This window comes from Sorex fumeus, unplaced genomic scaffold (genome assembly GCF_029834395.1).
Source record: "Sorex fumeus unplaced genomic scaffold, SorFum_2.1 ptg000044l, whole genome shotgun sequence".
NCBI lineage: Eukaryota > Metazoa > Chordata > Mammalia > Eulipotyphla > Soricidae > Sorex > Sorex fumeus.
Window position 1 is genome coordinate 72,618,721 of NW_026606101.1, and position 143,004 is coordinate 72,761,724.

The 143,004-nt window shown below is 48.5% G+C and overlaps 3 protein-coding genes and 1 pseudogene across 6 annotated transcripts in view; 3 read left to right on the forward strand and 1 right to left on the reverse strand.

The window, feature by feature from the left end:
• Positions 1-16,134, forward strand: part of LOC130030171 (ceruloplasmin-like) — a 35,294-nt gene extending 19,160 nt beyond the window's left edge. Inside the window, exons 14-21 of the mRNA XM_056121390.1 lie at positions 187-394; positions 1,601-1,740; positions 3,839-3,967; positions 8,909-9,015; positions 10,931-11,132; positions 12,762-12,901; positions 13,925-14,087; positions 16,032-16,134. Of these exons, the coding sequence (XP_055977365.1) occupies positions 187-394; positions 1,601-1,740; positions 3,839-3,967; positions 8,909-9,015; positions 10,931-11,132; positions 12,762-12,901; positions 13,925-14,083 (1,085 nt within the window). The 3' untranslated portion in view covers positions 14,084-14,087; positions 16,032-16,134. The remainder of the gene's footprint in view (positions 1-186; positions 395-1,600; positions 1,741-3,838; positions 3,968-8,908; positions 9,016-10,930; positions 11,133-12,761; positions 12,902-13,924; positions 14,088-16,031) is intronic.
• A 6,516-nt stretch (positions 16,135-22,650) lies between these two features.
• LOC130030168 (ceruloplasmin-like) lies at positions 22,651-75,753 on the forward strand. The gene is made up of 19 exons (XM_056121388.1): positions 22,651-22,941; positions 38,159-38,406; positions 41,210-41,422; positions 42,713-42,886; positions 45,952-46,206; positions 47,339-47,507; positions 49,287-49,426; positions 51,284-51,436; positions 53,458-53,669; positions 57,659-57,809; positions 59,775-59,987; positions 61,027-61,231; positions 62,930-63,069; positions 64,602-64,730; positions 67,105-67,211; positions 69,472-69,688; positions 70,126-70,265; positions 72,814-72,985; positions 75,203-75,753. Exons 1-19 carry the CDS (start codon positions 22,796-22,798, stop codon positions 75,226-75,228), a joined length of 3,210 nt encoding a protein of 1,069 aa, XP_055977363.1. The 5' UTR covers positions 22,651-22,795; the 3' UTR covers positions 75,229-75,753.
• Positions 33,341-33,492, forward strand: LOC130030878 (uncharacterized; annotated as a pseudogene).
• Positions 75,754-76,399: 646 nt separating the features above from the next.
• Positions 76,400-114,456, reverse strand: HPS3 (HPS3 biogenesis of lysosomal organelles complex 2 subunit 1). Of its 4 annotated transcripts, none has more exons than XM_056121389.1 (17): positions 114,226-114,456; positions 108,724-109,215; positions 107,817-107,988; positions 106,766-106,851; positions 105,246-105,444; positions 103,797-103,878; positions 101,668-101,822; positions 99,219-99,327; positions 97,581-97,762; positions 95,840-96,020; positions 93,543-93,776; positions 91,818-92,003; positions 90,710-90,898; positions 89,175-89,282; positions 80,828-81,034; positions 79,886-79,976; positions 76,400-77,082 (listed from the first exon to the last, which is right to left on the reverse strand). In XM_056121389.1, the coding sequence occupies exons 1-17, from the start codon at positions 114,440-114,442 to the stop codon at positions 76,955-76,957; spliced, it is 3,018 nt and encodes a 1,005-aa protein (XP_055977364.1). In that variant the 5' UTR covers positions 114,443-114,456; the 3' UTR covers positions 76,400-76,954. The 4 variants fall into 4 exon arrangements, 1 of the variants encoding a protein (XP_055977364.1); XR_008793460.1 differs by having other exon boundaries at positions 76,956-77,082; positions 79,886-79,980; XR_008793461.1 differs by lacking the exon at positions 76,400-77,082 and having other exon boundaries at positions 80,828-81,003.
• Between the last annotated feature and the right edge of the window lie 28,548 nt (positions 114,457-143,004).

Genomic DNA, 143,004 nt, shown 5'->3' on the forward strand with positions numbered 1-143,004 from the left:
TGTCTGAAAAATAGGCTAGGCATGAAGAAGAAAACCTGTAAATGTTTGTCAAATGAATGGAACATCTTCCTCTATTTTTTTAAAATGTGTATGCATGTGTGCATGTGGCGGGGGGGCAGCGTTGTAACTTAGAGATAATTTCACAGAGAAAGGAAAACTAAGTAACCTTCCCTGATTCACTTCTAGGAACTTTTGAGCTGGTTTGTATGACCGCTGAACACTATCAGGGAGGCATGAGACACAAATACCAAGTCAAGTCGTGTTCGGAGCGAAATCCTAATGAAACACAGTTCCAGGAAGAAAGAGTTGTTTACATTGCATCGGAGGAGATTGAATGGGATTATACTCCCAGCAAGAAATGGCAGCGGGAGCTGAAATATTTACAAAGAGAGAAGTATGGCAGTGATCTCTTTCTAATGGGCATGGGTTTGTTTTCTGTGGTCCTCCATCTTTTCTTTTGTTTATTGAGTGTGTATGCGTGTGTGTGTGCGTGTGTGTGTGAGAGAGAGAGAGAGAGAGAGAGAGAAAGAGGGAGAAGGATGGAGGGGGGAAGAGAGAGACAGAGATACAGCTTCACTTCTTTAATGGCCTGCATTTATTTTTTAATTTAATTTTATTTTTATAAAGTAGTTCACAATATTTGATTGCATTACTATTCTAACATCAATCCCACCACCAATGATACCTTCCCAACATCTTATTTTGGATGTTTCTATCCTGAACCCCAACCCCTGCCTTAGAGCAGAACCGAAATAATATATTTTGTATTATTTGTTATGAATAAACTTCTGAGAATGGTCCAAAAAGCTTTCCTTAAAGGAGAGTGTGTGAAGATTGTTGTATTTTATCTTGTGTTGTTAAGAACTGAGCCTTGTGTCCATATATGTGTATGTGTTTATATGTATATGCACACATACATACACAGTAACAAGTCTCACATATATACACAGATATATATCTGTAAAAATATATTTCCCTCTAAGATTGGTTGCCTTCTACTTTAAACCCTATCAGATGTGGTGCACTATTCTTGGAATATGAGTGGTGTGAGATATGAGGTGTCGCATGGCCGCAAATGTGGTAATGGTCTGCATTTAAATACCAGGTTGTGTGTGAACCTCAAATCTTCTACCCACTTGGTCCTCCTATGGTTCTTCTGCTCTCTCTTCTCTCCGGCACCCTCTTGTCTTGTCCTTGGGTGTAAATCAGTCAATCTCACCATTTAGAAGCACATTCAATATAACTTCATCTCACTGCACATGAAGCAGTTAACCTTTCCTCTGGCCATGCTCACTTCAGCTGCTCTCTGGGAAGCTCAGCTCGATCCTTTTTCTTCCTTGCAAAATTTGATGGCTTTCTGTGATTTTTCTCTTACTGTGTGTTCATTCATTCTAAACTCAAATTTTATCCTGAAAACATGGTTTAAGGTACAGATTAAATCACCAACAATCAGCAGAATTAATATATTTTTTAAAACAACTATTTTTTAAAATAGAAAAGCTTCTAGAGATATCAAAATGCCTGATATCAAAAAAGTCTTACAAATGAGGATTTATCTCGTGATTAAATAAACACTGTTGTTTATTTTTGTTTTTTGAAGCAAAACAAGCATGTTTATAGATAGAATTGGGGCCTACCTTGGATCCAAATACAAGAAGGTCGTCTACCGCCAGTATGAAGACATCACGTTCACAAAACAAACAGTAAGGAATGAGAACGAAACGCACCTGGATGTCCTAGGTACTGATGGAGGGTAAAGCTGGTGTTTGGGTCTCTCTTTCTGGGTCACTGAGGCTGACACACAGACTGAGGGACTGATTATCAGAGAACAGACAGTTCCTAGGTGCCAGAGGAACCAATTCAAGTCTGGTTCCATGGAAGCAAGAGACCATAGTTAGTTCGGGTGACCTGGCTTTCTGCCACCAGGACCCAACAATCCTAATGGGACCCCAGAGTAGCAGAGAGAAATCAATTCACTAAAGTTGAAATGAAGTTCAAAATGAAGAGGGAAACGTCTTTGTCTAAATTTCAGCATTAACGACATTTGATTGGATTCAAAGTAGGAGGCAACCAACTCGAGAGGGAAATACTATATTATTTTGGTTCTGCTCTAAATAAATAAATAAATGGATGAATTTCAGCGTTAGTCCATAGAGACTGTGTGTGTGTGTGTGTGTGTGTGTGTGTGTGTGGTGGTGGTGGTGGTGGTGGTGTGTGTGTGGGGGGTGTCACTTGCCTTGCATGCAGCTGAGTCTGGTTCAATTCCAGCACCACATCTGGTCTCCTGTGTACCACCAGGAGTGACCCCTGAGCACAGAACCGGGAGTAAGTCCTGGACACCACCAGTTGGGACTCCCCCAGACCAAGTTGAAATGAGAAGTCTGAAAACACTTTGGGAATCCTGGTTGAGTCCCCTCCTGCTCTAGGAGCCTTCTTGCCTGGCTTCCCTTCTTTCTGCCCTTTGAACCATAATCTCTTCTGAATTAAAAAAAAAAATAGAGGTTAAGTGTTTAGTAGTAAGATTGCACTTCCTCCTCCATCCACTTGGCCCATCAAGAGGACGGCTGGCCTTGGCTCCCCCACGCCCACACGTGGTAGCAGAGCACGTGGGATTTCTGGGCGTTTGGGCCGGGCCGTCTTGATCTCTGTGCGTCTCCCTGCGCCCCCTCCTGGTGGCTCTGAGAAGGCAGGTTTGCACGGACGTGCCCCGGCAGCCCCAGGGTCAGATTCTGCTCCTACTCCCCCCGCGCAGTGAGTCACTCTGGCTGTTCGCTTGCCCTGGAGTCCTGCCAAAGGCCCCAAGGTGACCTTCAAGACTCCAGTATAATTTGACAAGGACAGGAGACCCCTTCTATGAGAAGGAAAGCTCTGGTCAGGGGGAGTTTGGGGGATGAGACTGCAGCTCTGTCTTCAGCATAGAGGGGAACCCTGGCTGACAGGGCCCTGGGGCACTCCTTTGAGAGTCCTCTGGCCACTGAGTGTATCTCAGGATCATCTTGGTCTCTGATCTTCTGATTTCATCTGCTTTCGACGAGGGAACAATTTTATTTTATTATTATTATTATTATTTTGCCTTTGGGGTCACACCCGATGATGCACAGAGGTTACTCCTGGCTCAGGCTACTCCTGGTGGTGCTCGGGGGGACCATATGGGATGCCGGGGATCAAACCCAGGAAGGCCGTGTGCAAGGCAAATGCCCTCTGCGCTGTGCTTTCACTCCAGTGCCAATTTGTTTGTTTGTTTGTTTTTGGGGTTTTTTTTTTTTGCTTTTTGGATCACACCCGATGATGCACAGGGGTTACTCCTGGTCGACTAGGAAACGATTTTAAAGCAAGTTTATCTGTCTGATTCGGACCTGGAAAGGAGGCAGAGAGCGTGTGGGCATGGGGACCTGAGGTCTAGGAGCAAACATCACGCTGCTCAGTGAAAAGGCCTTGCCCTCTTCTTCCACCCACCCTCCTCCCTCTCCTCCTCCCCCTCCCCTCCCCCTCCTCCCTCTCTTCTTCCCCCTCCTCCCTCTCCTCTCCCTCCTCCTCCTACTCCCCCCCCTCCTCTTCCTCCATCAGGACAGAGGCCTTCCGTTTCCATTCCTCAATGGGGTATCTTCCTCCATGTGAGCTGGCACTCCTTAAAGTCTGTTTCCAAAGACAGAACCAAGAAAACATAAGATGCCTAAACGTTTCCAGGCCCGGACCAGACTTCAGGACTCAGCAGGCTGTTTGTGTTTCTGTAAAGGAGAGAGATCCAAATGACACCCCTGTCTGAAGACTCAGGGGACAGATGACTCAGAAAGTAAATGACCCTGGGCCTCCCGTTTCCCCTTTTTCCATTTTTCAGGTCCTTTGCTGATTCTCTCCCCTGGACAAGTCCTCCGAGTGGTCTTTAAGAACAAAGCTTCCCGACCCTACTCAATCCACGCCCACGGAGTGAAAACCAGCTACTCCACTGTGGCTCCCACCCAGCCAGGTAACTGCTTCGGGGGAAGAAGAGGTGGAGGCTTTTCTGTAGGTGATGCACAGACGCCTTCTCAGGGCAGGAATGTTGCCATGGATAGAGGAACCGAGGAGGCGAGGGGAGAAGCTCTTTCTGGAAGTCGGGCTTGGCGGCCTGGGGTGAACCTTAGACAAGACTCCCTGTGGACCCACTCGCCCCTCCTCCCTCTCCTCCTCCCCTTCTCTAGTCCCTCACCCCCACACCCCTGCACCCAGACTCTCCCTCACCTCCTGTCCAGCTGCCAGGAACCCTTCATCTGGGTCGCGTTCAGTCGCTCCCACCCAAGTGTCAGGCGCAAAAGGCAGCGGGGACGAGGGAGCTGGGCCACCCGGACGTGAGCAGCTGCGTCTCTCCACATCTCTAAGGCACCCCCATGCACAGCGTTCTGCTGGGGCTGCTCTCGGCTCAGTGCTCAGGGGTCGCTCCCAGCGGTGCTTGGAGGATCAGGCAGTGCTGGAGAACAAAGCCGGAGGGAGGCCCAGGAGCAAAGCACGTGTTCCAATCCTTCGATCCATCTCTCCAACTCAGGAAATCGTTCTATCACATTTATTGATTTTTTTTCCTGGCCCCCTTGACCATGCTCAGGCCTTCTTCCTCCTGGCTCTGTACTCGGAGGTCGCTCCTGGCAGATCTCAGGGGCCCACGTGTGGTGCGGAGGGTTGAATCTGGGCGATCACATGTGAGTTAAGCACCTTGGCCCTGTGCACTGTCTCTCCAGTGCTTAAGACATGATGTTTCGATGCAAATGCCCAGGGAGCCGATTCTAAAACAAAGGTTCTCAAGAAACAGTGCTCTTGGCACCAGTGACTGAGAACCAAGTGAGAACAAAACAGAATTGGCCCAAGAGGAGCGTCCACGTAGCAGCAGCCCCCACAGAAGGCGCAGCCTGCTCTGAGGGTGCTGCAGACGGCCATCCCAGCTGCCCCGTTCCTTGAAGAGGCCACTGTGGGCCCTTTGCCCCTGACTTGGCTACCAGAGGCAGGCTCGAGGCACACAATTCAGAAGGGACCCCCCACCCTTCATTCTGTTTTTCACTTGTTCGTTTTGTTGGACCATACCCAGAGATGTCCAGGGCCTGCTCCCAGTTCAGTGCTCGGGTGTCATTCCCAGCCATACTCCAGAAACTGCGGGGTGCCAAGGATGAAACCCAGATGTCCCTCATGCAAAGCCTGAACTGCGCAGCCCTTTGAGCCGTCTCTCGGGCCTGTTGTCCTTCAGTCCCAAAGTGGACTGAGAGGACTTCCAGAGTGGCTGTCCTCGATCCCACAGAAACAAGACGTTCTAGGAATTAAAGGGTACCAAGGAAAGGGTCAGATTCAGGAAGAGTTGCTCTTAGAAACCGAGGGTGAGTGACATGTGCCCTTTTGGTTTTCAAGACAGCCCTGGGGCTGGAGACAGCTCGGTGAGAGCACGTGCCTGGCATGTGTCCAGCCCAGTTCGGTTCCCGCCACCACATGGGATCTGGAGCATCACCAGATGCAGCCCTGGGGCTCCCAGACCTGCCAGGGGGACCAGGAGATCCCCAGAACTGTGGGGCCTGAGCACCGCCAGGTCAGTTGGCCAAGAATCACTGGTGGGGTCTTGACCACCTGAGCAATACTTGGTAGTACCCCTCTTGCCAAAATTTTTTTCCCAAGATTCTGAGGTGGCCCCCAGACAAGCCTCCTGCCCTGGGAGCTCACACTTCATCTCTCTTGCTCTGATAATCAGGGAAGGATCACACATTCCTTGTATTCCAAAAACGCTTCTGAGGATGAAGAGTTCTTCCCTAATGTCCTCCAAAAGCTTACTGGAAATGAGACCAAAGTGAAATGATATCAAAGGAAACTGATTTGACCTCAAGCTGATCAATAGCAGCAAGAGTTCAGTTGGCAGGCCAGGGAGCTGGTACTTCGGGGAATGTGCTGGCCTTGCACACAGCAGACTCTGGTGGGATTTACGGCACTGCAGATGGTCCCCCGCCCGCCACTAGGAGTGATACCTGAGCACCGAGCCCGAAGCAAGTCCTAAGAACTAGAGCTTGTAGTACCAACTGCGGCCCTTCCAAAGGAGTTAAATCCTCATTACTGAACTTCTACAGTTGCACAAAACTTCTAGAGCCGCAAAGTACTTCTCCTACTAGTTCCTTGTTTGTATTCATTTTTCATTCCTTTCATTCATTTTTTCATTTGGTATGCCAGTTCAGGAGAGCAGGCGCCCAGAGCCTGGCCCATTGGCCAGGATCAAGCACCCACCAAGGACAGGATTCTCCTCCATTCTCTGGCTTCCCCCAGGCTCCCATTAACCCATGTCAGTGGAGCGAACATCCCACAAACTGGGGGTTTGTGGGAAGAAACCTAGAAGGCCAGAGGCACCCACAGCCTTGCCCTTCACCTGGACACCCAGCGGGAATCATTTCATTTTCTACTTTTCTTTGTTCTTAGCAGAGTTTTCAGGAAATAGTATTATTTAGGGTCTGTTATGCCCAACAGTTATTAGACATTCTGGAAAGGGAGGGTCAATAGCAAACGGATTTGGACAAGGGGATGGGAATGGTTAGTGCAGGTGTGTGGGGGGAGTTGGGGAATGAACTTAAGCCTCTGTAAGGAAGCCAGAGGACTAAGAGCAAGGGTGCCCATGTTCAGGGCGGGTGGGTAGAAAAGAACTTTCCTGCAAGAGACAAGCATGAAGCATTCGGACTCGGGGCTAACAAGGGTGAGGAGCGGGTGGGGGTGGGAGGAAGAAGCACCGAACAGAAGGTTCAGAGCTGGGATTCAAAATAGATTTCAACATCTGCCTTATTTTTACTGCACCAAGTATTTGTTGAAAGAAGGAATGAAATGGTGAACGGTTGACTTTTTTTAAATGCTCTGGGGGTTGGAGTCAGTCACCCTGAAAACACTGATTAGGGACCTCAGCCTCACCCTGTTGTCCAGATTACACAACACGAAGGCCTTCATTTGCATCACCTCACCTAATCCCTAAATCCCCCAAAGCCCCACTTTACACACATGAGGACACAGTTTAGAAAATGGAACCTTAGGCGCGAAGGCCAACAAGTCAGGAACTGGAGGGCCAGGAGTGGAGATCAGAGCCTTGTGGCCCCATTAGACGTCCCCTGTAGGGTTGCTGGGTTTCCTGTTCTCCATAAGCACATGTGATGCAGAGATTCTGTTCGGTTTGGGAATGCTGTGCCACTGGCTTATGTATCATGGAATTCCACCATTTGGATCCTTACCTCTCTTTGTGTTAAGACTCGCCACTCCTACTACCAAAGTTCTGGAACTTTCCAACCACCCAAAAGTCCTCTCCTCATTCTCCATTCCTTCCCCCTTTCTCTCTGGGAACCACAATAGTTTTCATTGAGTTTAGAAGTTAGTTTTATTTTGCCAGTCCATTTCTTAAGTTATCCTGATTTCACATATGAGTGAGTCAGTCCACGTGCCATTTGACATTTGTGTCCCTATTTCACTCAGCACAGTCACCTCAAGAGTCATCCATTTTGTCCCAATGACACAATTTTATCCTTTAAAGGCAGTCGGGGCTGGAGCATTAGTACAGTGGGAAGGGTATTTGCTTTGCATACTGCTGACCAGGCTTCAATTCCCAGTATCCCATCTAGTGCCCTGAGCACCACCAAGAGTAATTCCTGAGTGCAGAGCCAGGAGTAACCCCTGAGTATCCCAGGTGTGACACGCCCCCCCCCCAAAAAAACTCAATACACACAGAATTGTATCCCATTGATTTTATGCATGTACTGCAGCTTTCTTACGGAGTCGTCTGTTGAGAGGTACTGGGGTCACTGGTCACCCCTGGGCACTCCAGGTTTGACTATCGTGATGCTACGGGCATAAGGGTACGGGTTTCCTTTGGCCTCGATGTCTGCATGTGCCCCTAGTTAGTGCCATGAGTTCAGAACGATGCTGCTGCATCCCAGGGGATTTGGATTCTGCTCTTTGCTCTGGGGCCATCCCTGCTAGTGGCTGTTCATGGATCTGGTACTGGAAGGTATGGGAGGCGATTAGTTACTCCTGCGGGTGCTCAAGGGACCATGTAGCCCAGGGAGCAGACCCAGGGCTCAGCATGCAAGCACTCCGGCCCTTCAAGCTGTCTCCTCAACCTTCCATTTTTATTTCTCATAGGAATCTGCACACTTTCCCAAAGAGACTGAGCCAATGAACCTTCCCACCAGCCATGTACTAAGTTTCTCTCTTCTCCACATCCTTGCCAATGTTTGCCGTTTCCATTATATTTCTTTTATGTTATTATTATTTGATGGGGGTTGGACCACACCCAGTATGCTCAGGGACTAATACTGGCTTTATGCTCAGGATTGACCCCTGGCCATGGTTTTGAGACCTTATGCGGTGCTGGGGACTTGAACAAGGTGGGTCGCATGCCAGACAGGTGCCAAACCTTTTGTATTAGCTCTCTGGCCCCCAATATAATATAATTCTCTTTTGTTGTTGTTTTTGGGCTTTGTCTACCCTCAGTGGCCATGTTCGGGGGACCATGGTGCCTTATGAGCTGTGTGCTCGGTAAGCACCTTAACCTTTGCTTTCAACCTTTTAGACAGAAGCCGTTCTCCCGGGCATGAAGAGATAATTTACATATTTTGTGATTCTCATTTCTCTAACAATAAGCAACGTTAGGCTTTTCTTTTTCTTTTTTTTTTCTTTTTTTTTTTTTTGCTTTTTGGGTCACACCTGGCGATGCGCAGGGGTTACTCCTGGCTCTGCACTCAGGAATTATCCCTGGCGGTGCTCAGGGGACCATATGGGATGCTGGGAATCGAACCCGGGTCGGCCGCGTGCAAGGCAGACGCCCTACCCGCTGTGCTATTCCTCCAGCCCAGGCTTTTCTTTTTCATGTGTCTTGGTCATCTGAGTGTCTCTTTAAAATTTTATTTACATAGCTGGTGTTTTCCTGTTTTAGGAGAGATCCAGACATACATTTGGGAGATTCCTGAAAGAACAGGACCTACGTCAATGAACTTTGAATGTATACCATGGTTTTACTACTCAACTGTGGATGTTGTTAAGGTAACGTTTAAACAGAATCAGTTTTCCATCTGTCTCCTCCCAGAAACTATAATGGAGGAAAGGAGTTGGATTTTGCTTAAAAGGTAATCTTAATTTTCTGAACACTTTCTGTTAAGTCACCTAAATAAGGCCCTGTTTTAATCCTCCACCGGGTTGACTTTTTCAAGGTTAAAACACACAATTACATTGTGATTATTAATATTTACAATCTGCCAGTATGAATTGGAACTTATCTCTCTCTTGCTCTCCACATATGTACATATATGTGCACATATGTATATATATTCATATATTTGTGAATATACTTCTCTTTGTCTCATTGGATAATATTTAGTTTATACAAAGAAAAGTAAAGTCATCCCTGTATGTCAACTAGGAATTCACCCCAGGAATCCCCTCAGATATCCAAATCCATAGATGCTTCTAGAAAATATTGTAGTATCTTCATGTTCAGCAAATGATGGGGGCCTGAGAAATCATTCCCAGTTAACCTTGATGTGCTCTAGGTTAACTTGGTTTTGTGTGATTACCTTTTCGTATGACATGTACACAATGATGAAATAAATCACCAAGCAAGCAACACATTTCTCAGAAGGGGTCACTCCTATTAAGAGATAATGATTCTGACCATTCCACATCTTTCATAATACTTTAAAAATCATCCCTAGTGGCTGGAGTAATAGAACAGTGGGGAAGGTGTTTGCCTTGCACACAGCTGACCAGGTTCAATCCCCGGCATTCCAAGTGGTCTCCCAAGCAGTGCCAGGAGTAATTCCTGAGTGCAGAGCCAGGAGCAACCCCTGAGCATCGCTGGGTGTGGCCCCCAAAAAATCACCCCCACATTACTTACGATACTCAACATAATGTAAATGTGATGTGAATAGTTATAGTACTTAGAGAATAAAGACCAAAAAACAGTCTGAAAATGTTCTTTCTGATATAACCATTGGAGACCTTCTATGTGCAGATAACATGTTTTCATGTAGAATCCAAGAATACAGAGGCCGACTCTATGGAATTTAAAATTCAGTCATTAATGACAAATAAAACATAAATAGTATGTATACTTACATATATATTTTTTTTTCTTTTCGGGTCACACCTGATGATGCACAGGGGTTACTTCTGGCTCATGCACTCAGGAATTACTCCTGGCAGTGCTCATGGGACCATATGGGATGCTGGGAATTGAACCTGGGTTGGCCGCCTGCAAGGCAAATGCTCTACCCGCTGTGTGATCTCTCCAGCCCCACTTACTTATATTTTAAGTGGCCAGTTGTTTCTATTTCAGTTTCTATGTATTCACCAACAGAAATTCCTGCTCCCTGGACATTTTACTAATTGGTCTTCTCTCTTCCTGGAACAAAAATACACACAGCCATTCAACCCCAAAATAATTGAGTTATAAACAAACCAAGGAAGGCATCAGAGATGCCTAGACTTTTCTGCCAACCTGTAATAGTGTCATAGAATTCTAATGAAAACCATCATTTTCTAATTTAAATGTTGAATCCATGGAGGAGCATACCTTTAATCTCTTTCAGGAGTATGTCATTTGTTTCGGACATCGACTTTCAGGAAGAAGAGGATAAGAACTTTTTTTTTTCTTTTTGGGTCACATTCAGTTTATCACTCAGGAATTACTCCTGGCAGTGCTCAGGGGACCCTATGGGATGCTGGGAATTGAACCTGGGTTGGCCGCGTGCAAGGTAAACAACCTACCCGCTTACCATCACTTCAGCCTAAGGATCCTTGCCACCAGGATTTATCATGTTCGTCACACACTTAGTATCTGACTATTATAACCTGTATCTGACCCCAGGAGCACCCATTTTTGATTGGATCTGGTCTTGGCCACAATTCCTGGTCACGCCTAGTTGGGGGCCTCATGCCTAATCTTGCTTTGCCTTTTCAGGATCTTTACAGCGGACTGATTGGCCCTTTAATCGTTTGTCGCAAAGACGTCAAAGCCAACTTAGTTCACCGGGTTCTCCTCTTCATGACCTTTGATGAGAATAAGTCATGGTACTTGGAAGAAAACATCAACACCCATTCTGCAGAACCCAGCCAAGTAAACAAGAGTGACGCTAATTTTCAGCTCAGCAATATGATGCATGGTAATGTCCCCCTGACCAACTCTCCAACCAAGAATTTCCCCTAAAGAAAACCTGCGAAGGGTCACTCTGGTTAGACTCAGGGAGCTGGGAGACTGTGTTCGCTCAGAGCTATGAAGCTCTGCGAGTAAATGATGTAGGGGTTAGCCCTACAGTCTCTGGCATAAATTCTTTGCTTCTCAGATTCAGTCACATGAAAGAACCCAAAAACCAAATGTAACAGAGGGAAGAGACTCCACGTCAATGCAGCTTCCTAAATGGGCCCTCAAATGTGTATCCCATCAAAGTTTTGTCTGTCAAGAAATAGTCGTTAAAAATTCTTTTCAGGCACAGCGGGTAGGTTTGCCTTGCACATGGCCGACCTGGGTTCGATTCCCAGCATCCCATATGTTCGCCTGAGCACTGCCAGGAGTAACTCCTGAGTGCAGAGCCAGGAGTAACCCCTGCGCATCTCCGGGTGTGACCCAAAAAGCAAAAAAATTATTAAAAAAGTAATTCTTTTCAACCAATTGGAAACTGAAAACATAATCTGCTCAAGGGTCATAGAAAAGTAAGGCAGTGAGTAGGATGTGGACCACTAACTTGGCAAATTCTTTTTTTCCCTCTGGGTTGAAGTAACATTGGTTTAAAATGCGGTGTATGGTTTAGGTTTCATACCTCTTCAGTAAGCGTGTTAGCATGCCACGCTCCTAATCCAAGTGCCAATAGTCCTCCACCACTATATCACTATATACTGGGCTCCCCACCCTCCAGTCCTCTACCCATGCCTGATTTTGGTAACCTGAGTCCTGTGTTCAGAGCCTAAGGATTTGTTTGTGTTTGGTTTGTCCATCTCTTACTTTCTTTCACTTTATTCCACATCTGAGTGAGATTATTCAGTATTTGTCTTTCTACTCCCGACAATAAGCAAGACCCTCCTTTTCAGTATCATCCCACGTGGAAAGAGTTCATCTTTTCTACAGCTGAGCAATATTTCATTGTGTATATCTTCTTTGTCTAACTATCTGTCGTTGGACACCTGGGTTGTTGACATATCTTGGCTACTGTTAACAGTCCTGTCATGAACACAGATGTACCCAAATTTTCTGTAAATCACAGTTTTATATTCTTTGAAGAGCCTGAGGTGTAGATGGCTGGGTCATATGTTATGTCTGTTTTAGTATTCCAAGCAACATTCATGCCGATTTTCATAGAGGATGGATTATTTTAGACCCAGATATCCTCCCTGATGGAGGGCAGAATTCCTTTTCCTCCTAGATCACTCCTGAGCACAGAGCCAGGAGGGATCCCTGAGCACTGCTGAGTGTTCAAACCTGAAAAAAAAATTTAAAAAACTGATAGTCTGTGAAAAACACCCAGGTCATTTGCCATAAGGTGTTTTTTTTTTTTTTGCTTTTGTTTTTTGGGTCACACCCGGCAATGCACAGGGGTACCTCCTGGCTCTAGCACTCAGGAATTACTCCTGGTGGTGCTCAGGGGACCAGATGGGATGCTGGGAATAGAACCCTGGTCGGCCACGTGCAACGCAAATGCCCTACCTGCTGTGCTATCGCTCCAGCCCCTGCCATAAGGTATTTTTAAATCTCACAATATTGTCAATTTTAATCAATTGTGTTTCCCTTTTTCTGACAGCAATTAACGGGAGACTCTTTGCAAATAACCAAGGTCTGACGTTTCACGTGGGGGACGAAGTGAATTTTTATCTGATTAGCATAGGGGGTGAATCGGACCTGCACACGGCCCACTTCCATGGTCACAGCTTTGAGTACATGGTAGGAGCACTGGGGGGCGCTCTGCTTCATCAATGGGGGTCTGGTGAACCAGGGTCTGGGACAGTGTGGTGGGGTAAAGGCACTAAAGAAGAACGGGTACAGTCAGCTCTAAATGGAGGCTCCTTCCACACCAAACCAGAGCCCACTAGGCACAAGGAACATACTAAAGATTTGGTTCTTTGTGTCCTGGGGACTTTGCTAAATGCTGTAAGAGTGTGAAGCTCATTTCTTCCTGTTCCCCAGGTGCCACCACACTGTCCTGATCTCCTGCCTTTGACCTCTCCCAGGATTCCTTCCTCTCCAGGTTCCACTAAAGGCTCTTTGTCTTCAGATATTTCTGGACCCCTGCCCTGAGGTTCTCTTTCCTTCCCACATCCCACCCTCCAGATTAGCCCTGGTGTTAGCAGCCCTCATGTCTCTCTTGCTCTCTCAAATCCATCCATGCCAGGTCTTCTCCCTTTGACTTTCAAAGCCAAGGTGGCAGAGAGACTTGGTTGTCTTGAAAACACATCAGGTTTTCTACTAAGGAGATAAATGAGCCAGCTGGGCCCCCAAGCCTCAGTTCTGGCCCTGGAAGGCAGATAGAACTGTAGGTGACTTCAGATACCCCTTTTTCTGATCACCAGAAGCAGTCGGACTCAATGCATCCCAAGCAATGTTCGTCTTCATTTCCCCAACATCCCAAGTGAGAATTATTTCTCTTGAAACCATTGAGGCATACGAGGCCTTCTAGAACCTTCTTCTGTGTGAGCTGCAGACATAGCTGGTATCTGGCATGATGCTGACACAAATCCCCACAGCAAGTGGGAGGTTTCCCAGGGATTTGTCCGTCCATCACTGAAATGTGCTGGGATTCATTTTCCCTCCTGCATCCTCAGTTGTGCTCAGAGGAAAGATATCAGGACCCCCAAAACTTTGTCATGGTTGTTCAACCAAGCCCAGTAAAATAGGGTGGAGAGTTGGGGTCATATCAGATAATAAGACAGGAAGTGGCTGCTCTAAAGGTGTTTTGTCTTGGTTGAGGATTCCGGACTGTACCGCTCAGATGTTTACAACCTGCCCCCGGGGGTCTTCCGAACTGTGAAAATGTACCCGAGAGATGTTGGGACTTGGTTATTTCACTGCCATGTGACCGATCACATCATAGCTGGAATGGAAAGCACGTACACTGTAATTGAATGAAAAGGTAAGAGTCGTTAGCCTCATTTATGAAAATACCCATGCTTAAATGAACTCCAGTTTCTGGAAGGTTCTCTGATCCCTGAACATTACATCATTTACAGTGACCCTGACTCATCATTTCAAGATAACAGAGAAACTGGTTTTATTTTCTTTATCAAGCTTTAGAAACAGTTTTTGATCCGATCAGAAATATGCTAGAATTAACTGTCAGTTTCAGAGTCCCATAATATATGCATGAGTGGTTTCAGCAGACAGTTCACATGTGATGGTTGAACTTTTAATTTTTCTTAGATCACTTAAGAACCACCTTTTTTTTTTTGCTTTTTTTTTGTCACACCCGGTGATGCTCAGGGGTTGATCCTAGCTCATGCACCCAGGAATCACCCCCGGCGGTGCTCGGGGGACCATATGGGATGCTGGGAATCGAACCTATGTCGACCATGTTGGCTGCGTGGAAGGCAAATGCCCTACCTGCTGTGCTATCGCTCCAGCCCCAAGAACCACATTTAAACAAACTTTTTGTTTAGGAGAAAAAAAGTCCTATCTCAGGAGAAAAAAAGGTCAGATGCTTTCTTAAACGAAAATGTTATAAATTTGGCAAATACTTCTTCACGGGAGTCTAGAAAGATAGTACAGGAATTAAGGCACTTGTCTTACATGCAGCTGACCCCATTTGACCCCAAGCACTACATAGTGGCACCAGGTGTCGATCCTGACCACAAAGCTGAAGTCTGAGCACTTTGGGGATGGCAAAGCACCCAAAGAAGATGTTTTATTGATAACATCAATAATATCAGTAACAGGATGGCGAGGTGGTTGCATTATATATACTTTAGCAGAACACATGCTCCATAGCTCTTCCTCAGAATAAGGATTCTGGGACTGGAGAGACCGCACAGAAAGGAAAGCACTTGCCTTGCTTGCAACACACCTGGGTTCAATTCCCCGCACTGTGTGGGGCTACCTGGGAACTCCCAGGCATGGTTCCTGTGGAGAGTGAATGAGCTCAGGCCAGAATGAGCCCTGGGCACTGGCGGGGATGACTCTCAGACCAAGTTAATATCAGAGAAGTTGTTGAACATAGTTTCGCGCGTTATTTTAACCCACACTGTGCTCTTGGCTGATTCCTTCTTGGGATAAAATAACTGAAGGAAAGGGAGGAGCTTAGTCTGGACTATTCACTTGGAAACTTCTCTGACTACAAATAAAGACTATAGTTCTTCCCCAAAATATAAACCGACTAGTTCAAAACTTAAATTTTACCTAGACTTTGCTAATAATAGCAAGGCCGATGTAGTTGACAACTAATGCAATTATAGTATAATTACTCTCATTCTTTTTATTGCCTACATTTATCTTTAGTAAAAGGAATTTGGCTGTCTGAGAAATTAACCTGTAACATTATTCGTTTGGGAAACTAGGTTTCTCTTTCCAAATAACACCAAGCCAAATTTGGTCACATCAACCTGTTTTCTGTCCATATGAGAGAGTGACAGTGATGTTGCTATTGGGTTAATGAAGTGAATTAGTTAGAAGTTATGTAACTTTAGATGTTAAATGAATAATAAGTTGCAAAAGTAGTGAGACAGAGCAGCCACATACCAGGAAGTCTGGGGGCCCCATCTCTTCTGTCCTGAGCTGTCAGAGCCCGCCTCCGGCCAGGGATTGGTTCCACCTCACGTCAGTCTGCGTCCAAAGCCCCAAAGTAATGGGATTTGTGCTAAGGATGTTCTTAAGACTTACAGGAGCCAGAGAACAGTGGAAAGATTAAAGCAACTACCTTGCATGCAGCGGACCCAGGATCCATTCCCTGGGTACTGTCAGAAGTAATCCATGAGCAACACAGATGTGGCTTAAACATCCAAAACAACCAGAAGAAAGACTTGCATAGATATATTATTATTTTTCCTTAAAGGTTTGTAACCCTTTGGGTTTGGTTTTCCCACAGAGCATCATGAGACCTTCTCTGCAGCATAAATATTTCTTCCTGATATGAGTCCTGGAAGATCCATAAACAGAAGGAAAAGCCCCAAAGAAGAAAAACTCCAGGAATGAAAGCATCTATCAGGGGTTGGCTAATGTAACCAGAAAACTCACTTACATAAATATTTTCTTGTTAAACTTGTGTGAGCAGCTTTTTGTCTGAAAGGCGTCTCTCTGCACTGGATTCTGTCCGGGTGTGGCACAGCCTTTACCAAACAAATGGCCTGGGGTTGGAGTGGGAGCAGTAACTGAGGAGGACAGGGGCATTGCAAAAAAAAAAAAAAAAATAGGAAAAAAAAGAAAGAGTATGCAAAGGTTTTACTGTAAACCATACTATTTGCACATCTTTTTCGTTTCACTTTTGGGCTTCATCCTGCAATGCTCAGGGCTTGCTCCTGGTTCTTTGAACAGGGATAATACCTGAAGTGCTTTGGGGGGAGCCTTTAAGGTGCTGGGGATTGAACCGAGGTCCACTATATTCAAGGCCAGTACCTACCTGCTGTGCTATCTCTCTGACACCGATATTTGCAAATATTTTCTTAAAGTGAAATTCAAGCCAAGAGATGGGAGAGGGGTCAAGCCACTTGCCGTGCACAAGAACTGCTCCAACTTGATCGTTGGTACCAGCCCTGGTTCCCTGAGTACTGTGAGGAGTGACCCCCGAGTACAGAGCCAGAAGTATACTCTGATGGTGGTGTGGCCCCCAAATAAAAACAAAAAGTACTCATTCTTCGATTTTTTTCTTTTTGTGTCACACCCCGCAATGCACAGGGGTTACTCCTGGCTCTGCGCTCAGGAATTACTCCTGGCAGTGCTCAGGGGACCATATGGGATGCTGGGAACCGAAAAGGCAACGCCCCATCTGCTGTTTTGCTATCACTCCAGCCCAGATTCTTCTAATTAGTTTTACACCTTCTGTAAGCACCATGGTGAATGGCTGGAATGCAGTACAAAGCACGCTGTTGTCTTCTGCCCTTTGGAGGCTCCCTCCAAGGAAGACACAGCCACGTGAACCTTTATTGATTCTGCTTTTGATTCAGGCTAGCCCAGCGTTTCCTGCCCTCGGAGTTGACTCCTGGAGGTAGTGAGCACCGTGTGGGTGTGCAAGACGCTCCTCTACAAACCACCCAGGACTGAGCCATTTCCCCACGGCCTCCTTCCTGCAACCCTCACACCCAACTCCAGCTGCCAGAGTCACGTACCACACACAGAGAAGCGCTTGCCCTGACTTAATGAGACAATCCTAGAGTCTCCTCTGCCAGCTTGGCCGTTTCCAGAGAAGCCCCCATAAAAGCTGGGGCAATGTTGGTTACCATTCCTACCTCTGGGCCAGCATTTCATGGCCCCAGGTGGCCTAACATGACAGGTGTGCCTCCTTATCAAACAGAGCCGGATGTTACAAAATCTGCCTCTTAGTGGCTTCTGTGTCATTGCAAAGTCCTCTTTACAAATGAAGACTCTGGCATAAGAAACAAAACTATCAAAAACAGTGTTACTCTAACACAGTAGAGTACTTTTAGTACTCTTGCTACTAACTTGCTACTAAGGCAAGTACTAAAAGCATACCAAAGTACTGAAGTACAGTATTAAAATAATGCTTTCGAGAACTAAAGCATTACTCTTGTTTCAGAAGCAAGAGGAAAGAGCTCAGAGAGGGCAAGAGAAAGTAACAAGTCCCCCATGAAAGTTCTGTGAGATCCAACCTTGTTATTAACTTGTCATTATTATTATTGTTGTTGTTGTTGTTGTTGTTGCAAAAAGAATTCGAGCAAGCCCAGGAGATGGCTCCAAGGGCTGGAGCTCATGCATCGTGGGAGCTCAAAGTCAATCTCTTGCACCTCTAAGCCTGGGGTCCCAACATCATCATTCTAAAGCACGTTGGTCCCCTCTCCCTGTCAACAAATCATATGCTTAAACTTCTTTTAGGCAATACTGGAGAGATAGCACAGTGCGCTGCACACTTGCCTTGAATGTGACTCACCTGGGTTCTGTCCCCAGCACCCTACTTGGTCCCTGGAACCTTCCAGTAGTGACCCCTGAGCACAGAGCCAGGAGGAACCCCTGAGCACCACGGAGTATGGCCCCAAAACAACTTCTCTCAAGGTCATGAGAGGAAAGACACGAAGAAGTAATTTAAATCTTCTGTCAACAATGACAATAATAACGAAGTCTTCCATAAAGCTGGTAGTTGCCAACACATTCCAGGTTTTCAGTAGACTGGATTTGGGGCCTTATCTTGCCCTGCTGTGACGCCACCCCTCCCCCTACCATGCCAGGAGAATGCGCACACCTTGACCAGCTCCTCACCAGCTGCTGACCAGAAGAGCAAAGAAGGCTGGGCCAGATCCAGTCATTGAACTTGGAGTCAAAGTTCATCCCATGGTCACAATTGCCGACAAAACCCCAGAGTTACACAATTTCCTGTGAGGAAAAAAATATCCCCAAGGTGCTCACAGCCAAAATGACCTACTATTTGATACTTGTAGCCTCTCCCTGCGGTACAGCCTAGCACAGGCCTTACTGGCCCATTTGTGAATAATCCTGTGGCCCAAGCAGAGATACAAAGCCAGTTTATGGGTCAGAACTTTCTTTCTTATCAGTAAGAAACAGACAGGACCAGAGGGAGAAGGAGAGGGAGTTGACGAGGGAGAGGGAAGGAGAGAGAGAGAGAGAGAGAGAGAAGAGGATCTTCCTGTCAGAAAGAATGCTGAAGAGACGTCTCTGGAGAAGGCTGCTTCCTGGACGTTAACCAACACCAAGCAACCCACTCATCTTCGTTGCTGAAGGCAAAGTCTCCTTGTCTAGAGACCTTTAGCACAACCAGAAAAACTGGGGAAAACTGTTAGAACTTGAGCCAGGCAACTCAAATCAGATTAACTTCATAATTCTTTATAAGTAACTACCAAGGCACACCCTGGCCTCCTGGAGTGAGAACATTTCTTCAAAGAGAACTGAGAGGGAAGTTTGTTTGATCCTATCTGACTCCTGTCTTCTCCTTCAGGCGACGCTCACATGGGTCCCATCTCTCTTGAGCGCAGAAGTTTCCCACAGCAATGTTAGTCAATGTGAGTTCACTTTGAAGTGCTTCCCCACTCCCTTTAAAAAAAAATTTAGACACCATGATTTACAATTGTGTTCATGACAGCGTTTCATATATACCAAGTTCCAATTTCCACCCTCCACAGACTGTCTTCTCCACCCAAACCTACCCTCTCCTCACCATGATAGGCTCAGTTCTTCATTTTTTAAAAATTTTCTCACTGAAATCAGTGAGATACGCAGTTACAAGGTTGTTCATATCAGGTTTCAGTTACATAATGTTCCAACAGCCGTCCCTTGTCTCTTCGTGGGTGCATATTTCCCACCAGATAGGCTCAGTTCTGAAGGTCCACTTTGAACTTCCCACACGGGGTCAGAGTCCTCCCACAGTTTCAGGACCCATCAGGCATCCGTGGAGAACAAGGACTCACCTGGGAAACTTCTTGTTTCACATACTGTCTTTCTACCAGTCAGAAAAAAAATCTCCCCTCCTCAGGGAGAGCGAAGTACTGAAGGATGCCCCACTTGTGTGGGCCACTGGAGAAAATGGAACCATTTTTGACAGGAACAACAGCTTGCAAGGTGAAGCCTGGTGGGTGGCGTCTGGCCAAGATGTTGGCCTCATTCTCGTCCCTCAGTAGACCTGAGGGCACAAATAATATGCATTTGTCCTAGAGGACACCTTAGGCCTATGACTTCATGTTCTGTAACCAAACAGTTCAGATTCTTGCTAGCTGGAGCAGGAAGCTCTTCTCTGAACTTCATTCAATCTGAAGAATTCAGTTCAGCTCTGCCCTCAGAGGTCAAGATGTTACATATGACAAAACAGGCCGGGCTGTGGGTCATTAACTTCCTTAAAGTTATTGTTCTGTTCTTTTTTTCCCTGATACCTAAAATTCTCCTTTCCTTGTTTTTCTTGATTTTTCCCCCCAATATCACCTGCGTCACTTGATGTCTCTCCCAAACAGAATGGAAGTTGGTGAGGGTAGGAGGTAGGATTCACTGTGGACAAATCAGTGCTTAAACCAGTGTTTGGGGCTCACTCACTCAAATAAGGGTAAGGTAAAGGCCCTCCCGCTGATCATCAATTTGCTCGAGCAGGCCCAGTAACGTCTCCATTGGAGACTTTGTTGTTACTGTCTCTGGCATATCGAATAATACCTGTTAAATGAAGTAGTCATTTAAGCATCAGGTTGTTTTATCCCAGACCAGTCTGTTCCCACAAACAATTTTTTGCCTATACTTATCTAAGGCATGGAGGCATTCGAGAGGAAAAAAGACATTAGTACAAATGCACGCCATTTTAGTCATGATTTTTTTCAACTACAGATATGAACTAGAGCCGTTACCGACTGGATTCCACGGGAAGTCAAAAGACTGCATGACCGCCCACCTACAAGATGGTCAGACTTCTTCGTCAAGACCCTGAACGACTGGTTTGAGGCTCTTTGTGTTCCTAGAACGAACAAACGCCATTGAGCTACACTAGCACTTGACAGGGATGAATGGAGACATTACTGGTGCCTGCTCGAGCAAATCAACGATTAACGGGAAGTCAAGTAATCAAGTGAAAGATATGACATGAACAAAGATAGGAGATTTCATTTTTCCTAATTAAATTGATATTGAAGTAAGTGAATCATACATTATATGTTTCTGCTAAGCATCATTAAACATCAACCACTTAAGACTCTGGCCAGAGACTGAGGTTACCAAACGGGGAAGGGAGGGAGGCTGAGAGGGCTGGGTGGACCAGGTGAAGGATATTGCATTTGGTGGGGGATGTCTGCAGTCTCATCTTATCCCTAAGGCATGTCAACATTTGCAATCTTGTAATGTTACCTCAATGTTACCTCAATAAACTAGAAGACTCAGCATGTGTCTTTGGCCACATTAAATTCACTACTGAAAGTCTAATTCTACCTTTAGCCGTCCCCGTGTCCCCTTCTACCTGATTTCCTACCTCTCTCTTTTCTCCTCGGGTCCTTACCAGTTAATGGTCCTGTAGACCAGATGCTCATTTTCGTTCATTTAGTTCATCTGATAACTTGGTTTCTCTGCAAACTGCTTTAAGAGCGAAATTGAGCAATATTTGTCTCTCTCCATCTGGCTTATTTCACCAAACACAATCCATCAATGCTGTTGCAAATGACGGGGTTTCTTTGTGTACACACACACACACACACACACACACACAAAGAATATCTATAGATACAAAGAATATATATAAACTAATATATATGAATATATGTATTAGCCAGCTGTATATATATATAGCTGACAAGTAATACTAAAATTCTTCAATATCCATTTTATCAGTCAATGAACACTCTGATGTTTCTAGTTCTCGGCTATTGAAAAATATTGCTGCAGTACACAAGGGATGCATCTGTCTCTTCGAATTCACATTTTTGTTTTCTTCAGAAAAATCCCAAGAAGTAGGATGATGCAATCAGATAGAAGTTCTTGTTATAATTTCTTGAGGACTTTCCATCCTGCTTTCTTTAGTGACTGCACCGTACACAATCCCACTGAACGTGCAATAGGATTCCTCCATCCTCTCTGTACCCACTCCATCCTTTTCATGTCTTTGGGGTTGCTATTCTCACATGTGTGAAGTGATCACTCTTTGCTATTTTGGGTCAGTGGAGGGAGTGAGTTTGGGGCCACAGTCCGAGGTGCTTAAAGCTTACTCCTAAGGCTGTACTCAAAAATCATTCCTAGCCTTGCTGATGGAACTGGGGGTTGGCTGCATGCAAGACAATAGCCTTAACCCTGGTACTATCTCTCTAATCCTGCTGTTTTGATTTGCATTTCTCTAATAATAAGAGATAGTGAAAATCTTTTCATCTGCCTGTTGTGTCGACCCCTCTTTATATTCTACTGGACAAAAATAAAATATACTATCTGCTCTGTTCCTCAGGATAGGGTTTCAATAAAGAGATTTTTTTCACCCTCACATTCACATCAAAGAGAGAATTAGTCAACTGAGTCAATAAACTAGGTTTCTGTGTACTCAGCCCAACATTTGTCTTCATCAACAGGTCAGACTTTGATGATTAAAATAGAGTTATCAATCAGCATTATTGCTGGGCTCATCTGTACACAGCAACACACGAAAGAGTCCAGAAAACTTTCTGGTAAGCTCAGATGTGTTCAGGGCTTGCAAATTAGATAGATCCTTCCAGATAAAATTCTTCTATGGGAGGATATTTAAATCTGTATCTTAAAAGTGCAGCAACTTGTTGCTAGACCTTTTAGAAATAATGAGGCGGCGGTCTGGATCTCTTCTGCATGCTTTGATTTAAGTGTGCTGTGTGGAGGGCATCCTACGGCTTATTGCGCTTATTGCCGGGGAAACAAAGGGAGCTTTGAGCGACGACTCCCGCCTTCCTGGAATTTGCACAATGAATGAGGGAAAGCGGAGTTATGCAGTCTCCCGCCTCCAACAATAACTGTTGACATTTTATTGGTGATCACAGAAGTCTGGCAATGAAGAACTTTTTTTTCCGTCCTGGTTTACGAGAACTGTACTGAAGTGGAAAATGCTATTTGCTTAACAAAATCATTTTGTCTTGTGCAACATTAAATTGTGTCAATCAAGCAAATAAAGGAAGAAAGCCTCATTTATAAAATGGACGGCTCCTGGTTTCAGTTCATTGGGTCGCTGGCTCTTCCAGGGGGGAAACAATGAAGATTCTGTTGCTGGCTGTTTTTCTGTTTTTCTCCAGTTCCTCCGCCTGGGCAAAAACGAAACATTATTATCTTGCAATTACTGAAGACGTTTGGAGCTACGCCTCTGACTCTTTGCAGAAGAAGCTTATTGCAGTAGACAAGTAAGTCGCATTTCTATTGTTTGTTGTGTAGAGACATCACCAGCTGAGAAAGCGAAGTCAGTGAGAACAAATGTTTCTTAAATTTGTTGTGGGCAGAAAAGGCACAATGTGGACTTGAGGTCCAAGATGCTTGATTCGATCTCCTTTCAGTTCCTGTTTGGGGCTTTGGGGGACTTTTCAGAGAGACTCTCTTACACTTACCCCTCTCTCCTGGAAGTGGGTGGGCTTCTTCTTATCTCTCTGATGCTCCTGCAGCTCCCAACACGTTAGGATCTTTTTGTCTGATTGCATTTTTTTTAAAAGAATAAAAATACAAACTGTTGCATTTATTGTAGCATTGACTGATGAGCATTAAGGAAAATTTTATTTTGCACTTCAAAGCCTCATTTGTGAAATCAAACAATTTTAACAAACAAGCCTGTGCATGAGGTTTGCTGGATGTTTCCCGGGGGTGAGCTAAGCTTAGTGCTCTCAGCCTCCGTGTCCTCATCTGGAAAATGGACACAATAACCTCTTGGACAGGGGCTGCTGGAGGCTTGGAAACATGCGAAGCTCTTAGTACAGAGCGGGGCATTTCGTTCAAGTTCAAGAAATGTGATCTCATCAGAAGAAGCCCATGTGACGCAAATGTTCTTAGTTTTAGTGGAAAACCCCCTTGGTTCCAGAAATAGTTTGCCAGACAGAGAAGCTAGAGGATCGTTCTCCTGGAGGGGCCTTCTAGATCCAGAACTGGATCTAGACAAAGCCCATCGTGTGTAAAAATGTTAAATCTGATTGAAATGGGGCAAACCCATATGCAGGGGCCAGGGAGATAGCAGGACTCTGGAGTGCAAGAATTGTATGCGTGATTGATCCCTGTCTCTGCATGACCCCCAGACAAGCTGTATCCTGGATATCCGGGCTTCCACCAGCCCTAGACATTGAACCCTCCATCCTGGTTGGACGACTATGGCCAAAAGTGACCCCTGGACCCTCTGAGCACTGCTGGGGGGGCATAAATAAATAAATAAATACAGATATCTAACATGCTGGAAAAATATTTTTAGAAAATTTTGGGAGACTTTTGAGCAGTTTTCAGTGGCAACTCCTCTCTCTGTGCTCAAAGGGCGTAGCGGTGGTACTTAGGGATCGACATGCAGTGTTGGGGACCACCTTAAACCCAGCTCGAGCTCTGTCATCACAAATTCATGTATAAAAATTTTATTTCAGGCATCTTGGCTTGCAAACTTTTATTGGTAATTTTATACATGAAACATTCAGCACTGCTCCCTCCACCCACGTCCCTCCCTTCTCCCCGCCCTGTGGCAAGCTTCCTGCCCAAGACCAGTTCTGAGGTTCTTTTGCCTTTGGGCATTTGTTATTCTCCTGTTCTGATTCTTCATATTTTTCTCTTCAAAGTTCTATTTTATTAAAGCGCCGTGAGTTGCAAAGTCAGTCACAGTTGGGGTTTTGAAATACAATGTTCCATCACCAGTCCCACCACCAGTGTCTCCTGATTCCCTCTCCTACTCACCCCTGCAGCTCCAGTCTGCCACCTTGACAGGCACCTTTGAAATTTGTTTATTGAAGTTTGGGTCTCATGATTTCGGTGTTGTTGACTGTGCAGTTTGGATATTCAGCTCTATCATTCCTTAACATCGCCAATTCACCTGGGTTTTCTTGACTCCTGTTTGCCTCTCCTCTCTCTCTACTCCCTTTCCCCTTCACTCTATCTCTTCTCCTCCCTACATTCTGGGTGGAAGATGATCCAGGTATTCCTACTGTTTTAACCATTGCATTTCTTCACCAGTTACTCTAAATACCACTGCCACTGTCACTGTCCTCCCGTTGTTCATCGATTTGCTCAAGCAGGCCGAGTAACATCTCCATTGTGAGCCTTGTTGTTACTGTGTTTGGCATAGACAGAAAAACATTCATTCAAAACACGTATGCATACCCTTATTCATTGAAGTATTCAGAACGCATATGTCCTATTATTTATTGCAGCTGAGATTTGGAATCAACCTAGACATCCAACAACAGGTCAGTTGATCATGAAATTGTGGTTGGTATCTATACATCATGGAATACTATGCATCTGTAAGGAATGACGAAATCATACAATTCGCTATAACATGGACAGAACTGGAAAACATGTTAAATGAAGTAAGCCAGAATAAGGACAAAGGCAGGATGAGGTCATTCATACTCTGGTGCTTCATATCCCACACGTGGAAGGGACAGTTCTGAGCCTGGTCCTCTCCTTCTGGCTTCCTGCACTCAGCATCTACCCCTGTAGGAGCAAGTCGCACGGTTTCATTCTTTGTAGGTCAAGTACTGTGCGTTGTGTGCACTGTGTATAGGCACCAGCACTTCTTCACCCACTCACTTATTCTTGTAAATTTCGGTTGTTTTTAGACCTTGGCTATTGCAAATAGTGCTGCAATCAATATAGGAATGCAAACGTCTTTTCTGAGTGGAGTTTTGGGGCCCTTTATGTAGATGTCAAGAAGCAGTATTGTTGGGTCCTAGAGAAGCTCAATGCCTAGTTTTTTGAGCTGTGTCCATATTGTTTTTTTCGAAAGGCTGGACCAGTTGGCATTCTCACCAGCTGTAAATGAGGGTCCCGTTTTCCCCACATCCACTCCAACACTGGTTGTTTTTGTTCTTTGTGTTGTGTGTTAGTCTCACTAGTGTGACATAATATCTCAATTGCATTTCTCTAATAGTAAGTGATTCAGAGAAATTTTTTCATATACCTCTTGGCCATCTCTATGTCTTCTTTGAGCAGGTTTCTATTTATCTCTTGCCCTCATTTTTGGATAGCACTGGTTGTTTTTGTATTGAAAGATTCGACTAGTGCTATATCTATCTTGGATATGAACCCCTTATCAGATGAGCGGTGAGTAAATCATTATCTCCACAAATGCATTCTCAGGGTAATAAAACACAAATAAGTCAATTAAGTCAATTAAAATCTGTTGCTGAGACTGTATTTAAAACATTTGTCGGCCATCTTTGAAACGTTCAGAATAAGAGAAGGAAGACATGGAGGGTGCGGGATCCCGGAGGAAAAGAAAAAAGAAAAAACAGGTTCCAAAAAGAGCCGAGAGCACCGGGAAGTTCCAGATGGAGTAGGCGCCGCATCCCGCCTCCCCCAGATGGAACCCTGGTGACCAGAAGCCTCTACAAACACAGCTCGAGTATGCGGGAACGAGGACTTTTTCTCAAATCTGCCGGACTACACCTCCCAGGTAACCTCTGATCCCGGAAGTCATGCCCACAGCCCGCCCCCCAGCGCCATCTTTGAAACGTTCAGAATAAGAGAAGGAAGACATGGAGGGTGCGGGATCCCGGAGGAAAAGAAAAAAGAAAAAACAGGTTCCAAAAAGAGCCGAGAGCACCGGGAAGTTCCAGATGGAGTAGGCGCCGCATCCCGCCTCCCCCAGATGGAACCCTGGTGACCAGAAGCCTCTACAAACACAGCTCGAGTATGCGGGAACGAGGACTTTGTCTCAAAACCGCGCGGCCGCTTACGCGGCCGCGCGACATCTCTCTATATACAAAGTGATCAATGAGAAGTAAACCACCCAATCTTTCTCCCTGAAAATCAGAGTTAAGTTTGGAGCATGGCCACAGCCCCAGAAACACAAGGACTTAATGCAGAAACCAGCAGCTTAGAGCAGAAAAGTGAACGGACGATGCGTTAACCCAGGCCATCATTTCTGCCCAGAGGGGAAAAGGGTGTTGCCCCATTCGCCCTCTCTTCTCTGGAAAGAAGGATGGCGGCCGCATGGGAGCCTTGTGGACAGCAGGTATGAGCCGGGGGTGTGGGAGCGACTAAAACCTCATGGGAAGGGGGGCGTTCCAGTCCGTCCTTCACGCCCTACCGAGGTCACCAGTCACCCCTCACGAGCGGCTCTCCAGCACGGCCACGGCCCCAGAAGCACAAGGACTTAATGCAGAACCCAGCAGCTTGGAGCAGAAAAGTGAACGGACTATGCGTTGATCCAGCCCATCAAGTCTGCTGGAGGGGAAAGGGTGTTGCCCCATTCGCCCTCTCTTCTCTGGAAAGAAGGATGGTGGCCGCATGGGAGCCTTGTGGACAGCAGGTATGAGCCGGGGGTGTGGGGGCGACTAAAACCTCATGGGAAGGGGGGCGTTCCAGTCCGTCCTTCACGCCCTACCGAGGTCACCAGTCACCCCTCACGAGCGGCTCTCCAGCACGGCCACGGCCCCAGAAGCACAAGGACTTAATGCAGAACCCAGCAGCTTGGAGCAGAAAAGTGAACGGACTATGCGTTGATCCAGCCCATCAAGTCTGCTGGAGGGGAAAGGGTGTTGCCCACTCGCCCTCTCCTCTCTGGAAAGAAAGATGGCGGCCACATGGGAGCCTTGTGGACAGCAGGTATGAGCCGGGAGTGTGGGGGCGACTAAAACCTCATGGGAAGGGGGGCGTTCTGGTCCGTCCTTCACGCCCTACCGAGGTCACCAGTTGCCCCCCACGAACGGCTCTCCAGCACGGCCACAGCCCCAGAAGCACAAGGGCTTAATGCAGAACCCAGCAGCTTGGAGCAGAAAAGTGAAAGGATTATGCATTAATCCAGGCAATCATTTCTGCCCAGAGGGAAAAGGGTGTTGCTCCCTTCCGCCCTCCTCCCTCTGGAAAGAAAGATGGCGGCCACATGGGGGCCTTGTGGACAGCAGATATGAGCCGGGGGTGTGGGGGCGACTAAAACCTCATGGGAAGGGGGGCGTTCTGGTCCGTCCTTCACGCCCTACCGAGGTCACCAGTTGCCCCCCACGAACGGCTCTCCAGCACGGCCACAGCCCCAGAAGCACAAGGGCTTAATGCAGAACCCAGCAGCTTGGAGCAGAAAAGTGAAAGGATTATGCATTAATCCAGGCAATCATTTCTGCCCAGAGGGGAAAGGGTGTTGCTCCCTTCCGCCCTCCTCCCTCTGGAAAGAAAGATGGCGGCCACATGGGGGCCTTGTGGACAGCAGATATGAGCCGGGGGGTGTGGGGGCGACTAAAACCTCATGGGAAGGGGGGCGTTCTGGTCCGTCCTTCACGCCCTACCGAGGTCACCAGTTGCCCCCCACGAGCGGCTCTCCAGCACAGCCACGGCCCCAGAAGCACAAGGACTTAATGCAGAACCCAGCAGCTTGGAGCAGAAAAGTGAAAGGACTATGCATTGATCCAGGCCATCAAGTCTGCCGGAGGGGAAAGGGTGTTGCCCCATTCGCCCTCTCCTCTCTGGAAAGAAAGATGGCGGCCACATGGGAGCCTTGTGGACAGCAGGTATGAGCCGGGAGTGTGGGGGCGACTAAAACCTCATGGGAAGGGGGGCGTTTCGGTCCGCCCTTCACGCCCTACCGAGGCCACCAGTTGCCCCCACGAGCGGCTCTCCAGCACGGCCACAGCCCCAGAAGCACAATGACCTAATGCAGAACCCAGCAGCTTGGAGCAGAAAAGTGAAAGGACTATGCGTTGATCCAGGCAATCATTTCTGCCCGGAGGGGAAAGGGTGTTGCTCCCTTCCGCCCTCCTCCCTCTGGAAAGAAAGATGGCGGCCACATGGGAGCCTTGTGGACAGCAGGTATGAGCCGGGGGTGTGGGGGCGACTAAAACCTCATGGGAAGGGGGGCGTTCTGGTCCGTCCTTCACGCCCTACCGAGGTCACCAGTTGCCCCCCGCGAGCGGCTCTCCAGCACGGCCACGGCCCCAGAAGCACAAGGACTTAATGCAGAACCCAGCAGCTTGGAGCAGAAAAGTGAACGGACTCTGCATTGATCCAGGCCATCAAGTCTGCCGGAGGGGAAAGGGTGTTGCCCCATTCGCCCTCTCCTCTTTGGAAAGAAAGATGGCGGCCACATGGGAGCCTTGTGGACAGCAGGTATGAGCCGGGAGTGTGGGGGCGACTAAAACCTCATGGGAAGGGGGGCGTTTCGGTCCGCCCTTCACACCCTACCGAGGCCACCGGTTGCCCCCCGCGAGCGGCTCTCCAGCACGGCCAGGACTTCAGAACACAGAAACCAATTTCTTAACTATCTGACTTTCAGTAGAAATACTTCCAGGGTCAATAGGTAAAAGAGCAGAAATCCAAAACCAACATTTAATTCTTGAACCCAGCCGTAGAAAGCAAATCACTTCACAATGCTTTTTCAGCATGTCTGATTTGGGGGGGGGGGGTAAACTCTAAATAATAGTGGTGAATCTTTTATTGAAACAATGAATCTAATCAAAGCAGATAGAGTGTTAACTAGAATTCATCTGCTTCACAGGGACGGGGAGGGGTGGGGGGTGGGGTTTTATTGGGGTTCTTCATGGTAAAAAATAAGTATTGGTAAAGGGAAATGTGTTTGATATTTGCATGACTGAGACATAAACCTGAAAGCTTTGTAACCTTTCCCACAGTGATTCAATAAATAAATTAAAAAAAAAAAAAAAAAAAAAAAAAAACATTTGTCACCTAGTAGTACTGTGGGAAAGCATTGCAGTCGACCCTGGTTCAATCCCCAGCACCGTGTGTGGTCCTCTGAGCATTGCCACAAGTGATTCCTGAGCACAGAGACCAGACTTGGTCCTAAGCACAGTCAGGTGTGGCCCCCCAAAACAAAAAGAATAAATTTTAAAAATCTATCAATTTATATGTTAAATTTCCTAACCACTCACTGCCAATTGGTCCGTACTATCCTCACTAATTTTATGTATACTTGAAATTTTTCACAGTAAAACCACAAATGCATAGCTGATAATATTGCCTTCTTGATAACACATTATTATTATATCTAATTAATAATCTAATAAAATCTCACTTATAGAATGACATCTCATTTATTAATATTAATTTAGTGATAAACAGAACACCTCTGACCTCAGGATAACTAACTGTAGAGGCCGGGTAGATGGTCTCAAGGGTTGGGGTGCATGCGTTGCCTGCTGGAGACCCCATGCTTGATCCCCAGCACCTCATGCTCCCCATACCTGCTAGTCCTACCAGGTGTATCATGGCGGTCCCAGGCTACAGGGCCTGAGCAGCAGGACCTCCATGTGCCGAACATCTTACCCCATAATTGAATGAGATGGAAAAGGTAGAGTTTATAGGGTGGGTAAAACTGAAAGCACTGGCAAAACAAAACATCAGAACAGAAAAACTATGAGTTTGGGTTTTGGGAGAAGCGGGATCTGGGGGCTACTCCCAGTGATTCTCAGGTGCTGGGTCAAGGCTTAAGTCCAAATGGCCAAGAATATGGTGCTACTCAGGCCCTGTCATACTGGCCACGCTATGCTGGATGCCTCCAGGGCCACACCTGGTACTGCCCAGTGATCTGTGTCACACCAAGGACCCGACAGACATCAATGGTCTAGTTCAAGTGAACTTGAATTAGGGCTAAATTCTTTTTCTATTTTGGGGGCCACAGTGTGGAGCTTAGAGGCTACTCAGAGGACCATATGCAGTCTGGGGTTCTACAGTTCAACTAGATTTAAACCCTAATCCTCTACTACTTTTTCTCCAGCCCTACCATAGGAATTTTAAAATGAAGAAACTAAGGTTTAGTTCTCTTGTATCAGTACCAGTGATGTTCAATTCTAATGGCTGAGATGGAACGTATTTCCTTACATTGAGTACTGCCATTTGCTTAGATCAATACCTTACTTACCTGTCTCTTCAACAAATCTTAACAAGATAGTCTATAAAATACTGTCTCTGGGCAAGGGACTAGCATGGATCTGCATGGGAGAAGGCCTGGGTTTGATCCCTGGCCCCACCGAAGTATAGTTTCTGCTCCTGTTGTTTATATTTAAGAATAAAAGAGATGCATTTAAAAAGAACTTGCAAGCTCAACACTGTGTTCCAGGCCCCAGTTAGGCATACTTTGGAGTTTATTAGCAAGATCATAATCTCAGACTTGTTCTTTCCTGGTGAACTCTAGGGAACTTGAATTAGGGCTAAATTCTTTTTCCATTTCTGGGACCACCCCGGTGGAGCTTAGAGGCTACTCAGAGAACCATATATAGTCTGGGATTCCACAGGTCAGCAACATACAAAGCAAGCCCCAAACCCCATCTTAAGTCTCTGGTTCCAAGAGGTGAAAGGTTTCAATGGAAAAACATCCACCACAGATCTCTTTGCTGTGGGTAATATAGGCTGTCACTCAGGTTTGGTGATTCTGATTTCATATAAGATTCCTGTGAATATTTTACTTTATAATTTACTTTATAATAACTATTTATAAATAATAATAAATGTAATAAATAAAATATTTTACTTTATAATTCCTCTGCCCCTCTCGGAGAGCCCGGCAAGCTACCGAGAGTGTCTCGCCCACAAGACAAAGCCTGGAAAGCTCCCCATGATGTATTCGATATGCCAAACACAGTAACAATTGTCACAATGGAGAGGTTACTGGGTCCACTCGAGCAAATCGATGGACAACAGGAGGACAGTGACAGTGACTTTATAATATTTTACTTTCTAATAATTTACTTGTTAAACCCCTTGTAGGCATGTGAACTAAATCAGAAATTAAATAGTAAAGATGGCATTACAAGCAGCAACAGTGGTTGAGAAGATATAACAGCATAAATTCTGGGCCCTTTGCACAGAGAACAAACCATCAGCAGCCCAACCTACCCCAGATAACCCTAAGTTTTCTGATGATGGTAGTAAGTGATAAGAATTCCCTATAAATTCACATTCATATTTACCAATATATCCCCAAAACAGACTAACCCGTGTGTGTGTGTGTGTGTGTGTGTGTGTGTGTGTATAAAGTATCCACTGTTTGAGAAAATAGGAAGTCAAGCACAGGATTTTTTCTAGGGAAAACTTACATTGAAGGCATTGCTTCAACCTCTTTTAAAAAGGCCTTCACATTTTTAATGCTGCTTCAAATTTTAAGTATTTGCTGAAATGTCTGGAAAAGTCTCTGTGAATGACTCAGACCCTAAGGTGGTCGGCAGCGGCCAGGGGTGGCATAAACATGGGACAGGAGGACTGTATGAAGGAATGATTGAGTCATCCTGAGTGTCACCTCTTCCAGGCGCTACAATTTGCTGTCCCAGGTTCTATTTTTCTTGCCAATAAATCTCAAAGAAGGTGGACAACTAGGGCCTGTTTTCAGACCACTGGTAGGAGCTGGAATTCCCTCAAGTGTGTGTCTGGGCCCCAGTCTGTGTCTTTGCCAACCCATTAGTTTAGGGCTGTCTGGTTTGGGAGTCCTACACAGAGTGAGTAGAATTTCTGAAGGACCCACAAATATGTAGCACTGTAGCATTGTGGTCCGGTTGTTTATCAGTTTGCTCAAGCAGGCACCAGTAATGTCTCCATTCGTCCCTGTCGCGTGATAGTGTAGCCCAATGGCATCTGTTCACTCTAGGAACACAAAGTGAGCCTTGTTGTTGCTGTTTTTGGCATATCGAATACACCACGGGAAGCTTGCCAGGCTCTGCTGTGCGGGCGGGACACTCTCGGTAGCTTGCCGGGCTCTCGGAGAGGGGCGGAGGAATCGAACTCGGGCCAGCTGCGTGCAAGGCAAATGGCCTCCAGAACCCATGGTGAGGAGCAAACGCAATAGCACAGTTGCCTTTTGGATGGGAAGAGTGTCTGGACCGAACACGTCTAAAGCAAAGAATTCTCTAGGCCAGTGTTTCTTAACCCTGGACCCGTGCAGATACTTCAAGGGGATCACAGGTAAAAACTGCATAGATGGTAGGCCCTGCCAGGAGATGAGGGGCCCAACTGGTAGGGAGATAGATGGGGCGGGAGAGGGGTTAGGGAGGGAGGCGTGTAACAGAAAGGAAACAACACAAGGGAGCCATAGGAGCAAAAAGGTTGAGAGTCCTGCTCTAGAGAAAATCAGGGAGATTCGAAGAGACTTGAGGAGAATTCAGCAAACCAAAACAGCGCTGAAGATGGAAGGGGCATATGACAAGGGCTAAGGGATGACACAGGTCCTCAGAGACAACAAGGAAACAGGTTTTCACGGCACAGTCACAGCGAACTGAGCTCTGCCGCTCACCTGAGCAGGCCTAGAGGGTGCCCAGAGTTCCAGGCCAGCGCTGAGCACACCCAGCACCATGATTCAAGGTGGAGCCTGGTTCAGAGAAGTGTGGAATCCTGAGGCGGGATTGGCATATTGAAGACGCCACTGGGAGCTTGCCAGGCTCTGCTGTGTGGGCAGGATACTCTCGGTAGCTTGTCAGTGCTCATTTGTCCTGCAGCAATGGAACAAATACCAAAATCCCACTCCTATGAAGGAAACCCAGGAGTCACGCGTGCTCACACACAGCTCCCACGTTTTAGGAGCCATATCTCGATTTCTCAGTTGACTCTGAGGAAACAACTTTCTGACGATCTAAGCGAGGCAATATTTTTGAGTGCTCAGCCATTAAAAATTTTGCTTCTGAATCTGAATCTACCTGGCAGGGGAGATACCATGATCACGAAGGTGGTTTTCCCAGGGCGAGGCTTATCCATTGCACTCCGGATGTGCTGACCCCTGCGATTTCCCCAAATGTGGGAAACTCGATTTTTTTTTTTTGGCAGAGCCTGGCAAGCTCCCCGTGACGTATTCGATATGCCAAACACAGTAACAACAAAGTCTCCAACAGAGACGTTACTGGGCCCGCTCGAGCAAATCAACGAACAACGAGAGGGCCTTTACCTTTACCTTTACCTGAGTCTACCAGAAATGATAGGAACTGGCTCTAGGATTGTAGGGGTGTGTGTGTGTGTGTGTGTGTGTGTGTGTGTGTGTGTGTGTGTGTGTCTATGTGTTGGTGTGTGTGGGAGGATTGGTAAAAAGAGAAACATGACTCCTTGGGGGGGAGCATATCTATTATACAGAGAAAAGTGGAGATTACAGTGGTTAACAGGAAGAATTTCAACTAAAGTGAATTATTTAGTGGGTTCTGGGAATAGCTCCACCATACTCGTTCCACTGAACATATGGCAGCCAACTTCCTTCAGACTTCCAGGAACTGACCTGTTTGCTCCCTTCTGCTCTGGAGAATAAACAGGCCCCGATGACCCTCCAGGGCTCGTTGGGGGCCAGACACAAACAGACCTCTGTCGAAGCTTCACATGATGCGGATGATTTTCTGGTTTTGTTGAGATAAGTTTGTTTCACACATTAAAGAAAACAAAACCCGGGGCAGGAGCAATAGCATAGCAGGTAGGGCGTTTGCCTTGCACGTAGCCGACCTGAGTTCAATCCCCGGCATCCCATATGGTCCCCCAGCACCACCAGGAGTAATTCCTGAGTGCAGAGCCAGGAATAACCCCTGAGCATCGCTGGGTGTGACCCAAAAAGCAAAATAAATAAATAAATAAATAAAAAATAAAAAAAGGATATTTAAATTTCTATACATAAGAAAGAAATTCCAACATTAAAATTCCTTACTCGGGGCTGGAGCGATAGCACAGCAGGTTATGCATTTGCCTTGCATGATTCCCAGCAACCCCTGCACATTGCCAGGTGTGACCCAAAAAGACAAAAAAAAAAAAAAATTCCTTACTCTATTAGAACTTCAGGCCAATTATTTTACAAGTCATTTCCCCCCCAGTCTTTGTACTTCAATAGATGAATACCAAATCTAGGCAACTCTCCTCCAACCTTGAAAAATGAGATGCAGGAGAATTTCAGTGCAATCCTTTTGACAAAGCTTGACATCCCTTCCTATAATAGAATGTGACCGTGTTTAGCAACTATATACACATACATACTTTATTGAAATAAAGCCTTGGGAAATTAAGGATTGGTCTGGAGAGATAGCAGGGAGCAATGTGTTTGCCTTGCATGCGTCCAAGCCCAGTTTGAATCGATAGCGCCCCATATGGCCCCAAAGCACAGTAGTAGTCCCAGAGCACAGAGAAAGGAATAAGCCCTGAGCACTGCTGGGTGTGATTCCCAAATAAACAGAATTCAAGAGCTATTTTCAAACTTTGCCCTTCTGTAAACTGTGTATCTGCAGGGTGGAAGAGAGAGTACAGGGGTGAAGATGCTTGCCTTGTATCCAGCAAACCCCAGTTCAATTCCTAACACCGTACCTGGTCCCCCCAAGCACCGCTAAGAGTGATCCCTGAGCACAGAGCCAGGAGTAAGCCCTGTACACTGCCACTGGTGGTCCAGCACCAGAATAAGAACAACAAAGTGTATTCATAGATGTGGCAGGACACAAACTTGAACATCTCTATTGGAAGCAGTCTCTTAGCAAGAAGAGTTAGGTTGAGGTCACTGAGTAAATTCAAGGCTTGGACTGGCTCACGTTAGAAGGAGCTCCCAGGTTATGCTTAGAGCAGACGGGGAACCTCTCAGAGCAGAAGGCTTTGTGACCACAGCCATATGCCCCTGTGACACTATATTCCCATGACTTCCTCCCAGGATCAAGGACCACATGAAGCGGGGTTCACAGCACCTCACGGTGACTCTTATTCAAACTTCTAGTGAATAAGCCCAGAGTAGATCATGCCTGAGCTGCAGTTCACTCCCATCCTGCTGGTTTTTCTTGTACATTTTTTTTTATTTATTTAATTTTGGTTTGGGGGCCACACCCAGCAATGGTCAGGGATCACTTCTGGTAGACTTGAGGAACTACTGTGTGCAAGGGCAAGCACCCTACCCACTGGGCTCTCTTTCCGGCCCCTTTCCTTGCATGTTAATGTCCTTCAAAACGTCTCTGTACTGTCTTCAGTTTTTCTTCTGCTTTGTTCTAACAAGATGGAAACTGCCACAATTAGAAAATGAACACAAATAAGAGAGATAATCTCCCCATCCAAAACACACACACACACACACACACACACACACACACACACACACACACACCCCATGGGTGAAAAAGAAGGCACTTCCCTGTTTTTCTAATTTCCTGCTCAGCTTGCCTCCCAGCAGGAGGGGGAAAGAGACCCTCCTCATTCACTTTATTCAGTGAACAATCTGAAAATCCTGAGGTTCAGACAATCCTGGGGAACTAGGGGTCCTTGGTCCATGGTGGCAGCCGTGAGATGGTGGATGCTGAAGCCCTTGGCTAGTCCAGAGATGAAGGCTCTGCTCACTCCACACCAGCTCTACACCTGGACCCGAAGGCTTGACCCGATGGCTGCAGGCAGCCAGGCCTCAGCATAGTCCTGCGGGTTGTGGACGGGAACCTGCCATTTCCCTGCCTCAGCTTTTCAAGGAACATGGGGCAAACACCCTACGTGCAATTTTTGCGGCTCAGGGACCCAGGAGTTTAGAGCAGCAACCGAACTCATCTGGGCTTTGTGCTAAAGGCAGAAACCAGGCTCCACCTTGACCCTCAGAATCACAGGGGACACTGGGGCTGGCGCCAGGGACCCCTACATTTTGCCCAGATGACAGCATTACTCGGAGCCCTGGACTTTTCTAAGCCAGTCCTGTAAGCTCTACATAATGAGAGCCTGGTTCTGGCCTGAAAATCAATAAGGAAAAGTCTCTCTCCCTCTTCCCATGAGCTAACGGCTGGGAAACAGCAAGACGGAGGTTATTCCTCGGTCAGGCTTACTTTAGCACACAAAGGCCCTGGGAGGGAAATGGGGAAGGTGAAAGGTCACATCACACACACCCAAGAACAAGCACATGTTGTAAATGACCCCAGGCGACCCCATAATTCAGGAGTCCCCAGAGAACCTCTAACTGCCAAGGCCTCCAGTTAAAAGACCCTAAGAGCAAGACCAGTTCAGAAATTTGAATCTCTTAATTATATTTCTTCTCCTTTTTCTTTTTCCAGTATGTAACTTCTTTTGTCAATGTTTTCTGCTTGCTTGCTTTTTAGTACTTTAAACAACCACCAACTTAGAATCAGCCACCAACTTAGAATATAAACATTTCCTGCTTTCTGGTATTTTCAGTAGGAAGAACACGGGGGTGATGAGAAGCCCAAAGAAATGAAAGAACAAACCCAGCATTGCCGTAGACCAGCTACAATCTTGGTAGAGTGATGCTAAAAGAAAAAAAGCGAGAGAATCGAGCCCGGCAAGCTACTGAGAGTATCTCGCCCGCACGGCAGAGCCTGGCAAGCTCCCCGTGACGTATTCGATATGCCAAGCACAGTAACAACGCGTCTCACAATGGAGACGTTACTGGGTCCGCTCGAGCAAATCAACGAACAACGGGAGGACAGTGCTACCGTGCTACAACTTTACTTTAAGGGACTAGTCACATGCACACACAAACGCTTTGATATCTTCAGAGTGACGAATGTTTCTAAACTCACTTCCCTCCTAGTAACTGGAAGAGGTACACCATAGTTAAGCCACATCTCAGCTTCTTTGCCTTAATATTTCACTATGGGACTGGAGAGGTAGTACAGGGGTCAAGGAGCTTGTGGCTGGCCCCTGTTTAATTCCTGGTATTGGCCTATGGTCCCCTGAATGCTCCTGAGAACCTCCAGGTGTGGCCCAATCCTTCCCAAATGAATATTTCACTTCAATTCTGTGACCTGTTTCATATCGCTTCTGTGTTATAAATATGAAAATATTGCAGAGAATGCTCTGATGAGGAAGGAGACTGATATCTCAATGGTTAGAGTGCATGTGCCCAGCCCAGGGGGGTTTGTTTGTATGTTTTTCACTTATGAGCCCCACCGGGTAGTGCTTAGAACTAATTCCTGGCTCTGTGCTCAGGGATCACTCCTAGCAGGGCTCAGGAAACCATATGCAATGCCAGGGATCAAATCCGGGTCTGCTGCATACAAGGTAAATGCCCTATTATCTCTCTGCTGCCCCAACCCAGGTTTGAGTTCTAGCACTACGTGATCCCCCCTGAATCGCCAGGTGTACCCTTGGAGGTCATCTACACCACCAGGTACCCATTCTCAGGCCTCACATCAATTCCCTGTTGGTCCTGTTGACCAAGAATCACAGTGGGGCCCCTGGCCTCCTGTGCCCCTTGCTGAAAGGAAATGCTCTGATGAGATGTAGCACGTCTTTATAGCCCTCATAAGTGATTCTGCCACATACTAAACGTGGGACTCCACACAAAAAAAGAAACAGCAAGGCTCTGTGTCAACTCCCCCCACCCCCATTATGTTCAGGGGCAACTCCAAGCAATGGGCAGATATTTCTCTTTTTTTCTCATTTTTTAAAAATTTTTAAATTTCACTTCATTTTTATGGGCAAACACTTCACGTGCTACAGCCATAGATTTCTTTCCTTATAATATCGTGTGCAGAGCAATGACTTCGATAGTTATCTCCTTCTCCTTTGCAGGGAACAGGCTAATTTCTACCTCCAAAGTGGCCCAGACAGAATCGGAAGAACATACAAGAAGGCCTTGTATGTTCAGTACACGGACAAAACCTACACAAAGACCGTTGACAAGCCTAAGTGGCTGGGCTTGTTAGGCCCCATTATCAAGGCTGAAGTAGGAGACACCGTCTACGTCCACTTAAAAAACCGTGCATCTAGGCCTTACACCTTCCACACGCATGGGATAGAGTACTACAAAGAACACGAGGGTAAGTCCAGCTCCTCCTTTTGCAGCTAAGATTTTCTGGGCAGTGAGAATCCTGTGGCAAGGATTTAATCGCTAGCACCCAGTTCCCTTCCAAGCAAATAGCCCAAACGGGAGAAAAAGGGAACATGTGTTAATCCAAGAGGAAGCCAAAATGCGGGGGAAGAAACACGCCTGGGAACAGAATCACCCTAGATTTGAAGTCCTGTGTAGGAATACGCCACGGCCATTGTGGCCTCCCAGCCGACCTTAGGGTCAGCTCTGTCCCAGCACAGCAGCTCTGGTTTCATCAGACATCAGTCAAATGGGGCACAGGACCCCACATTGCCTCAGAGGCCAAACCAAAGGGTCATTTGCATGGAGGAGTTAGACCACAGATAAGTGGTGTCTGAGACTGATGATGAGGCCGAGGGCGGTGATCACTAGCCTCATGCTTGATGGTGATGGTGACAGCAAAGGGGTAATATTTGGTTGTAATTAAGAGCAAGGGCTTCAAAATTACTAGACTAAAATTTGAAGACCATCTTTGCCTTTTATTGGCTGAGTGCCCTTGGCCAAGTAACTGAAATTTTCTGTGCTTCACCTTCACAGTATTTATACATATAAACAAATAGATACATACACATATACCTTCAGCTTCCCAATATCTATACATATAGATAGATATATGTCTATACCTATATGTATTTATAGATGGATAGATACATATATCTATATCTATATAGAGATACACATATATAGGTATCATATATACACATACATCTGTATCTATATGCATATATAATCTAATAAAGATTATGTGTATCTATATGTATATATAGATAAAGAGTACAAAGCAATAGCTTAAAAATGCCCACTATAGGACAAGAACTGAGAGTTAAAAGTAGGTGAAAGGATATTCTTGTGGGGCTGGAGTGATAGCACAGCTGGTAGGGTGTTTTCCTTGCACGCGGCTGACCCGGGTTCGATTCCCAGCATCCCATGTCATCCCCCGAGCACTGCCAGGAGTAATTCCTGAGTGCATGAGCCAGGAGGAACCCCTGTGCATCGCCGGTTGTGACCCAAAAAGCAAAAAAAAAGAAAGAATATTTTTTATAATTTATTTTGTGCTTGGGTTTTAATTACACAATGATCAAATGCCTATCCCTCCACCAGTGCCCATTTTCTACCACCACGAATCCCAGTATCCCTCCCAGACCCCATCCGCCCATCCCACCCTGCCTCTGTGGCAGGGTATTCCCTTTTGTTCTCTCTCTCCTTTTGCGTGTTGTGGTTTGCAAAAGAGGCATTGAGTGGCAATCATATTTGGTCTATAGTCTACCTTCAGCATGCTTCTCCCATCCTGGGAGGATCCTCCCAACACCCTTTATTTGGTGCTCCCTTCTCTATTTGAGCTCCCTTTTCCCCTAGCATGTGCGGCTGGCCTCCAAGCCATGGAGTAAACCTCCCGGTACTAATCTCGGCTATTCTTGGGTGTTAGTCTCCTATTTTGTTATTTTATGTTCCCCAGATGAATGCACTCAAAAAAAGAATATTCTTGATAATCTTTCATTATCAATATTGCAAACTACAATGCCCAAAAGGAGAGAGAGAGAGAGAGAGAGAGAGAGAGAGAGAGAGAGAGAGAGAGAAGAAAAGCGCCTCCCATAGAGGCAGGCAAGGGATGGGAGGGGGGTGGGAGGGTGGGAGGGAACCTGGGTACACTGGTACTGGGAAATGGTGGAGGGATGGGTGTTGGAACACTGTATGACTGAAATCCAATCATGAACAGCTTTGTAAGGGTCTATCTCACAGTGGCTCAATAAAAAAGTTTTTCTTAAAAATGCCAGCTATGGAACTGGAGCAATAGCACAGCGGGTAGGGCATTTACCTTGCACGCAGCTGACCCAGTTCGATTCCCAGCATCCCATATGGTCCCCTGAGCAGCGCCAGGAGTAACTCCTGAGTGCAGAGCTAGGAGTAACCCCTGAGCATCACCGGGTGTGACCCAAAAAGCAAAAGAAAAAAATGCCAGCTACATTATTAACAAAAATGTTGAGACCATGCGACAGCTTATACTGAAACTCTAAGGATCAAGTCTGGAAATTCAGATAAAATTATATTTGGTTGATTATTAGTTTTCTTTTTCAGATGAATTCCTTTAGAAAAATCAATATTATAACTATGTTATTTCAATTCTATCTATAACAAGGTCAACTAGGTATGAACGATTGGCCTTGAGCGAATCATGCTTAAAGGCAAACCGACATGGGCACTTGTCCTACTATTCTCCCCATTTTTGTGTCTGTTTGGAAATTTAAAGAATGAAAAGTAAAAGATGTTTTTAATTCCATGTTAACAAATCAGCAAAACATCAGATATCACATAAGAAGTTCCATACTATAGAACAAGCTGGCATTTTGCTATTTCCAAAATGACTTGGGGATGAAGACGGCTCATGAAATCACGAAGCAGCCTCTCACTGTGTTCCTGCCTGTTACTGCTCTCTGACACCTCAGCCAAGTCGAAAAAAAAATAATTAAATATTCTATATCATTCCCTGACCCCACCGCTTGGGGTGCTCTCCTTGCCCTCTATTCAAACGGGACAGAGTCAATAAGTATCTTCTTTCCCATATAAGTATTCTGTGGCTGCTCGAGGAAATCGATGAACAACAGGATGACTGTGACACTGTGAAGTATTCGTAACATTTTCAAAGGGACACACACTCAATGCTGACTAAATATGCGCTGACTGAATGAACAAACTATCAACTCTCTCGTTTCAAGTTCTAACACATTCGGTCTGAAATTCCATTCTCTTCCTAGGGGCCCTTTACCCTGATAACACCACAGGGTTTTTAAGAGAAGATGACAAGATCTATCCAGGCCAGAACTATACCTACAGACTGTTTGCCAGCGAACCTCACGGCCCAGGGCATCAAGACAGCAACTGCGTGACCCGGATTTACCACTCCCACGTGGATGCACCAAGAGACATTGCCTCAGGCCTCATAGGGCCTTTGATAATCTGTAAAAAAGGTATGTGGATGTGTGTTCTCATTCTTGCTTGGGGGGAGATAGCATCCAAAGGCAAGAGAGGGGCTGGAGCAATAGCACAGCAGGTAGGTCATTCTCCTTGCACGCTGCCAATCCGGGTTCAATTCCCAGCAGCCCATATGCCCCCGAGCACTGCCAGGAGTAATTCTTGAGTGCCTGAGTCAGCAGTAACCCCTGTGCATCTCCAGGTGTGACCCAAAAAGAAAAAGAGAAAAAAAGGCAAGAGAAAGGCAGTTTGGGGCCAGAGCGATATAGTACAGTGGGTAACGACTTTATCTTGCACGAGGCCAACCCAAATTTGATCCCTGGCATCCCATATGGTCCCCCCGACCCCAGCACTACCAGGAGAGATTCCTGCGTAGAGCCAGAAGTAACCCCTGAGCATCTCTGGGTGTGGCAAAAAAAATAAAGGCCAAAAGAAATAAAAGAGAAAGACCATTTGTTTTCAATAGAATTCACATCTTTTTCCTGATTGCTCCTCCCTGATTTTTCCTTCCTTTTCCCTAGATAAACAGAGTCCAGGAGAAAAGGAATGGTGGGACAGTGCAGATAGGGCTCCGTGGAAGAAACACTCTTTCAACGTTGCTCAATTTCAATACATTAGGGTCAGGAGTTCTATATCTAATGTCCTACCACAGTGCTGAAGAAATACACGATTTTACCTACTGTGACTGTCTCAGTAGCATTCTTTAATATTAAACGATTTCTAAGCAGAAGGGGCCAAGTCGTAGATCAAGAACGCGAGGTCCAATTCTTATTTGAGCAGTAATTAGTTACTTGCAAGTACCTGTCTCAGGTTATTGTTGTAAGCACCAAAATACACATACAAAATTTTTAATGAACCTTTTAATTTTCATAAAAACCATTTAATCGTGATGTGTTCAGTAAACATCCAGAGAGATGAGGTCTCCCAAGCTTAGGAGACTGTACGTAAAATTCCTTAAGAATCTAGGGAGAGAATAGTGTGGTGAGCACTTGCCTTGCAAGTGGTCAGTCCCAGTTTGACCCCCACAGATGGCCCCTTAGCATTGCCAAGAGTGATCCCTGAGCACTGAGCCAGGAATAAGCCCTGAGCAGTGCTGGGTGTGGCCCCAAACTACCCTCTCGCCCCCCTCAACAAAATTTCTATTTCTATAAAGTAAGATGGACTTGTACAAAGTGTGGTATATCAGGAAGATAAATATTAGGAAAAAATTAACTATAAGATACTAAACCACATGCCATAGATTTAAGTTCTAAAATATAAATAAATAAATGTGACTTTTACTTCAGATTCTCTGGATGGAGAAAAAGAAAAGAACATTGACAAAGAATTTGTGGTCATGTTCTCTGTGGTGGATGAAAATCTCAGCTGGTACCTAGATGACAACATCCAGACCTACTGCTCAGAACCAGAGAAGGTCGACAAAGAGGACGAAGAGTTCCAGGAAAGTAACAGGATGCACTGTGAGTTTCCAGAAGAACATCATCACTTGCCTTCTTCCTATTACTCCGTCCCTTCTGCTAAGCTTATTTCTGTACGTGAATCAGTAGCATGTCTCTGTGCCCCTGGAAACAAATCAGATTTGGTGTCCAACTTGATATTCAGCTATTAATCAAGTAAAGACAAATTCACCACGTTGCTCCCCAAACAGCATCAGTTAGGGTTTAATGTACCTGTATGCTCATACTTAGGTAATAATTTCTCCTACACACTCACTCTAAAAATTATCAGTCTGCCTAAAGTTATTAAAATAAATGCCTGAAATTATACCGTAAAGAACTGAACTATGATTAAGAAAGTAGTTTAAAGCAAGATCTAAAAGTTTGCATATACATATCCCTGGGTCTCAGGCCCCTGCATTATTTATTTTCTATTTTTAATTCACCTTATTTCTTCTAGAAACATTTTCTTTCTGTCTGGACTACTCCTTTGTTCTCAGACACAGAATAATGAGCTCACTAAGCTTGCCTACTGCCCAGAATTTGCATAAGGAACCAAATCCCTTTACATCAACTAAATAAAAAATTTTTTATGTAGGAGTACTGCTATTTATTCAGCCACTAATTAGCTGATTGAATTGTGCTTATTCTCCACCTTACTTTTTTTTTATTTTTTACAATTTTATTTATTGAATCACCATGAGAGCAGTTACAAAGCTTTTGGGTCTAAGTCTTGGTCATAAAATGAAACACCCGTACCTTCACCAGTGCCCATTCTCCACCCCCAACAACCCCAGTACACCCCCATCCCACATCATCCCCCTACCTGTGGGGTAGATGATTTCCACATTACTCTCTCTCTACTTTGATCACATTCAATATTTTGACACCAGACCCACCATTATTATTTGAGATTTTACCCCAACACTCAGATCTGCTGAAAAGGCAATAGTAGATAATTCGTTTTCTATTGCTGGTTATTATTATTATTGACTTCTTCGTCAAGACCCTAAATGATCGGTTTGAGGCTCTACATGTTCCTAAAACGAACAGATACCATTGGGCTACGCTAGCACGCAACCGGGATGAATGGAGACGTTACTGGCACCCGCTCAAATAAATCGATGAATAACGGGGATTAAGTGATTAAGTGAAGTGATTGCTGGTTATGAATAACATATGATGTTGCGTGGCTGCAGTAGTGGCTGTGAGATTTTGAAATTCCGAAATTTTAACTCTTAAATCTGGAGGGATTTCTACCCAAACCTGCTGGGTTCTGAGATTTGTTCCTGAGTCTCTGGAATCATGGCCGTTAAGCAGCTTGATCAGGAGCCAGAAAGGCCATTCATGGGCGATGACTTGGGGTCTCATTGGGGGGGAGAGGACAGGACCGGCTCCACCCCCATCCCATGAGACCCAACAAGTTTCGTCACTGCGGACCCAAGCCTGACTGTCCAATGGCCTCTGAAGGATGACAGCCACCAAGCCACCAAGGGGGAGCAGGTGGAGGGACAACACAGTAACCTACTATGGGGTCCAGATGCATTTCTGCCAAAAGCCACTGGGTTTCAAGATTTGTTTCTGAGTCTCTGAGATCATGGCCATTAAGCAGCTTGATCAGGAGCCAGAGAGGCCGTTCGTGGACGATGACTCGGGGTCTCGTTGGGGTGGAGAGGACAGGACCGGTTCCACCCCCATCCCATGAGGCCCTGCGTGTCTCGTCACTGTGGGCCCAAACCTGACTGTCCAGTGGCCTCTAGAGGATGGTGGCCACTGGGCCGCCATTGGGAACAGGCCAAGGCACGAAACCTATTCCCACCTGGTTGGCCCAGCACCGGTAACCTACTGCAGGGACCGGACGCATTTCTGCCAAAAGCTGCTGGGTTTTGAGATTTGTTTCTGAATCTCTGACTGGGATCATGGCCATTAAGCAGTTCAATCAGGAACCAGAGAGGCCATGCCTCCAATTATATAGCTGAGCCAGAGGTGGTTTGAGGGTGTGTTTCCCACATACCTAACTTTTGGCTGTTTACTTTCTTGGTAAACTTTGCCCCAAGTTTTTGGGGTCTGGCCAAAGGCACAGCAGCAATTTTGGGGTATCTGGAAGTCTGAAGGCGCCATCAGGCTGCTGATGCACTCGCCTCGCAGGTACAGATTGACCTGCTAGCAGCACCATACCCCCATCAACTAAATCAATTCTTAAGGATCTTTGTGTAGCCTCAAAATAACCTTTCTTGGGGAAACAGAAAACACAAAATAAAGTAACTATCAAAACAGAAAAACAAACCTATTTACAAAGTACAGGCCCTGATTTCCGACTTTGGCTTCCAGCTGCCTTTGTTATATGCTAATGCAAATAGATAACAGAAAAAAAAAGTACTTCAGGGGGTAAAGAGAAAGCACAAGTTAAGGCCCAGGCCAGGCCCCAGTTTGATTCCCAGCATCACGAGTTCCCTAAAGCATCCCCAAGTACAGCCCTGGAGGGCCCCGAGCTTTAGATCTCTGTTGCTCTGGACATTGATCCTGCACCTTCCCCTACATCTCTTTCTTTCCTCCTTCATATTTCTTCCAATTTGTCTTCCGACCTTTTTTTTGAAAAACGATTCACACAATTCAGATTCATAAAAGAAAATTGGAGACTTCCAAGAAGCAAAAAGAAAACATTAAAATAATTTCTATTCACTCTGCAACATGATTCATGATTGACTGACTCAGTTTTGTTTTCATTCACTATATATGTTCATGCTTTGTATACACGCACATGTTTGCATGTTTACAAATGCACACACGTATATATGTGTATATATATATACATATATATATATATACTGAGTATATATGGTATATATACTAGTACGTAGGTGTTCTTTTCAGTGTTCTATTCATCTAAGGATATTGAATGACAAGAATCCAGTCCAAAATGAAAGATATATAAGACAGGAGAGCAGTGCAGACACTTTCCACTTCAGTTTCCAGAAGACTGTGTCAGCTAGATTCCATCCCGAACAGACTCCATTTCTGTAGAGGTCACGATCCCTATCCCAAACACAGATATGCGTGTCCAATCACCATCTCTGTTTGACTTCCAGCGGTGAACGGATACACATTTGGAAGTCTCCCGGACCTCTCCATGTGTGCTGAGGACAGAGTGAAATGGTATCTTTTTGGAATGGGCAATGAAGTGGATATCCATGCAGCTTACTTCCATGGGCAAACGTTGACTAACAAGAACTATCGAATCGATACAATCAATCTGTTTCCAGCGACCCTCTTTGATGCTTTTATGGTGGCCCAGAGTCCTGGAGAATGGATGCTCAGTTGTCAGAACTTAAACCATCTGAAAGGTAGGAGAGTCATTGCCCAAAGAAAGGTCACATCTCAGTTATGCTAGAGAAGGAAGAGAGGGGTGATTGCTGGGAACTACCAGCTACAACTCTTGAAATGATCTGAGCTTTGAACTAGCTGTTTAATTTTATTCCCAGCACAGAATGCATCAGATGTGATTTTTAGAAAGACTGGATCATTTCTAAAGTAATTAAAACTGAAAATGTGTTCATGTTAGAAAAGCCTTCAATGTATGTTACTGCCCTAAAATTACATTATTGCATACATCTTTTTTGATCAATAGACAATATTGGAAGCTTCACAAGATCTGGTATTATTTTGACAAATTTCAGATTTTCACAAAATTGATTTCTTCAAATAGAGCAAAGTTTGTTCTCTGAATCCAGTTATTCCTTGGTTTAACTCAGTCGGTATCTTTATCTTTTAAGTATAAGATGATCAGACATTCTTAGTATTGGAAAAATACTAGTTTGTGATAGGTCTCCTAATGACATTAGGTTTAATCTGGATCTCTGAGTATGTTACTTTGACCTTCAAATAAATTTCACCTGTCAAAGGACCTGTACAACCACTTGGTGTAACAGTTTAGCCATAACATTCATTGGCTAAAGAAAAGTAGGGTAGGCACTTGCCTTGTACTTTGGCCTGGGTTCAATCCCTGGCACCACATGTGGTCTTCCAAACCCTGCCAGGAGTGATCCTGAACATAGAGCCAAGAGGAAATCCTGAGCACTGTTAGTTGTGATGGGAAAAAAAAGAAAAAATTTAAAAATTCAAAATTTCATTAATTCCTCTGCGCCTCCTCTTCCTAGCCCTCAAAACAGGACAAAGCGTCTCCTTTTTTGCTTACTTCCTAAGGAGTTCTGTTTTTCTCATTAGAGAATCTCCCAGGTGAAATTTCACCAGAATAGAACCATATTTCTAAAACGGTAGCTCTTTCTCCTCTTTCTCTTCGCGGGGTTGAGGAGGAATCTACTTGACATTTTCAGCCATAATTTCTTTGTGATGTCTAGCTCATAATATTGTTTCTTGTCATTAATTTCTTCCATTCCCAGCTGCCTTTAGACCGGGAGTGGTTTATAAGGCAGAAGACCAACATGAGTAATGTGAACTCCATGTCTATGTTTGCAGCTGGCTTGCAGGCCTTTTTCCAGGTCAAAGACTGCAAAAAGCCCTTGCAGGAGCCCGAGGTCCGCGGGAAAGTTAGGCAGTACTACATTGCTGCTGAAGAGATCGTGTGGAACTACGCGCCCTCAGGCACAGACGCCTTCACCCACCAAAACCTAACCGAGCCTGGAAGGTAATTCACCACTGGGTCTAATTTCCAAACACATGCCCCCTCTAAAACCATTCAAGCTGATTCCACAATGAAAATTTGAGTTGATACTGAAATGGATGGAGTAGGCTGCTAGGTATCTGTATAAACTTACAGCACAGTAACAACGTGATCTGCCTTTTGTGTAGGCTTCTTTGACTCAGCTAATTTCTTTATTCTTTCTTTTGCTCTTTCTTTTTCTCTCTCTTTCTCCTCCTCCCCCTTCCTTCCTTCCTTCATTCCTTTCTCTTCCTTCCTTTCTTATTTCTCTTCCTTCCTTCCTTCCTTCCTTCCTTCCTTCCTCCTTCCTTTCTCTCTTCTTCCCTTCCTCCCTCCATCCCTCCTTCCCTCCCTTTCTTCCCTTTCTTTCTTTCTTTCTTTCTTTCTTTCTTTCTTTCTTTCTTCCTTTATTTCTTTCTTCTTTTGTTCTTCCTTTCATGGGTTTTAGGGTCATACATGACTGTGCTGAGGGCTTATTCCTGGCTCTGTGCTCAGGGATCACTCCTGGCAGTGCTCAAGGGACCATATGCAGGGATTTTTTTTTTTGGCCAGACCCAGCAGTGCTCAGGAGTAACCCCTGAGGATGTTAAGGAGATTGTCTGAGGTACTGAGGAATCAAACCAGGTTCCAGGGAATACCAGGCAAGTGCCTTAAGCCCTGCACTATCTCTCAGTCCCTCTTGTTATAGAACAGACAAAACTTGTTTTCTTGCCACAAGTTGTTTCTCCTCACCCCACTCTATCCCCTGCACACCATTGATCTTATTTTTAACTCTGGATTGGTTTTTAAAAAACCAAATGACACTTCCTCCAGGAAGTCTCTGGGATTCTCCCTGGGAGAAATGCTCCTGAGCACTTGTGCTGATGACCGATCATGCTGTAGACTGGTTCACAGCCACTTTCTCTGACAGATGTCACGTCATGTGACCGGACTCACAGCACTCATGGAGTGCTTCTGACAAAGAGCAGATACAGAGGCATCTGCCGAAGGAAGAAAGAGATGGATGGGGTGGCTCTGTGCAAGTTAAAGACCTTTCTGAGGTGTCACCTTTTCATTGCAAAACAGGAAAAACAACGCCAACTTGGTGACATTACTATGTGAATTTCATGGTGAACTTCTGGTAGTGAGAAAAAGCTCCAAAGCTAGCTTGTACTAATCTGAAAAGAAGAAGAAAAAGTTGCAGTTTTCAACGCATTAAAAAAAATTGTTTAAATATCTGTTCTCGGGCCAGGGAGAAAGTGCAGGGGTTAAGGCACTTGGTTTGAATCTTGGCACCCCAGAAGTTCCCCCGAGCACTACCAGGGGTGTCCTCTGAGATGTAAAATAAGATCAGTTCATGTCAGAGGGAGCGTACAAGATGAAAGACATTTGCCTCCTCATGGCTGACCCAGGCTTGTTCCCCAGAACCACATGTAGTCCCTGAACCCCACCAGGAATGACTCCTGAGCACAGAGCCAGGATAAATCCTTGAGCACAGATCAGTGGCCCAACTTCCCTTCTCTCCCTCCCCCCGCAAATAAAAGACCATCAATTCTAGATTGATGTGTTGACTGTCAGGGACTTTCCACCACACTGGAGAAAGTCAACCCTTCCACCATCTGTCTCTGAACTGTCCTGGTGCTGCTTGCTTCTTGTTCAGTGCCAGGGGGAGCATGGAGAAAGGTCTCCAGGCCCTGTGCCACTGCGTCTCCCGTTAGAATCTTCCGTCAACGCCTGCTTTCCACACCAGCACTCAACCCTGTTCTTTCCGTGTTCTTTCTGCAGCGCGTCCGAGGTTTTCTTTGAACAAGGTGCTATGAGAATCGGAGGCTCTTATAAGAAGTTAGTTTACCGTGAGTATACAGATGGCTCCTTCACAAAGAAAAAGGAGAGAGTGCCAGAGGAAGAACATCTTGGCATCCTGGGTGAGTCCATGCAGAGTCTATGTGACTATTGTCGTCTGGCATTCCCTGGTGACACCAACCTCAGAAAAGACAAAGCTGCAACCTGCTGTCCCCACAGACATGGGAACTGTGGACACTCACACCCCAATGTAATGCAGATGAGTTACCAGAATCAGTTACCAATAGTAAAAGAGGCTGGCCCCTCCAAAAATATCCCAAGTGATTGGGGTATTTTTTCCCCCAAGAGGTAATAGGGACTGGGGTTTAAATTAATGATGATGTGGTTAGCCTGCCCTTCCAGCTAAAGGTGCATTTCCTTAGAAATAAAGTCTAAAGCTTGAGTCGTCTGGCAGGGAGCCTTTTGTAGGCTGTGCTTCGGCCTGCTCAGTCAATGCCCTGGGCAGAACGGTTTGGATGAGTCTTGATGTCCAGAGGTGGAGTTTCTCCACTCTTCAGCTGTTAGCTCTGATCTCTGAAAGTCCTCCACTTCTTGTAAAATGGGATCAATAATAAGAATGACCATCCTTATACTTTGATTGCCCTATTCAGATTTTTTCCTTAGAATATTCTTAATTCTCCTCACTCTTACTAAATTAATATCCTTGTCAGATTTATCTATTTCATATAACATTTTAAACATATCGACATGGAATTATTTATACTTCTTTTTTAATGCATAAACCTATAAAAAGAAAATAAATAATAGTTCTTTAAAACCTTGATCAACTTATCATGATCTATAATTTTGTGGAATTTCAGGAGTTTTGCTTTATTCATCTGGATGTGTGTAGGTGTCACCATCTCCACAACATTTTTATTTTAAGCCGCACTTGAATGTGAGCCATAGAGAAACGTGGTAAGGGAACAATGGCCCAGGTCATCAAAACTGATGATTTTGTCCGAAGGCCTGAGCTTGCACTGGAGGGAGTGGGTGACTGGGTCCTCGGGGGCTGGTCGGAGGACACAGGGTCACTGAGAATGGGTGTGATGTAGAGATGATGGAAGTATGAAAAATATAATTAACAATATCGTAAATCCTGGTACCTCAATAAAAAAAAGAGAATGACAAACCTTATCTCACAAATTTTTAAGTATCAAATTAGTTAATATATATAAACTACACACTCAAAAGTTCTCAAATATAGTTTATATTAAAAGTTTTGTATTATATTCCTATGTTTTTATTCTCTAGTAGCAATATTAATTTTGATCATGGAAAATTCACAGTTTTATTATTCTTCACCTCAAAGTCAGTTCAATTTATGCCACTGAAAATGGTTGAGTGATAGCACAGCGGTAGGGCATTTGCCTTGTGCGCAGCCAACCTGGCCAAGCCGGGTTCGATTCCTCCGCCCCTCTTGGAGAGCCCGGCAAGCTACCAAGAGTATCTCGCCTGCGTGGCAAAGCCTGGCAAGCTACCCATGACGTATTCAACATGCCAAACACAGTAACAACAAGTCTCAAAATGGAGACGTTACTGGGCCCGCTCAAGCAAATCGATAAACAACGGGAGGACAGTGTTTTTTTGTCTGGCCTGACTCAGAAATAACACACTGGCAGCAGATGGCTCTAATAAGGATGCCGTGAGCAGTTTCTGTAGATGCTTTAAAGCTTGTGGGCTAGCCTAGTCAAAAACAATGACAAATTTTATAAGTGTGAATCCCAAGTGCTCCTCATCTCTTTCCAGCATCCTCCCGTCCAATGACAGTGAGACTGTACAGGCGACAAACTTTCCAATGAGCATGTCTCTGCCTAAGCTTGTCGTTGATTGCCACATTGCTTTTGCCAGCCGACAAGCCCAAGTACCATGCCCCACCGAGATGTTGTAAACGTTTGATGCTCTATACTAAGGGATACCCGGATTCTCTCTGACCCTAGGTCCCGTGATTTGGGCAGAGGTAGGAGACACCATCAGAGTCACCTTCCACAACAAAGCAAATCATCCTCTCAGTATCGAGCCTATGGGAGTGAAAGTGAATAAGACCCACGAGGGCACGTTCTATTTTGGCCAGTTCAACACCCACAACAGACGTGAGTACGGCCATGCTGGCCAAGCCCCAGAAAATGGTTCTGCCGAGGCCCTAGGGAGGAACTTACAAAGAAACTCTCTCACTCTTATGCATCATGTCAGTTAGCCAATAAGCCTCGTCCCCTACTTTCTCATCATTTATTGAACTTTTCCCTGCTTTTATGGTGAGATTATTGGCTATACTGTTGTGCCTTATCTGTGTTGTGTCATGATGTGCTTCTGGAATGCTGGTGGCTAATTGTTACACATTTTTAAACCTTTGTGCAGGGTTGGAGAGACAGTACAGCAGAGAAGGCATTGCCTTGCACACTCTGACTTAGATTTTATCCCTGACATCCCATAGGGACCCAAATCCTTCGAGGGATGATCTCTCAGCACGGAGACAGGAATAAATCCTGAGCACAAGTGTGCCTCCCCCCCACAAAAAATACAGAAAAATCTTCTTGCAACTGTAAGAAGAGTCTATGCTTCTTTTAGAATATTAAGAAATATTGGAAGGGCTGGAGTGATAGTACAGCCGGTAGGGTGTTTGTCTTGCACGCAGCCGACCCAGGTTTGATTCCCAGCATCCCACATGATCCCCTGAGCACCTCCAGGAGTAATTCCTGAGTGCAGAGCCAGGAGTAACTCCTGTGCATCTCCGAGTGTGACCCAAAAAGAAAAAAACAAAAAGAAAGAAAAAAGAAATATTGGAAAGCCTAGGGATGTTGGAGATAGTCTTGCAGTGAGGGCTAGTGAGTGCCTAACTCAGTTTGATTCAAGGCACCAAATGGTCCATCCAGCAACACTAGGTGCATCCCTGGAGGCCTCCAGGGTCATCATGGCACCACAGGGGCCTGAGAAGCCCCTCATGTGTAGGCCCAGATGACTGACAATCCCCAGGTTGGTCCGAGGGCCTCCTGAGGACCGCTTGAGCTTCCTGCCTCCCCAAGAAACATACAAACAGGAATCACCAGAGATATTATTATCCATACTTCTAGAGACAACCACTCTTATGTTTTCTATTATTCTTCCCTTCTTTCATCTATGATGATATACTATTTCTATCATGTGGGGATTGGAGAACATCATTTATAGCCAGTGTCTTCTTGTATTTTAAGCACTTTATACAGTGATTCATTATAACTTTAATGATAGAAAATACTCCACTCTGTGGACATAACTCAGTATTTTCATCAGTCAGGGTGGCCTTCATTCATCTCAGCCACCGTTACAAGGGAACTATGTGCCAGTGATTGGGTCTCTCTGCCCTGAGTTTCCTCAGAGACAAAGTTGGGAGATTCCAGATCATCTGCAAGATTCCACCGTTGTTTTCAGTTCAATAGAAAATGCATCAATGGCCCCCTACATTCGGTGTTAATTTAGCTGATGGAAATCATGTTGGACTTCAAGAAGGCTCAGTTCTGTTTGGAGAGGAAAGATACATGGAGTGGTGAAGGGTGTGAGTGTTATTCTAGGGCTGTTATTCAGAGGGCACCATCTTAGTCCACCGTGGCTGTTGCAACCAAGCAGCCGAGACTGGGTGGCAGAGGAACAACAGAACAGGTGGCAGTGTTCTCTGGTAGTCCTGATCGGGGTGCCATCCTGGCCACCCAAGAGGCCTCCTTTCTCTTTTCACTCTCACTGTGCCCTCGCCTGGAGGAAAGGAGGAAGGTCTGGGCCATCTCTCACCTGAGGACACTAATTCCACTCATGAAGACACCCCTCTGCTGACCAAATCACCTCCCGAAGGGCCCACCTCTTTGTGCCACCATCATGCGGGACTTAGAGCTCCTGGAGGTGAATTTGCAGGGGTCATCAACCTTCAGATGGAGATGGGAAACATCCTGGTTCCCTCCTCTGCGGAGATGTAGAGGAGGTTACCTGGGGGATTCCACCCTTAGCTCCCATGTGGGAGCCGAATTCCTTCCTGATTCCCAACAAAGAACTCCGAACCGGCTTATTCTAGACCAACCCAGGCTCCTTTGTGGCCCCGCGGAGCACATCCACGCGCTTGACTTCTCTGCTGTGACCTTTCTTACAGATACGTGTCATCCAGCCTCCTGTGTGGCACCCAGGAAGACCTGGGTCTATGAGTGGTCTGTCCCCAAAGGAGTGGGACCTACTTACAAAGACACACAGTGTTTAACCAAGATGTATTATTCAGCTGTGGACCCCACCAAAGATATATTCACCGGACTCATTGGGCCCATGAAAATATGCAAGCAAGGATCCTTGGATGAAAATGGGAAACTGGTGAGTCTAGCACTGCAGCACCGTCCTCTCATTGTTCACTGATCTGCTCGAGCGGGCCCAGTAACGTCTCCATGGTGAGACTTGTTGTCACTGTATTTGGCATATCAAATATGTCACGAGTAGCTTGCCAGGCTTTGCCGTGTGGAAGAGATAGTCTCAGTAGCTGACTGGGCTCTCCGAGAGGGGCGTACCCAGACATATTTTTTGGACAGCTGCATTTGATTAAAACAATTAGTTTTTTTTATTATTATTTTCATTCTTGAATCCTGGTATTGTAGTAGCCAAATCCATGTATTTGGCTGCTATAATACCTATCATTACCCCCTCGAATGTGGAACTATATTTATTTGCGCTGTAATTCACAGTCCCCAAACAGAACAAAACAAAAATGCCGATACCTCCGGCGCTCGCATCTTGGAAACATAAAGAGGTATTAAAAATCAACAGTCATTTATTCATTGTGCCATTTTGCAGAGCAGAACTTTAATTTTTATTAACAAGACTGAAATAAGATTAAAACTGAGTTAATCATAGAACTGATCTTCACAAAATTTAAATCAACCAAAGTGCTCCAGGTTAATGAAGGTTTTAAAAAATATTTTTTACCAAGCAAAATTAACAAGTTAAGATGCTTAAATGTGAGACAAAAATATTTAAAAGTTCAAGCTTACACTCGTATGTTTGTAGAGGCTAAGCAGAGAAAGTGAAAGTTATATGCAATCTCTTGGTGTGGATGTGCCACCATTTACGAACCAGTCCATTCATGAGCAAGTGCTTGGATTGGCTCCAATCTTTGTTTTTATAAATGCAATACAGTAGGAAACCTTATTCCTGTCTGGCTGTATTTTTTTAACATTTTTATTAGTGAAACACCATGAGGTACAGTTGTAGATTTATAAATTTTTGTGTTTGGGTTTCAAGTGTACAATGATCAAACACCCAACCCTCCACCAGTGCCCATTTTCCACCACCACGGATCCCAGTATCCCTCTCACCCCCCATCCCCCCATCCCACCCTGCCTCTGTGGGAGGGCATTCCCTTTTGTTCTCTCTCTCTCTCCTTTTGGGTGTTGTGGTTTGCAAAAGAGGCATTGAGTGGCAGTCATGTTTGATCTGTAGTCTACTTTCAGCATGCTTCCCCCCATCCTGGGAGGATCCTCCCAACACCCTGCCAGCATCTTTAGGATAATTCCTCAAAATGACATTGTGGGGACAAAGCATAAACATATGTATAATTCTGATGGATGTAGTTGAATCCCCTTCCACAGGAATTGTGCAGTTTTATGCTGCCACCATATGTGAGAGTATCTGTTTACCATAGTGCTGGGGACCATGCAATGACAGGGATTAAACCCGGGTCTCCTGCATGAAAAGCCTGTGCTCCAGACCTTTGGTCCTGTTGTTCACATTTTAGTCACTGTTTTTATTGACTCTGTGGATATTGATCTATTCATGCGGCTTCTTTTCAATCAGCTGATGACATGTACTCAGAAAAAAGTCTTCATTTTTTCTTAATACATGTGGTCGTGTGCCCCTTTCATCCACAGTGCGATATGGTTGGTTTCTCTCCACTTTCCTCATTATACATTATAAAGAGTTTTGTGCATTACTTTGACGTTTTCAAAGAATATACTTAGGTTTTGCTTAGATATTCTCTTTTATCTCTGGCTTATTTTTACCCCTTTCTTTTTTCTTCATTTTATTCCTAAACTATTCAGATGCTTACAATATTGGTTTTGCTTAAAATAAAAATTATTTCCAACTCTCTGTTCATGTGTTTTGTTACAGTTCTTACATAAAGACTTACTGCCATCATGGATGTGACTAAATCCTTAGTAATTTACTTTTGCTTCCTCTTTGGTGTGAGAAATATTTGGATCAAATAAGAGCTTTTTCATGTTTCAACTTTTGGCTCTTTCATGAGTAATAGTTTTGTTGCATTATTATGAGAAAATGTGACCTGTAGTTTTGACTGAAATTTTCTCTCTTGGTCAACACATGAGGGTCTCTAGCCTCTGAAGACATCTTTCTGTTCTTCCCTTAGTATAGAATTTTTGTATCATAATCTTCAACCCATGAGAACACAAACTGCATAAACTTTAATATGTTGATGGCTTTGTTGGAACATGTTTAGGTAATTATGTTATTATTGGGGGAAGAGGGGGGCCTAGTATGGCTCTGGCTCTGTGCTCAGGGATCGCTCCTGTACTATCTCTCTACTTGGTAGATATTATTACTATTTTGCCTTGTTTCCAGAGAAGCTTTTGAATATGAACATTCTAGATGTTTCTATCATGGTGATGACCATGGCCACTGTTAGTATCATGTCTCCTCTCTTTTGTAACCTCTTTATCATTACTATGCATATGCATTTTATCATTTTTTTCTGTTTTATGGGAGTTTTTTTTCTTTGGGAGTTTTGCCTTGTTCTGTTTTGATGGTTTAGGGGGTCACAGCCAGCTGTGCTGACTTATTGCTCAGGGGTGCTTCTGGATTGGAACTTCCTTAACATCATCTACATAGATTCTGTTTTCTGTGTCTAAACTTCAGGTCTCTGCTGTCGTTGGCTTTTATTTTTAACTTGGATAATTATGTTTTAGCTGAAAAAAAATCTTTTTTTTTTTAAAAAAGCAATCCCCTATAAAGCTTACTCATCTTTGCAGGAATAACTTGTAACTTGTTCCTGGGAGTTCATGTGCTTTGATTTCGTAGACTGATTGCCGTTTTCTGAGAACTCTTGAATCATTCCATAGACAGTTGGCATTTCTGTTTCCTTTTATTTTCTCTCCCTCCCCCTCCCTTCGTCCTTCCCTCCCACCTCCCTCCCTCCTTTCTTCCTTTCTCCCTTTTTTTCCCCTTTCTCTTTCTAGAGAAATTTTAAATTTACTGAAAAATCGAGCAGAAAGTAGAGAGTTCCCATATCACCACCCCCACCAGCACACACAATTTCCTCTACTACTGATCTTTCCATCTTTCATCAGTGGCAAAATTTTGTTACAATTGATGAAACATTATTAATTGTACCATTGATGGTGCATCATTGTCACTGTCACTGTCATTGTCCTCCCGTTGTTCATCGATTTGCTCAAGCAATAATATTGTATTATTGCCCAGTAATATTGTGAGACTTGTTACTGTGTTTGGCATGTCGAATACATCATGGGTAGCGTGCCAGGCTTTGCCGTGCGGGCGAGATACTCTCGGTGGGCAGAGGAATTGGGTGCATTATTAATAACTGAAACACTGTTTGCATTTGTGTTGACTCTTAGTTTTTGATAAATGTTCATTGGCATGTGTATGTCATTATAGTGTCACACCAGATGGTTTGTTTTTCCTAAAAGTCTGCGACGTTCCACCCTCTTGCCCCTCTCTTCCCTGCCCCAAGCCCGTAATGCCCATTTTTACCATCTCCACAGCTCTGCTTTTCCTGGCGTAGAGTGGAATCACATAGTATGTATGCTTTTCCTGAGGCTTGTCACTTCTTTGTTTTTTCACTGAGAATAGGGTGGTGAGTGGGGTGGAGAAGGCTTTTGCTGTTGGCTAAACCTTGACCCAGTCACGTGACGGCCCATGCTCCTGGCCTCGCTCTGCTGCCACCCCCTCTGTCTCCAGGAATTCTTTGAGGTCTCACGAATCCACATGGCCCCTTCCCTGATTTCTAGCACAGACCTATCTGCTTTCCAGCTTCCACCATTTTGAATGGATTCCACTGTTTACGGATAGAGTGGCAGAAAGGGAGGGAAAGGATTGTGAGATTTTTCGGTGCAGAATGAGTGTATGTGCTTATCTGGTTGAGTCAGAACTCCACTGCCCGGGAATGACAGAAAAGTCTGGGGGTCAACTGGATGCTTCTGTGCGCCAGTAGAAAACAAGGAACAGACTTCTGTCCTTCCCTTAGCAAGTCTGTAATCGAACCCTGTTGAACGTGTGGGAGTCTTTCTACTGAATGGGTCATGTCTCTAATTCACTGCTGTGGTTCTGGTTTACAGAAAAGCATCGACAAGGAGTTCTACTTGTTTCCCACAGTATTTGATGAGAATGAGAGCTTACTCCTGGATGATAACATTTTGGCATTTACCACTGCCCCAGATGAGGTGGATAAGACAGACAAAGACTTTCAGGAATCTAATAAGATGCATTGTAAGTGTGACCCCCACCCCCCCAGTTATTTGCAATGCTTTTTATTAAGCCAAGGTGTGATTAGCATTGCCCACAGATTATCAGCAAATGAATAATGCAAGATTGAGCATATTGTTGGATTTAATGCCTTAAATCTTAAATCTTCCCTACTTATCTCACTTAATTCAGAATAATAAATCACACAAAAAGATTTCGATGAGGTGCTGAGCCCCTCAAAGGTGGTTTAGAATTAAGAACCTCAGTTTCACCCAGGGACTTACTGTCCTCCCATTGTTCATCGATTTTGCTTGAGTGGGCACCAGTAATGTCTCCATTGTGAGACTTGTTGTTACTGTTTTTGGCATATCGAATAGCCACGGTGAGCTTGCCAGGTGCCATGTGGTCAGGATACTCTTGGTAGCTTGCCAGGCTTCCGAGAGGGGCAGAGGAATCGAACCCGGGTTGGCTGTGTGCAAGGCAAATGCCCTACCCACTGTGCTATGGCTCCAGCCCCCCTAGGGACTTACTAAAAATGCAAATTCATTGGCCTGATCTACTGAATCAGAAACGTGAGGGGATCAATAATCTTTGTTAAACAACCCCTCTGGGTTACAGGTGACTCTGATGTTTAAGTTTGACAGTTACTGGACTAGATGCTTCTGACTTAATAACAATAACACTTAATAACACCAGGTTCATCGTGGGGAACTGAGATTAATCACACTCCCTATAGTCTTTTTTTTTCTTTTTGGGTCACACCCAGCAATGAACAAGGGTTACTCCTGGCTCTGCTCTCAGGAATTACTCCTGGCGGTGCTCGGGGGACCATATGGGATACTGGGAATTGAACCCAAGTTGGCCACGTGCAAGGAACATGCCCTACCCACTGTGCTACCCCTCCAGCCCCGAGTATGCTTTTTTGAGACACCCCATGAATATTCGTATTTGTTGACAATTGGAAATACTAGTACTATCTGGGCTGGAGCGATAGCACAGCGGGTAGGGCATTTGCCTTGCAAGCGGCCAACATGGCCACCCCAAGTTCGATTCCTCCACCCCTGTCAGAGAGCCCGGCAAGCTACCGAAAGTATCTCCCCCGCAAGGCAAAGCCTGGCAAGCTCCCTGTGATGTATTCGATATGCCAAACACAGTAACAATTGTCACAATGGAGACGTTACTGGGCCCGTTCGAGCAAATCGATGAACAACGGGAGGACAGTGACAGTGACAGTACTACCTATTGGAAACAAATGTGAAAGAAGGCATCCTGTTTGTTCTTTCCCCTGTTATTTGAGACAAATCAGAAATTTTCCCATTCAAAGCAAGAAACGTTTTCCCAGTGTACCATGTCCCCGAAAAGCTGCTTCTTGTCACCCATCTGGACACTCACCGGGATGAATGATGAGAGGGCAGAGAGTTGGCCAGTGAGGACACAGTGCAACGAAACCCTGTGTTCCATTCTGCCCTCTTAGATAGAGACACCCCAGCCACATCGTGCTGTAGACAGCCTCCTGAACGCAGCAAATAGGGGCTGGAGAGAGTGGGTGGAAAGGGTGACCGCCTTGCATGCAGCCCACCACGGTGCAATCCCCTCCCGCCTAAAGTCCCTGAGAAGTACCAGGAGTGATCCCTGAGCTCAAAGCCAGGAGAAAGCCCTGCGCACTGCCGGGTGTGCCTTAAAACAAATGAGAATAATAATTAAAAAGACGTTTTAAAAACAAGATGAGTGGAGCCAGAGCCCGAGTCCAGTGGGCAAGGTGCTTGCCTCGCACACGGCTGACCCAGATTCCACCCGGCACCACATCAGGACCCCTGGGCGCTTCCTGGAGTGAGCACTGAGTGCAGAGCCGGGAGTCAGCCCTGAGCCCTGCAGGGGGTGGTCCCCAAACAAAATGAACAAACGAAAATGGGTGCTGGAAAGTCTCCGGGTTGCTGGGGCGGGAGCTGTGACCCACTCGGCTCACGTGTCCCTGCCCCACTCTCACAGCCATCAACGGGTTCATGTACGGGAACCTGCCTGGGCTGCGCGTGTGCCAAGGGGCCCGGGTCGCGTGGTACCTGTTCAGCGCGGGAAACGAGGCCGACGTGCACGGGATCTACTTCGCCGGAAACACGTTTTCTTGGAGAGGCGGGAGGAGAGACACCGTCAACCTCTTTCCTCAAGCCAGCCACACGGCCGTCATGGTCCCTGAGTCCAAAGGTGACGTGTCCTCGCCCCCCTGCCTGGTCAGCCACTGACTGGCATCGTGACGGGATTTCAAGGGTGTGGCCCCACGCCGCCCAAGGTGCCCAGGATTCAGTGCCCGCCACACCCTATGTTCCAGCGCCTTCGCACAAGCCCAGAGGTCTCTGTGGCTCCATCTGTCACCCACTGACCTTTCTGACTGGGGCCTCTGCAGCTTTCACTGTGGTGGCTTTTTTTTTTTTTTTTTTTTGCTTTTTGGGTTTCACCTGGCAATGCTCAGGGACTATTCCTGGCTCTGCACTCAGGAATCACACCTGGCAGTGCTAAGGGCGCCATATGGGATGCTGGCACTCAGACCTGGGTTGGCTGCATGCAAGGCAAATGCCCTACCCGCTGAGCTATTGCTCCAGCCCACTGTAGTGGCTTTTAAATTTCCATTTATTCTAGTATTGTTCTTCTCACCAGTCCACTGACTTTCAATACCGATACCCCACACGTGAGTGAAACCATTCCTGCCAGCATCTTTCACTTCCACTTTGCAAAATCGCCTCCACTTTCATCTATTTTGAACCAGAAGGTACAGTTTCCTCTTTGTCGTGGTGGAGACATAGTCTGTTGCATGTAGTACCCTTTCTGGTACCACATATGATATCCCCTGGGACTGCCAGGGCTCACTCCTAAGCACAGAGCCAGGAGAGTCCCTGAGCACTGTCAGGTATAGCCACCCACACACCCACCCCCAATCCAAATTATAAAGAATAAAGAAAACAAATCCCTGAGATTCTAATGCAACCAGCAAGTCCTTGAATCAGTGTGTACCAAGTGGCTATGAGTCAGGTGAAGATTAGGGCAGACAAGGGGACAGGAGTGTAGAGGGGTCCCTTGGGGAGGAGCTGGGAGAGATGGTCTGGGCCGGGAGCATGTGCCAAGGCCCTGAGGCAGGCACACATGTGACTTGCATCGAGACTAGCTCCTCAAGAGGCCGCAGTGGGTGGAGGGGTCCCAGCCGAGCTCAGACGAGAGGGAGTGACATGCTTCTCTGTGCCCACCCCAGGGACGTTTGAGGTGGAGTGTCTCACCACCGACCACTACACAGGGGGCATGAGGCAGACGTACACGGTGGAGCACTGCAAGGAGGCATCGGAGCCCTCCTCCCTGAGCGGGGGGCGCACCTACTACGTGGCGGCGGTGGAGACGGAGTGGGACTACTCGCCGCGCAGGGCGTGGGAGACGGAGCTGCACCAGCTCCAGGAGCACAGGTGCGTGAGCCGTCCACCCCACCGGCCGCCAGCATCCTTCGCTTCTGCTTTTCTGCAGCTCGGCGCCTCCGGCTCTGCTCTCACTCACGCCTCCCTTCCTCTCTGCGCTCCTTCTGCTGTCCGCGGCCCTTACCTTGGCACTGCAGCATCAGCTGAGCGCAGAAGGACAATCGCTTCCAGTGCAGAGCCCAGACAAGACTTTCCTCACCCAGGAAGGCTGCTCGGCCTTCCTCCAGAGAGCCCGTGCCCAGGCTAGCGACCACTCTGTACGTGCTTTGGGGGTTGGCTGGGGGCGGTATCTGACGGAGCGGCTTCCTCTCCTGGCTCTGTGCTCGGGAGTCACCTTGGGGGATTGTCGAGGCAGGAGGGGGCGATGTGCACTGCCTAGGGTGGAACCAGATCCACTGCCCGCAGGCTGAGCGCCTTGCCCTGCACTCTCAGCTGCCCTCCTGCAGATACTCAGACCCTGACACAGCCGGCTGAGTGCAGGGCTGCAAGCTCTCACCTTGCACGGTGCGGCTGTGGTCAAGTTCAGTTGCACGTGGGTTCCCAAGCTTCCAGAGAGTAAGCCACGGGCTATGTGTCCCCAACTCCCAGCCATATAGACAAACTGTGACATATGAAAGAGTAGCACTGTAGGACTGTCCTCCTGTTGTTCATCGATCTGCTTGAGTGGGCACCAGTAACATCTCCATTGTGAGACACATTGTTACTGTGTTTGGCATATTGAATACATCCTGGGTAGCTTGCCAGGCTCTGCCGGGCGGGTGGGATACTCTTGGTAGCTTGCCTGACTCTCTGAGAGGAACAGAGGAATCGAACCCGGGTCGACCACGTGCAAGGCAAACGCCCTACTTGATGGAAGAGTATTTTCATTTTTATTTTCACTCTTTTTCCTTTTTTCTTTCTCCCTTTCCCTTCCCATTTTCTGTGATGATCAGGCCGCTGCTGGTACTTTAGCTGTGTCCCTTGCCAGGGCTCATGCTTTATACACACACACACACATACACACACACACACACATACACACACACACACACACACACATACACACAAACATATTAGAATGTTTTATTGACTTTAGGTCAACTAAGAATAATGATCCACATTTTAAGTTTTAAGATTGTTTCACCTTGTTGGGGAAAAAAAAATTTTTAAAAGCGCACTTAGGTTGTAGTGAGCAGAAACAGTAGAGTCGTGGCATTGGGGTCCCGAACAAGAGAGTTCCTGGGGAGGGCGCACAGCTTTGGCATTCACACATTCGCCAGGAGGTGGGGTGGTGCTCACACCTACTGGGTTGTAACACGGCCATGAAGGGTTTGTAAAGTCAGAGGTGGCAGACATCACTGCTGCCCGAACCAGGCCCCATGCATGTGTGAGCACTAAGAATTTAACTTGGAACCAGGTGCAACTTGTAAGGCAGACGCTCCAAGTCACCCAGCCCTTCCCTGGGCCCCGATCCCCCATTTCAGAGTTGATGAAATGGACTCAGCTAGAGAGTGACGACTGTCATAGGGGCAGAGTGGCGCCCCACTCATCTGCCCCCCCCACTCACTCCAGCCGGGATGCAGGTGTTCCATCCCCAGCTACAGAATCACTTCGCTGAACACTCTTTTCTGGTTCAAAAGGTTCCAGGGGAAACTGTGCTTCCACCAAGACAAATGCTAACTGCCGTTTTGCCTGTGCGTGTCTCCGCAGCGCTCCAAACGTCTTTCTAGACAAGGAAGAGTTGTACATTGGCTCCAAGTACAAGAAGGTTGTGTACCGCCAATACACCGACAGCACGTTCAGCACTAAGATGGAGCGAGGCCCCGAGGAAGAACACCTGGGCATTCTGGGTAACTCCTGCTCAAGTCCTGGGGCGGCCAGTGAACTGCCACCCAGATGATTCAGGGGTCGGGCACGTGCTTTGTAGCCACCAGGCTTGGTTTTAATCCCTGGCACTGCACGGCTTCTAAGCACTGCTGGTGTGACCTTGAAGCCCACCAGCCACCAAGGCGGGGGTCCTGATGTCTCCCGGCGTGCGGGGCCTGAGCAGCACTGCATCAAATCACCACCCTAGTTGGTCAGGTATTGCGGGGAGCAGCCATCTCCCTCACCCACCTCACCCCTGCCATTACAACATCCAGAGAGGTTAGAGAAGAAGAAATAGTCCAAAAATGATGGGGCCAGGGCGACTGCTCCAAGGACTAGTGTTTGGGCTTTGTATGCAAGGGGTCTGACTTGAACACTAGCATCACATGGCCCCTGATCACCCCACCCCAGGCCTCCAGATCAATGCTTAGAAGGTTGCCCCCCACCCAAAGACAACAGAAATATTCCTCCTTCCTGCAAGAAATAGGGTTGTTGTTTTGTTTTTCATCCCATCTGCACAGCAGAGCCTGGCAAGCTCCCTGTGACATATTCGATATGCCAAACACAGTAACAACAAGTCTCATGATGGAGACATTACTGGGCCCGCTCGAGCAAATCGATGATCAACGGGAGGACTGTGACCTTGATCCCATTTGCTATGAAAATTGTACAGATTTGGTGTTTATCAAGTTGATGCCTGTGACTGGATGGCATTCCTAGAAACCAGTGAATATTTCCCCCAAATTCTCCCTGTTTCATCCTCCAAGTTCATGGCTATGTGCTTTTAGATGAAGATGTCCACCAGGAATTTCAAGAATGTGTCGGTCGACAAGGAAACAAGGAAAGAAAAAAGGATTAGCATGCTCAGGACAGGAGGGAAATCTGTCTTGAGTTTTCCTGGAATTGCTTGAGCATATATGTCAAAGGTGGAAGGACCGACTTGAGCCTTGAAATTCTAGGGAGGTGGGGAGGACCCTTCCAGGTCGACCCTCCAAACCCCAGTAGATGCTTCTATATTATAAGAGTTTGTGGGATTGAGCATCCCCCACTCCTGGGATAAGATGCCCAGGAAGCCTGGCAGGATTGCTGGGTAAGAGAAACTCTCTAGCAGGAGACAAATTGAGATTAGCAAGATGGGGCTGAGGATGTGGCTTCGTAGAAAGCTATTGCTGTGCATGTATGAGGCTCTGGGTTCAAGTCCTGGTGCCACACAGGCTGAAAAAGAAGATTGGCAAGATGGCATAAACGGAAGAGAAGCCCCACCTCCTGAAGTGCATATTACCACAAATTCTTACTCAGAAGCTCCTCCCGGCCGAGAGGCTTTGCACAACCCGACAAGGCAGGACGTTTCGGGAGTGTCTTCAATCCAGAAGCAGGAAGCTTAAGGAGCAAAACACAGAAAGGCACCATCTGTCCCGAGACTCCAGAGGCTCCCAAGGCTTTCGGCTCTTGCCACTGAGTCAGGACTTTCGGTGCGACAGCCGCATCACCTCCTCTTTCCTCTCCCTCCTGCCAGGGCCGATGCTCCACGCGAACACCGGAGAAAAAGTGGAAATTGTTTTTAAAAACATGGCCTCCAGGTCATACTCCATACACGCCCATGGGGTGAAAACGAACAGCCCCACGGTTACCCCAACTTTACCAGGTATTCATGGCGGGGGGTGGGGGAAACGGGGGGGGGTTGTCTGTTTTTTGCTTTTTGGGTCACACCCGGCGATGCACATGGGCTACTCCTGACTCTGCACTCAGGAATTACTCCTGGTGCTGCTTGGGGGCCATATGGATGCCGAGGATTGAACCCGGGTTGGCTGTGAGCAAGGCAAATGCCTTATCCGCTTTACTATTGCTCTGGCCCAAACATAGTATTTTATTTTATTTTGTTTGTTTATTTTTTGCTTTCTGGGTCACACCTGACGATGCACAGGGGTTTCTCCTGGCTCTGGTCAGGGGACCATATGGGATTCTGGGAATCGAACCTGGGTCGGCCACAGCCCTATCCGCTGTACTATTGCTCCAGCCCCCAAACATCGTATTTTAAAATCTTTCCCCAAACAACCCCTATGAGAGAGGGGAACCTTCCAGAGTGAAGTGAAGAAGGAGGTGAAAATGTGGGAAGGTGGGTATGTGTGTGTGTCTACATCATGTGCCCCCGTCCCCCATATCCACAGGAGAAAGGTCAAAGATCTGTTATCAATCAAGAAGAAAAACGTCCACCTCTCCCACCTTGCTCCCCTTCCCCTTCTTCCAACCACTGCTCTGCGGCTGTGGTCCTTGAGGTTGACCAGTTGCCCTGACATGTCTAGCCGCTGGGTCACTGGTTGGTAAGGCTTATTGCATAATGCAGTGCTAAGAGAGACAGAATCCCGCGGCCCACTGAGGCGTGGACGGAACTGGAAGGCCTAATGTTAAGGGAAGTGAAGCAGAGAAGGATGAACGCTGGATGATCCAGCACGTGGAGAGCAACAGGCCGAGGGGGATTCAGCAGTATCGAATGAGCGGCAGCCTTGGCCCTGGCTTCCAGAACCCGTGACTGAGCAGCATGGGCAGAGCGAGGGAGAACGAAGACGTGGGCTAGAGGTGCTAGAAGGACAGGGAAGGACAGGGATGGCAGGTCCTGGGTTCTCAGGTGGGGGCGGGGTGAGGGTGAATAACTTTGTACATCAATACGGGAAACTTGAGCACTAGTATAACCAGTCTACCTAAACTACATTTTTTTTGAGGCAATACATTTTTGTTTGCAAAATGGAACAGTGTTGGGAAGTATAGTGCACTTTCTTTTTAAAAAAAATTCTAAGAAAAAAAATCAGTCCATTCCACCTGAAAGGTTACAGAAACTGAGTTTAGAAAAAAGTCACTGTGAAAACTTACCTATTCATTATAAATACTTAGGTACTGGGGCCGGAGCGATAGCACAGTGGGGAGGGCGTTTGCCTTGCATGCGGCCAACCTGGGTTCGATCCCCAGCATCCCATATGGTCCCCCAAGTACCACCAGGAGTAATTCCTGAGTGCAGAGCCAGGAGTAACCCCTGAGCATCACTGGGTGTGATCCAAAAAGCAAAAAAACAAACAATAAATAAATAAATATTTATGTACTATTTCATGTCTTGAAATATCCATTAAAATTTTTAATTAAAAAAAATACCACATTCCTAAGCATCCAGTAAGCAGATAAAACACCGTGACTTATGACTTCTCACAATACTAGGGTATGTTTTCTCTTTTCAATTAACCTCCTTGTAGAGCCATAAACTATCATTTTTAAAAAGGATTGAGGGGCCGGAGAGTTAGTACAGCAGGTATAGCATTACGTTGCATATGGCTGAACCGGGTTCGATCAATGCTATCCCATATGGTCCCCTGACTACTGTCAAGAGTAATTCCTGAGTCCAGAGCCAGGAGTAACGCCTGAGCATTACCAGGCATGACCCAAAAAGCAATAATTAATTAATTAATTAATTAAAATAAATAATAAATTTAATTAAATTAGCACTGCACTGTAGCACTGTCCTCCCGTTGTTCATGGATTTGCTCTAGCGATCCCAGTAATGTCTCCATTGTGAGACTTGCTGTTGCTGTGCTTGGTATATCCAATACATCACGGGTAGCTTTCCAGGCTCTGCTGTGCGGGCGGAATACTCTTGGTAGCTTGCCGGGCTCTCCAAGAGGGACAAAGAAATCGGGTCAGCTGCATGTGAGCCCTACCTGCTAATTAATAAATAAGTAATCAAAATAAAATAAATATATGTATATCTACATACATATATTGAGAGAGAGAGAGAGAGATTAAGTATGGGGCTGGAGCAATAGTACAGAGTAGGGCACTAGCCTTGCATGTGGCCAACCTGGGTTGGATCCCCTGCATCCCATATGGCCCCCTGAGTACTGTGAGGGGATGATTCCTGAGTGCAGAGCCAGGAGTCACCCCTCAGCATTGCTAGGTGTGACCCAAAAGAAAAAAAAAGAGGTTGAGTATGGATATCAAATATACTCTAAATGTAACCACACTTGATTTTTTAGGTGAAACTCGTAGCTACTTCTGGGAAATCCCAGCAAGTTCTGGAGCTGAAAGAGAAGACAGCGCTTGTATTCCTTGGGCTTACTATTCAACAGTGGATCAAGTGAAGGTAAATTTTTGATCATTTGTGTCTTGTGAAAATTCTCAAAGTAGACATATAACGAGGAAGATGCAGGTAACTAAGACTTTTCCTGTGGACAATCCTATGCTAAAATCCCAGGAAAGTAAGTTGTTTCTGCAATTCACTAGAGCGTCAATTTTTGGTTTGTTTGCTTTCAAGGATCCAGTTCTTTGCTTTCCTTTGCCTTCAAGGATCAACTCTGTTTGCATTGATGGATAATATAATTAAATATTCCTCCACCCAGTGTCTTATTTACTTTCCATAGAAAAATAGCTAAATTAAAAATCCGAGGTAATGATTTTGCAGCTCTATGACTATATGAAAATAAAAATGCCAATCTTGGGGTCAGGAAATAATCCAAATGGTAGAACACAGCTTTGCACGCAGAAGGCCTGGGGTTCGATTAGTGACATTGCAAAGACATGTGAGCACTGTTGGGTATGACTTTGGGGGTCTCTGATCCCCTTTTGGATCCAAACACCAAATCTTCAGGCCTGCCCACCCGGAGTGGCCCCAGAGCCTCTAGCATCACTAGATGTTACCCTTATTTTTAAAATGTCAATACTGGGCAGAGAAGATAAGTGAGGGTCAGGGATACATGCTCTGTTCGCTCAGGACCACCCCTCCCTGATCCTTAGCATTGCAAGGCCCCCCAAGCACCGTAGGGCATAGTCCGGGAGGCACTGTTGTATATGACCCTAGCGGGGCACTGTGCAGGGCTCAAGCATCAAACCATTTGACCAGCCAGGCAAGTATGGCCAGCAGTGATCCTCAGGCTCCCTGAACATTGCTGGGCACGTCGCTCCTGCCACACCCTCCAGAAAGCCAAGCTCAGCTGCACTACAGCTGAAGCTATTGTTCGAGTCAGTATTTAGAAGCCAACAAAACACTCAACCAGAAATCAGCACCTGTACCAAGATTCTTCTGTGGAATTAAACCTCTACTTCAAATCTCTCTTCTGAGCCCAGACCGGTCTCTACCTCCCTACTGAACATCTCTCTTCTATGGTGTCCCCAGATATTTCCAGTGGAAATCTGGGACCCCCTCCATCTCCTTCTGTCTTTCCTGTCGTAATCAACGTCACAAGTGCAACTTCTACACATTTCTTCAGGCTAGAACCCTGGACATGAATGAGCTCATCCTCCCCACTGGCTGGCTCAGACCATTCCCCATCTACAGAGCCCGGGAACAAGCCTTTCTCTCTATGCCCACAGGCCAGGTCCTTGTCATGAAGGCTTCCTTCACTCCCCCACCGGGATGACTCATCTCAAATGCAAATATGCCACCCAGCCTGCCCAGTGGCAACCTATGACCCAGAAGCTATAGTCTAAAATTCCTGAACATCCAATGTCCTTCAAGACCCAATCTGCAAGTCCTTGCCCAACCAACCAAGTTTGTCATAGATTGGGGTCCTCCTCCATGCCTAAAAGCTCTTGACATCTCTCTTAACAAGTGGTTCATTTCCTCTATTTCTGTATTTTCCCTGTGATGCAGAGAGTAGGGTGAAGAGTGGAGGCAGGACATGGCTCTTTGACTCATCTCTAGATTTTTAGTGAACTGGTTAGTAACAGGCTCATGAAAGAAGCAAACCAACACTGTTCCTTGAGGTTCTTATTAGCTGCTATTTAGCTGAACCAGTATATTTTATCTGGGCGGGGGTGTTACACCCGGCTATGCACAAGGGTTAGTCCTGGCTCATGCACTCAGGAATTACTCCTTTCAGTGCTCGGGGGACCATATGGGATACTGGGAATTGAGCCCGGGTCAGCCATGTGCACAGCAAATGCCCTACCCGCTGTGCTATCACTCCGGCCTGAGTATATTTCATGTTTGTGGGAGGGTTTTGGGGGGACACACCTGACAATGCTTAGGGGTTACTCCTGGCTCTGTAGTCAGGACTTGTTTCTGGTGGTGATTGGGGAACGATATGGGTGTTGGGGATCAAACCTTGGTCTACGGCATGCAAGGCAAATGCCCTACCTACTGTAATATCTCTCCAGCCTCCTATATTTGTTTGATTTTTGCACCCATTTCTGTTATTATGTCACCCATGTGACCTCATAACTATTCACCCTTGTTCTGACCTATTTCAAGTCGCAAAAAAACATACATGGTGGGGCCACGTGAGGGAGGGATTACTGATAAAATCACCCTCTTAAAATTCTTGGGTTCATGGGCACTGAAGTCCCAGTTGTCTGAAATCCTGACCCGTATCACAAGGATGACAAAATGTTTTGCTTGTTTCCAGGATCTCTATAGTGGATTGATCGGCCCATTGATTGTCTGCCGGAGACATTATATGAAAATGTCCAATCCCCCAAAGACACTGGAATTTGCCCTTCTGTTTTTAGTTTTTGATGAGAATGAATCTTGGTACTTAGATGACAACATCCAAACATACTCTGATCACCCTGAGAAAGTTAATAAAGAGGACGAGGAATTCATAGAAAGCAACAAAATGCATGGTATGATACATTATTCTGAAACCTTTTTTTTATTTCCTGCTTTCAAATAAAACCACTTTGGAGGCTACTCATGCCCCCCATTTTATAATAAACCACTTCAGTCTCACTTTATATGTGAGACTGGATTCTGCTTGAAGCTATTAACCTCACTCCATCTATCAGCCATCTGTTAACCTTGCTACCAACTTCCAAAAATCTCTTCCCACTTTAAATAACATCCAAATGAGGATTCATTCAGCCTTTTGGTGTGAAATGACTAGAAAAGTGATGTGATCTGATTATTGATCTTTAAGTACTCATGCTACCGACCTGTCATGAAATAAGTTCAGTTATCTCTAAAATAGGCCCTTTATGAGCTCAGCCATCAGACTTCCTGTGAGATGGCCATTGGTTTAAAATATCCACAAAGGTCATATACTGTCCTGCACTCTCCTCAGCTATCAACGGAAGGATGTTTGGGAATCTACAAGGTCTAAGAATGCATGAAGGGGATCGCGTCAACTGGTACTTGATGGGAATGGGCAACGAAATAGACCTGCACACCGTCCACTTCCATGGACACAGCTTCGAGTACCAGGTAGGAGTCACGCATGGTGGTTAGTTTTGCTGTTTGTCTGAAAATGTTTTCATACATATAATGAAGAAAGATATTTCCTCAGAGAGATCGATGGATAGTGGAAGTTTCAAGAGACATTTAAATCTCAAACAGCACACAGCCGTTTCTACCGTTACTGACAGTGCTTAGATCCTTGGCTTTGGGCTGGAGGAATAGCATTGGTTGGACTTTTGCCTTGCGTGCAGCCGACACAGTTTCAATTCCCAGCATCCCATAGGGTCCCCTGAGCACCGCCAGGAGTAATTCCTGAGTGTAGAGCAGGAGTAACTCCTGTGACTCGCCGGGTGTGACTCAAAAAAGCAAAAATCAAAAAAAAAAAAAATCCTTGGTTTCTTAGTCCACGGGTTCCCAGCTGAAGTGGGTGTTCACGGAGTTGGACTCGAATGTTCCTGGATTAGGCCCTGCACTGGAACTGTTAGCAGACATGGTGGAATGTTTACCCAAAGATGACTCTGAGTGAAGAAACATGACAAAGGTCAAGGGTGCCCGGGAGGTGACACCTGGTTAAATCATGTGATCTCCTTCCAGTCACAAGCAGCAGCTAATCTGTACGTGAGTTCCACTTACCCTACTTGGCTTGGGATTAATTCCTCCTGCCTACATTTTGGGGAGCTGGGATCCCGACACTGAGGTGAGGTTAAGCTTTTTACAGAAGGGAAGTTAATCCCAGTCCTCTACTCAGACCTCTGGCCTCATCAGAAGAGAATTTAAGGTGACAGACAGTGACACAAAATCTCCTGAAGATTTAATACAGCTCTAGGAGAGAGAGAGGGCAAACTCTCTGGATCGAACCTGAGGGAATAGAATCCGCATTAATTTTTTTAAAAATTTATTTCAGGGGCTGCAGCAATAGCACAGCGGGTAGGGCGTCTGCCTTGCACGTGGCCGACCCGGGTTCGATTCCCAGCATCCCACATGGTCCCCCAAGCACCGCCAGGAGTGATTCCTAAGTGCAAAGCCAGGAGTAACCCCTGAGCATCGCCGGGTGTGACCCAAAAAGCAAAAAAAAAAAAATTATTTCAGTATAGAAAAAGCCACAACTGTTGATATGATTCTAGAATTAAAATTGATTCGAGGGGCTGGAGTGATAACACAGTGGGTAGGGTGTTTGCCTTGCATGCGGCCGACCCGGATTCGATTCCCAGCATCCCATATGGCCCTCTGAGCAGCACCAGGAGTAACATTCTGCCCCTCTGCAGAGAATATTTGTGCAGTGGAGTTGAGTCGTTGGCCTAGCTTTAGTGGTGGGGAGAGGGAGCGTTGACTGGGCAGGGAATCTGGATATTTTAAAGGTATTTCTAAACTCAGGGGTTGGCGTTCATGAGAAAGGTGGGCTTTTTCAGGAAAAGTCAGCCCAAGGATGGAGATTACTCAGCATTGGAATTTTTATTACCATGTGTGGTAATTTTGAAACTGGCATCACATGTGTGATGGGGGACAGGATTATGGTAATTTTATTACCATCATTACAGTGTGAAATGACAAGTTTGATTGTAGGCCAGCTTTCTGCTAAGTCTCCTCTGCTCCCTGCCAGTTCTTCCAACTGACTTGTGTGGTTCTTGTGGCCACCGTATTGGCCTGCCTCAATTATACCCTCTGCCTGTCCCAAGTTCTGAATCTGAAATGGCCTGATGTGAGCTAGATCCCTCATCTGTGGTCAAAAACAGCCCTAGCTTTCACCCCGGGCAGATCTCAGAAGAAGCCAGTAAGAACCCGGCTTTAAATGAATGGTGACTATTTGGAACTCACTTTTGAAAACGGCATGCTGCTGTTTTTGATTATATTTCACATCCACATTATATTCTTGAGGCCTCTCGATTCCAGCCCTGCAGAAATAACCCTCCAGTTCTTACTGCTCTGAGTTCACATAAGCTGCTCCTAGATTTGTCTTCTCCACCTACCTCCCTTCGTGTTGCTATGGTCCTCCTTGTCTCAAGTTTCAAAGACAAGGGGGGGGGGGGGGGACAGCCGGAGCATTAGTCCAGCAGGGAGGGTGTTTGCCTTGCACGCAGCCAACCAGGGTTCGATCCCTGACATCCCATATGGTCCCTCAAGCACCACCAGGAAAAATTCCTGAGTGCAGAGCCAGGAGGAACCCTGGAGTATCGCTGGGTGTGACCCAAAAGGGGGAAAAAAAAAACCCAAAAATCAAAGACAAGCACTCCTAGGACAGGTTCCTGAGGACAGAGCTCAGCTGGGGCCACAGTTAAGTTCCCTTGTACAGCTCCAGCACTGGACAGAGGTAACCCAGATGAGAGTGTAAGAAGCTGTAGGAGGTCCTGATGGATGAAATTCACTCGCCAGTTTCTCATTCACACCTACCCAGTAGCCAAGACTTGAGCAACAATATCTGGCCCACATGTCTTACTGTTTGTACCAACCCAGAAACACAGAAGTTTTCTCTTTTTCCTTTTAAACAGACTAATTTCCCCGAACTGGTCAATGAAAGGTTATCTGCATGAACTCTTCCATATAATAACATTGTACTTGTCATTTTTTTCTAATTAAGAGCATGGACGCATATCGCTCTGACGTCTTTGACATTTTCCCGGGGACCTACCAAACTGTGCAAATGCTCGCCAACATACCTGGGACCTGGCTACTCCACTGCCATGTAGCTGACCACATCCATGCTGGAATGGAGACCACATACACCGTCCTCCCGAAAGAGGCGGTTTCAGGTGAGCGACTCTAGAGGCTGGGAATCATGACTATCTGCTCTGCTGCTTCGCCTAACTTCCTCCCTCAGTAGGAAGCATCTTTGGATGGGCTGCCTTTACTGTGTGGGCACACGGGGCATTGCCGGGGATCTAACTCATAGCCCATGCCCTCAAGATAGGTGCTTTGCTACCAATTCACCACCACCGGCCACTCCCCCAGTTCTTGCATCCACCACCCGGCCATGTGGTGGCAGTTACTAGGCACAGCACATGGAGAAACCCTTAAGTGTGTGTGTAAACTCACACAAGTAGGGGGCACGGCACACACACAGCGGCGGTGGCTCTATCTCTCCCGCCGCCCACGTTCGGTAGTCTCACCCTTCTCCCACCCCGGAGAGGTCGATGGCGATGGTCAGGCGGAGGAAGGAATGAGGGCCAGGCTGGTAGATATTAGTCGTAGTTTATTCTGATTCTCTCCTCATCTGTCTCTGCTCCGTCTCTCTGTCTCTCCTCCTTCTGTCTCTGCCCCTGCTCCCTCATGCCCAATCTACAGTCTCCTTATATCTCTCTCCAAGAGGAATTGGGGAAACAATTACACATAGGTGCGGTCACAATCAATAGGGGTAGAAATCAATAGGGGTAGAAATCTTGGCCTCAGGGAAGGCCGCTCCTAGCACAGATCCTCTCTCAGCAGGAGGACCCACCCTAGAGTGAAATCCCAAGGGTGTATCTCTCCTCTCCTTGTCCGACAAGCATATAAGCATATATAATATAAATCATTTTGTATGGATACAGTAAGAAATATCTTAAACTTATAGAATTGCTCTCCTAGGGCCATCTCGATCTCAGGCTACGGTGCTCAGGCCAGATAGTCCTTCCCACCCCTAGCAGGATCCTAGTCTTGTCGTTACCTTTGGATCATGACAGCATTTGTCCATGATCAAACTCTTAACTTATAGTTAAGAATCGTGGCACTTTGGCCTGGCCCATTTTGCTGCCAGGGTAGCTCACCGCTTGCCCTGGGTCCATTCAGTCCTTCGTCGGGACCCTGCTTTTGGGGTGTTAGGAACTAAGGGCAACTGAGGCTTAAGTCGAGAAAGCAGATGCCCGGGAGTGAATAATATTCAAGGCCAATCAAATCCTAAATTACAAAGCATAATGTTAACAGTCTTCCTGTATCTATACAAAAAGGATATTACTTTAAGGTAAACTATTCATAAGGCATAAGGAGAGGAGGAAGGCAATATTTCACTCATATATATAAAATCATAGATTTCTGGGAAACTGACCTTACAAATTAACAAAGTCTGATTAAGGGGAAAGCTGATTAACTGGGTGGGAAGGAGAGCATAGGGAAGACTGTTTACAGATAAACACAATGGAAGTGGAAGAGCTTCAGGAGCACTGTGATGGGTGTAACCAGATTGATGGGTGTAACCAGATTAATGGGTGTAACCAGATAAACCTAAGCTTCTTGTGGAAGGACAAAGCAATGTTACCTAACAAGTGTGAGTTTATAGAACAGCTCCTCCTCACTGGGTTCGGGGTGCCAGCTGGGTCACTGGGCCCTTTTCTGGGTGGCACACTCTTTATCCACACACATGGGATGGCAACGGCAAGTCAGTGCTCTGGGGTGTCTTCTATGTGAACATTCACCCCGTCCTCAGGGACAACATTCTCCTGATCTACGGTAAAGGAGAGAGAGAGAGAGAGAGACTGGGGACTGAACTCGAGCCCAACATACAGGCAGACATAGCATCACCGAGTCACAACCCTAGCCCCCAGATAAGAGACCATAGTCCATCTGGGGGGAACATCTCTGCAAAATGCTGGTGCTTTTTCTCAGTACAACAATGCTGATTTGTTCCTTCACTGTTGATTTGCTCCCCCGATGGTCCAATCAGCACTGTTACCTTTGATCCCTTGATTAAGGAGTTGTTTGCATGCTTTCTCAACTGAATGGTTACAATTTAGGATACTAATTATCTCTTATAATTCATAAAACTCACATGGGGAGGGAAGTTAATTTTTCTTTAAATAAGGCAAATGAGAGATTTTTAAAAACATAAAGCACAAAAATATAAACGAATCAAGAATAATTCAATACTAAAATAAAGGAGTAATTCAATATTAACACTGAAAAAATTGAAAAATATTTCAGAGTATCTACACTAATTCTTTCAACCACATAATAGATACTCATGTTTAATAATGGTCTTAAAATTTCTTTTCCTATAGAGACCAAGCCTGAGAGAAAGACATAAATTGATGATATGTGGAAACAAAACCAAAACAAAGAATGACTCCTAAAGCATGCGAAAGTATTGAATGGAATATCTGTTTTGTAATGGCAATAAGTATTAGAAAAAAAAAAAAACCTGAAAACGTACACCTGTGCTACATATATAGGAAATAGTGTATTCCCTGGCTCCGTAGGGAAGGCCAATGTTGTATACACATGACTTATATGCCATGTAACATTAGGGGCTGCTTGGAGCACCTGCTTAACAAAAGTACATTTCTCCCCATGCCCTGCTCTCCCCAAATCTATCGCCTGATGCCACTCCGGGTGGTCCTTTTAGTGTCATGATTAGAATTACTGACATGTTTCCCACCCGAGCCTTCCCATCAGCCCCGAGATGCACTGCTGACGTCATTTCTAACAAACCAGGGTGCACGGTGCTCGGGCTCAGAGGAAGTAAAAAATTAAACAGATACCCACTCTTAACAACACAACCGATTCCATTAAAATTGAAACAAAAATTAATGCAATAAAAACAAAAACGGCACCAGTGTGAGTTTTGTGAACCTCTGAAGAGACATGGCCAAAGGATGCTCATCTGGAACACAGAAAAAGCTGAGAAAACAAATCTCATAAATTAAATTCTGATTAAAGAGGAATATTGTCACTGTGGGAAATATAGAAGATGTTTCAAAATATAGAAAATGTCAGGGGACAGATGCTTGAGTCAAAACGTGCTACCAATAAGGGTGTGAACTTGGACTCAGAAGTCTTTAAAGAGGCAAAGGGAGGGATACAGTGATATAATTGGTACAATTGAGCATTTTTTTTCCTCATAGATTTTAGCTAGAAGAGCAGGAATATACATCCACAAAAGTTAAAACAGGGGCCAGAGCAATAGCACAGCGGGTAGGGCGTCTGCCTTGCACGTGGCCAACTCAGGTTTGATCTCCGGCATCCCATATGGTCCCCCGAGCACCGCTAGGAGTGTTTCTGAGTGCAGAGCCGGGAATAACCCCTGAGCATCGCTGGGAGTGACCCAACAACCCCCCCCCCCCAAAAAAAAAAGTTAAAACAAGTCTTTGGCTAAAAATCAAAGCAAACCACGCATTCCACAAACCATGTTAACCAGAAAGGGAGCTTGTAAACATTTACCTCATGACTCAGAGAGAAATACAGCATGGGCACTAAAAGAACCAGGAAAACACAGTCTAAAATCTTTTACTGTGGTGGAACATTAACACCGTTCTTAAAGGGGAAAAAACAAAACAAACTTTAAATAAAAAGCAGTCCAGTCAAGAAGTCTGGGGAAATCAGGGTTAAGACCCAGAGGCCCCGCAGTGACACGCTTTCGAGCTTGCTTGCACAATGTCCTGTGTGTTCCTGTGATGAAAAAAAGATTGTGTCCCATCTCTGATAACCGTAATGTTCCATGAAATAAAAAAGTCCCTTAAAAAACAAACAAAAAAAAAAACAACAACAAAAACCAGGTTTCTGGAGAAAGTTTTTCTGCCTTGCTGCTTTTGAATATTCTGGACAACGACACGAATTCAGTTCATAAATTAAGAAAAAAAAATAATGCCATAATACTGCCGCGTGGTCAGGAGGCAGCCAGAAGCCCGGGTACTGTTTGTACATATTCAGCACGAGAACCCTTCATGGACGTCGGAGCTGGCTTTGCCTTTGCCAGGTTCGGTCTCCGGACTGGACGAGGGGGGGGGGCACTTTCGTTGCCGACGGACGGCCCCTCATGTCAGGGCTTTCTTCCGGCTGCAGTAGAGGAGATAGGGCAGGAAAAAGGCAGCCGTGCCGTCCTCGGGGAGAACCGTCAGGAAGTCCCGTAGCTCCAGCTCCACGGCGACGACGGACAGTGTCTCTGTTTGGGGGGAAGATGAGCAACAGTGATCCCAGAGAGTCTGCCTTTCACCCCCAACGCAAAAGCTGGCCACCCGGAGTGGGTTCAGCCTGAGCGCTTAACTGCCAAGGAGATACAGGAAAATCAGACTGTCTCTGTCTCTCTCGGAGAGGGCAGGGGGAGGGGCTTTGGGGGCACAGAGAGCGATGCTCGGGGCTTACTCCTGGCTCTGCACTCAGGAGTCACTCCTGGAGGTGCTTGGGGGTGGGAGGGGTGGGATTTGGGATGCCAGAGATTGAACCCGGGTAGACTGTGTGCGAGGCAAGCGCCCACCCGCTGTACTTCCACTCTGGCCCCCAAATCAGTCTCTGAAAGCCACAGGTGGCCCACAGGCATTTATCTGTTCTCCCTAGAATTCTCCTGAGCTAATTTTCTTAGCAGCCCCAGGGGCCTGCGGCTTTGCTGCAGGGTTCTCCCACTATTTTTTTCAATCATTTCCTCTGTCTGCTATGGGTGAATGCAGGCAAGCATCCAAGTACCGCTCTGGATGTGAGGGTGCTGTGGCAGCTAACTGTTGAAACACGCACTGCCCTCACTTGGCTCCTCCCTCTAAGGAGGTTTCAGTAACGCTTGCATCTCTTTCCGTGACAGTTCTTCTTCCCTAATGGCAAAACAATGTGCTCAGCTGAACCTTGTCGATAGTCTAGACCTTGGTTCCCAGGCGCGCCCACGGGGAGGGCGGGCACCTGTCCATGCTGCCCTCCTCTGGAAGGAGATGCCCTCGCTCCCGCATGGTGAGCAGAGAGAAAATCTTCTGTTCCGTGTGCGTGCGTGCGTGTGTGTGTGCGTGTGTGTGTGTGTGTGTGTATGTGAGAGAGAGAGACAGAGAGAGCTGCGCACTGTCATCGGTCCAGTGTTTAGCAACCTGATCCTCCAAAGGGAACACTGATCCCATGGCAAGTGAGTGGGTGAAGCAAGAGTGAGACCGGGAGAGGGCACAGACTGTCATGGGCAAAGCTGAGGTGCACCAGAGCCCCCTTTCCCCACTGGTGACTCGAGAGCCACGGAAGCACCAAATTTCCTGGCCACCTGCTCACAGAACCATCTTCCCGAACCCCTAGAATGGCATTAAAATGCACCAAGGCACAGACGGCACCGCGATAACCCAGGCTACTAAGCCCTTCTGCATAGCCCCGGCAGGAGCAGTTTACGAGCCCCAAAGCGGAGACTGCAAAGTCTCTGAGGTACAGAAACCCGGGAGGGGACCTGGGGCCGAGCAACACTGCTCCCGCCAGGCACTGCCGCTGGCCAGTGAGTGGCGACCTTGGGCTCCAACGCCTCAGAACAAGATCACTATCTGAAACCTGCACTTGGTTGAAATCCGCCAGCTTGTCTAGAAAACTCTCGTCCAATGGTTAGAACGAGTTCTTTCTCGCTGGTGGAATTCTGAAATGACCCCTCATGCTCCATTTCTGTCCCTGAGTAGGAGAAATCTCAGTCAGTGTGCTCACTGCTCACCCGGAACACAGTGTCAAGGGTTTTCTTGACCCACGTCACTGGTAACACCAGTGTCAGGGGTTCTGCCTCCTGCGGGGGGGGAGCGGGGGGCCTTTGCCAGTGAGACTGTGCCCCTGAGGGGACATCTGCCAGTGTCCAAGACAGTTCATCATAATTGGGGTGAAGCTACTGCAATGCACCCCTAGACACACAGAAGAATTCTGGGCTCCAAATAATGTCGATAGTGTCCAGGCTGAAAAAGGCTGCGTCAAAGAGATCACGGCTCACAGCTCAAGGCACAGAGAGGTCCCTGGGCTCCGTCTCGCCTTCCCCAGTTCCAATACCAACTCTACAATCGGCCCTGAACTTCACATTGGTCCCCGGATGTGGAACGCGGCGTGCATCAGGGCGCTGCATATGGAGCAGAGCCAGAACCGGTTTCCCTTCCTGGATTCCCACCTGGGTGTGTTCCCGTGTACTCTGGGGGGCAATAGAGTGCAGCTGCCTGGAAAGACCCTAAAGTGGTTCAGATGAGACCCTGACGTTGTTCAGATGCCTCCCCTTTCTCCATGCACCTCCCAGGGGTTACAGGAAGGCTGGCCCCCCTGTGCAGGCAATGTGTTGTCAGGTATAACACGAGAGACACAACAAACCCAACAGCAGCTCCTGAGGTATCACAGGCTGAGTCCAACCAGACGCTCTCCTGACAGAATTCACACACACACACACACACAGAGATACACATAGACACAAACAGACACAGACACACAAAGCAGAAAACAGACATGCATACCTGACACACACAGAGACACACATACAGAGATACACACACACACAGACACATACAGACACAGAGACACAAACACACACATTCTTAGGTTTTGCAAACCTATTTTGAAAGTGGAAATGGAACCCTTAGTGGAATGATTATGAGTAAAAGAAAAAGCTCTAGTTTCGTAACTGAAAGGAATCAATGAACACAAAATGTGAAGATGTGTAAGTGGGAGAAACAATGAAGTTGGGAGTAACTTCCTGGGTGGGTCCGTGAAGACCCCTTCGATCACCTGAGAATCACCTGGAAAAACTAGAGAAAGCCTTCAGTAAATCGCCTTTTGGTAATTTGACGGCTCTCGGGGCCAGAGAGATGGCTCCAAGGCCTAGCACACACCCTGGCATATGGCTCAAGTTCAATCCTTGGCACCGGTGTTTCATGAAGATCACGGGGTGCAGCGCCCGCCTCAAATAAAACCCCCACAAAATAGTCCAATTAAAAACAGAGGCTCTCGATGAAATGTATAACCACGCGTGAACCGTCACATCACGCTACCTTTCAACGACGCCAGGTAGAGCTGACATCTCTCTCCTCCACGTCTGATTCTCTGGCAAAGTTCAGGCAACAGTTTCCTCCACCACAAAGTCTATCTTAGGGAAAAAAGAAGACATTTTCAGTCTGACACATTGAACATTCTGAGCCAATGGGAAGAAGGTGTGGGGGAAGCAGAGGGCAGACTCATCGCAGTGGGGAAGACGCCGAATGGACCGTTAGCAGCTCTAGCGGCAGCTGGACTATGAACACTTGACGCTGACACAGGTCACTGGTCGCCTATACTAAACGTGGCTTAATCAGCATACATGGTCACACCAGCGACAGCCTAATGCAGCCATATCATGAAAGCTGAGTTTAGAGCTTGAACCGCTCCCTGTCCTTATTATCCATACATACACACAGCTGTTTTCCAGAAGAAATATACACGTGCTCTCGAATCATCCCTCAGGTGGCAAGCAAGAGAACCGTTCACGTATAAAACTCTCCTGACTTCTCAGGCCTGAGAGGTAGCACAGCAGGGAGGTCGCCTGCCTTGCACGTGACTGACCCAGACTCGATCCCCGGCACCCCTGATGGTCCCTGAGCACTGCTAGGAGGGATTCCTGAGTGCAGAGTCAGGGGTAAGCCCTGAGCACTGCCAGGCGTGGTCTCAAAACCACACAGAACGACTCTCCTAACTTCCCAACTAAACACCGAGCACAGAAAGTATTTTTCCCTCCATATGATGCTTCAGAAATCCTCGGGTCTAAGTCTGATTTTCCAGCCACGGAGCTTTTGAAAGATAAAAGCCCCCCTGGCCATGCATTTTCTTGAAGCACACATCACACACGCCCACACGTCTGATCCTTGTCACTGCCCCTCCCTCAGAGAAGGCCACACAGGGACAGGGGCTGGTGCTGGAGTCCCAGTGACCAAGCCGGCGGGGGACCTGGAAGGGCATACCCGATTCTCCTCCTTCAGCTCATGGTTGGCGTAGGGGATGACGGCCTCCGGGCAGCGCTCCAGGAGTGTGTCCAGGCACTGCTCGTACCCTTTCAGGCGTGTGCGGCACAGGATGTGGATGCTGAGGCCCGCAGCCGTGGCTTCCGAGAGCGGTCCCAAGAACGGCAGAATGGAAGCTATGTCAAACGAAGGACCACATATGAGAGACTATGAACAGAAAAGCGAGATGTGCTGGAATGAGTCATCAAGACCACAGGTTTTTTTCTGTTTTTTTTTTTAACTATGTAGATGTTTTTATGATAGCTTTTGTTACATAGGAAAATATTTTTTAATTTTTTTTTTATTAGCGAAACACCATGAGGTACAGTTGTAAACTTACAAGCTCCTCTGCTTGGGTTTCAGTTATACAATGATCGAGCACCCATCCCTCCACCAGCGCCCATCCTCCACCCCCACCAATCCCAGTATCCCTCCTACCCCTTTTTTTCTTTAATAAAAGACAAAAGCTTAATTGCCCACATTCCACCGCCCACCAAAAATCAGACTCCACGCCTGACCTCCGCCACACCGGCAGGCCTGCCTCTGTATTTCAGACCCTCCGCTTGCACCTACAACCTTCCAGGGGAGGTCAAGCTCCCAGCCGACATCCCCGGGGCCTTTTGGGGACATCTCTCATTCACTTGGTTCCCAGCAGCCTCCACACCCAGTGGCCTCTCTCATCTGGGGTCACAGCTGGGCCCATAACGCCGCGCACTGCTGCCTGTGTGGCTACAGTCTGAGTTGCTCACTGCACTGTACACTGCTCGCACTTCTACTCCTGGTCCTGGGTGAAGATCTGCAGAGAAGAGCAACGCCCAACCGAACCCCTCAGAGACTCCCAGTAAAGAGGCCGACAAAGATTTCCCCTCAGAGCACAGCAAACATGACAGGAAGCTCTGCAGACGCCCACCAAACTCAACGAATGAAAATAAGAGTACTGGGCAGGAGGGCAGGAGGCCCTCCAGTACCAACCAGCCCTGTGACCTCTCAGACAATGATGAAGAAACACCCTCTGAGGGTGTCCAATGCGCACAAAGAAACAATGTCCAGACAGTCGGGGAAGCACGAGAACGACCGTGCTGAAATGAGAAAACCACAATCCGAAACTACAGACTAAGGAGGCGACGTTCCGAGCAGCAGAATGAAAGCAGCTAAGAAAAAAGGTCAAAGGGTTCCCAGCTGAGATGCAGGGGACCTCTAAAAAACGACAGAGGATGGGGGATAAAGGGTCTGAGAAGAAATGAACAGCACCGCAGAGAACTATGGGACGAGCCCGAGAGGAACAACAAAGAATCATCCGAGTCCTGTGGCACAGGAAGGCAGATGCAATGAAGAGTTACTGGTTGAAGAAGCCACAGGCAAGAACTTCCCAGCTGAGGGGGAATGGCACCACCAGCAGGTCAACCTGTACCTGTGAGGCGAGTGCACCAGCAGCCTCATGGCGCCTTCAGACTTCCAGATACCCCAAAATTGCTGCTGTGCCTTTGGCCAGACCCCAAAAACTTGGGGCAAAGTTTACCAAGAAAGTAAACGGCCAAAAGTTAGGTATGTGGGAGACACATCCACAAACCACCTCTGGCTCAGCTATATAATTGGAGGCAAGGCCTCTCTGGTTCCTGATCGAACTGCTTAACGGCCACGATCCCAGGGAATCAGAGAGAAATCTCGAAACCCAACGGCTTTTGGCAGAAATGCGTTTGGTCCTGCAGTAGGCTACTGGTGCCGGGCCACCCCAGGTGGGAATAGGTTTTGTGCCTTGGCCTGTTCCCCCTGGCGGCCCGGTGGCCGCCATCCTCCAGAGGCCACGGACAGTCAGTTTTGGACCCACAGTGACGAGACACATGAGGCCTCAGGGATGGGGGTGGAGCTGGCCCTTTCCTCTCCGTCCCAATGAGACCCCGAGTCATCGTCCACGAACGGCCTCTCTGGTTCCTTAATAAGCTTCCTAATGGCCATGAACCCAGAGACTCAGGAACAAATCTTGGAACCCAGCAGGTTTAGGCAGAAATCCCTCCAGATTTAAGTGTTAAAACTTCGGAATTTCATCTCATGGGAAGAGGGGCAGTACTAGCTCGTCCCTCACGCCCTACAAGGTTACAAGTTGCCCCCCACAAGCGGCTCTCTGGCAGAGCCATGGCTCCAGAGGCAAAAGGACTTACTTAACCCAGAGCCCGCAGATTGTGGCAAAAAAGTGAATGGACCATGTGTTAACCCACGGCGCCATGCCTCCCTAGGAGGGAAAGGGTGTTGCTCCCTTCCGCCTTTTTCCCCCATGGCAGCAAGGTGGCCACCGCCTCAGAGCTTATTGGAAAGCCAGATCTGAGCTGGCGGTGACGGGGCAACTGCAGTCTCATGGGAAGAGGGGCGGTACCAGCTTGTCCCTCACGCCCTACCAAGGTCACGAGTTGCCCCCCACAAGTGGCCCTCCAGACGCACAGAAACCAATCTCATAATTATTCTGGCTCTTTGCAGAAATCCCTCCAGACTTACCTAGTAAAATATCAGAAATCGAAAATCGCAAGGCCACAAAGTGGCCATGTGACATCATATGGTTCTCATAACCAGCTATAGAAATAAATTATTTCACAATGCCTTTTCAGCAATTCTGATTGTTGGGGGGAAATTCTAAACAATAATGGTGCATCTTTCGTTGAAATAATGAATGTAATCAAAGTAGAAAGAGAGTTAAGTAGAAATCATCTGCCTCACAGGGTATATTGGGGTTCTTGGTGGTGAAAAATAAGGACTGGTAAAGGGAAAGGTGTTTGATCATTGTATGACTGAGACTTAAACCTGAACGCTTTGTAACTTTTCCCACAGTAATCCAATAAATAAATATAAGGATAAAAAAAGAAATTCCCAGTTAAGGAGTCCAGGCACCTGATCCAAGAGACTCCAAGGGTCCCCGAGAAAACAGACCCAAGGGAAAACACTTCAAGAGACACTGTAATCAGAATGACAAAAGGCAAAGACAAATATTGAAAAAGAAGGAACTTATATACAAAGGAAAGTCCTTAAGATGCACAACTGATCTATCAAATGAAACTCTATATGCCAGAAGAGAATGGTAGGATATGGTTTTTAAAAATTTAAAGCAGAGGGCTGGAAGAATAGCACAGCAGGTAGGGAGTTTGCCTTGCATGTGGCTGAGCCGGGTTCGATTCCCAGCATCCCATATAGTTCCCCTGAGTGCGTGAGCCAGGAGTAACCCCTGTGCATCGCCAGGTGTGATCCAAAAAGAAAAGAAAACAAAACAAAACAAAACAAAATAAAACAATGCAGGAGCCAGAGAGACAGTGTAGCAGGCAGGGCGCCTGCCTTACATGCAGCAATCTCTGGCATCACAGATGGTCCTCCAAGCACTACCAGAGAAATTCCTCAGCAAAGAGCCAGGAGTAAACCCTGAGCATCACATGGTGAGGCCCCAAAACAAAACAAATCGACGAAATGAACACTTCATTAAGAATATTCAACAAGATCGTAATTCAGATGTGAAGGAACAATGCAGAGCTTCACGGACAAGCAACAACTCGGGAAATTCATAGCGCTGAAACCAGTTTTGCAGTAAGTATTAATAAGGGAGCTTCTCTAAGAGACAAGACAAACTTCTCAGCCCTTTGCCACTGTGTACAGCATTCGCTCTTGGCAGTGACGACGACCCACTACTAGACTAAGAAAGGTCTGTTTATCTCTGGTTAGTTAAGGGCCTTAGGTGATTTAAGTAATGAATTATGTTTCATTTACTTTGAATGTCATTTCTATGTCTATTCAGTTGATTTTTTTATTCTGTAGTTTTTTTCTTTTATTTACTAATACAGGTTTATAATATTTTCTAACAAAACCAACATTACCATTTTAGGATCGAAAGAAAGTTTAATAGGACTATTTAGATTTTCCTTTAAATTTTTTGGTTCTCTTCTCTTCACCCTTACTAAATTCTGTATCTGTAGATACATCTGTGGACGTATTTATAGAAATAATACCCTTTTTCACGTAAATCTTAAAATGTATTAGCAAAGAATTATTCATACTATTAATTTTTCAATGTGTCTGCCTGTAAAAAAAGACACAATTCTTGGGGAAGAATTTTTATCAACTTATCAATGATTTTCAGAAATTTAGCTTTATTCATCTGTATGTGGAGGTATCGCAGCTTCCACAATCAAAAAAGATCTCTCTCATGTGAATACAGAGAAACAGTAAAGATGGCCACCAGTCCCAGAACTGGAAGTCTTGTGTACAGGACTGAGCTTGCTGTATAGGGCAGAGTGGAGGAGTCCGGTGGACCCGGGTGAAGGGAAGTGGATGCTGAGGTGCCGGCTGTGGGGTTGGAACATGTACGAATGGAAAGTATAACTAACTGCACTATAAATCACAGCACCGCAAAAACAAAAACAAAAAATGGGGCCGGAGTGATAGCACAATGGGTAGGGCGTTTGCCTTGCATGTGGCCAACCCAGGTTCAATCCCCAGCATCCCAGATGGTCCCCCAGCACCGCCAGGAGTAAAATTCCTGAGTGCAGAGCCAGGAGTACGCCCTGAGCATCGCCAGGTGTGATCCAAAAAGAAGAAGAAAAAAAAAACAACACCAGCAAAGGGGAATAATAATAATAATAAACATAAAATTGAACTGAAGTCTTAAATCTTGAAAGATGTCTCTTTTGAACTAAAGGTAATCATCTTTTATTAACTGGGGTACATGCACTAGTACTGGGGCACCCTGAGAATTGGGGCACCTCCCAGGAATGCTGGGGGACAGGGGGTTAGCCTGATGGTACTCGGGGGAGACCAAGGCTACACCCAAGTGATGTTCAGGGCCACGCACTGCTGGGGACCAAACTCAGGGCCTTGACGTGCAAGGCAGGTGTTCTAGCACCTGAGCTCTCTCCCTGCATGTGCCCCCAGACGGCAACCAGTTTTTTTTTTCTTTTTGGGTGACACCCGGCCCCGGCGATGCTCTGAGGATTACTCCTGGCTCTGCACTCAGGTGTTCGGGGAACCATATGGGATGCTGGGAATCAAAGCCGGGTCGGCTGCAAGGCAAACGCTTCACCCGCTATACTGTCGCTCCAGCACCCAGTTTTTAAGCAATATTTTATTTGCTTTGGACAGATAAGCAAGAATGCTTTAGAACGCGCTCCTAAGGAAATAAATGACATGTGGTGAAAGATTTATGTCCAGTGATGTCCATCACAGGAATGACTATATTAGCAAATACCCAGGAGCAATGTAAAAGTTAAATAAGGAACATGGAAATAAATGATGGGGCATTCATATAAAGGAATATTATATGGAGACTAGTTAATGAACATCTAGTGTGAGGCTAGCTCAGGATAAAACTGAGCGTAAAACACTCAACACAAAATTATATCTCGTGTCTGATGAGTTCTGTAAAATCCACCTAGATTCGCACATAGGAAAAAATACTTTTGGAAGAGCATAAATATTTGCAGTCGAGATGAGCTTCCTGTATGTGAAGACAAAGTTTATTTTTTGTTTTCTATTTCATTCTTCTCTGGGAGTAGAAACTGTGTAAGTAACCAAAACGGAAACATGGCAATGAAGGCAACGAGAGGAAGTGTTGAGTCTCTGGTCGCTGATCACCAGCACTATCTGTCACAAGCTGAATGGCAGAGTCGGTGCTATTTCAGCATTCGAAACACGAGTGGCACTTACTTTTAGGCATAAAGGCGATGTCTGATTCCACCACCCAAACTCTCCCTTTCTCCTGGGTAAAGCATGGCCCCACCCTGATCTTCTCCTTCCTGTATTCTCTTTGCTACAGCTTCTTCTCCGCCTCACTGGAGGACTTGGAACTTCAGCTACCTACTCATGCTCAGCGTGATGATTGCACTCCAGGTACCTACTAAAGAATGGCTGGGAGAATAAGGTGGGAACCTTCCCTTCCGGATAACTTCACAATGACCTTCACGGGAATTACTTCCTGATGACAGGAGGGCCAATGTGAAATCAGGTGATAATCTCCCAATACGGGGAAAACAGATGATTTCTATGCTCAGTCATGACTGACCAGGATCCTGAATGGCCTGAGTAACCCAAATGAGGGTCAAAACCAAAGTGCTGCCTTGGAGAGACAGTACAAGGGTCAAGGCACTTACCTTACAGGGCACTGGCCCCGGCTCAATCCCTAGCACCACAAATAGGGTCCCCCAAGCACTACCAGGAGCCACCCCCGAGCACAGAGCCAGCAGGAACATGGTCAGGAATGGACCACCCTGCTCCCGGGCAGGGAGTGGGCTTGCCAAGGTTGAAATTTCTGCAGTTATCCAGGAACATTTCTACTTGGCCTCATCCATACCATCCAGACTTTAAAACGGAAATGTAAGACGTGGGAGCGGTACCCTATTGGGTCAGGCTGCCTTGCAAGCAGCCAACCCAAGTTTAGTCCCTGACTCCCCAGATGATCCCCGAAGCACCACCAGAAGTGACCCATATGCACAGAGCAAGAAGTAATCCCCTTAATACTGCCAGGTATGGCTCCAAACGCCCTGAAAATAGGAACACAAACTACTGGATCAAAATTGGTCCCAATGTGTCATAAGCCAAAAGCTGTCTGCTTCGAAGTGTGTGTGTGTGTGTGGGGGGGGGGGGGGGGGCTCCAATTTTTTTATCTTTCCAATCTTAGAAATGGACTTCTCTCTACCCCAGCACATGCACGACCCCTTTCCATCTCTGGCCTCCACGTCAGACACCCTCGGCTGGCCCTGCCCCTCCCTCCTTAAGCACCACCAGGAAGATGAGCTGGGGTGGGGCCAGGGGGCAGAGCTTCCCCCGGCACAGCCATGCCCTGGGGAGGCGGCGCTGGGCAGGGCTGGCCACAGCTGCTTTTGCTCTCCGACCTGTGTGCAGGGGCAGTGGGGGTCGGAGTTGGCATCATACAGTTTGGAAAAGGCCCTCCAGGTTCTCCAAGTCCTCCCAGACTCCCCATTGCTCTGCCCAGAACAAAGAGCCTCTTTTGCTACCAAACATGCATTTATTTATTTATTTATTTGGAGGAATTGACCCACAGAAAATTTAGAAAATTACAATTAGGAAAAAGACTTAAAAAAAAAAAACTGAAGCTGGAGACAGAGCAATAGCACAACAGACAGGTACTTGCCTTACACGTGGCTGACCTGGGCTCAATCCCTGTCACCTTTTATGGTCCCCCGAGGCTACCGGGAGTGACCCCTGAGCACAGAGCCAGGAGCAAGCCCTGCGCACTGCCTGGTGTGGCCGCACCCACTCCCCTCCTTGTGCCCTCTGCCCCCACCCACAAAAACAAAACAAAACCAAACTTGAGGCTGACTAAATTCCTACCTGCACAGCAAAGGCTCCTGAAAAGGACCCATTTAAAGAATGTAAACGGGAGCCTGGACATTGCTGGGTCAGGTGCGGCTGGCAACACTCCTGCAATCAGGACTTTAAACCTGCAGAATCTCCTGTGCGGAGGAGGAGCTGCCTCCAAGCCCTTCTGAGCGCCTGGGAAATGCCTGCACCCTCGGTGGCACAACCGGCAGCTTAGACTCGGTCCCCAGATCACCCGACTGCGCTCACTCGGCCCCAAGTGGCTTAGCCTGGGCCGCCTAGCCCATGAGAGCCGGTGCCTGTCCTGCCGGAATCCCTGCAGGAAGACCCACATGCTCTGACTGCACGTGAAAAACTCATTCTCAGGAGCCAGAGAGAGCGGCTACTTTGCCCCATTTCCAACAACACAAACAGAGGCCTAAACTGTGAGAGAGAACACTAAGAATACACACACACACACACACACACACGAGAAAGAGAGAGAGAGAGAGAGAGAGAGAGAGAGGAGAGTCAACCTGCTGACCCCAGCTCTGTCCACAGGAGACCTGGGTTCAGTCCCCAGCAGGATATGGCCCCATGCACTGCTGGGGGTGACTCCTGAACACTGCTGAATATGGTCCCAAAGCAAAAAAAAAAAAAAAAAAAAAAGAAGAAGAACAGAAATAAATACAAGCATAGTAAAATTTGCTCCACCCCATTAATCACAAAGTGCTCCTGAGCACTTGAGGCCTGAGGCCGATTAGCCACATGGTCGGATCCTACTCAGGGGTCCACAGGCAGGAAACCAGGCTTCTCCCCAAAGGACGGCCTTCCCCATAGTTCTGGGATTGTGGTGGAGGGTGGTGTTAACTACGGATTGTGCTTCCCGCCAAACCAGGAGTGACCCCTGGGTGCTGCCAGGTGTGGTCCCCAAAGCGAAACAAACCCCAAACCCACCCCATATGGTTCCAAATATTCCTGGAACAGGCACATTCATGTGAGAGGCGGTGATTCTATTTACCTGCAATTTCCTAAGGTCTTCGGCGTAATTTTTATCGGGCAAGGAATCGGAGGATATTAAGATGCTAACCCATGGGTAGACCAAGCCATAGTGACCACAGGCGCTGATCTGCAATGCAGAAGACATTTTTTCATCATTAGAGTACACTCAGGGCTCACTCCTGGAGGGGTTCCGTGGCCCACATGGGGTGCCGGGGATCAAACCGGGGTCAGACACATGCAAGGCCAGTGCCCTCCCCTCTGATCTATCTCTCTGGCCCTAAAGTGGGCATTTCTGGATGCAAAGAGCAAGCAAGGGACATTGGAAGGAGAATCCCCCACCCCCTGCAGGTGGGCACCACCTTCCCAGGGCAGGAAGCCTTTGAGATAGGATGCAGTAGGGAGATTTTCAGCTTTGTGCATACATCAGCACTGAATACTGCCTTATGGTTGCAATTTTAAAATATTCCAGAGAAAAGAGCACAGGGCACACAGCCAACCTGGTTTGATCCCTGGCACTACATATGGTACCGAGTTCCACAAGGAGGGACTCCGGAGCACTGAGCCAGGAGGATGCCCTGAACACAGGGGGCTGCAGCCCAACTGCACCCCTCCCCACCAAGTAATATTTCAGATGTTCTGTCTAGCAAAAGAACCATGGTACTTCTAAATTAATTACATTCCAAGAAAGTTAATAGTATTGAATACCATTTCTATTTTCCTTGGGAGACAGAAATCTCTTCAAGACAATCCCAGTGAGCCCCCCGTTACTCAGGAAACAGGTGACTTCACCAGTGGGATGGAGGAGCTGGAGCGATAGCACAGTGGGGAGGGTGTTTGCCTTGCATGCGGCCGACCTGGGTTCGATTCCCAGCATCCCATATGGTCCCCCAGCACCGCCAGGAGTAATTCCTGAGTGCAAAGCCAGGAATAACCCGAGCATCGCCGGGTGAGACCCAAAAAGGAAAAAAAAAAACCCAGTGGGATGGAGGGGGGCTCTAGGGGAAGGGAGCTGGAGGGCACAGCTGACGGGACAGGGGTTCTGTCCCACATATCATCCTGATCCCGCCAGGGAGGGCGGAGAGGGGACCCCAAGGGAGGAGGGAAGTGGTGATGTCTGGGGCACACTTCCTCCTCCCGTTCTTTGGTACCATTTTAGCAGGTGAGGTAGGGGCAGGAGGGGCTGTCTTTGAGAACAAGAAATGACTGACCTGCATTGGCAGCTTCCTCAGAGCCCCCCCCCCCCCCCCCGCGATTTTTTTTGCTTTTTGGGTCACACCTGACAATTCACAGGGGCTACTCCTGGCTCTGCACTCAGGAGTTACTCCTGGCAGTGCTCGGGGGCCATATGGGATGCTGGGACTTGAACTCAGGTCAGCTGCGTGCAAGGCAAACGCCCTCTCCACTGCTATCGCCCCAGCTCCCATCATAGACCCGGTTTTAGGAGTATTTTTAACCCTCCTTCAATAAGCAATCTGGGAACTTATGGCCCAGAGGGCTCATTCTCCCGGTGCGGAACGGCCAAGCTCAAGACTGCATCTCACCCCGTCACCTTACCAGGTCTTCAGCTGTGCGCAGTGGCGTGGTGTCGGGGGGCTGCCCGTTGGCCAGTCTCCATATGTACTGTGACGTGAGTTTGAGGAAGAGTTCCTGAAGAACCACCTCCGGGATACAGGCGACCAGCTGAGCCTCCCAGAAGTCGACCAAGAGCTGCGGGATGGCGCCTTCCTCCTTCCCGCAAAGCAGCTGGCAAAGAGGGCGAGAGGGTGAGAAGGGGCACTGGCGGGCACAAGCGGACTCTGTGCGGAGTGCATCCCCGACTCCGTGACTAGCTCCACAATGGGCCACGCACAAGCGCACCGAGACTTGTCATTCCGAACGATTCAGTCGGCTTTGTTTACTTCTATTTCTGAGCTTCCGGGGCACACCTTGCAGTGCTTGGGAAACACTCCTGGGTCTGTCCTGGGGCTGCTCCCACCAGTGCTTAGGGGGCCTGGAATGAGGCCCAGGTCTCCCACCTGCCAAGTACACACTCCAGCCCCCAGATCGAGCTCCCGGGCCCACCGCCAGACATTTAAGCAGGAAACAGATCCTCGGCTGCACAAATGAGATTTACCCATAGAGTTCTCAAGCTTGGATATTTAGCTTCTTCATTGATTATGTACCAATCTGCTTTTTTAAAAAAATTTTCCAATTAAAAAAATACGCTCACTTTCTAATTCTGCTCCCAATCCCTACTTATATTTACAAGGTCAGGCAGAAGAAAATGTTGGGTGGGGGGAATGTGGATTTGGGACCACAGCCAGCAGTAGCCAGGACTACTCCTGACTCAGTGCTCAGAGGTCACTCTTGGCGGTGCTTGGGGGACCATCTGGGATGCTGGGGTCAAACCAGGATCGGCTGTCACACGGCTAGTGCCTTATCCCTGGTACCACGGTTCCGGCCCAGAACTACATTCTTTTGTTGTTGTTGCTTTTTGGGTCACACCCAGCGATGCTCAGGGGTTACTCCTGGCTCTGAACACAGGAATCACTCTCCTGGCGGTGCTCAGGGGACCAAATGGGATGCTGGGAATTGAACCCAGGTTGGATGTGTGCAAGGCCAACGCCCTACCCACTGTGCTATTGCTCCAGCCCCCCAGAACGACATTTTTGAAGCGCCAAACCTTGAAGAAGGAATCTGCTTCTTCCACTCCGATCTGGCTGTTCCTCAGAGAGCCCAGGACAGACGCCACGAGCAGGCCAGGCCAGGTGTCCTTCAGGTAGCCGGCAAGCTCAGTGGGAACCATTCTCCCCTTCCTCTGCTGGATCAGCAGTCGGGGCTCCAGGGCGAAGCCGCACACCAAGCTCATCTTGCAAAGAAAAGGGAATTGGAATAAAAGGCCTGTGGCAGTGAGGTGGTCGAGGTAGAAACACACACTGAGGCACTGGACAGTCAGGACTAAGCTATTCATCACTCCAATCTCAGTGCTCTCTTCCACTACCAAGACTAGCTTTCTGGTCAAAGGAGGGCATCGGGGGTAACTTCCTTCAAGGGGTAACTGTATCCAGTCAACATTAAGGGGAGTGGCATACCCTGGCAATATTCACGGGTTACTCCTGGCTCTGCATTCAGGAATGACTCCCGGCAGTGCTCGGGGGACGCTATGGGATGCCGGGGATTGAACCTAGGTGGGCTGTGTCTAAAGCAAGAGCCCTACCTACTGTACTACTGCTTGGGCCCCAAGCCCCAATTTTATATAGCAGTTAAAACTCAGGTCTCTGTTCTGAAAAAAAATGACAGATGTGAAGTCTTCACAATCATGGAGGAAAATTCATCTTCTAAGAATTTCTTCAAAGACCTCCTCACTGTCAATGCTGGCTTGCTCTCCTCAGCATAACCAAACAAGTAATTTGTACAGGACCACAGCACTTCCGCCCACTGGGGTTCAGAAACCAGAGTCATCCTATGAGCGGCTGACCACAGCCAGGCATGAGAACACAGGCACCAGGCTACCGAGATCAAATCCTGGCTGACCACTGGCACTATGATCTTGGACGAGGGTTTTTTTTTAAGCTCTTTATGTTTTAGTTCCCTCATTGCTCGAAAAGCTCTAGCAGCGCCTCTCTGCCAGCAATGTGGCACAAACTAAGATGGGACACACAAGAGACCTAGAGCTGACCCGGGACGAGGGAGGTTCTCAATGAATATCACTCCTCCATCTCTCCCCCTCAGAAGCCCATCTTTGGTGCACATCCCTACGTGACTTGGCGTCTCTACGTGGCTTCCAAAGGCCAGCTCCCGTTTCCTTGAAAACCCATGCAGAAACCCAAGCATCTGTGAAGTCACCCGAGATCTTTCTCCCCAGTAGATATTTGAGCTTCTTAGACTACAGGACCCAAGCACAACACTGGGCAACGTCCGTTACCAGAATTGCTTTAAAGTCAATTTCTTGACGATTTATTGCGGGTTAATGTCTGATCTGTGAAGCCACTGTGTACATTTCCATAGCCGGGTTTGCATCAAAGCTTTGTGAGCGAGAAGGGCGCACGAGAGGAGAAAGGGTTCAGGGAGCCGGGGACGCTCCTTAGCCTGTGCTGGCTCCCGTCCCGTCTGCTGTGCCCGTGTCCTCATCAGTGGCGTGCTCACAGCGGTCATCCACCACTCAGGCCGGAGCGGGCGGCTGGCCGGGGCAGGGCTGGCCCTTCACTACAGCTCCCCACAGTACTACTTCTCATCCTCCCGCCTTTCTCATTCGCCAGACCCCAGCACCTCCCCGCCCCCCCACACCCCCCAGTGTTCCATTCCCGGATGATATTCCTACAGCCAATAACAAGGAGCCGGCCAGAAGACGGCGGAACCCCTGGGCCCAGCCGGGCCCAACGCTGTGAACGCCAGGCAGGGGGCCTACCTCGGGATGGCTTGCCATTTCGTTCCTGTACGTGTCCAGGTCGCCCATTTTCAGAGCCATGGTGGCCTTGGTCAATGTCACCAAGACGGACGAGCACAGGGACGAATCCAGCCTCCTGAGGTAGCTCATGGCAGCTGAAGGGTTCAGGTTCTTCATAGACGGAGAGCAGAGGATGTGGGGCAGCTGCTTCGGCTCTGCCACGAAAAACATCTCCGCCACTTTGGCTGCTAGCTCCTTGGGGGAGAGGGCGAGCAAGAAACAAATGGCCCGGCAGTCAACAGAGGGGAGCCAAGCAACGAAACACAGTTCAACCGGCTCGTCCTTCACGCCCAACCGCGGCCACGAGTTGCCCCCTCCCCCCTCAAGAGCAGCTCTCCAGCACGGCCAAGGCTCCAGAGGCACAAGGACTTAATTCAGAGCCCGGCAGCTTGCAGCAGAAATGTGAATGGACTACGCGTTAAACTACAGTGCCATGCACCCCTGGGAGGGAAAGGGCATCTGTCTCTTCTGCCTCCCCCCACCCCGCCCTGGGGGCAGCAAGGTGGCCGCCACCTCAGAGCTTCTTGGAAAGCCAGGAATGAGCTGGCGGTGACGGGGCAACTGCAGCCTCATGGGAAGGAGGGTGAAACCGACTCGTCCTTCATGCCCGACTGAGGCCACGAGTTGCCCCCATGAGCGATTCTCCAGGACGACCATGGCACCAGACGCAAAGAAACCAATCTTGTAACTGTCTGTCTCTTGGCAGAAATCCCTCCAGACTTTAGTAAAATATCAGAAATCCAAAATCGTTCGACATCATATGGTTTTCATAACCAGCAATAGAAAACAAATTATTTCACAATGCCTTGCCAGCAGTTCTGATTGTTGGGGGGAATTTCCAAACAATAATGGTGCATTATTTGTCAAAATAATGAATGTAATCAAAGTAGAGAGAGTTAAGTAGAAATCAAATCATCAGCCTCACAGGCACCGGGAGGGGTGGGAGGGGGGTATATTGGGGTTCTTGGTGGGAAGGGAGGAGTGTTCGATCATTGTATGACCGAGACTTAACTTGAAAGCTTTGTAACTTTTCTCACGGGGATTCAATAAATGTAAAAAAAAAAGTTCAATTGAGACAGAGCCACACACTTGTACGAAGAATCGTGCATTGTCTTATGCTGTATTTGAGAAAGACAGCATGAGCTGGGAGACAGAGGAAAACGCAGTGAAAATATCGAACAAGTTGGAGCCCGGCACAATTTCCACAAAAGTTGTGAGCCTGTGACTAACTCCACTCCAAAGTCCATTAGACAAAAAATAAAATCCGAGTAGAAAATACACTTCCTGAGGTCAAGTGTGAGCACATTTCACCTCTCTAAACCTGAAAGCTCTGGGCAGCACAATACCCAACTCTGCATAATTCTAATTCTTTCTTTTTATTGCTTTGTTCTTGGGCCACACCTGGTGATGCTCGGGGGTCATTCCTGGCTGTGCATTCAGGAATCACTCCTGGCAGTGCCCTGGAGACCAAATGGGATGCCGGGGATTGAACCAGGTCAGCCGACTGCAAAGCAAGTGCTTCACCCGCTGTACAGTATCTCCCGTCCTCAATTCTTCCTTAAAAACACACTGAGGGGAGGAAGAGCCTGTAGCCAAGAGACCCTTGTGAAACACACTGCGGCCCATTAACAACCTGGTGGCTGAGAGCCGCCAAGAGGACCCCTGAACTTCCCGAGCACCACTTGGGAGCCCCTGCGCACCCCCATCACCAAGACAAAAAAACCCTTGGTAGATCCAAGAGCCAGCTGGCCGGGGAGATGGCACACTGGCTTTGCAGGCAGAAGGCCCAGGTGCCATCCCCAGTACCACATGGTCCTCCCCGAGCACTGCTAGCATCAGGCTTAGAGTTGCACTAGCACCAATGGGTGTGGGCCTCACACAAAACGCCCTTCAGGTTGCCTTAAGGTCAGCGCACTGAGTCCAGTTTCACACACCCAGAGGAAGGGACAATCAGGATTTTGAGGGGGCCCTGAGGAGAAGGCAGGCCAGCAGTGCTTCATCATTCTCCTGAAGACACACCATGGCCACCCGACCACAGTGGGCCACGACCCCTCGCCATCTCCCGGGAAAGCACAGGCGCGCAGGCTGCCAACTTGGGCTGCTTCTCCGGGCCCCGATCCTGTGACCACTGTTGAGGAAACTAACTCATGGAAGCTACTCGCTCAGGAAAAGAAGAATAAGGCCACAGAGAAGTTTCTGGAACATGGCTTCTACACCTCAAGTATCACAGAGCCAAATAGACAAAAAACAACACTCACGGCGCTTAATTCTTCTTCCAGGTTTTCATAAAGTGAATGATTCATGTAAAAGATTAATCCCTGCTCATACTTCTGCGATCTACTGTCCACGGCCCAGTCCACGCGAGCCAGAACTTCAGCCATGGACAAGCCGGACATCTTGTAGTAGGGCAGGGCGAGGTGGGAGTGCTGTGAGTCCAGCCTAAGGGAAGGGAAGAAAGTCCCTCAGATGTGCTGTTGAACACCTGGGTGTCTGACACCGTTGGGAACAAAACAGACCGGGGCCCTGGAGCCACAAACCTCAGAAGACATAAATCTCAAAATATTTTCCATTCCCATTTAAAATCAGCAAGGGCTGGAGTCATTTTGATTTTGTATTTTTATTTCAGAGGTATTCTGAAGTCTAAGAAAAATTCCGTTTTCTTTACTCATAATAAAACAAAAAATGATTCAGTAAATGTTACTATTTGAAATGCAGTTCTAAATTAATGGGAGTGCAGAGTAGCAAATTTCTAATTCTATTAATTTATCATTTTCCTAAGGGCCAAGTAAGGCTTTGAAACAATCCTATGTATAAATATTCCCGAAAGTAAAAGTCACTATATAAAACTGAACACACACACACACACACACACACACACACACACACACACACACACACACCCCGACACACCAATGCACACATAAGAACAGAGAGTCAAACTACAGAATCATGAAAACACATCAATGGTTTTACATTGATGTCAACAAGTGGCAATACTGCACAAGATATCTGCGGTACTGGGATCTCCATACTACTCTTAACACTGCATCTGAGTTTGAGTATGTCAGCGTAGACCTAAGACACCACTTATGGTAGAACGCATGGGTGACGCCTGGACCCGCTCAGTATACCTCCCCCAAAATTAATGACTAGAAAATGCACTTGCTATATTCTAAATACACCCTCTAAAACAAAAATACCACATGAAAATAGCATGTCCTCCTGCTGTCCACCAATTTGCTCGAGCGGGCCCAGTAACGTCTCCATTGTGAGACTTGTTACTGTGTTTGGCATATCGAACATGTCACGGGGAGCTTGCCAGGCTCTGCCGTGGGGGCGAGAAACTCTCGGTAGCTTGCCGGGCTCTCTGAGAGGGGCAGAAGAATCAAATCCCGGTCGAACGGGTCTGCCGCGTCAAGGCAAATGCCCTACCCGCTGGGCTACCACGATGCATCCTTATGCCTTTTTTTAATCTCATAAAAACATCAACTAAAATTAGAGATTGTCCAACTGCTATCGCTGAAGGAACAGACCAGTAACATGGCTGTCCCAGGATCAGGGGGCTTCAGTGGATCAGGGGCCACGCCCAACAGTGCTCAGGCGTGACCCCTGGAAGTGTCCGCGTGACCTTATGAGGTGTGGGAGATTGAAAGCAAGGCCACAGTCACCACAGCTACACGTCATGCTTCACCTCGTGTGCTCTCTCTCAGCCCCATCCTGGGGATCTATGAACCGACATTTCAGAGAGTAAATGACGAAGTGGAGACGCAAGAACTTGAGACACTCTCCTCTCGGACCCACTCCCTGACAGCAGGCACCGGGTCAGGCTCCCCTTCGGTGTCTGCAGGCTCACAGTGCTCTCATCACTGGTGAAACGCGTGAATCCATGAAGGTCCACCTTCAGGGTCCCCACCCCCCATCGAGGCGGTCACTGGGAGTGCTACTCCTTCTGTCCACCAGAACCCAGGCTGCCTCTCCCCCGCTGAGAAGCCTGCCCACCTGCTGTAGCAGTCCCCCAGGTGCCCACAGCTTTCCTTGAACGCTTCCAGAAGCTCCTCCTTCTCTCCAGGTTCCAGCTGGCCGGCGTCCATCAGGGCGGCTCTCAGCAGCAGATGCGCCTCGCTGAGCAGGTGGATGCAGCTCTGCGTCCCGGCGCTCCTGTAGGTGTTACTGTACTCGATCTGCAACCGAGAAGCCAACAGCCAGTGCTGCTGCCACAAACCCTGCCCCAACGCCCTGCTGTTCAGAGGGCTCTTCAGGGCGGGGCCTGAGAGGAGAATGGAGAGACGGGACAGCAGGTGAGGCGTTTGTCTCGCAAGGCAAAACTCAGGCACCACCTTTGGCCCCCTGAGCCACGCCACGAGGGATTCCTGAGCACAGGTCAGGAGTAAGCCCTGAGTACTGCCGGCTGTGGCCCAAATGCCAAAACAAACAGTCCCACGCGAGTTTGCAGGTCAAGTTAACAGCTGACACACTAAATGCTTAATGATGAATCTGAAAGGGGTGAATTTTCACTCTGGTGGGATCTAACTCACGAGTGACTAGGTACCCCAAAATGTATGAGTTAGTCCACTCTATACAGGTATTAAACAGCATTATAGAAAGTAGGAATGTATGGGTCAAAGAGATAGTACAGGGGCTGGAGCGATAGCACAGCGGGTGGGGCGTTTGCCTTGCACGCAGCCAACATGGCCGACACAGGTTCGATTCCCAGCATCCCATATGGTCCCCCGAGCAACGCCAGGAGTGATTCCTGAGTGCATGAGCCAGGAGTAACCCCTGATCATCGCTGGGCGTGACACAAAAAGCTAAAAAAAAAAAAAAAGAGATAGTACAGGGGTTAAAGGTGCTTGCCCTGCATGTGCCTCACCCTGATTTAATCAATCCCTGACACCCTATGGTCCCCTCAGCCCCACAAGGAGTGATCCCTGAGCACAGAGCCAGGAACAGCCACTGAGCATCAGCAGGTGTGACTCAAATGACCCCGCTCCCCAAGAGTTCATGGGAAGGAAGAGAGGGAGGGAGGGAGGGAGGGAGGGAGGGAGGGAGGGAGGAAGGGAGGAGGGAGGGAGGGAGGGAGGGAGGGAGGGAGGGAGAGAGGGAGGGAGGGAAGAAGGAAGGAAGGAAGGTTAAAAGGAAGGAAGGAAGGAAGGAAGGAAGGAAGGAAGGAAGGAAGGAAGAAAGGAAGAAGGAAGGTTGGAAGAAGGAAGGAAGGAAGGAAGGAAGGAAGGAAGGAAGGAAGGAAGGAAGGAGGGAGTGAGGGAGGGAGGGAGGGAGGGAGGGAAGGAAGGAAGGAAGGAAGGAAGGAAGGAAGGAAGGAAAGAGGAGGGAAGGAAGGAAGGAGGAGGGAAGGAAGGTTGGAAGAAGGAGGGAAGGAGGGAAGGAAGGAAGGTTGGAAGAAGGAAGGAAGGAAGGAAGGAAGGGAGGGAGGGAGGGAGGGAGGGAGGGAGGGAGGGAGGAAGGAAGGAAGGAAGGAAGGAAGGAAGAGGGAAGGAAGCTTGGAGGAAGGAAGGAAGGAAGGAAGGAAGGAAGGAAGGAAGGAAGGAAGGAAGAGGGAAGGAAGGTTGGAGGAAGGAAGGAAGGAAGGAAGGAAGGAAGGAAGGAAGGAAGGAAGGAAGCAGGTCCGGAAGGAAGTACCATTTCTCTGTAGAGCTGCACGGGCGAGATGGTATCCACGATGTAGAGATTCCAGCCAGCCTCAGTCGCAGGAGGGACTTTGAGCTTTAGATGGGCATCTTTTCTAGAACTAAAAGGAAAATGAAGTGTAAGAACGAATCAGACGTTTCATCACAGGCAGTGAGACTCTTCCATGGGGACGATCAGCTGCCCCCAACGACGTGGCTCAGGCTCCATGCCCAGCTCTCTCGGGAGCTGACGGGCACAGCAGGTGTCACTGAGCCCCGGTGACCCTGACACTAACCGTCAGCCCGGACAGTCCCTCACGAGAATGAGGCCTTCCCTCATTGCGTCCCTGTGCCCAGCTCTCCTGCAGGTGGTCTTCCTGGGCCACCAGTTTGACTACAACCTCCCAAGAGACAAAGCCGAGCCTCGGGGCTGCCGGGAGACTAGCAAGTGCTCAGAGCACTCATGATGTCCCTTCTCGCAGTAATGGTGCCCTCGAAAAGTTGAGATTCTACAGCAAGTAAAATCACAAAGAACTCAGAATGGGGGGGTGGGGGGAGGGCATACCCCAGTGCTCCGGGGGGGTCAGGGATCCCTTATTGGACTGGATGGTTCGGTGACTGGTCCAAGGATGTGGAGCAGCCCAGCAACAAGGACGCTGGGGACCCGGGCCGTTGGCAGTGTTGGCTGGGGCTTCCTTCAGTGGCGGGGACTAACGCACGTCCCAGGACGCACTCAGCTCTCTCTGGTCCTAGAGTCCTAAAGCTCATTCTGGAGCACAATATCCTTCAAAGCCGTCCTTACACAAGCTCACGGCTGGCGGCTGGCTCCAGGGACTGGGCCCGAGGCCGCCCTGAGTGGCCCGTCCCAGGCACGGAGCTGGAGGTGGTCAAGTACAAGCACAGGGAATTCCAGAACAGCAAAGGCTCACTGGAAAACAGGCACAGGAGCTGGCCCTGCAACCCCCCGTTTTCCTCCCCCCAGAGCAGCTTCCTGTCCTGACGGAGTTTCCCACAGACAAACACGATGACTCTCGGCCCTGAGTGGACAGTCAGCAGGGGCGCTCAGGAACGCAGCGTTCTACTCTCACCCGGCGAAAGCAGCAAGCCCAGGATCACAGTGGATTCACGTTATCAATGTGGGGGAGATGTCCACAGTGGTGCTCGGGAGGCCTGGGAGCCCCCCAGCTAGGCCAGTGGTTCAAGGCATCTAGGGCCCCGCCTGGCTGGGGATCATCTGGGCCACACTGAGTGACGCTGGGTGGGGGGAGAGGGGAGACGGGCCCAGAAACCTAACCCGGAAACAAACCTCCACGCAAGGCAATCTCCCAGCCCCTGCAATTTCATTTTAGAGCAATAAACGCACACGTGTCCATCAGGAATGGGCCCCAAGGCAAGACAGTCAGGAGTTGAGGAAAACTCTTGCTTAGCATGTGGCCAGCCCCAGGGGCAGGCCCTGGTCTAATTCATGGTCCCTCAAGGCCAAGCCCGGAGTAAACCCTGAGCACCACAGGGTGTGGCCCAAAACTCAGGCCCCAGAGGAAGGTGAGAAATTCATCACTGACACACTTGAAGCTCCCGTGACCCCCGTGTCACAGCAAACAGAAGTCACTGTGCTCCATTTCTTAAACCACGCAGCACTGTTAATTATCTCACTAAAATGGGGGGAAAAAAAGGAACACATGAAAACGTAAAACCTTAAGAAAATTAACAAAATGGTCCCAACATGGTAAAAAAACAGTATTTTTCTTTTTTTTGGTTTTGTTTCTGGGCCACACCCAATTGCGCGCAGGGCTTACTCCAGGATCTGTGCTCAGGAATTAGCCCTGGTGGTCTTGGGGGAACAGACCAAATGGGCTGCTAGGGACTGAACCCAGGTCCGCAAGAGCCTTACCTGCTCTACTCTCTCTGCCTTCTGAAAGAAAACAATCTTTGGTGGAAAACACTGAAAGGGGAAAAGGTTGAAGACGACAAAAACCAAGTCTTGTCTGGACTGGGCCACCTTTCTGCAGGGGGGTTGGGGGCGCACATCTAGCTGTGCTCAGGGCTTATGCCTGGCTCTCGCCCAGGGATCACTCCTGGAGGGGCTCAGGAGACCCTACGGGATGCCAGGGAGTGAACCCAGGTCAGCCACAATGCATGGCTTACGACCAACGTCCTTCCCACTGTTCTCTCCCTGAGACCCGGTCTTTCCACTCACTGCACAGACTGTGGTCCCCAACCTTCTCACCTCAAACACCATGGACTTTTATGGCAACTATTCGATCCTTTCCATAGTATGGAAACAATTCATTTTCTTCCGAAAGTTTCTAGGTCAATTACAAAGGCTGTTATAGAAGCTTTATCCCCCACTTTGGAAAAAAAAAAAAGAACACCTGAGAACAACATCTGGCCTTTCCGAATATGGACTTGAAGGGGGGTCGGCTCGGAGCACCCCACAGGACATACGAGTGACGGTGGCTTACCGCGCCCTCCTGGGAGTCTCTCTTCTCTCCGGGCTGGCCTCGGGGTCCGCCTTGGTGAGAAGGACGAGGTGGTTCCGGAAGTGGCAGAGGGCCCTCAAGCCAATGAACAGCTGGATCCTCAAGGCGCAGACGTCCATGCTGACCGGGGGGCACGCCTGGCCAGGAAGGGACACGCATTTGAACACAGACCGAGGCGAGACAACTTTAGTCTTCAAGCACCTAGCAGAGCACTTTACCCCGCTTCCTGCACAGGCCTGGGAACACCCCATCGACGCTCCCCGTCTTCTCAGGGGAGGTTGTCACAGCTAAGGTGGACAGTGCCGGGCTGAGGGCCCGCGGCACCAGGGGCTGGGCCGGTAACAGCAGCATCGTCGTCGCTTCTGGGGGTCTGGTGGAGCGCAGGGAACCAGGAGACATGGCACCTCCCATCCCATCAGCTTCTGTCCTAACGAACGTCCCTCTGCCAGGCCTGTTTCCAAGGAGACATAGCATATTGCCCCGGCATGTGTGCCGTGCCTTTCTGCGGACAGACACTCAAGGTCTGAGGGCACAGAATTTCATCGTCAGATGGCCTGCACTTACTCTGCAGCCAAGAACTTTGCTGCGACTCAGCATACTGCTCCGTGCTCGGAAATGAGGTCATTGATCTGACAAATCTATTAGCTCCTACATTATTAAACAGAGACAGTGGGAGGCTCATTATGGGAAACCTAAGAACTGTCAGCCCGCCTATGGCCCATGTCGATGAATCACCTGAAGGTGCTTTTTCAGTTCTGGGCTCCTGCAGGAATTCCCGCTCTCACTGCTGCTGAGCAAACGTGCAGCTCTGAGCTGTGAGGTGCTCTCTGTCGTAGTCACTCTACATATACTCGCTGGCAAACTTTACAGCGATGCCCTCAGCTGAGTCTAAGTGAGATGTTTTCACAATGATCTTACAAACCCCCATCTGAGTCTGAAGCTCAATGGCTGAGTTCATGCTCTGCGTGCGAAGGCCAGATTCAGTCCTTGGTACCCCCAAGGTCCCCGGACCACCCTCTGGAGCAACGCCTGGAGCACAGAGCTCGGAGTAGCCCCCAAGCACTGCAGGATGTGCCTCCCCCACCAAAAAAAATAATAATAATAATATTAAAATGAAGAAAATAGAGAAAAAAAAACAACACAAATTCTGGGGCCAGAGACAAAGCTCAGAGCTAAGGCACGCGTCATGCGCACAGCCAACCCTGGCTTGATCCCTGGTACCACGATGTCCCCTGGAGCCCCCCAACCCCACCCATGCCCTGGATGACCTCAGCAGCACAGCCTTGAACCCCCACACTGAGCCACTGGCCCTGCTGGCTGAGCCTCTCTGGGAGGGGACCCCAGGTCCCAGGTCTCACATGGGAGAAAGAACCCAAACCTTCTCCCCCGAACCAAGTCACAGTCACGGTCCTCCCGTTGTTCATCGATTTGCTTGAGCAGGCCCAGTAATGTCTCCATTGGAGACTTTGTTGTTACTGTGTCTGGCATATCGAATACGTCACGGGGAGCTTGCCAGGCTTTGCCGTGCGGGCGAGATACTCTCGGTAGCTGGCCGGGCTCTCCGAGAGGGGCGGAGGAATCGAACTCGGGTCGGCCATGTTGGCTGTGTGCAAGGCAAACGCCCTGCCGCTGTGCTTACCACATTATAGCAGACAGCTCTAATTCAGTGGACAAGGCCTTAAGCCCGCACGTGTTGGGCTGGAGCGATGGGACGGGGCTTGAGGCTCTTGCACTGCACAGTCAGACCCCGGTTCCATCCCCGGCACCACAGATGGGCCCCCAGGACTGCCAGGGAATCGCTTCTATTTTATTTTTTGGGGGGGGAGGAGGGGGTCACAGTTGGCGATACTCAGGAGTAACTCCTGGCTCTGCGCTCTGGAATTACTCCTCGCGGTGCTGGGATGCTGGGGATCGACCCCACTTGGCATTCTCTCCACCTGCAGGGTGGGGTGGAGGTCTCCCTTCTGAGCACAGAACCAGGTGTGGTCCCTGAACACCACAGGGTTTACCGTCTCCTCCCCCAAGCAGCATGGAGCCAACACCCCGTGGCACCGGCCAGCATCCGGCCGAGCACCGGCCAGCATCCGGCCGAGCGCAGTGTCCCAGCTGACCTGCAGGGTGCTGTCCCCATAAGGGTCCTCCTCGACCGCCGCCGCCGCGCCACACCGCACCGTGAAGCACTGCAGGTTGTTACTAGGAGAAAGGGGAGAGCGGGACCCCGTCAGCGTCTGTCCGACCTACCGCTCTCGTTCCGAGACGCCTGCAGTCTACAAACAGACTTGACCCCTCCACCGGATGCTCCCGGAGCCCCATCCAAAGCCGATGGTGAACTCAGCTTCTCTTGGGGCGCACAGCATCCTGGCCCAACCGTCCCCTCCAGCCCCACGGTCCACGGTAACAAGACGGTCACCCGCCTCGACTCCCCTTGATGACCGCCAGCAACTCTCCTGCCGCCACACTTTCATTCCGTCACTCTCTCTGGGCTGACCCTTTCAACCTTCTGGGGCCGGAGTAGGGGTACAGTGAGCAGGGCGTTACTCTGCATGCAGCCAAACCGGGCAGAACGGACTTTTGGTTTCGAGCGAGGCCTGGGCGCTCAGAGGATTGGGGCAGAATCGGGGAGAGATGCAGGGCGGTCCAGAGGCAGCCTCGCGGTCCGCTTTGCAGTTGCCCGAGTCGGTGGTTCCCAGGGCCAATTCCTTTTGCCAAGTCGTGAGGCAACTGGCACACGTCTCCCAGGCCCACACCCCTCGCTGGCACCTCTGCCCCCTCGCCAGTGCCCTGGGAATCAGGGTGCGCCCCGGACTCATGGCTGCGTGGCTGGACCTCACACAGATCGCACAGGAAAGAAAAACCAAGCCAGCTGAGGGGAAGGAAATGAGCTCAGGGCCTGCACCAGCAGGCGTCTGTCACCCAAGAACCCACAGCCCAAGTCTGTGGCGACAACTTCCCCATTTGCTTCGGCACAGGGCAGAACCCGCCCTCCCAGACGCCCTCCCGGCGCTGGGCCTTCCTGCGGTGACACGCCTCGGACTGGAAGGAGACCACAGCTGCGGGTGAGGACAACATGCAGAGTCCACGACGAAGTTCTGAGCGAAGCCCACACCAGCTCCACCGAGCTCTGCGCAGAATCCTCCAGAAGCCCCTCCCCTCACCGAGAACACTGCGCTTCCTCACGGAGTGTGGGGACGCCCTTGGCTAGGGCAGGGCAAGTTCTGGGCCTCCGAAAGACAAGCTGTCCAGGTCACGTCCCAGTGCCGGTGCCCAGCGGGCACAACCCCCCCAAGTCAAAGAGTTCAAAGGGGGCGGAGCGATACCACAGCGGGTAGCGCACGCGGCTGACCTGGGTTCGATCCCCGGCATCCCATAGGGCCTCCCCAGCGCTCCCCCGCACTCCTGAGCCAGGAGCAACCCCTGAGCATCACTGGGCGTGACCCAAAAACAGCAAAAAATAGAGTCAGTGAATAAATAACGAAGAGTTCAAAGGCGCCACGAGAGCCGACAGGCGGCCGAAGGACAACCGAAGGATGCCAAGGCCAGGGCGTGGCATGGCGACCCACCTGGTGATGACGTGCAGGAACTGCGGCGTGAGCACGGCCTGCCGCGCCCTCTCGGGGTACTGATACACCGACAGCAGCTCCACCGACCTGACGAGCATGTAGAGGTAGCCCAGGTGGGGCAGGGAGAAGAAGCAGAAGAGGCTGAGCAGCTCTCGGTCCTGAGGCGGGTGCGTCCCGTCGGGAGGAGGAGAGGCCGCAGCTGGGAAGCAAGCACACGGTCAGACCAGCCCTGGGAGCCGGCAGAGACCGGCAGCCTCGGCTTGGCGTGAGCACCCGGTCGGTGCTGAGCAGAGGGCTGTCTGGGGGAGCGGCTCTTTGTGGGTTCATCTGGCGCCGACGTGGCGCTCGAGGTGGACCCTGGGGTCTCACGCACAAGCCCAGCGCTCTGCCACCAAGCCGCAAGCCCCGGGTGCCGGGAACTTTTGACACCCGTGAAACGGGAGACTCAGGGGCTGCCAGGCCCAGCCCCAAGCGAACAGGCCCGAAGCAGGGACGCCACGAGGATTTAGGGACAGAAATGAGAGGATCAACATGGGCTCGGGGAGCTCACAGCGTCCCAAACACTGTCTGTCACCCATGTATGATGTCCATTGCCTAGAACCAGGACTCCTTGGCAGAACATTCTTTGGGCACGTGACTTCATGTCTCAGGGGCTAGAAAGAATTTTCACACGCCCAAGGACCTTGGTTTCTCAGGGTCCACCCATGGCGCCGGGGGGGGGGGGCGGGGTGGCGGGGAGGAGAAGCAGGGAGGCCCCAGCTCGTGGCCTGACCGTCCAGGGAGGGTGCAGCTTGGGTGGAACAGCCATAGAAAGGCGTGTCGGACACTGCCCTGCTCTGGGGGACAGAGAAGGCCTCCTGGGGAGGGACAGGACCTGGAGCGGGTGGGCTGGCTTGGAAGGGAGCCCCGGGGAGCCCCTGAGAGGAGAAGTAGGTCTGGGGAACGGCGGAGACAGAAACGGGTGAGACATAACAGCCGTGCCGGCAGAATAGCACTGCAGACCTCTCTGGGACACAGTTAAGGAGGCGGGGGGCCCAGGGCCACGTCTGGGAGCCCGGGGTGTCTCTCAGGCGGGGCTGCCCACTGGGGTCCTGAGGAGGAGCTGTTTTGAATGACTGACACCAGGCCGCCAGACCAATGTGCAGTGTCCAAAAGCCACCGTGCCTGTCAATGCCCATTCGGCCGACAACCCCCGTGCCCACCCACCCTACCCGCAGGACCTCCTAAGAAGCTCTGCTGAACCTCAGTGACAACGACAGACCCTCAGATACAATGAGGCTCTGACAGGGGCAGGTGCTGAGGGGAAGCCTTAAACCGTTTTCTGGAAGAATTTCCAAAGTGGGTTTTGTCTGCAGCCTCTCTACGGCTTGTCCCGGCAGACATAACTTCCTTTTCGAGTGCTCCCGGGCAATTGTAAGAAATTCGTGGAGGCCCCGGGAGCCCCCCATGGAAGAACCTGAACGGGGGAGGCACTCTGGTCTGCCCGACCCAGGCCGAGCTCCCGACACGGAGTCACTCACCAGGGCGGTACAGGGGGAGCAGCTGGAGGGAATGTAGCCTGATGTCATCGAGCAGCTCAAAGGACGAGATATCGGGAGCGAAACGCCTGTGTGTGCGGAAGGGTGGGGGAGAGAGCTCATTCCCACGGACTCAAGCAGGCAAACACGCAGGACACGGGCAGGGGCAGAAAGCTTTCGCCAACAGGGAAGCGTGCTCCGGGACCAAGCTACTTCACTGTCTGTTTGTGTGTTTTGTTTTCCTATCGCACTGTAGCACTGTCCTCCCACTGTTCATCGATTTGCTCGAGCGGGCCCAGGAACATCTCCCTTGTGAGACTTGCCGTTACTGTGTTTGGCCTATCGAGTAGGCCACGGGGAGCTTGCCAGGCTTTGCCGTGCGGGCGAGATACTCTCGGTAGCTTGCCAGGCTCTCTCTCCAAGAGGGGCAGAGGAATTGAACCCGGGTCGGCCACGTGCAAGGCAAACGCCCTACCGCTGTGCTGTCGCTCCAGCCCCCTTTTAAAAAGAGAGTGTGAGGAATTAAAAAGGCAATCAAGAGAAGAGCTGAAACTGACAGTAAGAAGAACTGCAATTCTGTACCTCAGAGAGTGAACTGTTTAAACTTTGCCTGTCCAAGCTATACATTCCCTGGCATGATGAGACAGTCAACAGCACAGCACTGGCTGCATCTTCCCCGTGTGTTCGAAAGGAAGAACACGAAGGGCACACACACAAGGTTTGTCTTCCTAGATCAAAGAAATTTCTGGAGGAAGCCGGAGAGGAATGAGCCACTGCAAGGCAGTGTTGAGAGCAGGATGAGGGTTTTAGGAAACACTCTGCAAAGCAGCAGCCAGGTGACGGCTGGGAAGGCTGGAGCGAGGCTTTGCACGCCGGAACTGCAGGTGCTTTTCCTGCACCACGGGGTCTGCCAAGCACCACCAGAGTGAACCCCAACCCCAAGCACTGAGCTGGAAGTAGCTCCGAGCACCGCCCGGTGTGACCCAAAAACCCAAACCACCAATATTCCAGATTAAGAAAAAAACCCCAGAATGGTGGAAAGAGATTCTAGTACCTATAGAGCAGATGCTGAACACGAAAGCCTTTGATTTTCTCCTCAGCAAGTCCGGTGGACTCCAGGGTAACACTCAGGCCACACTGTTCACTTTTTTCTCCAAGAAGTTCTAAAGGCTTTTGGCAGAAAACAAAATCATCTGATTCAAGCTGCAGACTTTCATCCCTAGGGCCTGGTCCAAAAACAAAACCAAAACAAACGATTCAGTTCAAGTGCTGCCTGAACAGAAACGAAGCAGTTACTTTCCCACGCTTCCCCCGCCCCACACACACATCTCTAAGACCCCGTGGTTTTGAAGACTTGGCACTTTCTCATCCATGATCCACTACAACTAGGAAACGGAAATTCGGAGGTGAAGGTCCTGACCCACAGCTGGGAGCTGGTCTCTAAGAACTGGTAGGAGACTGCTTCTCCAGCTGAGGGCCGCGGTGGACTGACATGCAGAGGGACCCAACGTCGATAAGGAGTAAGAACTGAGCAATAACACAGTCAAAACCCACTAATATTCTACATTCTTACACACGCGCGCACTAATGTATCGTACATTTTATTACTTCTACTACGTTTTGTGTGTGTGTGCTCAAGCAATAACATATACAGCCAAACCCACTAATGCTCTACATTCATACACACACGCGCGCACATATGTTTTTTACATCTTATTACTTTTACTACTTTGCGTGTGCATGTGCGTGCGTGTCTGCGTGTGCATGTGTGTGTGTATGGCTACACATGGCAATGCTCAGGGCTGACACCTGGCAGTGCTCGGGGTCCATGCAGGATGCCGGGGATCGACCACGGGGTTGGCAAGTGCCCTTCCCGCTGTCCTCTGGCTTCTGTCCTGCGGAGCCCTCGGGGAGTTTTCTCTAGCCTGACGAAAGGTGAGAACGCAGAGCTACTGACTTACCTCTAGGCCGTTCCCCTGCACCGCTGGCCTTAGGTGCGTGGGGCGGATGACGATCGGCGTGTTTCGCGCCCGACTCCAGCTTCAGGATGAGGACCTCCAAGTCCGACATGACTGCGATATATCCCAGGCAGAAAGAAATCTCGATGGGGGTGACGCTGTGTATGTGCACGATCAGAGCCCGCTCGAAGTCCACCACCGAGAACTCGTCACCGATGCTCTGGTACTTGAGAGTGAACAGGACCAGCTTGTTGGCACAGCCAACCAGGAGGTCTCCCTTCACGGGGCAGCAGGAGAGGCACAGCGGGGCCTCGGCCAGCGGCATCTCCACAATGGACATCTGGTCCCTGCAGCTCCCGGCGGGGGGCGTCTCCACGCGATGGCCCTGCATGCGGATGCACACGCGCGCCTCCTCCATCCGCTTGCTCCTCCAGTTCACGTAGGCACGGAGCGACGTGGCTTGGTTCTTCTCTTCAATTGCCACCAAATAGTCTCCTGAGCAGGAAACAAGATTGTGCTGGTGGAGTCACAAACAACAGCCTACTTGGTGCCAGGGAAAGAAACGAAGTTTCGTGCATGTGCCCGAGTCAGGCCAAAGCAGAGGCCCCGGACAATCATGGCAACGGGCTGGAGGGCGGGCCGGTAACCGGATCATAAGCTCCCTTCATTCCCGGGTCTGAAGACGAGCCATCCATTATGTATGCTGCTTACCCAGAAATTTCACATTTTAATACTTCTACGAGCTCTTAAGTACTGACAGAAACACTGAATCTCAAGTTCCAACAAAACTCTCCCAAGAGTTTGGGTGACATTAAAATTTGGTACAAGTTACAGAACTCTGGGAAGGAGGGCAGATCTTACACCAGAACCCACCTCTGTCCGTAAAGGTCTTCTCTTCAGGACCCGAGAGATCCTACAGGGATTATAGCCCTTGCTTCGCATCCTGCCAACCCTGAATCGATCCCTGGAGCACCACCAACAGTTACTCCTGATCAGAGAGTCAGGAACAGACCCAGAGCACCCTTGGGAGCGGGTCCAAAAGTCCCAGCAATTCACATCCTCATGAGAAACAAGATAAAGCTGGACACAGGAAATACAATTTAAATCTAAGTGTACTCCCTCTTAGTTACACGGGTCTTTTTGAAATCACAAAAGCAGGGGCCGGAGCGATGGCACCACAGGTAGGGGACTTGCCTTGCACACAGCTGGCATGGGCTCAATCCCTGGCACCCCATAGGGTGCCCCTGAGCCCTGTTAAAAGTGACCCCTGCGCACAGGGCCAGAAGTAAGCCCTGAGCACCCCAAGGGTGGCCCCCAAAGTAAAACACTAAAATGAAAATTACAAAAGCAGGGTTAGAGAGATCGTTAAGGCACTTGTGTTGCATGTGGCCGGCCCCAGTTTAACCTCCAGGACCATGCAGAGTCCCCAAAGCACTGCCGAAGTTATCTCTGAGCACAGACCCAGGCACAGCGCCTGAGTACCACTGAGTACGGCCCTCAAGACCCCTCTCCCCAAATAGTAATAAAAAGTTACCACAACGATCTTCTAACCACCTTGTGCTGGAAGAAGCCAATGTGGTAAAAGGATGCAAAACGCAGAACATGACCTGTAGTCCCAAGGGTGGCAGAGCCAGCCTGCACCACGGACCCTGACCCCCGCCACACACCCTCGTCCCACTTCCTTGCACGTAAACTGCCACGAGAGGTGGTCGATCTTCTTGATACCCCACGGTTTGATTTACCATCGGTATCTAAGATGCCGGACACATGAGTCTCTGCCCTGCTCATCCTCCACAGTCAGAGCTCCTGGACCACCACCACACTGTCACCAAGGCCCCCAACTCGGTCCCTCCACCCTCTCCCCTTTCCTGCTACCATGCTTGTCACTGCATCTAAGAACGATTCTGTATCACAAAGCCGAGGGGCTCTGCACTCAGCACAGGCACCTCAAGTGCCTTCTCTGTGCCACTGGAGCTGACTCGGCATTCCGGAGTGTGTACACAACTTCTTGTCTGTTAGTTGCGCCTGCCTTTTCCTTTGTGCCCTTGGCTTTCGGTACCTCCCTCCTGGCTCACGCTACGCTGCACTTCACCTTCACTGGGCAGGCATCGCCTGTGTAGACGCAGCTCTTTTACCCAGCACTGTGTCTTTTGTTTTCGTTTGTTCCGGGGCCATTCCCGGTGATGCTCAGGGGATACTCCTGGCTCTGCTTTCAGGAATTACTCCTGGGGTGTCCAGGGACCATACTGGGGATCGAACCCAGGCTGGCCGCATGCAGGGCACATGCCCTCCACACTGTAATATGGCTCTGTCCTCACTGTGTGTGTTGATTGGTAATTTCAGGCAATTTGAATCCATGGCGATCACTGATATCTGGGACTTTCCTACCGCCATTCTGTCTTTTATGTGCTGGTTGCTCTGTTTTTTTTTTTTTTTTGCCATGTGTTTTGTTCTGATTTGGGGTGACACCTGGCAGTGCTCAGGGTTCACTCCCGGTTCTGAGCTAAGGATCACTCTTTGGGTGGGTGGGGTACTCTGTGGGGTGCCGGGGATTATAGCTGGGTCAGTAGCCCGCAGCCCCTTTCTCTAAGTCTCTATCTGCCTTTTCCTTTAGAACGTTTTCCCCGGAGGATGTTCAACTGCTCTGATTTCTCTGCTCCAGACTTTTGCTTTGTGGGTCCCATGGGGGCCTGAACCAGTCTTTGATGTGAAATTAATATGTTACATTTGAACTAAATAGTGTCTGTTGTGGGCATCCTTCCCTCCGATATTCTGTTTACTCCTGCTTATGGGGTGGGTCTGGGGGGCTCGGTGGGGAGGGGGCTGCTATTCTACTACTGTGCCCTTGCTGGGCACCTGTCTGGCAGAAGGGCTCTGGGAATCTCGGCAGGGAGCCTCGGGCTCTGAGCTGGGGGTGGGGCAACAGTGAGCAGGGCTGCAGGGGGAAGGGGGAAGCAGCGAGCGGGAAGACAAGCAGGGCAGGCGCTGTGCTGGGGATCAACAGGAGCTGCAGCCAGGGCCGGTGAAGGTCAGCTGGGAGCTCTAGGACCTATGCTCCCGGGGCCACCTGACTCCAGAACTTTCTCTAAGGCAGTGGAGCGGATCATAAACACATCTTTTGTTTCTAAGACCTCACGAAGGAGGTTATCACACTCCTCTCGGCCTCCGGCAGCGGACTCTAGGTCAGCGTTCCCAGTCAGCAGTTTCCGGTCAGCCGCTCCCAGTCCTGGCACCCCAGCGCTGGGCCACACCCTGGGCAACTGACGCCGTCTCTCCAGAAATGGGCGGGGGTTTTTCCTTGATTTTTAAATTGTTATTATTTCTGGTGGGGCATCGCAAGCAGTGCTCAAGAAGCCCAGGGTCGGGGCCAGAGCGATAGTATGGCAGGAAGGGCACTTGCCTTGCATCCGGCCAGCCTGGGTTTGTGCTCCAACTTCCCAAACGGTTGCCCGAGCACTGGCAGGAGTAATCTGAGCATTGTTAGGTGTGGCCCCAAAACAAACAAAACACAAAACAACAACAAAAAGAAGCCTGGGAGAACTCTGGGTGAGACTCTGCTAGCCAGGCAAGACCGCTGGACACTCAGGCCCAGCAATACGGCACTACAGGGGTCCCCAGGGGCCATCCCAGCAGTGTGGTGGTGGGGGGGGGGTGTCTTCAGGGACAGTCCCGGCAGTGCCCAGAGGCCTCCGGGGCTGCACCAGGAAATCTGTGAAAGGGGGTCACGCAGAGTGAGGGACCAAACTCGGAGCATCATGACCCTGAGCCCCGCACTATCTCCTCAGTCCCAGAAATGGGTTTGCTGGAAATTCTCCCAGGGACCGCGGGAATTACCCACCACTGACAGGTAGGAGCCAGAGGTGCATATATCTGCTGTTTCCTGTTCTAGAATGAACATAAAATATCGGGTTGGGCTGGCCGTGTTGCTCCCCCCAAGACACACACACACAGCCGCACACAGGCACACGGGCGAACATGCATACACACTCAAGCCTGAAACTCAGGAGTGTCCAGAGCTCTTGAAAGTAAGAATTCCTGTTCCTAAAAGGTGGAGGTAGCATGGGGGAAACTCTGGGTCTTGTGAAATGAGGAGGAGGAGAGCAGAACAAATACGGAAATGAGAGCCTTGCGCTGTGAGAGGACACACGATCCTCAGAGCGGTCTCCAAACAGGCGCAAGGACGGCCGCAGTGCAGGTCCTATAAGAGTTTCCACTCGTCCAAAAGAAAAAAATATATAGGTCTGGAGAGACAGTATAAAAAAATTATCTTTGTTTGACAGACTGAACAGCTATTATGTATGGTAATCCTTCAGTTTTTTACTGATTCAAAAAATCCCAACGTCTCCAGCCCCTGATCTATCTACTATCTACTCAAAATATATATATAGCAGAAACCCAACCAGCTGCAGACTGAGGAGAAACTAGGCGTGGATGGACAATTCTGCAAACTGAATCTCAACACTTCACTTCCATGAACCTCAGACCTAGGCTCTTTTTCCCACCACAAAATACATAATCTTACATCTTTATGTCCCTCTCAAAAAACAGGAATCAGATGTTTACCTGTATTCTTGGACAGTTAAATGAACCCTTGGTTAAATCCTTCCATAATGAGAAACACCCTTTGACTTTGGTGTCACACCCACTGGTGCGCAAACGCTACTCCTAGTTTGGTGCTCTGGGTTACCAGAGGTAGGTCCTAGAGGGATCAGGAGACTGGAGACTCTGGAGCACCAACTCGGGGGAGAAGCTCCTATTCTTTGGGATGGAGGGGAGGGACCACACCCGGCAACGCTCAGGGCTTCTGGCTCTGTGCTCAAGATGACCCCTGACGTGGGTCCAGGTTCAAGGGTCCACATGTGCTGCCGAGGACTGAACTACGCAAGACGCGGGCAAGGCCAGCGCCTCACGCCCCTCTCCGCGGCCCGATGCAGCATCTTCCCACGGAGTTTCTGAAAGTGCAACACACGCCCGCGCCCTTGGCATTTCCTCGCATTTCTGCTGCAGGAGCAGCGGAGGCGGCCACCGGGCAGCCAGCTCGGGTCTGGGAGTAGCAGAGGCTGGAGCCGAGCTCCGCTCACGCCCACTTCGAAAGCAGCAGGCAACGCTGGCTATCGGGCGTCGGCAGGGCACGGACAGGGCTCCAAGGAGAACCGGACCGGGCGGAGACGGCGAGGCGCGGGCGCCGGGCTCAGGGCCCCTGGCTCTCCGCTGGCGCCGCGACGCCGCCTCTCCGAGTGTCGGGACGTTCTCCGCGAACACGTGCCTTGCTAAGCGCGTCTGGAGGGCGCAGAACCACCCGCCCAACCTCCCGGGCCCGCTGGGCCAGGAGGAGCTGTCGAGGCGCAGGGTGGGCCCGTCCAGCAGCGCTCGCCGCTGACGGCAAGGCTCGGGGCGCGCCCGCGACGTGCGGCGCGACCCAGGCCCCTCCGGCGGGGTCCGGCCCGCTCGGGGGCCCGCGAGGAGGCCCCGCCCGGCTCCGCGCGCCCCGCCCGCCCGACTCACCGCGCTCGCTGTAGACCAGGCGCCGCACCCGGCCCAGCGTGGAGAAGGTGCCCCGCGGCCGGCACCCCTCGGGGCCGGCCACCGCGAACGCCTCCACCTTGCAGCCGGCCGCCACGAACAGCGCGTCGCGGCCCCCGCCGCAGAACCGCTCGGGCTCCAGCTTGCAGGGCACGACCTGCTGCGACCCGAACGGGTGCAGGTTGTACAGGTGCACCATGCCGGCTGCCGGCCCGGCCCGAGCCGCGGCGGCCGCCCCGCCCCGCCCTGCCCGCCCCGCCGGGCGCCGGCCCGAGACCACTTCCGCGAGCGGCCGGGCCGCGTCACGTGAGGCCGGGCGCCCCGTCCCCGGCCCCGCCTCTTAAGGAGCCCGCCGCCCGGAAGCCTGGGACGGGCGGAGCCGGCGCTCCCGCGCGACCCCTCCCGGCCGCGCCCGACCCCGCCCTCCGCGCGCCAGCCTCGCCCCCGCCTCAGCCACGGCCCCGAGCTCCGCCGCAGGGCCCCCAGGCGCAGCCACGCCCCGGATCGGCCACGCCCCCGAGCCCCGCCGCACGGCCCCCAGGCGCAGCCACGCCCCGGATCGGCCACGCCCCCGAGCTCCGCCCCGCCCCGCCCTCGGGCCGAGTCCTCCCACGACCTGATTGGCCGTCGGCCCTTCGGCCCCGCCCCCGGGCTTTAGGCCCGCCCGCGCCGCCCCTTTTCTGCTCCTGCGTTCCGCGTTCCCTCGCCCCGCGCTGGGCCTCTCTGGCCGACGCGCACCCCCGACCAGGTGCGGGGAGCGCCACATCCGTCCCCCACCCGCGCGCCTTCCGGCTTTTTGAGGCGCGTTAACTCGCGGCCTCCGTTCTCCTAACCTTCCGTCCTTGCTGCCTGGGAACTAAACCAAAGGTTAGGAAGCCCTGGAGAGGCCAGGGCTCAGCTCGGGAGCCCCGAGTCCCTCAGAGGTGCTGAGCGTTCTGGAACGGCCTCGTTGGAAGAAACAAGGCCTGCCTTGAATGTGCTTGACTCAGGCGCCTATGTGTTTGCCGAAAGAAAGGATCCATGCGTGCTAGGGCGGGCCAGATGGAGTCTAGAATCTAGTGAGCTAACGAGCTCTAGGCTTGGACGACAGATGAGTGTGGAGCCCAAAAGTCAAAGAACTGGGGTGAAATGCGTCGGCTCTCGGTCCTAAAGCTCCCTAAGGTACTCGGTACTCTCCCTGACGTCTTGCTATGAAATTCACGCTTGCAGATCCCCCCTTCCCCCCTTTCAAAGCAGACTTAGATGCAGCAGGTATTGTGCATCCTCTTTCCCACTCGCTCAGAAAATGATGGGTGTGAAGGCATGAATTGAGGAGCACTATTTTACTTTTTCACAGGCAGGAATGGTCAGGCATCCATCCTGTTAGTTTCCAGTTCAGTCAAGCCCTTCCAAGGTTTTACAAAGTGGGTGCAACCAGATTGCAGGTCCTTTGCCTCCTGCTTCCGATCACCCGGTGAATCATGCACCCCTAAGTGACCGGTGGTTGTCAAGGAGACAAACCCAATGAGTCCTAGGATTGGGGGAGTTGGTGGCTGAGCAGCCTGCAGTTAAAAAAAGAAACAAAAGTCCTCAAAACTCCTGAAATGCAACAATATGATCACTTCAGATGCAACTCTCTTGGACATCCCTTTTTCTCCCCAGTGTCTGCCAGACTGTCCATCTTTTGGTTAATTTTCTCCTTCAAGAATGAAAGGGGCTGGAGAGATAGTCAGCCAGTAGTTTGTTTGCCTCGCATGCACCCACCTGGGTTTGATCTCCAAAACTTCGTCGGGAGTGATCCCCTAAGCACAGAGTCAGGATCCCTGAGCACAGCTGGGTGTGGCCTCCAAAAACAAAATAAATAAATAAAAGTTAATTTCCATGCCAAATTGGAATTTCAAGACTATACTTAATTTTGCCTGGATAAAAAAAAAGGTCTATTGGAGGGAGAAGGTAAGATGAAAGAAGGTAAGATGAAAGGAGAAGGTATGATTAAAGAGAAGGAAAGATTAAAGGAGAAGCTGGAAGACTAAGCTCCCCAGCCCCTTCAGAGATCTGCATCCCCGCCTTCCCACCGGCACGGGGCTCATTTCTGATTCTCCGGAACAGAATGGGAGCCAGTGGAAGGAGGGATTGTAATGTGGCTTCTACATTTGTTTGTTGGTGAATGTGGACTTATTCCTGAGCTTGGGAATTATGTGAAAGATCTGCGTACAAAACTCAGTTACTCAAGAACTTCAAGTCGACCGTGCAGTTGGAGTAGATGGAGCTGAGGTGACTCATGCTGTCCCTCCCTGCCGGTCCCCACCAGTGTACCATGACCTGTGTTGTTCCTACATCATTCTCTACCCACTGTACACCTTCCTAGTTCTGCACCCCTGTCACTCTGTCCCCTCGCTGGGACAGCTGCTCTGTAATGTGCCCCCTGGGCCTCTCCAGGACTGCAGCCCTCAGTCCTGAGACTCCAGCCGTGTCACGCTCTCTGGGCACAGGCGAGGGACCAAGAGTGTTGTTCATGAACAGGCTTCCTTCTCACGCTCTGATTTCAAATGATCAGTTTGAAATCTGATCTATGAGATTTCAAATGATCCGTTGGTAACTAGTGCTCTACCCTTCCACTCCTGCTGCTGCTGTTGTTTATTTGTTTTTCTTTGTTTTTTCTGAGTCTCTTGGCAATGTTCAGCAATTACCCCTGGGGGTGCTCAGGGGATGCTGAGGATTGAACGCAGGTTGGCCAAGGCAAACGCCCTACCCACTGTATTATTGCTCCTACTGAACAAGGGCGACAAGAGGACACTTGGCATAAACACAGTGTTTGCCAAGAAATGGAAGCCACATGCCCGCTCTGGGCTTCTTGTGTGCGTGACCCCGAGGGCCTGCCCCCGGCTGCCTTCCTCCATCTAGCCCCACACCTTCTGCCTCACGATCCTTTTTTTTTTTTTCATGTAGGGGTATTGCTGTTTATTCAGCCACTGATTAGCTGATTGAATTGGGCATGAACTCCACCTTACTTTTTTTTTCATTTTTTATAATTTTATTTATTGCGATAGCACAGCGGGTAGGGCGTCTGCCTTACAAGCGGCCAACATGGCCGACCCGAGTTCGATTCCTCCGCCCCTCTCGGAGAGCCCGGCAAGCTACCGAGAGTATTCGATATGCCAGACACAGTAACAACAAAGTCTCCAATGGAGACGTTACTGGGCCCGCTCGAGCAAATCGACGATCAACGGGAGGGCCTTTACCTTTACCTATTTATTGAACTACAGTGAGAGCAGTTATAAAACTTTTGGGTTTAAGTCTCGGTCATACCATGAAACACCCGTACCTTCACCAGTGCCCATTCTCCACCCCCAACAACCCCAGTATACTCCCATCCCACACCCTCCCCCTACCTGTGGGGCAGATGATTTCCACTTTACTCTTTCTCTACTTTGACCACATTCAATATTTCGACACCAGACCCACCATTATTATTTGGGATTTTACCCCAAAACTCAGATATGCTGAAAAGGCAGCAATAGACAATTTGTGTTCTATTACTGGTTATGAATAACAGATGATGTCGTGTGGCTGCAGTAGGGCCATGTGGTTTTGAAATTCCGAAATTTTAACACTTAAATCTGGAGGGATTTCTCCCAAACCTGCTGAGTTCTGAGATTTGTTCCCGAGTCTCTGGGATCCTGGCCGTTTAGCAGCTTGATAAGGAGCCAGAAAGGCCATTCATGGGCAGTGACTCGGGGTCTTGTAGGGACGGGGAGGAAAGGGCCGGCTCCACCTCCATCCTGTGAGGCCTCACATGTCTCATCACTGAGGGCCCAAACCTGACTGTCCAGTGGCCTCTGGAGGATGGCGGCCACCGGGCTGCCAGGGGGAACAGGCCAAGGCACGAAACCTATTCCCACCTGGGTTGGCCCAGTCGCGCTCCTCAGGAGGGCACCTTTCCACACTCCCAGGCACGCCCTGCTCATCTGAGGCGCTCACCCACCCTTTGTTCTTAATAAAAACTCCGCTCAGTTTCGGGGCAGTGGCTCACTTCAGGACGAGTGTTGCCCCCCAGCTGCTGAAAATGAGTGTGTGCATTGTCTGACTGATCTGTAGCCCCCGTACCATCAGAGTATCTGCATTGATCATGGAGCGTGTGCTGAGACAGGCAGCCACCAAACGTCATCTACCTCTACCCAATAGAATTCTTTATTCCATTTTTTTTTTTAAAGTATCATCATTACTTGTTAGGGCCGGACTAAGGCATCAGGATAAGCCCATGTAGACTGTACAGCACACAGGCAGGAACAAGGACCCCATGAAAATGGGCAAGATTTCTCATTGATGTCGGTGAGCCCCACGGGTGACTTATGTGAAGCAGGGAGGAGAAAGACGGTCACTTTCTCCCCAATCGCCTCTGCCGCCCGGGACCCAGAGTTACTGGGTTCTTGTCTCGCCTCGCAGAAAGGAATTTCAGGAGTAGATAAGCAGTGAAATAAATAGATTTTATTTGGAGGCTTTGGAGAGAGTGAGAGAGTAACGTACTCACGAGAGAACACGGGCTTCTCCAAGGGCAGAGAGAGAGCCCCTACACACATCCTGTTGGGATCGGGAGTTCCCTAGCCCTGGGAGGCGCGGAGAGACCAGATAGACACAATTCCTGCAGGAGTAAAAACGGGGTTTATTTAGACCAGCATGCTGGGGCTCCGCAGCATACCCCCAAAATGGGCAGTGGCTGAGAGCCCCGAACTTCTTCAAAGGGGATCTTATATAGGCCTTCACTGGCCGTTACAGCAAAGCCCGCGCATTTCATAGCCAATAGATTTGTAACAACATATACTTCCTTAACCAATCCATTTAAAAGTACCTCACTCCTTAGCCTATAGATTCAAAAATCAGCATTTACGTACATTGATTGTCAGCACAAGCAAGGTTATAGCCGGAATCATTAAGCCTTAGGTAATCTCCCTTGACCATCCTCGTTTTGAGTTACCCAAGTCTGCAGGGTGCTTTAGTGAGACAATACACTCCAGGAAAGGGCAATTTCCCCCAACCACCCGCATCCTGGGTTATCCTTTACCCAAATCTGCAGGGTGCTTTACTGAGACAATACATTTCAGGAACAGTAAATACACCTGAATCCTGTCACACTTGGTTTTAGAAAGAAGTTATGCCCTGTTCACTTTCCAAGTCCCCTCTCCCCCAGGTGCAAAGCAGCCAAGCAGTTTTACAGAAAGCAATGTTGCAAGTTAGCTGAAGCACGCAAAAATTTGATGCCCTAATATGGATTCTTTCAATCCTAGCATTAGACAGAAAAGCATGAAAGTCCACATCTCAAGAGGGGAGATACAGGCAACACATGTGCTCAGCCCACATGTGCTCGGCCACGTGGGCGCAAGCAGCGCAAGGGCTCAGGCAGCATATGTTAGGGCGCAGATCGTGATCTCCCTTTAACGACAAAGAGACTCCAGAGACTGCAAACAGCAAGCAAGGTTTATTGTAAGACTGGCTAGCCAGGGTCAAGCCGCCTACACAGACACGCAGGTCAGTTAGGTGAGGCAAGACCCCGAACCTCTTCAAAGGGGATCTTATATAGGCCTTCACTGGCCGTTACAGCAAAGCCCGCGCATTTCATAGCCAATAGATTTGTAACAACATATGCTTTCTTAACCAATCCATGTAGAAGTACATCACTCCTTAGCCTATAGATTCAAAGATCAGCATTTACGTACATAGGCATTGTGACTAGTGGGCATCAGGTAACTTGGACATTTGGTTATCACCTTGCTTCCTCTGATTCTCAGCCCCGCATTCCGGAGGTGGATAAGGGAATAGTTCTTAAGGGAGGTAACAGATAAGGAGGGCAGGAAAGGGAGAGTTAAAATTTATAGAGTTTTAACTCTGGAATCTCCCTTAGGGTCCCTAGGGACCTAACATTCCTCCCTTTCTCTACTTCATATTGAGGAATCTTTCTCAGTGGGCTCTTCATACAGAGGAGTAATTTCCTCAGTGGGCAGAGTCCAGTATTGTTACCCAGAATTAGGAGGATTTTCAAGACTCAAACCAATTCTCCCAGGCCTCCCTTTCTCTCCGACGTTGTTCAAGGCCTTCCCGTAGCTTGGCCATGGAGTCTCTGACAACCTCAGTGTGGTCTGCATAGAAACCGCATTCTTCCACCAGATCAGTGCAGAACCCTCTGTTCTTGAGGAACAACAGGTTGAAGGTCGAGTCCTCTCAGGTTTTGGGAAGACTATCTCGGGCAGGGATGTTAGAGATTTCTCCATGCAGTCTTAAAAAGAGTTAAAGCAACAGAAACCAAAGCAACATTGGCCAATTCACACATTTACCCAATCATCTCTGTAGAATTAGAATCTGATTCTTACAAAAAGAAAGTTACAGAAACATGGTTTTCTCTCCACCTTCATTTTAAAACTTTGCAAGATAGCTTAACAAACCTGGCTTGTTCTTTTGCATAAACACAGTAAGATTAGAGAACTCTCCATTTGGGATACCCCATTATTTACTGAGAAGTCCTGGGAATTGGCTAAAGACAGGAGACACACCAAAAGTGGCATTAATCTTATCTGGCACGTCAGAGCTACCCAGGCCTGGCCAGAAGATGTCCCCCGATGAACTGGATGGATGTCCTTGAGCCTTCAAGTTGAGCTGGATACGACTCTGGGCCTCATTTTCTACAGAGATGCCCTGGCAGAAAGGAGTCCATCCCATCCCTTCTTCAGGGGTGGGAGAAATCCAGGTTTCCAGGTTTTTCCTTGACACTGAGAGTAGGCCCAGACTGAGTTAGTCATTGCAGAGTCCTAGATTCCTCATTCTCTATAGCAGTGATAATTTCCAGTCTTTTCTTGAGCCGGCCTGCCTCTAGGGTCGCCCTGAGGTTTATAGGGTACTTGAAACAGTACCTGTTTAGTCCCTGCTCCTGTCATTTAGACAGATCCCCTGACTGTTTCCCTGAAAGAGGGCTTTGGGGTCCCATGGCTGGTTTTTCCTGTCTGCATGAGGGGTAGACCCTATTACAGAGAGGAAAGACTTATCTGTATTTATGCAAACCAACGTAGTGCCATAAAGCATCAAAAACATCTGAAGGTACAAAAGAAGAGAAAAGCAAGCTTTTTACCTTACTCACAGTGAGGTGTAATACACCCATTTGCTGTGGGTCCTAGTCAAAATAAGCTTAAATCTGTAGCGATAAAGGGTACAATTTAGCAGCATTTTTAAACCTTGACTAACCATTTAAACCTTGACTTCCCATTTTCTAAGAGCACTGTACCAGGAGTCTGGACAATCTGTCCAATATCTTTTCAATAAGAGCTTACCAAACAGGCACCAGAACAATTCTGCAGGTGTAATTTAAAGTTTCTTATAACAATACAATTTGATCAGTTCCTTTTCTTAAAACACAACCTCAAACCCTCTGCACATTCCTTAACATTCATTCTGTCCTGTAACTTTCCTTCATCTCATTTCAAAACAATCTTCACTTTAACAGGATCCCTTTCCTTTTTCCCACTGACGATATCTCCATCCATTATCTTTCTGACTTATGACATACATCTATAGTAGTACAATGTACAATGTGATCTCCCAAATTTAGACTCAAGTTACCAACCATCTCACTTAACATGACAAAGCTGTACTCTGCATTGCTATTTCAGAAGCATTAGATCAGTTCTATAGATATTCAAAAAGCCTTTAAAATGCTCACAATTAAAGCTCTTACAAGGTATATTCACTGGGCAAAAGATCACTTTACATTAGAAATTAACCAGGAGACATCTTAAAATTCTGATTTACAGGAAAACACAAATACAAAAAGATTAAAACACTCATAGATTATCATGAAACAGAAAGCATTTCACATTTAGGTACAAAGTTCTGTGAATGTCAGTACTAGGTTGATACCTGGAGACAAAGCTTGGCATGAAATAAAATTATCAAAATAATAGCATGCACTTTTAAGCAATAGACAGGCTGATTAACAGCATAGTTAGTAAAATTTCCCACATTTTCCATGCAATTCTCCATTCTCAGAAACTATTACAGAAGGCTGACATCTGAGGTGAACCCATTTTATAACTCTTAGTAGTTCTAGAAATTTTAGTTACCAAGAGTCTCAGAGATCATATAGAGCACTGGTAGGACAAACTTTGCAATCAATTTTATAACTCTAGAAACTCAAGTTTAAACTAAACCATTACTTTTTGAACCTGTTTTCATGTGTCATAGTTATTTTAACTCCTTCTAGGTCAAATATTCTAATCCAATGCAGATACGAATATGTACATTAACATAACAGCATAAGACCTATAAACAATCAATTTTTATAAAACATGATAAAACTTTCTTTGGCTTAACTTCAATAGTTCTTGTACCTTAATTATTTAAAATCATGAGCTCTCTATACCAGACATTTTTAACAATTCCACAAAAATACAAACATGCTTTCAGACACAGAAAAAGCCCTTTGGATTTTTTTTTTTTACCAAACTTTGATATCAGCATAAGAAAATATTTGAATTGCTGTGTGAGCACAAAAAGGATGGCAACAATCTATCTTTCCCACCGCCCCTGCGTTCGGTAGTTTCCCCCACTCCAGGGAGGTAGATGGAGATGGGCAAGAAAAGGAAGGAAATCTTATGGCCAGGCTGCTTGATCTTAGTTGCAGTTTATTCCAATCCTCTCTCCATTCACTCCCATATCTCTCCTGCCTCTCCCAGCCACCCATTCTTGCAGTCTCATTATATCCCATAAAAGGAACTCAGGTTCTCTCAAGCATGTTTTCCCCTGTTCTCTCAGACCTCCTAGTGGAGAGGCCCAAAGTCTCATGGTACTTCTAAAGGGGCAATACAGTGATGTCATCAAAAGGAGAAAGAGCATTGAGGCAGCAAAACATACATCTGCAGGCCAGTAATTTTGGCCTCCGAAAAGAAGATATGAAATCAAACTGAAACCTTTCCCAAAGACAAGTATCTGAGCTTTGCATCCCAAAGACTAGCCTGACTAGAGCTGGGAATCTATGTCCCAAAGATCAGGCCTGGCTAGCACCTGAGATCTGCTCTGTGAGATAAGGGAAGCTGCCTCTTGCAGTATACTGAAATTATTTACTGAAGGCAGTTTGAAAGGGAAAATTGTTTAACCTCATCCAAACTAGTCAGGACACTCTTCTAGGACAGATTCTCACTTAGCAGATCAACTCACAATTTACAATACAAGTTCAGTGTCCTGGAAGGATCTGATCTCACAAATTAACAGATTCTGACTAGGAGAAAGCTGATTAACTGGCTGGGGAGGAGAGCATAGAGAAGTGGTTACAGAAAAACAAAGGAATGGAAGTGACTCAGGAGCACTGTGATGGGTGTAACATGATAAACCTTAGCTCCTTGTGTCAAGGGAGAATGGACAGATCCAATTGTTATCCTATAAATTGCCACTGTTTAGGAAAATAAGGAAACTTCATTTTAATGGCTTCTGTACCTCTGTAGTTTGTAAAAGCGGCCTAATTTTCCATTAAAGTTAGCTGAGGCTTATAAGATAAGGTCTTGCTTTCTCTGAACTCTTATTTCACTTAAGTTTCAGGCTCTAGTTCCATAGCTCTTCTAGATAGTACAAGATTCTTAAGTTCAAAAGGATTTCAACTGTTAATCACATAATTATTAATGTTCTCCTACCAAGAAATTTAGATTGAGAATTCTACTCTCTCTGTTGGCTTAACCTTCTGATAAGGATTCTTCTTTTAACCCTTGTCTGACAGGTTCCAAAAACAACTGCATTTTTTTTTTTAAGTCACTGGGTTGCATATCACTAACTTCTCAAGAATTTCTACTCCTGAATTCAGCCTGGTCCCAACACTCGAGTGTTCCACATAGAGAGACAGATAGACAGACACAGACAGACAGACAGACAGACAGACAGACAAGACAATGAACTGACTAAAACACCACACATACATGTGCACACATCTGTAGTTGATCGATCAATCTGACCCTTCAAAAAATGGCAGGGAGAAACTGATGGACTGAGAAAGGAAGGGACTGTCCCCAGGGCGAAGAAACCTTATTGCTGATTGGGAACTCTGCTCCCCATTTCCCAGCCTGACCATCCAGTCTCCCTCTTGTTAAAAATGGGTCAAGAAAGCGCTTTTGTTGATATAAGCCGGCAAAATAAACTATGACAAAGATGTTACCATATTTTGGCCAAGGCTAGTTCTGAGGCAGGGAGCTAGTATCATGATCTTGCATTTCCCTGCCTCCTCTGCTTTGATAATCCTATTTCTTTTGTTACCTGCAAAGATCTGACTGCAGAATGATCTGGTAATGCAAACTGCCATTCACTGTATATCCTTCCCAATATTCTAACTTACACTCAGGCCACGTGGTGTTACAGAGGTCAACAAGATACCCCTTATCTAAACCATCTACTTGGAAGCTCTTCCGGTGTTTTAACGAGCAACCCAAAGGAGAATATTTAGGTACTGATGTAGAATATCCCATATCTCCTAAGTGTCAGCAATAACCTATGAAAGGGAGGGAAAAGAAAAATCTAGGGTAGGATAATTCCTTAGCAAGCTCTCCTCCTAATAGTTTCTAGTGTTATGGTTCTAGAGAGAGCACGGACACGACCACAACTGCATGCCAGCCCATCAGAAAAATCTCTCTTTAAAGGATGTCTCCTTTAGAGATTTCTGAGTCACCCTAGGAATCCCTGGGTCCTGCCTCCCGAGCGTCCACACAACCATGGCTTGCACATGTGGAGCCATACCTAGAGTGCCATGGGTTTCCAAGAAGCCTATTAAGGGGAGAAGAGAAAAGTTCTGCCTTTCTTAGCTTGCCACATATTCCACTTCTTGCCTGTCTTTTTACCTCTTTTTTTTTCTGCTTCACTTTGCCTAGGGCTAAACCTGCTGACTGCCTCCATTAGCATTTGAATTGACCTCTAGCTGATTCTGCTGGTTAGAATGCTTGGGGAAAGGGATTTCTAACTAGAAATTGATCTGCCTTAGTTTCCCAGGATCTTCTCACTAGTGGGCTCTCCTCCCATAGTGGATGGTGACTCGAGACAGACAAAGGAGGGGTGCCTCTTTGCAGAGACCATTCAGATGCTTGCCTGGCCGGAGGAGAACTTAGCCTTAGTGGTTCAGCATTGTGACTTGCGACTGGCAACTATGCCAGTGCCACCATTGACCGTATGTTCTCCATGGAATCTCAGGCAGCCCACTCGAGCTCCGTGACTTTAGAGGGACTTTAAGAGTGCCAGGTCGTGGAGCTACAAAATCACGCCCGACAGGAGGACCTATCAGGGTGCTCAGACACACACACATTCACACAGAGGTTATCACATTCCTCCCCCAGTCCCCCTAGAGATTTCCAAGGGAGCATACCTTCACAGCAGATCTTCCACAGATTGCCTCCTTTATCCGAGCCACAAGGTTTGGAGAGAAGGAACCTCCTGGGGGCCAATCCACACCAAAGGAAGGCCATTCTGATGAACAATAATTGGCAAACTTACCTTTCTTGATCATCAAGCCCAGATTCTGAGCTTTCCTGCGGATCTCAGAGAAGTGATCAAGAATTAAAGCTTTGGGGGTCGATTGATTCTGACCCATATTAAACAATCTCAATAAACAGAACTAAGAGAAGGATAATAAGACAAATACACACACTAAGGACACACGCACAGATCACACTCCTGCACTCGCTCGGACCGGTCCACTCTCTCACACGGGTACGCACCACACTCACCAGTCACCCTGGGACTCCCGAATATGCCCAAAGGGTGTGCACGGGATTTTCACCTCCGGAGGGTTTAGCTCTTCCAGGTCTTCTCCCGGCGCCGGATTTTCCAGAACAGATGAGGCCTCCAGAACAGACAGACGAGGACCCGAGGAAACCCTGTGTCCCCCCCAAGTCCTCCCAGTCAGGGTTGGCCACTTCCCTGCCGCGGTCCAGAACAGATGAGGCCTCCAGAACAGACAGACGAGGACCCGAGGAAACCCTATGTCCCCCCAAGTCCTCACAGGGTTAGCTACTTCCCTGCCGCGGTCCAGAAGGGGACACTGTCCCCCCACAGAACAGACGGAATATTCCCCAGAATTTTTTTTTTTTTAAGGCCTTTTCAAAACCCGCTCTCTGGGACCGTTTGCCGTTGGGAGATCTCACTGGGGCCTCCAAATGTTAGGGCGCAGATCGTGATCTCCCTTTAACGACAAAGAGACTCCAGAGACTGCAAACAGCAAGCAAGGTTTATTGTAAGACTGGCTAGCCAGGGTCAAGCCGCCTACACAGACACGCAGGTCAGTTAGGTGAGGCAAGACCCCGAACCTCTTCAAAGGGGATCTTATATAGGCCTTCACTGGCCGTTACAGCAAAGCCCGCGCATTTCATAGCCAATAGATTTGTAACAACATATGCTTTCTTAACCAATCCATGTAGAAGTACATCACTCCTTAGCCTATAGATTCAAAGATCAGCATTTACGTACATAGGCATTGTGACTAGTGGGCATCAGGTAACTTGGACATTTGGTTATCACCTTGCTTCCTCTGATTCTCAGCCCCGCATTCCGGAGGTGGATAAGGGAATAGTTCTTAAGGGAGGTAACAGATAAGGAGGGCAGGAAAGGGAGAGTTAAAATTTATAGAGTTTTAACTCTGGAATCTCCCTTAGGGTCCCTAGGGACCTAACAGCATACGTGCGCGCTTCCCTTGTTCAAGGTGGCCTTTATAGGGTTTCCCCAACCTGCCCCAAGTGGGCCCGTTGCTAAGGAGGTTACCAGGGGGGTTGGGAAAGGTGATGGTCTTCTTTGAAATTCCTTTCCTGGGTCTGTTGCTGTAGATAGGTGAGGGTCTTGCCAGACCTTAGTTCCTGTTTTCCTATTTTCTGCAGGGCTGGCTTTTGTCATTGCCTTGGGAGGGGGCCTTCCCTGTCTACCTGCCTACATAATCATGTGTCCAGATTGGTTTGGATGAGGCTGAATCTCTTTCTTTAGGCTGCTTTCAGTAAATAACAAGTTTCAGTACATCAGTGCACCAAAAGGGTCAGTTTCCTCTTCTCATGGAAGTCTGGATCCAGCTTGTCTTTGACATGCAGATTTCAGGTGCTAGCCCAGCCTTGTCTTTGATATGCAGATCCCAGACTAGCCCAGCTTGTCTCTAGTATGCAAACCCCAGGTGCTTTCGGTTTTGTATTTTTGTATTTTGTGACTTGCAAACACAAGGAAACAATAGATGCCTTGCTGCTTCTATATTGAGCCCTTTAGAGGTGTGTAAGGTAGGATGATAACAAAAGGAGATCTCCGGACCTTTTGTCACAGGAGCTGAGCGAGTCCTTGTCTCAGCACCTGCAACTGAATGAATATTCATGAGACAGTTACTACTGTGTCGTATCTACTATATCATTTCTACATTATCAGAGACTCGCACTCTGGAAGAGCCCTAGAAAGAAATCAAACAGGCGACGGATAAAGCAGCTCCCCGGCGGCAGCCCTGCTTTACCCTGCAGCACTGGCGTCCATGGGAGGGCCAGGGGGTGGGTGCTGCTGCTTTTCCCCGCACCTCCTCAAACACCCCAGCAAAAATCCCCTGAATGTGTTTCAATTCGCTGACTCGAAGGCTGATGAATAGGACGTGACCCTCTCGGAGCAATATCCAGGGCTCTGCACCCCAGGGAGTGGCCAAACTCGAGTCTCCAGCAGCCCTGCCTCACCCCCCTCCTCACCCCTCTCCCTGCCTGACTCCCACTCCCCTCCCCTCTCCCAACCCCCGCTCCCCCACCCCATTGTATTGGCTAGCTGCTGCGTTTGGAGGATGTTGCCGTTTGTCTGGGCCTTAAGATTCCCTCACCGTGGACCCTAATGCTTCCTTTTGCCCTCTGGCTGGGTGGTCACGCCCCCCTTCCAACACCCTGGTCTTCCCTGGGCTTCTGACCTTCCACCCTTCCCACATTTCCTCTTCTCTCTGGGACTCCTTGCTGCCACCACCCGCCTTTTCCTGACCTCTAAAATTAGACGTCCTTAGGCACTTCCTTTCTATTTAGAATCTCTCTTGCAGAAATCAGCCGTGACTTTAAAATGACCAAAATGCACATTTCATCTCTCAGTGCTCAGCTTTATCCCTTGGCTCTGACCTTGAATGCCTCACTTGCGAATGGGATTGTGCCATTGTAGAAGAGTCATTTCAAATTTCGGATATTCAACAGTACATGTCTATATTGTTTGGGGGCGGGGATTAGGTCAGACCTGGCAGTGCTTGGGGAGTGTCCTGGCTCTCCTCAGGAATCAGTTCTGGTGGTGCTGGGGATCGAACCAGGGTTATAATTGCAAGGCAAGCTGTACGTTCCCTTGGTACTTACTATCTCTCCAGCCTCCTGAACGTCTTTGCCCGAATTCTTTTTCTTAAACTTCATTCTCAGTCCTTGCACAAGTTCTATTATCGGTGCCTTCGGAATGGAGCCAGAATCTGCCTCTCTCATGTGACCAAGTGTGTGTGACCTGCAGTCATTGCACCAACAAAAGGAAGGAAAGGGAGAAAAAAATTCTAACTTTCAAGGTGGAGAACCATGTTCAGATAAGGCTTTTTCCAGAGGACGGTGTCTAGAGAAACCCGATATCTAAATGCAGTGTGTGGTTCTTTGTTTATAAAGGACAATTTTGGGACGATTAGCAAAATTGGAATGAATTCTGGCAATGAGACGCAGTGATCTCTCCTCTGTTTCCTGACGCTTAGGGCCATATTGTGTTTAAATCCAGCTATGCCCTTCCTAGTAGGAAATGAAAATAAGGTCGACAGTGGTCCAAGGGCAACAGATCAGTTTTTTTTGTTTTTTGTTTTTTGTTTTTTTGTTTTTGCTTTTTGGGTCACATCCAGCGATGCACAGGGGTTACTCCTGGCTTTGCACTCAGGAATCATTCCTGGCAGTGCTCAGGGGACCATATGGAATGGGAATGGGAATCCAACCTGGGTCAGCCGTTATGCAAGGCAAATGCCTTACCTGCTGTACTATCACTCCAGTCCAACAGATCAGCATTTTACCCTCAGTTGGTTTTTGGGAGGAAAGGGAGCCTTGGAATCCTCTGCACTGTACTTGCATCCTTTCTGTAATTCTTGATCATTTCAAAATTTCAAAATCAGAAGCAAAAGACCTGACCCAACCCTTAGCTGAGCGGAAGTAACAATGAAACCGACCCAAAGAAACGAGGAATGGAAAAGCCCTACTCAAATACTCTGCCCTCTGCCAAGGCAGGCCAGGAGCCACATTGGCTCCTCACCTTGTCAGGTTTGGAGAAGAGAAGAGATGACAAGTGCCCCGGGGCACCGGCCCACCTGGGGGTTCTGTTGCTCCTTCTGGCACCCACTGATTTGCAGTCTACCCTTTCTGCCCTGCTCTATCAAAAGCCCTTCTTGTGACCTTGCTGATAAGACATGAGGCCCCCAGCTCCCAGCCTGCCAACTGGCTGTCAGTAAAGCTTTCTCCACCAGTTACTGTGTCTCTCGCTTGATCTCCCCTCAGCGGCCCTGGCACCAAATCATCACATCACACAACAGATTCACTCCTTCACCCGAAACAATGTGACCCCAGACACAGTTTGTGCAACTGCAGCTTACAAAACTTCAGACACTGGATGTTCTCCCCACGATGGGCAACAAATGAGGTGACTGCCCAGCTTCCTGCTTTGAGAGGGTCTCTAGGTCAGGGAGTAAAGAAGGAGGCTCCAGAAGAATCCAGAAGGACTTCCTGAGTGCATGCAAAGTAGGCAGGATGCCAGAGTCCCTCAAGCGGTCTCTCAACACTGAGGGGAGCGTCCAGGAACCGAACCACGGCCTAGGGGTTGGGTATATCACAGGACTTGAACACACGGGACTAGCGGGCCTCAAATTCCACCTCTAGGAGATCAATGGAATCCAAAGGAGCCAGTAAAGTAAGATTAAGCTGAGAGCAGAACACAGTGAATCCAGACACAGGAAAACAGTGGGGAATGTTAAGAAAACCAAAATCATGTTCTTTCATAGGAATGAAACGGATACACCTTAAATCAGGAATTCTGGAAAATTCCCGTGACCCAAAAAAACAAAGTTTTTTCTTTTTTTCTAGAGCAAAACATGAAAAGCCTTGATGACTGAATAAGACTGTGGTTCTTATACAACACCAAAGACATAATTCCTTTGGATTTAATTAAAGTTGAAATCTTCCGCTCTTCACTTTTAAGATCACAAGGTCTGCAGTGGAGTAAGACACTTGCCCGCCCCAGATGCCACCTGGAGGCAAAGAAAAGGTCATTGCCTTTTCAATCACAGCAGTACTTTGCAAATCGTTTTTTTTTTTTTTTTTTTTTTAAGTAGAGAACAAAGACATGGTGTGGTTCTCCTGCACCAAATAGTGATGGCCTCCAGGGATGCTCAGCTTAAACTGAAACTTCTCAGCTTGTACTGTCACCCTCACTACCTCCCTCCAACCTAAAGTTCTCACCACACTTCCATTGCAGGTGCAGAACCTCCCTATTCCCCAGCCCCCTCACCCCCACCCCACCGATTCATTCTCCCACCACCATCCTGGTATTTGCTCTTCCCTGTGCTCACAACCGATTCTCAGATAGTCCTATAAATAGCTGCCCAGTTTATGAAAATACCAACAACTTGCTCCCAGCAGCCTGGGAGACCTCCATTACCTCCACTACCTCCATTACCCGGCTGCCGACACACTCCAGGACGCTTTCCGGACACTCAGGCTGAGGCTCACGCATGAGTGAAGCCCCACAGAGCAAGGGTTGTGGAACTCTGGACCTCGGACTCCAGGCTCAATGGACCTGGGAACAGAGATCCTCTGCCTGCTCCCTGCAGCCCGGCAGACCTCCGTTACCTCCACTACCTCCACTACCCAGCCGCCGGCATACTCCAGGACGCTTTCAGGATGCTTTCTGGACCGCTTTTATGTGACACTTTCGACACATCATAAAACACTTAATACAAGATTACCGCATCATATTTGATTGCATTGAAATATGGTTTGTACCATAGGAATACCTGCAAGGATGATTAGAGGCCGCTCTAAAAGCCGCTATCCCTCTTGGAGAGCCTGGCAAGCGACCGAGAGTGTTCTGCCCACACAGCAGAGCCTGGCAAGCTATCCGTGGTGTATTCGATATGCCAAAACCAGTAAATACAATGGTTCTCATTCCCCTGACCCTGAAAGAGCCACCAATATGGCAGCGTTAAGAAGGATAAGGAGGGGCTGGAGCAATAGCACAGCGGGTAGGGCGTTTGCCTTGCACGTGGCCGACCCACTTTCAAGTCCCAGCATCCCATATGGTCCCCTGAGCACCGCCAGGGGTGATTCCTGAGTGCAGAGCCAGGAGTAACCCCTGTGCATCACCAGGTGTGACCCAAAAAGCAAAAAAAAAAAAAAAAAGAAGAGAAGGATAAGGAAGGAGTGGCTGATAAAATCTCAGGGCCGACCTAGGTTGCCACAACGAAGAAAGACAAAAATGACTGTCTGTACCTTCAATGCATGTACGCTGGCATTCGAGGACCTGATGGTTCAAGCGTGAAAGATCAAGTACGACATCACTGGTCTGACTGAGATGAGAAGGCATCAATCACATCATGCCATTTTCGACACTGGGGAAGTTCTTCAACTCAGAACATGTGACAGAAGAGGTGTCATAGGTGTTGGTGTCCTTGTCAACACAAACTTGGCCATAAGCATTCATTCAAATGCCTAACAATGCGAATCGGATGATTACACTTGAATAGATGTGGCTCACTGCCAGCAGTTTCTATCTTCGTTGTCTATGCACCAACACCCAATTATAATGAAGGAGAAATTGAGACGTTCTACATGGAGCTGGAGAAGTTCTATAAAGAAGACCACACCTTCTACAAGATCATTGTCTGTGATTTTAATGCCAACATAGGACTGAGAAGATCAGCCAAAGAACTCCACATTGGGACTCATGGCCTGGAATGGAACGAACAGGGTGAGAGACTGTCTGAGTTCATCATGTCGACCAAGACCAACCATGGTAACTCACAATTCCAGAAGGCCAAATCTAAACGTTGGACATGGGAGTCTCCCGGTGGGCGGTTCCACAACAATATGATGACCACATCATATTCAATCGACGGTCTTGCCTGACTGATGTCGCTGTTGTCCCAAAATTCCAAATGGGATCGGACCACCACCTACTTTGTGCAAAATTCCACTTCACCGAGTGGGGAGATAGGGCTGCAAAGTTTAAGAAGAGAATTCCCAGAACGACCACCAACTGGGAGCTCTTTGGCACTATTGCTGCAACATGGGAAGATGCCATTGTTGACAACATTGACGAGGAGTATGATGGACTGGTTCAGCACCTCCATGATTGTGTGAAGAATGCTGAGAGAGAGATAGCCACAAAAAGACACCTGTCTTCGAAAACTCTCAAGCTCATTCACCAACGTGGCTTGGCACAAGCTCAGACAACCGCAAGTGAATGTCCGAGCTCGCAAAGCAGTGCAGAGAAGCGATAAAGGAAGACCTCAAAGAGAGAAGAGCAGCAGTACTGGCAGATGCAGCAGAAGCTGGGAAAAATATTCACAATGCCCGCCTGTCCTTCACCAACTACAAGACCAAGATGACTGCCCTCCGCCATCCTGATGGATCTATCACATCTTCCAGAAGGGCAATAAAAGATTATCCATGACTTCTACTTGGATCTCTTCGATAGCCACATCCACCTGCCCACATACCAAATTCTGCAGGATGGATATGTCGTTCCCAACTTTCTCCCTTTCGAAATCCGACACGCCATTTCATGGGTAAAGAAGTGAACAGCACCCAGCACAGACAAGGTCAGACTCGAACACCTGAAGAACCTGCCATCAATACACTGGCTCGGCTCTTCACACACTACCTGTCTGAATGCAAGATTCCGTCCCAATGGAAAACCAGCAGGACTGTACTACTGTATAAGAAGGGAGACATCCACGACATTGGCAACTATCGCCCAATCTGCCTGTTGTCTGTCATCTGCAAGCTATTCACACGAGTCATCCTGAATAGGATTGGCAGAACACTAGATGAAGGACAAACATGCGAGCAAGCCGATTTCCGAAAAGGATTTAACAAAATTGACCATAACCACACAATAACCAAGCTCAGTGAAGTTTCTCAGGTGTTCAAGATGCCACTCTGTCTGACATTCATTGATTTAAAGAAGGCCTTTGATTCTGTTGAGACTGAAATGGTCAGCGAGGCCTAGCCAAACAGGGGGTTCAATGTCAATACATCAGGATCCTCTGTGAGCTGTATTGCAGATTCACTACCAGGATCTCACCATTCTACAGGGAGGTGATCACTGACGTCAAGAGGGGTTCAGCAGGGTGATACCATTTCACCAAAACTCTTCAGTGCCACCCTTGAGAACATCATGCGACGACTGGAATGGGAAGGAATGGGAGTGAAGATAGATGTCGGCAACTACACCACCTCCGCTTCACTGATGACATCGTTCTTATAACACCAAACATCAGCCAAGCGGCACAAATGCTGGCCGACTTCAACTGTGAGTGTGGAAAGGTCGGACTACAGCTGAATCTCACAAAGACAATGTTTATGAGAAATGGTCTCGTTCCTGACATTCCATTCACTCTCAATGGGACAAACATCTCTGAACGAGGCAGTTATGTGTACCTAGGTCGAGACGTCAACATGACGAATGACCTGGCACCTGAGTTGCGCAGGAGGAAGAGTGCAGCTTGAAACGCCTTCAAGAACGTCGAAGAAATAGCTAGGAGGATGAAGAACCTCCGGCTCCGGGCACATTTCTTCGATTCCACTGTTCTTCCTGCATTAACATACGCCTCAGAGACCTGGGCCCTATGAAAACAGGATGAGAACACTATTTGGGTCTCCCAAAGAGGAATCAAAAGAGCTATGCTTGGAGTATCACGCTTTACTCAAATGAGAGAAAGAATCCGGAGTTCCGACCTCCATCAACGGTCAAGAATCCGGAACACTGTCTCGTTTGCCAAGGCGTCGAAAATCAGATGGGCTGGACACGTAATGAGATTTGGAGATGACTGCTAGACTAGAGCCAGAAGATTGCATGGCCTCCCACCTATGAGATGGTCAGACTTCTTCGTCAAGATCATGAATGATCGGTTTGAGGCTCTTCGTGTTCCTAGGACGAGCAGACGCCATTGGGCTACATTAGCACGTGACAGGGATGAATGGAGACGTTACTGGCGTCCGCTCGAGCAAATCGATGAGTAACGGGATGTCAAGTCATCAAGTGATCAACAACTTCTGGATTGTTCCTTTTGTCAGTATAATAAATATCCTGAGATTGAGGCCAGGCATCACTTTGTTTGTTTGTTTTTTGTTTTTTGCAGTTTGGGTCTCACCTGGAGATGCTCAGGGGTTACTCCTGGCTCTGCACTCAGGAATTACTCCTGGCGGTGCTTGCGGGACCCCATGGGATGCTGGGAATTGAACCCGGGTCGGCCGCATGCAAGGCAAAAGCCCCACCCGCTGTGCTATTGCTCCAGCCCCATCACATTTTTAAAAAATTAATTGTAATAGTTTCTTATTTTTAGGGACCACAGCCCACCGCTCTCACGGGCTGCTCTCAGCTGTGTTGGGATGCCGTGGGGGTGGTGTTCCTGGTGATGCTTGGGGGTTAATTGATTCTGGGGATCAATCCTGGGTCCCTGTATTCAAAACGTTTGCTCAGCCCTTTGAACTCTCTGCTGACTGTTAAGCATCAATATTTTTTAAGTGTAATTTTTTTTTGAACCACACTCAGAGCTACTCAGGACTCCTGACCCTGGACTCAAGGAGCACTCCGAGCAGTGCTTGGGGGATCGTCGTAGTGGTGCAGGGGATCCAACATGGGGGGAGAGGGGGGAGCTGCAAGGCAAATGTCTTCACCCCTGTATTCTCTGGCCCCTCGAAATTTTTAAAAAGATTCCAAGGTGCACAAGATTTGGGAACCATTGACTTAACAGACGCCTCTTCTTTCGGTGTTTAGGGTAAATGCTAACCTTTATCCTGGACACTGGGTCCTTTTTCTAAGGGGTGTGTTTCCAGTAGTGAAACCAACAGGGTTGGCCTATTGTAATTGGAATCAAGGAAGCTCCAGAGAAGAGTTGGCCAGCAGCGCCCCCTGGTGGTGTTACGAAAATGCAAAACAATCCAATCCAATTTGAGGGGGAAAGCTAACAGGCAAAGGGTGTCAACGCTCCTTTCCCACCCTGTGTCTCCCTCCTCATACACAGACGATCTGCAGCACACGGACTATCCCGAGACCACAGCAGAATTATTATTCACTGCAGAACTGAAACCTGGCTAGTCCTCCAACTTCCCTTTCTCCCAAGCACATCCTCCTCCCCCAGGGCGGCCTCTGGCCACAACTTCCCTTACTGGCGACCCCACATCTACACCAAGGGTGTCTAGCATGACCCTCAATTCCCAAAAACAGTCAAGCGACTAACTCCGATATCGGAAGGAGCTTGTCTAATTTCTCCTCGGGGTAGAAGATACAGAACTAGCGAAGTCTGAACCAGGCTTGGGTTCGTTTTCCTGGCGAAGGAGAATCAGACCCGTTTCACAGATGGGGAGAACCAGGCCCAGTGACAGGTATCGCCTAGACCAGCGTTTCTCAAGTAGGGTCTCTCGGGATATTCCGGGGGGATCAGGAGCCCAACCCTTAGGACTGGGGGATACAGGAAGAAAACAGGTCTGAGGGGGCTGTGGAAGGACGAGACAGGGTCCTAGCTCAATCGTCTCCACAGGCCCTGTCCCCTTGTCCTGAATTCCAGGAGCCTCGTGTGAGGTGGACACAGGCCCTGGTGCACAATTCTCCTCTCCTGTGCGGTTTCGCAAAGGCCCGTGGATACCCTGCAGCCCGAGCTCGGGGGCACTGGCGCCGAGACCGTCCCCTACACCGCTGTTCTGGCACTGGGGGGTCGGGGAGGGCGCGGGACGCGGGCCGAAATAAACAGCCCAGGCCACAGAGCGGGGCACCTGTGGGGCTGCGGCCCCTCCCCGGGTACCTGTCACCCGTCTCCGCCGGGCGCCGGGCACGAAGCGGGACCACGCCGGGCCCCGCACCCCGCCGGCATCGCCGGGTCACCACGACCCTGAGCTGCGACCCTGAGAAACCGCCCCGGGCGCTGGCGGGCGGCGGGGCGGACGCGGACACGAGGCCACGGGCCGGGCCCCCTTGCCCCGCGCCGAGGCGGAGAGACGCGCCCGGGCCGCGCCCCGCGCTGCAAGGCCTGCTGGGAAATGCAGTCCCGGGGCCAGGACGGCTGCCTCCGGGGTCGCGGGCAAACTCGGAGGAGAGTGGGCGGTGGGCGGCACAAGCCCGGCCCGCTCGGCGCTGACCTCGCGGGGGGGGGCGCGAGCGGCAGGCGGCGAGGGCGGCGCGGGGAGCGCCCCGTCTGGGAACTGCGGCCAGCCCAGGGGCGCGACCCGCGGCCGGGGGGAGACACGCGTCTCCGTGGCTGCCTCGGGGAGGGGGACGAGCGGGGCGGGGCTGGGAGAGTGAGCGGGTCAGGCGGGGCCAGGCAGGGCCAGCAGGGCCAGGGGCCCCAGAGAGACGGGCGTGACTGGTCCTGGTCCGGAGAAGAGTGGAGATAGTCCATGGAAGGCGAGGAACGGCAAGAAGGACAGCCGCGGGGGCCGGGGTGGGCAGGAGGCCGCTGCGGCAAGACTGACGAGCGTGGCTGGAACCCCCGGCCCGGTGGAGACGTTTGCGCCCCAGCCGCAGGCCCGACCTGCTTCCACTTGGGTCCTAGAGACAGTGGCGCATCGTGGAGGGCAGGTTCAGGCGAGGCCAGGACTTCCTGGAAAGGAGCGACGGCGGCCTGGGCTGGAGGGGAACCGCAAGGACAGGGCACGTGAGGTGACAGCAAGGAGAGGGACTGGTGATGGACTGAGGGGGCTGCAGGCTGAATGGTGCGCTTCTCTGGTGAAGGAAATTCTTGCCTGTACAGCAAACATTCTATGCAAGTTGTTCTTACTTCTTTTATACTAAACTTTTGTTCCAAACCGAAGGAAATTCCCAGCCACACGTACAGCCCATACATGTAGACTCGGACTCTGCAGTTCACAGATAACCACACGCATTCAGGTAGTGTTAGACTGGAAAGAATCCAAGTTGGCCCCCGCCTGGGATCTGAACTCCTCATCCTTCCCGTTCTACTGGCAAGGGCCGTTCCCTCTCAGTTCAGTCCTATGGAATAGCTCCCCTAGGTGTCACTTTCCAGAAATCACCAGCTTAGAGGAACCTTGCAATGAGGATCTGAAATGGTGAGCAGGGAAATGGCAAAGGATTTCCAGTGTTTGACTTCTATAACTGCAGCTGCAGCTCGAATGTTTTTTCAGAAGAGAGGAACCCACGTGAAGGGGAAGTAGAGGGCCAGGGAGGGAGTTCAAGCAGCTGAGGCACAAGCTTTGCATGCAGGAATCCTGGGTTCGATCCCCAGCATTGCTTGGAGTGATACCCAAGCACTGAGCCTGGGTTAGCCTTGAAGTACTGTAGGGTTTACCCCGAAACAAAAATAAAACAGGGGACTGGAAAGAGAACTCAATAAACTCAAGTAACACTTGCTTGCTGCGATTAGTGGTGGTGGAGAATGGGCACTGGTGGAGGGATGGGTACTTGATCATTGTACAACGGAAACCCAAGCACAAAAATTTGTAAGTCTACAACTGTATCTCATGGTGTTTCACTAATAAAAATTTTAAAAAAAGAATGCCTTCCAAAAGATTATAAAGTACAGTTATTTGAATCATAGTTGTGCTATGTGGTTTATATGCCAAAGTTATTTTATTTCAATAACAATAAACTAGAACAATATATTCCTTATAACTATAAAAAAATAAACTCAAGTAAGCAGAGCACATATTTTGCATGCAGGAGCTGGGTTTTATCTTGCCAGCAGGGGTCCTTGGGCACTGCTGGAGCAATCCTCGAGCATCACTGGCTGTGGCTCCCAAAACAAAACCGAACAGAACTAAAGAAAGAGAAAAGTAGAGGGAAGTTCTGAAATCACATATCTTCTAGGCCTTGAAAGTGAAATACGGAAGAGTGTGTGTGTGTGTGTGTGTGTGTGTGTGTGCGTGTGTTGATTTAGCCCAATGGAGATTGTGGCGGACAAATCAAACGAACAAATGAACATCCTCTTCTAAATGGGAAATTGTAGCATCCACATTTTAGCTGGGGAGCAGATTAGGGTGTGGTGGGCAGATCAAAATACTGTTTTGTCCTGGAGCTCTCCCATGGATACTAGGGCCTCGGGCCAGGCCAGGGTTCCCTTGAGGGCAGATACCCCTTGTCCAAGCTGAGAAGCTGCTGCAGGACGGGTGGCACATGTTCTTGGCTGGTGGAAAATAGGAGGAACCATGAGTGCCTACAGGGAGAGAGAAGTGTAAAGTTGGCTTGTGGGTTTGTTTCACTCAGAAGCAGAGGGAACTGCAGAGGAGAGCTTTCACTGAGCCAAGGAAAGGGGAGGCGTATCTCCAAGAAATCCCGTAGTTCCAGAAACAGCTCTCTGGGCATTGGTGGCCTGGGCCAAGGCACGTCTCTGTCCCTTGGCTAAGGAGGATGGCGGTGGAGAGAGAGGAATTAGATTTTTCTGGTGATGCTTTGTAGCTATAAGTTCCTGAAGAAAACACTTTCACAAGTAGTAGGGGCTATATAGAACAACCAGGCAAGGTCCTTGTCTTATACATAGCCAATCCTAATTTGATCCCAGCACCACCAGGAACAAACTGTGAGCACAGAGCCAGGAGTAAGCCCTGAGTACAGCAGGGTGTGTTCCCCCCACGCAAACCCAAACAACAATAATGGAACTTTCACGTTAGTCATCCATTATACCTCTCATCAAATGTCTTTAGAATGGGATGTCAGCATCGTTTTTCGTTTCTTCCGTTTGTCTGTTCTCGGGTTTTTCAGACATCAGTGTCAGAAGATAAAAATAGAGTAGTATTGAGTGCCCATTTTAAGAATGGGATCAGTTTTCAATGGGAAGAAAGCAAAATGAACTTTGGATCTCAATTCTCAAAATGTTGTCACAATTTTTTTTAGATGAGAAGATTCTGTGATGCTTTCAAGTCTAAAGACTTACTGTTGCATGGTTATCTTATATATGAAATTTTCATGTTACATAAAGAGTTTTGTTTCAGAACAACTAAAAAAGCCCATGGGTACTTAGAAGAATTCATAGCACCCACCATTCAATCTAAAAATGGCTGGAAACTTTTGGCAGAAATGCATCCGGTCCCTGCAGTAGGTTACCGGTGCTGGGCCAACCCAGGTAGGAATAGGTTTCGTGCCTTGGCCTGTTCCCCCCGGTGGTCCAGTGGCCACCATCCTTTAGAGGCCACTGGACAGTCCGGTTTGGGCCCCCAGTGACGAGAAACGCAGGGCCTCACGGAATGGGGGTGGAGCCGGTCCTGTCCTCCTCACCCCAACGAGACCCCAAGTCATCGTCCACGAACAGCCTCTCTGACTCCTGATCAAGCTGCTTAATGGCCATGATCCCAGAGACTCAGAAACAAATCTTGAAACCCAGTGGCTTTTTGCAGAAATCCATCCGGAACCCACAGTATGTTACTGTCGCCGGGCCACCCCAGAGGGGAAAGAGTGTTGTCCCTCTGCCTGCTCCCCCTTGGCGGCTCAGTGGGCCGTCATCCTCCAGAGGCCATTGGACAGTCAGGTCTGGGCCCACAGTGACGAAACTTGTTGGGCCTCACAGGATGGGGGTGGAGCCGGTCCTGGTCTCCCTGTCCCAAGGAGATCCCAAGTCATCGTCCACGAACAGCCTCTCTGGCTCCTGATCAAGCTGCTTAATGGCCATGATCCCAGAGACTCAGAAACAAATCTCGAAATCCAGCGGCTTTTGGCAGAAATGTGTCCAGACCTCGCAGTAGGTTACTGTCACCGGGCCACTCCAGGAGGGAAAGGGTGTTGTCCCTCTGCCTGCTTCCCCCTGGTGGCTTGGTGGCAATCATCCTTCAGAGGCTATTGGACAGTCAGATTTGGGCCCACAGTGACGAGACAAGCGGGGCCTCATGGGATAGGGGTGGAGCTGGTCCTGTCCTCCCCACCCCAAAGAGACCCCAAGTCATCGCCCACGAAGGGCCTCTCTGGCTCCTGGTCAAGCTGCTCAACGGCCATGGTCCCAGAGACTTAGGAGCAAATCTCGAAACCCAGCGGCTTTTGGCAGAAATCCCTCCAGATTTAAGTGTTAACGTTTCGGAATTTCAAAGTCACATGGCCCTACTGCAGCCATGCGACATCCTATGTTATTCATAGCAATAGAACACAAATTGTCTACTGTTGCTTTTTCAGCAGATCTGAGTGTTGGGGTAAAATCTCAAATAATAATGTTGGGTCTGGTGTCAAAATATTGAATGTGATCAAAGTATATAGAGAGAGTAATGTGGAAATCATCTGCCCCACAGGTAGGGGGAGGGTGTGGGATGGGGGTATACTGGGGTTGTTGGGGGTGGAGAATGGGCACTGGTGAAGGTACGGGTGTTTCATTGTATGACCAAGACTTAGACACGAAAGCTTTGTAACTGCTTTCACGGTGATTCAATAAATAAAATTATAAAAAATGAAAAAAAAGTAAGGTGGAGTTCATGCACAATTCAGTCAACTAATCAGTGGCTGAATAATAGCAGTACTCCTACATTAAAAAAATGGCTGGAAAGTGATTATAGTTGGATGTAAGAGAAACGAGTAAATTCTAAGTGCAAAGGCTAAAAACTGGCAGAGAGTGACACAAGAAGGATATTCACTGGGACACTAATTGGCTTTGGGGTGGGAAGGGGAGGTGATTTATTGCAGATGTTCTGGGTGATTGAGGCTTCCCTTGTTCTCTGTGCTTAGAGTTTTTTTCACTGTCATCAGATTTTGTTGCTATTTTCTTTAAAATTTAAAAACACTTTGTAAAAAATTATAACAACTGGGGAAGCCAGTCTCTCTCTCTCTCTCTCTCTCTCTCTCTCTCTCTCTCTCTCTGCCTGCGTTTGGTGGCCTTGGGCTACTTCCCCACCCGGGATGGCCAATGCCATGGGTGGACAAGGGAGGAATTGAGGGCCAAGCTGGTTGGTGATCAGTCGCCGTTTTTTCCGTCCTTCCCATGCGCCTGTTCCAGTCTCACTTCCAGTCTCACTAAGACCCTCATTCTAGTCTCATGCTGCCCCTCATTCCTGTCTCCTCCTGTCCTGCTCATCTCCAAGCTTCTGCTTGCTGCTGTTGGTCTCTTTCTAGTCTCTCTCAACTCTCAGCATTGGGAGAAGCAACCACACCCCAGTAGTACAATCAATTTATCAACATAAGAAAGCCCTTCTTCTGCTCAAGGGCAAAATACCACTTAGGGGTGTTTCTCCTTTTCTTAGTCCAATAACTTAATTAACATCTTCATTAACATCTTAATTCTCCTTCTTAATATTATTGTATATGGACACAGTAAGAGATACTTTGAGCTTGTAGGGTGGCTCTCCTGGGGACGTCTCGCTATAGATCTCAGACTACAGTGCTCAGGTCAGATTAATCTTTCTTAACCCTATCAGGGTCCTAATCCAGCTTTTACTTTTTGGATCATGACAGCATTTGTCCATGACCGTGCTCTTAACTTATAGTTAAGCATTATGGCACGTTAGCCTGGCCCATTTTGATGCCAGGGTAGCTCACAGCTTGCCCTGGGTCCATCCAGTCCCTTGTCAGGACCCTGCTTTTGGGGTGCTAGGAAGCAAGGGCAACTGAGGCTTAAGTTGAGAGAATAGATGCCCACGAATGAATATCATTCGGAGTCAGTTAACTCCCAAGTTACAAAAGCATAGCATTGACTGTCTTCCTGTGTCTATACAAAAAGGACATTGCTCTGAATTAACTATGCAAAGGACTTAAGGACAAGAAAAAAGCAATATTTACAAGTTAACAGAGTCTGATTAGGAGATAAAGGTGATTCACCAGTTGGGGAAGCAGAACACAAAGAGGTTACAAATAAACACAGAGGAATGGGAGCACTGTGATGGGAATAACCCATTAAACCTAAGCTCCCTGTGGAAGGCAGAAAGGACAAACTAATGTTATCCTACACTGAGGATATGATGTTTTGTCAGAAAACTTAGCCTATGTGTGACATGATTTCAATTTTAGGCTCCCTCCTGAAATTTTTACCTGCTTTTTCTTTTTTTTTTTTTTTCTTGTGGGTGGGAGGCAGATTGCACATCTGCCAGTGCTCACTCAGGGCTTACTTTTGGCTCTGCTCAGGGATCATTCCAGGAAGACTTGTGAGACCATGAGCTGCCAGAGATTGAACCTAGGTTGGCCACATGCAAAGCAAGCACCCTGCCCCCTTGGGCCCCTTGCCCTGTTTATATAAAGAGTTTCTCTCAAGTACTCTCAAAAATCAGCACGGGAGTTTTGACCTGCTCCGTTTCCGACCTGGGCCGGTTCACCCCTCCTTAGGCAACCTGGTGGTCCTCCGCTCCCGGAGGGTCACCATATTGATGCCGAACTTAGTGCGGACACCCGATCGGCATAGCGCACTACAGCGCACTACAGCCCAGAACTCCTGGACTCAAGCGATCCTCCGGCCTCAGCCTCCCGAGTAGCTGGGACTACAGGCGCGCGCCACCACGGCCAAAAAATGGGATGGAGCGATAGCACAGCCGGTAGGGCGTTCGCCTTACAAGCGGCCAACATGGTCGACCCGAGTTCGATTCCTCCGCCCCTCTCGGAGAGCCCGGCAAGCTACTGAGAGTATTCGATATGCCAGACACAGTAACA

Excerpts from the sequence above, each read along its gene's own strand:
- LOC130030168 (XM_056121388.1), top strand. The coding sequence starts at position 22,796 with ATGAAGATTCTGTTGCTGGCTGTTTTTCTGTTTTTCTCCAGTTCCTCC. Across the intron at positions 42,887-45,951 it reads GGAAAGTAACAGGATGCACT|CGGTGAACGGATACACATTT; the intron begins GTGAGTTTCCAG and ends TTTGACTTCCAG. Across the intron at positions 49,427-51,283 it reads AGAACATCTTGGCATCCTGG|GTCCCGTGATTTGGGCAGAG; the intron begins GTGAGTCCATGC and ends CTCTGACCCTAG.
- HPS3 (XM_056121389.1), bottom strand. The coding sequence starts at position 114,442 with ATGGTGCACCTGTACAACCTGCACCCGTTCGGGTCGCAGCAGGTCGTG. Across the intron at positions 81,035-89,174 it reads AAGACCTTAGGAAATTGCAG|TCTCTCATATGTGGTCCTTC; the intron begins GTAAATAGAATC and ends TTCTGTTCATAG. Across the intron at positions 77,083-79,885 it reads CTACCTGGCGTCGTTGAAAG|AGACACTGTCCGTCGTCGCC; the intron begins GTAGCGTGATGT and ends CCCCCCAAACAG.